We start from the raw sequence: 119988 nt of genomic DNA, 5'->3' as shown, positions 1-119988 counted from the left end.
AAATATCACACAGCTTCATTGCTTCTTGTCAAAGATTCTCTCCCTGTGTGGAACTGTACAGGTGGGATGAACAGCCTTGTCCTTATCCTTAGTAGGAGTTTTAATGATAGGGAACAAGATGTAGGGTTAGGGTCAGAGTCCTGCATCTTGTGTATTCTTCATCCAGACCAACCTCCTCCATTCAGCACTGATGGAGGTGATGACATGTTTACTGTGCAAACAAAAAGTAACAAAATGTAAATGTCACAGGCCAACCACGCTGAGTATGCCAATGAAGGAGGGATGAGTTGTGGAGCTGCCCCCCCCCCCTGTAGCTCCACCTTGACTGTCAGGTTATAAAGCCTTTGCCCTCCAGGTGAGTACTCTCATAGCGGGTCAGTCCTCTAGATGAAAATGGGGACTACAGGACTTCAGTTCACGTTATGGCTCATCTACCTGACGCTGCTGGTCAGCTCACTCACTCAGACTGGTGAGTGATGATCTAAAATACCACTAATAGCTTCACACTCACTGGATACACTATGAGATGATTGGACGAGGTCATTGATAAGCCAGCTGGATGTTGTTGTTTTAACAGAAGTTAATTTTGTTGTATGGTGATGGGAAAAAAAGGTGCTTTAATACAAGATGAATTAAGATGTTTTCTTTCTTGTTTGATGTCTTCCTCATTTCCTTTGCATTTATCTATAAAATACTATAAGAAACTATCTAATTCTCCTACTTTTACTTCAAAACAAAACTTTAATTTAAAGATTAAAACTGCAGTTGATTACAGATCACCTGTTACCATTAGTCCACAAAAGTGTGCATGCATTGTTTAACAAACATATATATACATATCTATATATATATATATGTATACATATATAGTACCAGTCACTTATGTGAGTGTTTTTGTGTGTGTCTGTTTGCGTGCGTGCGTGTGATGAATATTCCTTCTCTTTAATACAGTAACCATCGTTCCTCCTGTTAACACACTAAACCTCAATTCAGGTAACTCTGCAAAACAAATGCCCAAAGTAGATTTATGCTAAAATCTTCTCATCAATTCAAAAATCTGTTTAATGTAATGATGATGTTGTTGTAGGTAATTCATCTCACATCGGCCGAGTGTGCACGACCTGGGGACACTATCACTGGAAGACCTTTGATGGAGAGTTCTTTCAGCTTGCCTCTACTTGTAACCATGTCGTGGCATCACAGTGTAAAGGCAGCTATGAGAATTTCAACATCCAGATGAGGCGCAAAATAGTCAACGACATCCCTACTATCAGCAAGATCATCATCATGCTGGAAGGTTCTGTGGCGGAGCTGTCCAGCAGTGCTGTGATTTTCAATGGCAAGACGTAAGTTCAGTTCACACTTGGAAACTATATCTAACTATATATATAGTTTTTTCTGAAACTTTCAACCATGATTCACAGTCTGCCTCAGCAGATAGTGCTCAGTAGTAATGGAGATAGCTCTCTGGACATCTATAGTGTGAGATGCAACTGAAAGATTCAAAAGAAGTAAAAGTAAATGGACTTTGAGTTATTTTGTCAAACTACAGAACATCATAGGAGCCTGTTCACTTTATATCATGAATGCAGACCCAAAAATGACATATAGTTTAAGTGACAGACACTTATTGACCCAGAGAGGTGATGCAGTTGAAATGACGTGTATGTAAGCTGACAAATTTCCATATTTGGAGGGGGCACTTTGGGTGGTGGATTTAGTGGGCTTTGCTGCAGTTTACTGCTGTTTGCTTCCTGTTTCCAACCACGAGTGTCATGTTCCCAATCATGGATTGGAATAGTTTTTTTAAACCCATGACTATGATTGTTGTGGTATTCACTGTTGCCATGATGACAAAGGTTGACAAAGTGGTAACTTTACCCACACCAAATTTCAAGTGATCACTTTTACCTAAACTATGATCTTTCCCTAATCCTGAATCTAAGCAGACTGTAACCGCTGTGTTGTCACACCATAAAACATTATTTTTTAACAGTCATTTGTAATGGTTTTGTAATCGCTTTGGAATGTTTTGTTGCCCTCCCAATTACTGCCAATAACGGCGTCAAACACTCCTGTACAGTATCTAGGCAGAACTAAATTCCTCTCCAACAAGTGACAACAATGACTTTGTGTGACTGTCATTTTACTTTTTCATTCCCATTCAGAGTCCCCTTTGCATGTTATAACTGTCTCTCACTGGAAAAAAAACCTCTGTATCAGCTGCTGATTTCTGTCTAATTTTTTATGTTTTTGCTGCAGCGTGTCACTGCCAATGGTCTCATTCGGGGTGACTATTAAGGGGTCCACATCTAGTATCGTTGTTGAAACTAAGCTGGGAATCAGATGTGTCTGGAACCTGGATGACTCTCTGGATGTAAGAAACACACACTCACACAGGTGTCTGTCCTCACTTTTGTGGTCAGGTGTAATGTCATGGGATATTAAAAAAAACAACACATGTTCACAGTTTTAGCCTGTACACAACAAGATCTGACTCTATGTAATCACAGCTTACACATGCTTGTTATGTATATTTGTGTGCATCAGTACAGCTTTATAAATGACAATGACACTATTCCCACTTGGGCTGGGTATCGGTACTCAATACCTTTCAGGTATCAACCGAAACAACCCAGTACCAAGTAGTATCAAAACTGCGCCTATCAAACGATACCTGCAAGTGGTTCTTTTTGTACCCAGATCTAGGGGGAAAAAAGACTGTTTCTATGGTTTTGCTCGCAGCCAATCACTGTGAGCGTTCTTCGATTCAATGTGCCGTGTGATTGGTCCACCATCGCAACAACAGTAGTTTGTATGGCGGTAAAGTGGGAGCTTTTCGAGCTGCATCTGTGGCGGAGTTGGCTGGTCAGAGTTCTGAGATGCCGACAAGACGCTCAAAAGTATAGCTGTACTACACACTTGTGGCGCTTGGTATAAGTAAATAGTTTTTGGCATGTTGTAGTAGGTAGCTTTGTGTGCTAGCTTGCTCGCTAATGTTTACCTAATTAGCAAGTTAGCACCCTACTCTCAGTCACATCTGTCAATGCTTTGTTCAGTGGTTAACTTACAGGTAGTTTTAGCTTCTGTAGCAGCTATGTGTTTGGTTAATGTTAGCTCCCATACTTAATGTTAAGGTCCAACTACGTCTACTACCTCTACTACCACCACAACTGACGTTGCCAGAGCCTCTGGCAGCAGCCTTGATCTCACACCATTCAATAAATAGCCATTTCAAAATGTATTTGTGTAAAAATATTTTGAATGGGGAGGAGTGGTGACATTTACACAACTGATTGCTTTCTATTTGCATGATTAATATTGAGTGATGTAAAAAAACAAGTATCAAATGAAATACTCAATTGGTATCGGTATCGTTTTAAGGGTACTGGTATCGAACACTTAAACGATACCCAGCCCTAATTCCAACCATCAGTTTCTCCTTGGCCCTGAGCTCAAGGTCAACTCTTCATGTTTTTAACTAACAGACTGGCAGACAGACTAAACTAAAAGATCACTACACAGCAATAATGATTCACTGAGTGATTTTGTGGGATATGCCCTGGAGAGATCAGCAAACAATATCCATTAAGCCAAGCCTGAAAACCACAATGAAATTGTACCTGCTTTAAGTAAACATGTGGCTGAATGCATTACTTCATGAAGATGGATGTGATTGAATGATTGCCCGATTACACTGATATAATTCATAAAGATTGACTAATGTAATTTCAGTATTACAAAAATATGTACACAGAATTATATTTACTCAGGTAGGGTGGGAGAACTTATCCTTGGCTTTCTTCTTGACATTATACTGGGACAGATGGAATCAGCAGAGCTCATACAATACATTGCATACTGAGGTTCTCCAACCTTTTTCTGGCTCATGAGCCTTAGTTTTTTCTTGAAATTCCTCATGAACACAGAAAGAGTGCCGCCAGGTGGTGATGCGAATTTGACTATGGCTTACTCAAAGCCCCAAATAGAATGCATAGAAAAAAATGACATATTTCAATATTTTAGTAATAATTTAAAAATATACTTCAGCAACCCCAAGGCGGTAAAACTTTGAGGTGCTCAAATCTGAAATAAACTGGTCTGAATCATAACTGATTAATTACAATATCATGATTTTGCAACTGACTACAATATATTTTGGTTGTGTTCACAGCTTGAAATAGATGACAAATACCAGAACCAGATCTGTGGACTGTGTGGAGACTTTGACGGTGTGGCCAATGAGTTGGTGAAAGATGGTAAGATCCTTTTCAGTTTTATGGAGAGATAACGTGCCGTAAATTGTACTCACTGAAAAGTAAATAAGGCTGTGAGAACCTTGCTGCTGCAACACAATCTGTAAAACTGCACTACTTCTTTGCACTTTGTTTAGTTGATATTTGTACAGACTGGTGGAACAGGCAGCATGCTGATATGAGTTGATAAAACCATGTCTTCATCCATTTATGGCAAATGATTGGAGTGGAAATGAGGCTAGTTCCATTATGACTTTAACAAGAACCATGTGTCTGCAAAGCTTAATAGTCTTGTGCACGTACACAGTTTTAGTCATGAATCTAGTTCTATGCATTTTGAAATGTTGTCAAGATGTGATGTGGGTTTTTTGACAGGCATAAAGCTGCAACTGTTGATCACCAAGTCTGTTGTTTATTCAGATCGTCTATAGGCGTATTGGCTTCCTCATTACTAAAGAGACATTTTACTTCACTTTAATGTCCTTGTGGTCATTTTGTGATAGGAAAGTGACTAACTGGCGTTAACTGGATCTCCATTCATCATAGTATTTATAGCCTGTCCTCACAATATAGGTTTAAAATTCAGACTGGGAAAAAAGGACCTGTTAGATGTTTACACAATCTAACAGCCATAGTAATTGTGACCCAGGGAAGTGATGCAGTTCAGATGATGATAGGTGACTTGATAAGATGATTTTGCCTTGTTAGGAGGAGGTGGGTTAGTTGGATGAACAGATGGATGCAGACCACCATTCAGCTGCAAAATTGTACTTGCTTACTGGTGTTTACCTGCTTTACTGGGCTGAATAATCACACTGACCAATGTTGTGTAATTGTCTGTCCTATACTGTAGGAGTTTCACTGTCTGTGTCAGACTATGCTGAGGCCTACAAGGTGAATGAGCCAACAGAGACCTGTGAGGAGCCTGAGCTCAACCCAGTCCTGAGCTGTGGAGATAAGGTAACTCTTCACTCTTTATCATACTCCACATTTACATTCTATATATCATTCTATATGTCAACTGAGTATTGCTAAATGAACAATATCATCATTTGACAACTCACAACATGATCAGTGGTAAGTTTCAGACTCCAAGACTCCACTTCAGTAAAAATATAGTAAAATATATTACTAACTGAGCCTTATCTATCCAGGACATAAAGAACAGTTTAAAACAATAAACAACAATATTTTAAAATACTCTAATTGTCACTCTAATAAATCAAAATGTTCATCTTTTGACTTTATCCAACTTCATGATTTAAGAAAAGGTACCATATCATAAAATAATGTTACAGGTATCGGCTGGCACCACGTCAACAGCTTATGTTACGACTTACATATAAAACATAGCTTTACATATGGTTCCTAAATGCATTTTCCATTTCCAACTAAAATCATTTTACTCTTTCAAAATGCATGAGCTGACAGGTTTTTAACTTGTTTTTAAACACTTTTAAAATATATAAAATTCGTTTTTAACATTAGCTTTTAACCTTTTTACAGTACATGAATTCAGTTTTTAACATTAGCTTTTCACATTTTACACAAAGTCATACATTTCAAAACTATCAGATTTACAAAAATGTTCAAGGAGCTAAAAATAAAACTCTGACCTAGTGACTTTGCTAGCAACAGGTGACGTCATCAGGCGCGAAAATGCGGCTACTGCACTATGTACATATATGTCCGCATATTCATAAAACAGCCTTATTAGCGGACATTAAAACATTCAGCGACATGTCAACATATTACACCTCAGTTACTTAACTTAATTTACTATTTCACCAACCTGGAAACAGGAGAAATAAGTGAAACAGGGCAAACTGTGCATCCGTTTTTCATCTCGCTCAGCAGAAAGAGGAAAGCTGCAAAGCGGACCAAACTGACGTAAAGCCCCACGGGGCACAATAAGCGCCACACTGCCCCCTGCTGGCGACCCCACAATTACTCCTGTATATATAAAATATTTTAGTGCAAGGATGGTGGAAACAAGTTGATTACCCCTGAACAAATATTCCAAACATTAATTATAAAATTACAGAAACTACCACAAATGTGATAACACTTTAGTGGGCATCACAATTACATACATTCTGTTGTAGCTACTCAACAGTGAGTGTTTTTCTCATATGATCAGTGTAATGTTACAAGAACTGTTTGATTTTCATATCTTTCTGGTTTTTATGTCAGCTCAGTCTATGCATCCTATCCTGGGGCTCTCCAACTAACAAGAGTTTGTCAGTTGGCTGTCAAAGATGATTATGCAAAAGTCAAAGCTAAACATTGTAGGCGGAATAATCAGAGCATCAAGATCACAACATCTAGTGCAGCAGTATGACTGGAATGTGTGGGAGATTCCATTAAGATCAGAGTAAGATTATAATGCCATGGTGTTACACATCACCACTGAGAAAGCAGAGACTAGTCTCCTTATGATCAGGGAGTATGAGTATGAGAGCAAGTCTATCAAAATGAATGTCACACAATTCTTAACACCATGCTTATCAAACATTTTCAGCTACCCTACCTTCATCACACACCACCCTGAAGATGATACTGGTCTGCACCCCTTGTTAGGATTTCTAATTGGATTTTATAACTGACTGACTGATTTTTCTTTTTTTTGTTTTCAGAAATTCTGTGAGCAGTTCTTCTCCAGTGATCCATTTAGCAGTTGCCAAAACCTTCTGGATTTGGAATCCTTCAGTAAAGCCTGCATGGCTGATATGTGCAACTCTAAAGACAACACTGACTCTGTCCTCTGTAAAACCATCTCAGAGTTCTCCAGAGAGTGTGTCCATGCCGGCGGCAAGCCCCAACCATGGAGGAATACTACTTTTTGTTGTAAGGATGCTAACAATTAAAAAGATGACTTACATGTTTTATTTGAATGTTCTGGTGTCCATTTCATTAACACTATTTCCAGACGGATCACATGTTAAGTAGAGTTGTTTGATTGTCACTAGTATAACATTAAAGTGTTTGTCTCCACAGACAAAAAATGTCCTTACAACATGGAGTTCACAGAGTGTAGCAGCTCTTGCCCTGACAGCTGCTCCAACCCTCAGGCCAGCCAGACATGTGACAATCACTGCCAGGATGGCTGCAGTTGCCCTGCTGGTATCCACTCACATTTTGTACTATATATATATATGCTGTATCCAAATTAAAACAATTTAATTTCTGTGTCATTCACGAACATAAAACATGATGGTAGTCATTATTATCTCTCCTCCTCAGGAACGGTCTTCGATGATATCAGTAACACTGGCTGTATTACAGCTGAGCAGTGTCCATGTACGCACAACGACAAAGCCTATAAGACAGGAGAGTCTTACTCTTTCAACTGTAGATCCTGGTAAGATGACAACTTCTAACTTTTTTTTGTTTGTTTTTTGCTATTGCAAGTAGTTCACTCAATGATGTAGTCAGTAGTTAGTCTCACTGCAACCCTCTTGGAGATAAAGTGATTGTTTACTTATTTTCTATAATGACAATTAATGAAATGATGATGTGTAAATTGACATTGAGAGTAAATTGAGCTGCAGTGCCTCTGCAACTTATCCTCCTGTTTAATGACTGTGTAAAGTGAATTCAGACATTTTCTTCTAAACACATAAATAGGTCATAAATGTATTTCTGAAAAAGGTGTAAAAAGCATTTGAACCTTTCTCTACGTTTGGGAGCAGAGAAAGAGGCTGATTTTTACACAACTTTGAAGCTTAATTTCATATATTTGGCGATTTTTTTAATCATTAAAATTTGGCCGGGTGGTTAATAACACACTTTTCTGTGGTATGTCAAACTCAGAACACATTTATTCTTACTTTACATGGACTTTAACAGAGTGTTATAGTGAATTTCAGCTACAAGCCTGTTTTGGTTCACTCTTAGCGCTCTCATGGCGATGGTTTTAATTGCAGCAGGCAGCTGTTTTTAGACAAAATGATCGAAAAAGCTACAGTACGCTACCTGCTCAGAACCAAACAGCAAACAGACACAGTTAGTTGTAGACTAGCTGGTGAACTTGTCTTTTGAAAGATGCCATATAAATTAAGCTTGTTAATAATTCATAATAATAATTATTATTAGGGCCCGAGCACTGACCAGTGCGAGGCCCTATTGTATCTGTAAGGATTCTTCTTTTTATTTTTTTCACTCACCAAAACTTGCAACCGTGTCCGATCCGGCGAAAAATTTGATATTTTAGGGATCACGGAAATGGGCGACGCAAAATGGCTCAATAGCGCTCAATAGCTTCATATGACAAACATTATCCAATTTATATGAAATTTACACGATGTGTTCTCCACATCACATACTACAACATGACATATAATTGATGGGTGATCTCTAGCGCCACATAGTGGACACAGGCAGTGTGAGTTAGCCCCATCACACAATGTTCAATAAAAGCCCAGGTCCTAAGAAGTCTATGTGCCCGCTGTGTATACCCTGCGACTGCAGCATGCACCGACATGCACGTGCGGCACTTTTTGCTGTTTTGGGGCGATGCGTGGGGGGGCGAGGGCCCGTTCATCGCTGCTTGCAGCTTTAATTATTATTATTGTTATGGCAATGCCCCCATCCATAGGGATCAGTTAAAGAGTTCAAGGTGCTGACGATACATTTAATTTGGATTCCTGTAGACCTATTTATTACATACATTATTTAAAAGGGCACATTAAGGCCTATATAACACCATGTTCCATCCTGGTCCCTGGCCCTCACAGAATTTTTTGTTTGGGTTAGGGATGCTCTTCTTTACTCATGTGTTCGTACTGGTGGAAAACCTTTGACTGACATGCTTGTTAATCACTGCTCAGTGTGAAATGCATTCAAAAAAAGATTCTTAATGATAGTAAGAATGTCAGTAATCAGCTTCACATACTGTGTGTATGTGTGTGTGTGTGTGTGTGTGTGTGCGTGCGTGCGTGTGTGTGTGTGCGTTTGTGTGTGCGTGCGTGTGTCTGTGTGTGTGTTGACAGTGTGTGTCAGAGTGGCCAATGGAAATGTACAGAGGAGAACTGTCCAGGAACCTGCTCTGTGGAGGGAGGAGCCCACATCAACACATTCGATGGGAAAGTCTATACCTTCCATGGGGACTGCTCTTATGTTATGGCTAAGGTAGTACACATTATCATCTTCAGTATTGCTCAATCATAATTATGGGATACTTCCCATGGACTACAATCAAAGTAAAAACACATTTTGAGAAGAAGTAGACTGACTGCAACAACTGAAAATATGCACTTAGATAGTAACAGGTTGTGGTAGTAGTAAAAGTGAATGTGCTGTATGATTGACCCATATAATGTTGTGACCCACAAATCACAACATTATATGCATCACAAAATACACCAATGTGCCTGCCTCCTAGAGTGACTGTAAAATAACGTTTTAAAAGATTCAAACTACATGGTTATCAGTGAGATAATAAGGTACTCCTATGGCCGAGGATGATGTTAGTTGTGCTTTTGAATGGTTTTACATGAAGGCCCACAGTAGAAAATGGAACTCAATGCAATAATGCATTCACAAAATGACTAGAAACTGATGTGCTTAGGACTGTAAGTTCTTATTGTGGCTTTCAACATACAGCACTGTAAGAATGTGTGCACTAGTTTAAATATATGCTGGTATGTTGATGTAAATGAAGTGTGTATGCACACATCCTGTGTATTTTATGTTTGATTTATGAGTGAGTTTAAAATGCTTTTAAAGAGCTTTTATCTAAAAGACATCTTAATTAATACATTTGGTATTTGATGAACAGACATATCAAATGTAAACGTTATGAGTTGCAATGTGTGTTGCAGCAAAGTAATGGCTCTGCATACACTGTACTGGTGGACCTGGTCAAGTGTGGTCTGGCTGACAGTAGGACCTGCCTCAGAGCTGTAACTCTGGCCTTATACGGAAATTCTGTGGTAAGCTTTACACACACACACACACACACACACACACACACACACACACACACACACACACACACACACACACACACACACACACACACACACACGGACATTTTTGTTTCCTTCACTTCAGAGCACATTACTTGCATACATTTCCTTGAGAATCACACTGCAAATGGTTGGATAAGGGTATTAGAGTTTTTTTTAATTCATGGCTTACCTTATGTCAAAGTTGTCTATTCCTCACCAACATGGTGCATCAAGTTGTTTTTTTTTTATCATTTATCATCATCGTCACCATCATCATCATCATCAAAATTGTGTTTTTTTTTCAAATTGACAGGTTGTGAAAATTCAGGCATCTGGGCAGGTCTATGTGAACCAGATTGTCTCTCAGCTTCCACTGTTTACACGTGAGTTACTACAAATGATATTACAGAATACACACAGCATGCTATAAACAGCTGTTCCTTTAAACAAATACTCACAGACAGTTGAGACTTATTGGTTGCAGCTCTGATCCATTCATCTCGAGTGGAGTGTAGAATCATTGCATCAAAAGAGTTTCAAATGTTCATCAGATGATACATGAACAGAGCAACTGGATCAACAAGATCAATAATTGAACATGAGAATGACTATATTCTTACATGTAGAGAAACTTCAATCTCAGTGCATTTACCTAATGCAGTACTGAGAAAAAGAATACAGTAATGTGAATACAGTATTTCTATGACTGATTGAACAAGTTGTTTTAACATCGAGTGTTTAAATCTTCTGACCGCTCCAGCTGAGCTGAGTGCCTTCAGACCATCATCCTTCTACATCGTCATAAACACCAAGGTGGGCTTACAAATGATGGTCCAGCTGTCCCCCATGATGCAGGTCTTCATCTCAGCTCACCCTTCACTCAAAGGAACCACCTCTGGTATGCCTCAACATTAGTACAACAAAAAACAAACAAACAAAATACAAAACAGACAGAACCAGACAAACAGGTTTGATGGGACAAACTCCACATTGTGTTTTCTTGTAGATTTTTAAAGCATAAAAAGAGAAAAATACAAAAACAACAAATACAATAAAAACATTTTCACAAGAATACTAAAACTTCCATTTATGTCCAAGCCATCAGTGTTGAAGGTATTGTAGAAAGGAGGACCAGCTATCTTGAGGATTAATGTTGTTATTTCATGTGGTAAATTTTTCTAGATTGAGTCAGTTGAATGGGTTGTGGATACCTTGGTTTTGTCTTTCCAGTTCAGTAATATAGTCTATTTGGCAGTGGTTAGTGATATTAATATAAATGGTTTGGTATGATTTGGGTGTATCAACTCTGAATACCGTGATCATGTTTTTCAGCATGGCAACTTTGGTTAGAAGTGTGTCAATGATATCCAATTTGCTAAGATTTCCCAAATGCTTAAGTTTTTCTTCTATTAACAACACAATGCTATGTTCAATGTCAGTTAGGTCTGGGGATCGTAACAGTGTTTGACTTGAAAGTGATTTCTTTATTACAGCCAGTGGATGGCTTTCTACTCTTGCTGGTATGCTAAAACAATATTTTACTCACTTAGGAGTTGGTTGTTGGAAAAAGTGTTATGTAATACTTCACATCACAGATCTTTAGTATTTGTGTAAATGTGTGTCACCTTCTCTACAGGTTTGTGTGGGAACTTCAACAACAAAATGAGTGATGATTTCAGGGTGATGAATGGGCTGGTGGAGGGCACTGCTTCAGCCTTTGCCAACACTTGGAAAACCAGAGCCAATTGCCCTGATGTCACCACACGCTTTGGACACCCCTGTAGCCAGGGCATCAGCAAGGGTACTACATTGCCTCCTCCAATGGGTTATCATATCGTGCCATACCATGTTATGTGTGACATATCGTATTTTCATATGATAATATGAATGTTCATTCTTCATTTATGTATGTTTCTTTGTCTCAGAGAGTTATGCCCAGTACTGGTGCTCCAAGTTAACAGATCCCAAGGGAGTGTTTGCTCGTTGCCACTCTATCATCAGTCCTGACATATACAAAGATGTAAGTCTGCACACACTAAGCTGTAATGACAAATAAACATGCTAAACTACTGTACCCTCAATAATGTGCTCATGCCCACTGTGTCCCCTCACAGAACTGCATGTATGACAGCTGTAACTGTGATAAAAGTGAGGACTGCATGTGTACTGCAGTGTCCTCCTATGTCTATGCCTGTTCAGCAGCAGGAATCCAGATCACCGGCTGGAGGGCAACCATCTGTGGTGAGCAAAGAGCCCTTTGTTTTACTGTACTAATACAGAGATGCCTTGTTTGTAACAAACAGCCAAACACATGTAACAATAACAGATCAAGATGAAATATTTAATGAAATTTAATGAAATTATTAGTTTGGTTATTGCAACAATAAACAATAATTCAACATGGTAAACATCACAAAAACTAATCACAGCACATACACAATTGTTTGTATTGTACTGAATTATATTTAGCTGGGAACAGGTAGAGGTGCCAGCAAATCAATATTAAATTGCAAGTTAATGTTAATGGTTACACCGTGTGACACCGTCTGCAACAACAAACAATTGCTAATACTTTTGTCTCCCAACAGGTAAATTCAGCACATCTTGTCCTGCCGGATCAGTGTATGACTACAAAATGACCTGCTGTGGTCGTACCTGCCATTCCCTCAGTCAGGTTGACTACTCCTGCCAGACCAGCTTCACCACAGTGGATGGCTGTGGCTGTGCCGAGGGAACCTATATGAACGAGGAAGGCCAGTGTGTGGCCAAGACAAGCTGTCCCTGCTATGATAAAGATACCATTATTCCTGCTGGACAGGCTATCACCAAAGATGGCGCCACATGGTAAATACAGTGAAGTCAACAGTTGTCAAAGACATAATGAGAAGCAAACTGGCATTTCTGACAGAACATTTTTGTTGCATTTTCAGGCAGTGCAAAGCAAAAGAAATTACATATATAACTTCAGACACTGAAATAACATCGGGTGAAATAGATACAAGGCACTAGGTAGACAATAAGGATTAACATGTATGTCAGGAAGAGCCAGTGTGATGGAAACAAGCCTCTACAGCCACACAAACAATGCTGTGCAAGTGTTTTGAGATAAATGCAAATGTTAGCATGGCAACATACAATTTTTGCATGTTAGCGTACTGATTGTCACTAAACACAATGATAAAGCTGATGTCAATGAGAATGTCATCATTTTCTCATAAACCAAAGTATTGGTATATATAGTTAAATTTGGATTGTATGATAGCCCTAGATTAAAGGCCAGGGTTCAGCAAAGATATTAAAATTCATCCTGTGGAAAATGTCTAGACGTTTTACTTTGTGCCAAAAATGTCAATGTTTACTATTTCATACCTGCTCTCACAGCATCTGCAGACAAGGAGCTCTCAGCTGCTCAGGAGGGAAACGACCACAATGTAGGTTTCCACATGCAGACACATTCAAATCCCCATAATTCACATTAACCATAGGAGTTGTAGGTGTTTCCTTTTTTTGTTACCTTAGAATGAACCCTTTATATATATATATGTAGACAGGGCCTTTCACATCAAATTTTGCAGTTCTCTTACATGCTTGGTGGGGGAGAGGGAAGAGTATTCAGTTGGTTGCATTCTGCAACCTCATCACTAGATGCCACTAAATCCTACACATTGGACCTTTAAATCCCTTAAAAATGTACATGTCCTATTGACAATCCATGTGTTATCAAAGAAGACTGTTGAGTGCAATGCTTAGTCACAGAACACATTTTTAAATTCTCTTCCACGTCAAGCATTTTCCAAACTCAAGAAAAAATGTTCATGCTAAATTGTGCATATTTCTTGGAATTTTCACATGTTGACATCTGTTTATGGTGCCAATAAAGCTTCTCTAACTTTGAATTTGTTATTGATTACCCAGCCCCTACAACATGCATTGCCCCCATGGTTTACTTTGATTGCTCCACTGCTCAGCCTGGGGTGACTGGGACTGAGTGTCAGAAGAGCTGCAACTCTCTGGACATGGGTTGTGTAAGTACCAACTTCACTACACACGTGCTCACAGAAATCAAACAGTTACACATACATGCACTGACTTTGTTTGACCCTCTCTTTCCCCTCCATGTTGGATGGAAACAGATCAGTACTGGCTGTATATCAGGCTGCATGTGCCCTGATGGCCTGGTGTCAGATGGATCAGGAGGTTGTATCAAAGAGACCAACTGTCCATGTCTGCACAATGGACAGGTGTACCAGCCTGGACAGACGCTGACTGTGGACTGCAACACCTGGTTTGTACAGTGCTTTAGTTCCCATAGCCAACATTATGTGTTCAATATGTGCCCTCTTTGCCAACGTCTTTTTCACGTAACATGTGTTTCCATCAGAATGGCAGAGTGCAGCATGTGTGTTGGTGTCGTAAGTGTCTATTATGAGACAAATTAGAATTATTATATTAATGGGAAACCCAACTCATTGTTCTCAAGATGTTGCCTTGAAGTGTGCTCAAATGTGCCATACTGCATGCAATAAATGCAGTTATGAAGAAATAGTGATGATGGACCATTGCAAAGCTCTCCCAGAAGAAAAAGAAAATTCCCTTTTCTCCTCCCACCAATCCCACAAGATTTCTGGCCAATGAGCAAAGTTACAGTTACCATGTGATACAGTTTGCCACTTTTTTAAACAGAAAAGGAACCTAGAAGAGACAAAAGACATGTTCATGATGCTTGTACTGGGGCCAGAGGGAATGATTAGAATTATGTCTTTCTTTCTTTTTTCATCCAATGCTTAATTTCAGCAAGGTACAAGTAAATGGGTTTCATTTCTAAAGTTCCCTTATATCAAAACGTTGTTTGATTTGTTGTAACTCCAGGACACTGTTCGGGAAAGTTCATTTTAACCAGGGTAGTAACCTATGATGCAAACATACTATATTGACTCCTATACTATACTATAAAACCTGTTTCTGGAAAATTACTTTTTGAAGACACTTTTACAGTATTCCTGATGGGAAAGTTTCCCTTAGAAGATGCAACCCACATTTGTGTGGCTTGTCTGTCTTTTGGAACTCCTCATTATCTTTGAAAGGAGTCAGTATTTTATTATATTATATTTTATATATTGAAAAATGAGACACTATTGGGCTGGCTGAAGCTAAAAGATACACTATAATTTGCAACATTAGAAACAGCTATCCATTAAGGCAACAAACAACCCATAATGCAACACCTCGCTCTCTATTCAGAAAGATATCTGAACTTGTAAACATGCAATTGTGTAGCTCTCAAAATATAAGATGAACCCTTAGAAACCCTGAAAAAATTCATAATAATAATTATAGAGAATTTTGAAGATGTAATGGTTTTTTCTAGCAAGGCCTACATGATTGGAAAATTGTGTCTTGTGTCTGTCTCTTCAGTTATTGCAGTGGCAAGACATTCAGATGTACCACCAACGTGTGTGATGCAGTTTGTGGGATCTATGGTGATGGCCACTACACCACATTTGATGATAAGAGGTTTGACTTCAATGGCCAGTGTGAATATACACTCCTCCAGGTACAGTGGCAGATTATGTCCATACTTTAGAGATAAATGGACAGATGTGCAGGGGTTATGGTTGTAATCCTTAGGATTTAGTCCAAAGTCATTTGACAACAGGTGTTTTTTCCATGATAAGAGCAATCTGAATCCTGCAAGGGAATGGCGGTCTCTGCCAAGAAAAACTACTATATAGAAAGGTTATCACTGGATGTAAATAAGGCTATTGTAGAAAAAGTGCCGACCATTAACTGTATCAAAAATGAGGACTGATTCTGTGAAAATCTCAAAAATATGCTTTCTTCTGGTCTCTTCAAAAATTATGTGTGTGCAGAGTCCAATATGTAAATGATTGTGTTTTATTATTATTAAGTGTGATGTGAAAACCTGAAGCCTCCAGTGCCCATACACTGAGAATAGAAGTATGAGACATCTTGTGTCGCAGATCAACTAATTAAACTGAAAATAGCTAGTAAATGGGTATATTCATAGATCATAGATTTTACAAGCTAGAGGAGATCTTAAAGGATTTTTATTTTAAGGATGGTTTCCAATAATTGTTTTCTGTGTCTCTCAATGTGCCTTAATCAGGACTACTGTGGTTCTAGTCAGGGCAGTGGAAGCTTCCGAATTATCACTGAGAATGTTCCATGTGGAAGCACAGGAACCACCTGCTCCAAGACCATCAAGATTTTTGTTGGGGTAAACACAACACACTTACACTGTGCACATATTCTGTTTCAAACACTAGGTCAGAATATTAAACTAATGTTAATATTAACACAGTGAAGTTGGGCTATTATTATTTGCTTTATTTGCTACTGTAATGGGATGCATAAGGTTCACTCTGAGACCAGTAATAATGAAATATCATCCCATAGTCATGCTATGATGCTGATGCCCACAATACAGTAAATATACCCTGAACATTTATATTCAATAGCACTGCTCGTGATATTCAGCCGTCATACTTGTTACTTGTTCCACCTCACTTAACTGGTTGCAGTAATAAAAAGCATGTTACTTAATGTTGAAACCCACAGGATAATGAATTCCAGCTTAAAGATGAGAACTTCCAGGTGGTAAAGGGCAGCAGCCAGGTGTTCCCTTCTCAATTACAGAAGATGGGTATTTATCTGGTATTGACGGTCAAACCAGGACTTGTGCTCATGTGGGACCAGAAGACCAGTCTTTTTATTAAACTCAGTCCAAAGTATGAGGTAAGCAATCTATGCTGCATGTTGATTGACATCTAGCCTTTGCCCAAAGCATGACTATTTGTTTAGCCAGTTCCTTTCAGGCTAGCTTCTTCTCTAGGATAAACCAGGACATGACAGAGAATTGTCTCAGACATTTTGTTTCACAAAACAATTTGTATTAATAAATACTCAAAAACATTTTTGATTTAGTATTTAATCTATCTTGTTATGCTGCAATACTTTGATGTATTTGTTCAGTCCTATCATATAGCATTCAACTCTGTCATTGGGTCCCTCAGGGTCAAGTATGTGGTCTGTGTGGAAACAACGATGGTAACAGTAAGAATGACTTCACCACACGCTCCCAGGAGACAGTAGCAGATGTTTTACAATTTGGCAATAGTTGGAAAGCTTCATCCAGTTGCCCCAATGCCCAACTCCTCACTGATCCCTGTGCTTCCAACCGCTACCGGGCAGCCTGGTCCCAGAAACAGTGTAGCATCATCACCAGTGCCACCTTCAAGGGCTGTCATTCAAAGGTATGGTGATAAGAAACATGGATACACACATAAATGATATACACAAGCAATCACCTTAACTACCATCTAAAAATATATTACATAAAATGCATAATAATAAAATAGAATAAAGACAAAGTTTTTTTTTTTTTTAAAGTAAGAATGACATAATGTGATGTATGATGGAACATATGTTTTTTTAATGTCAGTGACAGCAATGTGAGACTATTCATTTATGTATTTATATTAAATGAACCTGTGTATACTTTATCAGAATTTTCAGAATATGTCACCACCTAGGTGATATATAAAAAAAACTAAAAAAAACAAACAAACAGTTGCTTGTAAAAACCTCACCAAAAACCTTGCCAGAAAAGTTTTGTCAGAAAAAACCTCACCACTTTCAATTTGTCCTATTTCAGCAAATTTACATACAGACTACTGACATAAGATAAAATAAAGACAAATGTAACAACTACTAGTCAGACTGTTAAATGTTTGGGCTGGATATTTATAGTTAGGTGATTCTTTATGATAGCACCAATATCTCTACTATTAGGACTGATAGTACAACCAGTGTGATTACAACTACTGTTACCAATGCTACTGCTGCTGCTACTATTACTAGAACAGGACAACATTTTTATTACCCCTAACTTTCAATTACAGTATGTTATTGTCTGTTCAAGGTTGACCCAGGGCCATTCTTCGATTCTTGTGTGAGAGACTCTTGTGCTTGTGACACCGGTGGGGACTGTGAGTGTCTCTGCACTGCTGTGGCTGCCTACGCCAAAGCTTGTAATGAAGCTGGAGCATGTGTGAAATGGAGAACTCCCAAGCTGTGCCGTAAGTTTGACTCCAATAACATGATGAAAACCTGATGGTACAGAGTACCTAGGAGGAAATTTAAGGATTTTGGGCAACTCTGGTGCTAAATCAATATCAGAAATGGTTTCTTTAGCCAAATAATTTAAATTTAAATTAATTTGTCAAATTAATTTGTCAAGCAAAATCATGGGTATTTAAAATCTTGGACATTCTTTTTGTCTCTTTCTTTTGCAGCTATTTTCTGTGACTACTATAACTCCCCTGATGGCTGTGAGTGGCACTACAAACCTTGTGGAGCTGACTGCATGAAGACATGTAGGAATCCATCAGGAAACTGTTCCAACCTCATCAATGCCCTGGAAGGTACAGTAGACTGATCTTTTTGGTGTCTCATTACTCTTAACTAGAGGAATCTGTGTTTTACAGCCAAATCAAAGCTTTGAGTAGAACTTAAGAAAAGTGACTGATTGACGTGTCATGTGTCAAAGCCATCATACTCAGTAATGCTGTTAAATCCGATCTTTACATTTATTTATTTAGTATTTAGTAACAACAATGAAATACAGGCCAAGCGTTGTGTGATTAGTTTAGCTTATATGCTCACCCTGTTTTTCTGTCATGGGCTCTCTTTTCTTTGTTAGTCTGTCTCTCCCTCCTTCTTTGTCTGTGATTTTCTATTCTGTGTCAACACTTAGTGTGTTGGCAGGATAAACAGAGAGAGATTATACTTAAAGCAAAACTTCTCTGAGATATGAGACCAGAAAATCTCTGTCTAACTCTAACAGTCTGCATACAGATAGCCTGTGGAGTACAGTTATACTCTGCGCCTTGACAAAATACAGTTTTAGAATCCAAATAATGTGTACTCTTCCTCTAAAATACTGCAGGTCTATATTTTATTGATGGGGAGGCTGTTATACTTAGGTAAAATGGAGGTACATGAACATGTTATAATTCTGTTGCAGGCTGCTATCCACAGTGTCCTCCAACCCAGCCATTCTTTGATGAAGACACAATGAAGTGTGTCACCTGGGGCCAATGTGGCTGCTATGATGACAAAGGCACCCATTACAGCATTGGAGATAAGGTTCCGTCAGACGAATGTACCACTTGGTATGTGTTATACAAAAGATTCCTCTTTTCCTCCTCCGTTTTTGAGATATTCAAACATTTGTCCCGTACACTTTGCATTATATTTTTTATATTTAAAAATATTTAAAATAATATTTCTAATTATGATAAATTATATAAATAACTGGAATATGATACAAAACAACAAAATGTTCTGAAAGAGCTGAAAATGTTGATGAAGGGTTTCTGTGACTGAAATATATTCAGAAGTAGTTAAAAAGTAGCAATAAAAAAAACGTATATCAAGCAGGATTTGAAGATCAGAAAAGATGAAGGTCTGGAGCTCTCACATTGATTTGAAGAATGAAAGTGTGAATGCCTCAACATTGATACTAATAAATACAGCTTTGAAGACCAAAAGCGTGACTGCTTGTTTATGCTAAATATTGAGAAAATAAGAAGGCAATGTTGAGGTAATATGTAACTTCACTAAAAGCAGGTCTTTGGTAAATATTTCCAGATCTCATATTGTGCATTTGAAGAAAATGTTCAAGTTTTAAATATAAAGCACATGGGGATAACCACTAAATGTTCTTCTATGTCAAAGCTCCTGCACAGTCTCTGGAATAAGGTGCAACTACGATGTAAACTGTGAGTACATAGGTTCATTGATATTAAGACAATGTACATTACATACTGTACATATACTTACAAATGCATGTGTGTATACATATATGTATGTATGTATGTATGTATGTATGTATGTATGTATGTATGTATGTATGTATGTATGTATGACAGTTAAAACAATTAAATACTTTGTCTCTTTAGTTTGTACATGCTTCATTAATGGAAAAATCTACAAATATGGGGCTACCATCTACAACACCACGGATGGATTAGGACACTGCATCACAGCTGTGTGTGGGCCAAATGGCACCATAATCAGAAACATCTTCCCATGCTTAACCACTACCACTGCTGTCCCGACAACAACTCCCTTTAGATTCAGCACGGCTATAAAAACAACGCCAGGTAAAAAAAAAAAAGAAGCTTTTGGGCGCTGCATGATATTCTATAAAAAAACTGAAAATACAACATCTGTATTTTACATGAAGCAGTTATAGTAAAAAAAACTTTAATGAAAAGGAAATTCATCTGAAATTATTGGTAGCATAAAACTTTGAAAATCATTTGCAAAGTGATTTTGTGGAACTTTTATTGCAGGTTTAACCACAGAGGAAATCACAACCATACCTGGAGAAACAACCATATCAGAGGAAACAACAATACAGGTTGAGACAACAAAACCACCTAAAATAGTCACCACTGGCCCAGGCACAACTGCCACCACTGGTGTTGTTGAAACTACAACTTCATTCCCAGGGGAAACAACCAAGAGTCAACAAACAACAGTGGTTACGTCCAAACCCTCTATTGTTACCACCACTACAAAAAGACCATCAATAACGACAAAAGGAACTACCACCAAACCTGGAGAAACAACCATATCAGAGGAAACAACAATACAGGTTGAGACAACAAAACCACCTAAAATAGTCACCACTGGCCCAGTCACAACCGCCACCACTGGTGTTGTTGAATCTACAACTTCATTCCCAGGGGAAACAACGGAGGGTGAAGAATTAACAGTGGTTACAACCAAACCCTCTATTGTTACCACCACTACAAAAGGACCATCAATAACGACCAAGGGAACTACCACCAAACCTGGAGAAACAACCATATCAGAGGAAACAACAATACAGGTTGAGACAACTAAACCACCTAAAATAGTCACCACTGGCCCAGTCACGACCGCCACCACTGGTGTTTTTGAAACTACAACTTCATTCCCAGGGGAAACAACCAAGAATCAAGAAACAACAGTGGTTACATCCAAACCCTCTATTGTTACCACCGCTACAAAAAGACCATCAATAACGACGAAAGGAACTACCACCAAACCTGGAGAAACAACCATATCAGAGGAAACAACAATACAGGTTGAGACAACTAAACCACCTAAAATAGTCACCACTGGCCCAGTCACAACAGCCACCACCGGTGTTGTTGAAACTACAACTTCATTCCCAGGGGAAACAACCAGAAGTCAAGAAACAACAGTGGTTACATCCAAGCCCTCTATTGTTACCACCACTACAAAAGGACCATCAATAACGACGAAGGGAACTACCACCAAACCTGGAGAAACAACCATATCAGAGGAAACAACAATACAGGTTGAGACAACAAAACCACCTAAAATAGTCACCACTGGCCCAGTCACAACCGCCACCACCGGTGTTGTTGAAACTACAACTTCATTCCCAGGGGAAACAACCAGAAGTCAAGAAACAACAGTGGTTACATCCAAGCCCTCTATTGTTACCACCACTACAAAAGGACCATCAATTACGACAAAAGGAACTACCACCAAACCTGGAGAAACAACCATATCAGAGGAAACAACAATACAGGTTGAGACAACAAAACCACCTAAAATAGTCACCACTGGCCCAGTCACAACCGCCACCACCGGTGTTGTTGAAACTACAACTTCATTCCCAGGGGAAACAACCAGAAGTCAAGAAACAACAGTGGTTACATCCAAGCCCTCTATTGTTACCACCACTACAAAAGGACCATCAATTACGACGAAGGGAACTACCACCAAACCTGGAGAAACAACCATATCAGAGGAAACAACAATACAGGTTGAGACAACTAAACCACCTAAAATAGTGACCACTGGCCCAGTCACGACCGCCACCACTGGTGTTTTTGAAACTACAACTTCATTCCCAGGGGAAACAACCAGAAGTCAAGAAACAACAGTGGTTACATCCAAGCCCTCTATTGTTACCACCACTACAAAAGGACCATCAATAACGACGAAGGGAACTACCAACAAACCTGGAGAAACAACCATATCAGAGGAAACAACAATACAGGTTGAGACAACAAAACCACCTAAAATAGTCACCACTGGCCCAGTCACAACCGCCACCACCGGTGTTGTTGAAACTACAACTTCATTCCCAGGGGAAACAACCAGAAGTCAAGAAACAACAGTGGTTACATCCAAGCCCTCTATTGTTACCACCACTACAAAAGGACCATCAATTACGACAAAAGGAACTACCACCAAACCTGGAGAAACAACCATATCAGAGGAAACAACAATACAGGTTGAGACAACAAAACCACCTAAAATAGTCACCACTGGCCCAGTCACGACCGCCACCACTGGTGTTTTTGAAACTACAACTTCATTCCCAGGGGAAACAACCAGAAGTCAAGAAACAACAGTGGTTACATCCAAGCCCTCTATTGTTACCACCACTACAAAAGGACCATCAATTACGACGAAGGGAACTACCACCAAACCTGGAGAAACAACCATATCAGAGGAAACAACAATACAGGTTGAGACAACTAAACCACCTAAAATAGTCACCACTGGCCCAGTCACAACCGCCACCACTGGTGTTGTTGAAACTACAACTTCATTCCCAGGGGAAACAACCAAGAGTCAAGAAACAACAGTGGTTACATCCAAACCCTCTATTGTTACCACCACTACAAAAGGACCATCAATTACGACGAAGGGAACTACCACCAAACCTGGAGAAACAACCATATCAGAGGAAACAACAATACAGGTTGAGACAACAAAACCACCTAAAATAGTCACCACTGGCCCAGTCACAACCGCCACCACTGGTGTTGTTGAAACTACAACTTCATTCCCAGGGGAAACAACGGAGGGTGAAGAATTAACAGTGGTTACAACCAAACCCTCTATTGTTACCACCACTACAAAATTACCATCAATAACGACGAAGGGAACTACCACCAAACCTGGAGAAACAACCATATCAGAGGAAACAACAATACAGGTTGAGACAACAAAACCACCTAAAATAGTCACCACTGGCCCAGTCACGACCGCCACCACTGGTGTTGTTGAAACTACAACTTCATTCCCAGGGGAAACAACCAAGAGTCAAGAAACAACAGTGGTTACATCCAAACCCTCTATTGTTACCACCACTACAAAAAGACCATCAATTACGACGAAGGGAACTACCACCAAACCTGGAGAAACAACCATATCAGAGGAAACAACAATACAGGTTGAGACAACTAAACCACCTAAAATAGTCACCACTGGCCCAGTCACAACCGCCACCACCGGTGTTGTTGAAACTACAACTTCATTCCCAGGGGAAACAACCAAGAGTCAAGAAACAACAGTGGTTACATCCAAACCCTCTATTGTTACCACCACTACAAAAGGACCATCAATTACGACGAAGGGAACTACCACCAAACCTGGAGAAACAACCATATCAGAGGAAACAACAATACAGGTTGAGACAACAAAACCACCTAAAATAGTCACCACTGGCCCAGTCACAACCGCCACCACTGGTGTTGTTGAAACTACAACTTCATTCCCAGGGGAAACAACGGAGGGTGAAGAATTAACAGTGGTTACAACCAAACCCTCTATTGTTACCACCACTACAAAATTACCATCAATAACGACGAAGGGAACTACCACCAAACCTGGAGAAACAACCATATCAGAGGAAACAACAATACAGGTTGAGACAACAAAACCACCTAAAATAGTCACCACTGGCCCAGTCACGACCGCCACCACTGGTGTTGTTGAAACTACAACTTCATTCCCAGGGGAAACAACCAAGAGTCAAGAAACAACAGTGGTTACATCCAAACCCTCTATTGTTACCACCACTACAAAAAGACCATCAATTACGACGAAGGGAACTACCACCAAACCTGGAGAAACAACCATATCAGAGGAAACAACAATACAGGTTGAGACAACAAAACCACCTAAAATAGTCACCACTGGCCCAGTCACAACCGCCACCACCGGTGTTGTTGAAACTACAACTTCATTCCCTGGGGAAACAACCAAGAGTCAAGAAACAACAGTGGTTACATCCAAACCCTCTATTGTTACCACCACTACAAAAGGACCATCAGTAACAACAAAGGGAACTACCACCAAACCTGGAGAAACAACCATATCAGAGGAAACAACAATACAGGTTGAGACAACAAAACCACCTAAAATAGTCACCACTGGCCCAGTCACAACCGCCACCACCGGTGTTGTTGAAACTACAACTTCATTCCCAGGGGAAACAACCAGAAGTCAAGAAACAACAGTGGTTACATCCAAGCCCGCTATTGTTACAACCACTACAAAAGGACCATCAATAACGACGAAGGGAACTACCACCAAACCTGGAGAAACAACCATATCAGAGGAAACAACAATACAGGTTGAGACAACTAAACCACCTAAAATAGTCACCACTGGCCCAGTCACAACCGCCACCACCGGTGTTGTTGAAACTACAACTTCATTCCCTGGGGAAACAACCAAGAGTCAAGAAACAACAGTGGTTACATCCAAACCCTCTATTGTTACCACCACTACAAAAGGACCATCAGTAACAACAAAGGGAACTACCACCAAACCTGGAGAAACAACCATATCAGAGGAAACAACAATACAGGTTGAGACAACAAAACCACCTAAAATAGTCACCACTGGCCCAGTCACAACCGCCACCACTGGTGTTGTTGAAACTACAACTTCATTCCCAGGGGAAACAACCAGAAGTCAAGAAACAACAGTGGTTACATCCAAACCCTCTATTGTTACCACCACTACAAAAGGACCATCAATAACAACAAAGGGAACTACCACCAAACCTGGAGAAACAACCAAATCAGAGGAAACAACAATACAGGTTGAGACAACAAAACCACCTAAAATAGTCACCACTGGCCCAGTCACAACCGCCACCACCGGTGTTGTTGAAACTACAACTTCATTCCCTGGGGAAACAACCAAGAGTCAAGAAACAACAGTGGTTACATCCAAGCCCTCTATTGTTACCACCACTACAAAAGGACCATCAATAACGACGAAGGGAACTACCACCAAACCTGGAGAAACAACAATATCAGAGGAAACAACAATACAAGTTGAGACAACAAAACCACCTAAGATAGTCACCACTGGCCCAGTCACAACCGCCACCACTGGTGTTGTTGAAACTACAACTTCATTCCCAGGGGAAACAACCAAAATTCAAGAAACAACAGTGGTTACATCCAAGCCCTCTATTGTTACCACCACTACAAAAGGACCATCAATAACGACCAAGGGAACTACCACCAAACCTGGAGAAACAACCATATCAGAGGAAACAACAATACAGGTTGAGACAACAAAACCACCTAAAATAGTCACCACTGGCCCAGTCACAACCGCCACGACTGGTGTTGTTGAAACTACAACTTCATTCCCAGGGGAAACAACCAGAAGTCAAGAAACAACAGTGGTTACATCCAAGCCCTCTATTGTTACCACCACTACAAAAGGACCATCAATAACAACAAAGGGAACTACCACCATACCTGGAGAAACAACCATATCAGAGGAAACAACAATACAGGTTGAGACAACTAAACCACCTAAAATAGTCACCACTGGCCCAGTCACGACCGCCACCACTGGTGTTTTTGAAACTACAACTTCATTCCCAGGGGAAACAACCAGAAGTCAAGAAACAGCAGTGGTTACATCCAAACCCTCTATTGTTACCACCACTACAAAAGGACCATCAATAACTACGAAAGGAACTACCACCAAACCTGGAGAAACAACCATATCAGAGGAAACAACAATACAGGTTGAGACAACAAAACCACCTAAAATAGTCACCACTGGCCCAGTCACAACCGCCACCACTGGTGTTGTTGAAACTACAACTTCATTCCCAGGGGAAACAACAGAGGGTGAAGAATTAACAGTGGTTACAACCAAACCCTCTATTGTCACCACCACTACAAAAAGACCATCAATAACGACAAAAGGAACTACCACCAAACCTAGAGAAACAACCATATCAGAGGAAACAACAATAAAAGTTGAGACAACTAAACCACCTAAAATAGTCACCACTGGCCCAGTCACAACCGCCACCACCGGTGTTGTTGAAACTACAACTTCATTCCCAGGGGAAACAACCAGAAGTCAAGAAACAACAGTGGTTACATCCAAGCCCTCTATTGTTACCACCACTACAAAAGTACCATCAATTACGACGAAGGGAACTACCACCAAACCTGGAGAAACAACCATATCAGAGGAAACAACAATACAGGTTGAGACAACTAAACCACCTAAGATAGTCACCACTGGCCCAGTCACGACCGCCACCACTGGTGTTTTTGAAACTACAACTTCATTCCCAGGGGAAACAACCAGAAGTCAAGAAACAACAGTGGTTACATCCAAGCCCTCTATTGTTACCACCACTACAAAAGGACCATCAATTACGACGAAGGGAACTACCACCAAACCTGGAGAAACAACCATATCAGAGGAAACAACAATACAGGTTGAGACAACTAAACCACCTAAAATAGTCACCACTGGCCCAGTCACAACCGCCACCACTGGTGTTGTTGAAACTACAACTTCATTCCCAGGGGAAACAACCAGAAGTCAAGAAACAACAGTGGTTACATCCAAGCCCTCTATTGTTACCACCACTACAAAAGGACCATCAATTACGACGAAGGGAACTACCACCAAACCTGGAGAAACAACCATATCAGAGGAAACAACAATACAGGTTGAGACAACTAAACCACCTAAGATAGTCACCACTGGCCCAGTCACGACCGCCACCACTGGTGTTTTTGAAACTACAACTTCATTCCCAGGGGAAACAACCAGAAGTCAAGAAACAACAGTGGTTACATCCAAGCCCTCTATTGTTACCACCACTACAAAAGGACCATCAATTACGACAAAGGGAACTACCACCAAACCTGGAGAAACAACCATATCAGAGGAAACAACAATACAGGTTGAGACAACTAAACCACCTAAAATAGTCACCACTGGCCCAGTCACGACCGCCACCACTGGTGTTTTTGAAACTACAACTTCATTCCCAGGGGAAACAACCAAAAGTCAAGAAACAACAGTTGTTACATCCAAACCCTCTATTGTTACCACCGCTACAAAAGGACCATCAATAACTACGAAAGGAACTACCACCAAACCTGGAGAAACAACCATATCAGAGGAAACAACAATACAGGTTGAGACAACAAAACCACCTAAAATAGTCACCACTGGCCCAGTCACAACCGCCACCACTGGTGTTGTTGAAACTACAACTTCATTCCCAGGGGAAACAACGGAGGGTGAAGAATTAACAGTGGTTACAACCAAACCCTCTATTGTTACCACCACTACAAAAGGACCATCAATAACGACGAAGGGAACTACCACCAAACCTGGAGAAACAACCATATCAGAGGAAACAACAATACAGGTTGAGACAACAAAACCACCTAAAATAGTCACCACTGGCCCAGTCACAACCGCCACCACTGGTGTTGTTGAAACTACAACTTCATTCCCAGGGGAAACAACCAAGAGTCAAGAAACAACAGTGGTTACATCCAAACCCTCTATTGTTACCACCACTACAAAAGGACCATCAATTACGACGAAGGGAACTACCACCAAACCTAGAGAAACAACCATATCAGAGGAAACAACAATACAGGTTGAGACAACAAAACCACCTAAAATAGTCACCACTGGCCCAGTCACAACCGCCACCACCGGTGTTGTTGAAACTACAACTTCATTCCCAGGGGAAACAACCAGAAGTCAAGAAACAACAGTGGTTACATCCAAGCCCGCTATTGTTACAGCCACTACAAAAGGACCATCAATAACGACAAGAGGAACTACCACCAAACCTGGAGAAACAACCAAATCAGAGGAAACAACAATACAAGTTGAGACAACAAAACCACCTAAAATAGTCACCACTGGCCCAGTCACAACCGCCACCACCGGTGTTGTTGAAACTACAACTTCATTCCCTGGGGAAACAACCAAGAGTCAAGAAACAACAGTGGTTACATCCAAGCCCTCTATTGTTACCACCACTACAAAAGGACCATCAATAACGACGAAGGGAACTACCACCAAACCTGGAGAAACAACCATATCAGAGGAAACAACAATACAAGTTGAGACAACAAAACCACCTAAGATAGTCACCACTGGCCCAGTCACAACCGCCACCACTGGTGTTGTTGAAACTACAACTTCATTCCCAGGGGAAACAACCAAGATTCAAGAAACAACAGTAGTTACATCCAAGCCCTCTATTGTTACCACCACTACAAAAGGACCATCAATAACGACGAAGGGAACTACCACCAAACCTGGAGAAACAACCATATCAGAGGAAACAACAATACAGGTTGAGACAACAAAACCACCTAAAATAGTCACCACTGGCCCAGTCACAACCGCCACGACCGGTGTTGTTGAAACTACAACTTCATTCCCAGGGGAAACAACCAGAAGTCAAGAAACAACAGTGGTTACATCCAAGCCCTCTATTGTTACCACCACTACAAAAGGACCATCAATTACGACGAAGGGAACTACCACTAAACCTGGAGAAACAACCATATCAGAGGAAACAACAATACAGGTTGAGACAACTAAACCACCTAAAATAGTCACCACTGGCCCAGTCACGACCGCCACCACTGGTGTTTTTGAAACTACAACTTCATTCCCAGGGGAAACAACCAAAAGTCAAGAAACAACAGTGGTTACATCCAAACCCTCTATTGTTACCACCGCTACAAAAGGACCATCAATAACTACGAAAGGAACTACCACCAAACCTGGAGAAACAACCATATCAGAGGAAACAACAATACAGGTTGAGACAACAAAACCACCTAAAATAGTCACCACTGGCCCAGTCACAACCGCCACCACTGGTGTTGTTGAAACTACAACTTCATTCCCAGGGGAAACAACAGAGGGTGAAGAATTAACAGTGGTTACAACCAAACCCTCTATTGTCACCACCACTACAAAAAGACCATCAATAACGACAAAAGGAACTACCACCAAACCTAGAGAATCAACCATATCAGAGGAAACAACAATACAGGTTGAGACAACTAAACCACCTAAAATAGTCACCACTGGCCCAGTCACAACCGCCACCACTGGTGTTGTTGAAACTACAACCTCATTCCCAGGGGAAACAACCAAGAGTCAAGAAACAACAGTGGTTACATCCAAACCCTCTATATTTACCACAACCATAAAAACACTGGCAACAACTACTGAGGGTGTTGTCACAGGAGGGCCCAAAACAACAATTCCAATAACAAAACCTTCCATTTTGAACACCACTTCATCTGCAACTACTAGCACAAAATTGATAGGCACTACATCAATTGGTCCAGTAACACAGACACTTCCTGGCTTTACAACTGTTTATAATACTGGTTCAACCACAACACCCCTGCTCAGTACAACTACCACATTATGTGCCTGTATTGTCAATGGAACTTCCTATCGTCCAGGTAAGTCCTGCTCTGTGGCCCTGTTTTCTAGTAATGAAAGTATTGAAATCAAAGTAATGAACCTGTCTAGACCTAAGTCTGCTAACATTAGTTCAGTCTTGGCTATATGACGTAAATTACTCCAGTCTTCATTTTTAAGGTTCTTTTATTATTAAAAATTGATTATGTTAGCCTTTAATGTTGAATTCTAAACTTTTTACTCCACTGATTTTCACAGGGGACTTGGTGTACAATGTCACTGATGGCTTAGGGTGGTGTTTCATTGCACATTGCAGTGCATCTTGTAAAGTTGAGAAACAGTCCACTCCGTGTCCCACAACACCGATACCTAGCACAACTGTACATTCTACAGTGATCATCACCACTACAAAATCAACCTTTTCTACGACCACAAGTATTCCTACTTCCACTCCATTAACAACTACCCTGGACTGCAATGATGAGTATCCACCAAGAAAGGTGCAATATAGATCAAATAAAGATTCTGCATCTCAAAAAATTATTTTAACTACACTATTAGAGATGTACCAATTGCAATTTTTCTGGATGGTTACAATTTCCAGTATTTTAAAAAGTCTGTCCTGCTGTCACTTCTGAGTTTCTTTCTTTATAAGAAATGAATAGGAAAGACAATCTTTCTTTCTTTATAAGAGACAGCATACACAAAGGTGTTTGTAACTTTTCCTGAGTTATGCGCTATGTGAACTCTAATGCAGCTAGGTGTGGCAAAAAATTAAATATATTTATATCAGACTGATCAGCTGGTCACCTACAGATTAGCTGAAAACTGGCCTGTGGCTGGTGCATCTGTAAATACAACATTACAGTTTTACATACCCATTTTCCTGTATGACCTGCTCTTTCCTTATCCTCATCCAGAATGGAGAGTCCTGGACAGTTAACAACTGCACCACAGCTATTTGCACCAATGGCAAGGTCACAAAGACACCTAAGCCCTGTCCCACAGTACAGCAACCTATTTGTGCCAATGGACGTAAAGTTGTGAAGGGCTATGATGATAATGGATGCTGCCCCAACTATGAATGTGAATGTAAGTTGAAAAGTTTCAATACAGTTAGCTTTACTACTGAAGTCTTTTGCATGCAACAGACAGTATTGTGGCGGTGTGTTTTCACTCTTGACAGCAATACCATGACTGAGATGGTTTTTGTTGTAGATAACTGCTAACAATTACAGCCTTCTTGATGGGGGTAATAATGACACTTTCTGCCTGTTCCAGCTCTTACCTTTATTTACCACACATCGTTCCTTTTATCCTCAGGTGTGTGCAGTGTCTGGGGTGGATCCAACTACAATACTTTTGATGGAAAATCATACCGTTTCAACAAAGACTGCTCTTACTACCTTGTCAAAGAGATTATTACCAAATATAACCTGACTATTACATTAAATAAACATGACTGTGATCCTTCAGAAATCACATTCTGTCCCCAGGCTCTCACTGTTACATACCAGTCCTATGAGGTAGTACTGACTCGGCGGTTGAAGACTTCAGGAACAGAAGCTAATGCGGTAAGCACCTATTCAAAATGTCAATACATTTGCTGTTTTAGTGTCAGCGTCTCACTTTATTTTGAATTTACTAATTTAATAGTAGTCTGTCAGTAATAGCAGTCTGATGCGTGATGCAGTTAGGGTTAGAATTGCTGATGTGGTTAAGTCTTCTCTCATATCTTTTTTCTCCTTATCCTGCAGGTTTATGTGAATCAGAAACGCATCTATCCAGCTTACAGCAATTCTGTCCTGCGCATCATTGGCACAGATATGATAGTATTATTGATTATACCGGAGATCAAGACAATATTGTCCTATAGGGGCTCCACATTCAGCATTGACATTCCCAATTCTCTCTTTGGTGGGAACACTGAGGGACAGTGTGGTAAGTTATTATAACATTATTTTAATGTAGGGCATTAAGATTAACTTTGACATTCAGAAGGTTATTTATTCATTCATTTATTCATTTCATGATATTTTGTATCAAGTTATAGGAATAAATGATTTTGGAACTGATTACTAATTACCTGTAACTAGTAGTGATTGGTAGTATTTACTCTCATGCAACATTAAGTAAACAGCATGTATATTCAAAAGCACTTATTTAAAAAAGTCAACAACCGTATAAGATACAATATATGATCTTAACTAAATGTACTTAAGGGATAAAAGAAAAGAAAACACACCATATGTAAAGTTAACTGGGTCTATATACTGTGTATGAATGTATGTGTAAGGTGTGTATTGCACCATGGGAAAACAAAAACATAATGACAGAATCATGGATGTATTGTAAGAGCTGGATACTGGACAAAATAATGGCACCCATTCAGTCCTATAAAATGTATGGACTGGCAAATACACCTAAGAAAGTCTCGCTTCTAGGTTTGTGTTATTAGGCCCACTGAATGTGGGATGTAGAAAATACTAATTGTGGGATTAGCAGGCAGATTTGTGTCATGGCTGTTGGTGTTATACTTCAGTCAGGCAGGCTCTGTGTTGCTACCGTTAAGAAAAGAGTTATGTGTGTCCACACTCAAGGGCAGAGGGTGACTAGTGGCTCTTAGCTACATGACCCTGCCATGGAGATCAGCACAACAGCACAGTTGCATATTACATCAATATTAACTTCCTTCCTCCCTTTCTCCCAGAGGAGCAAGCGACAGCATAATTTCAGTGGTGTGGCAAAAGACTTGCAGCAATGTGTGAGCAGAGTACTGACGGTGTCTGTACACTGCTGTGATTAAAAGGCTGCTCATGTGGGAATGTTGGGTCTCTCTAAATTAAAGAGTACAGCCTAGATCTGCTCTATGTGAAAAGTGCATTGAGATTACTTTTGTTGTCATTTGGTGCTATATAAATAAAGATTAATTGATTGATTAATTGATAACTGATATGAATCTTATATGTACCACAGGTGAGGGCATGCTCATAGAAGACAATGATACATTTTAAATCCAAGTCATCAGTGTATCATTACACATAAGAAACTATGCTCTGGCCTCATCATGCTGCCTCTCCTTTTCCAGGAACCTGTGACAACTCCCAGAACAATGACTGTCGTTCTCCAAACGGCCAGGTGGAAAACTGCACAGAATCTGCAGGCCAGTGGCGTGTGCCAGATATACCCTGTGTCACCCCCACAACCCCACCTACGATAACTACTACAATGACACCCCAGACCACCTCAACACCCCCACAGTCAACAACGCAGTCTGTTTGTAAACCTGCCATTTGTGATCTCCTAACGAGCAGGTGGGGGGAACAACATCATATTTAAAAAAAAAAAAAACCTTTTAGTCTCTAAGGCTGATTCATTGCTACACAGATCCACACTTTTCAAAGTACTTGTGTATTTGTGCATTGAAATAGCAAACTGTTTTTTTATGATTCTCAAGGCAGTTTTAAAGGCATTCTCAAATGTTCTGCAATATTTTACAGTGTAAATGTGCAGTTTTAGATCTGAATGATGTATAGTCACTCTTTTGGCCCTCCATAACCCTAATGAAGAGCAGCATGTCAACTCATAAGATGTGTCTCCCACAGGGTCTTTTCTATGTTACATCCGAAACAATGTGTGCACCTGTTGTGATATGGTTTATATACTGCTGTTGTTTCATGCTTTAGAGAGACACCCCAGTTTGAATCAACATTACTGCCTACAGAGACTGTTAAACAAAAGAACTGATGAATATGGGTGTATTGATAATCTCTTTGCTATTTACACTCTGTGACCAGCAGAAAAACAACCTGTACATTGTAATGCCGTCTAATACAACACCACTACTAAGCATGACCTTCTTCTGATCACTTTTCCTGATACACTGTTATGGCTTGTGTTTCCCCTCCAGCGTATTTGCTCCGTGCCACTCAGTCATAGCCCCTGGAAAATTTGTGCAATCCTGTGTGAATGACATTTGCAATGGTGGCAATGATAGCTGTTCCAGCCTAGAGGCCTATGCTTCTGAGTGCTCTAATGCAGGAGTCTGTATTGACTGGAGGAATGACACCAATGGGCAGTGCGGTGAGATATATAGTATTGCAGTCTGTATTATAGGCTTACAATAATACAGTTGCTTAGATTTCTGAATCATATAAACAAATCTCCATTTTACAGAACACAAGTGTCCAAGTGGAAAAGTGTACATAGCCTGTGGTCCTGCTGTAGAGCGTACGTGCAATGAAAGGTAAAGTATATGTCAGTTCTACAGTGTGGTTGAAGATGCTCCTCTTTCACTTAACAGTAAATAAAAAAGGGGTGTAATTTTACACATTGATGATGATAGTGATAGTTAGGGCCTGAGCACTGACCAGTGCGAAGCCCTATTGTATCTGTCAATATTATTATTATTATGAAAAACAAACGCCTTTTTGGCAGCCTAAACGTGCCCCAAAACTCACCAAAACTTGCAATCGTGTCCGATCCGGCGAAAAATTTGATATTTTAAGGATCGTGGAAATGGCCGACGCGAAATGGCTCAATAGCGCCCCATAGGACATTTTAAAAATCGAGCCCCTCGACTCAGATTGACGTAGACAAACGAATCTATGTACACATGTACATAATGTCAAGACGCACAAAAAAGTCTCAGGGTGCCATGCCCTAACACCAACACGAAGTCGGCCATTTTGAATCAAATCATTGATTTTGCTGCCGATTTTGCCATCATATTTGAGTCCCTAGTCCTAGGGATTTACTCCGACCAACTTCAAATTTGCACAGAATCATCTTGAGACATTGGAGATGAAAAGTTATCAAAAACTTTCTGATTAGGGATTCGGTTTGGGCGTGGCGGTGCCGAAAAGTTCCTTCGCCATTCGATCCTTCGCCAAAGAGCAGGAAATCCTTATAACTCCTACAGACATCGTCCGATCTACAATTAATCACGCATGTAGAGGGTCCCGCCCTGTACACGTCTATGCATCAATACTGTGTCATATACACAGCGCCACCTACTGGACACAGGAAGTCAGCCTCATATGACAAACATCCGATTTATATGAAATTTACAGGATGTGTTCTCCACATCATACACTACAACATGACATATAATTGGTGGGTGACCTCTAGCGCCACCTACTAGAAACAGGAAGTCAGCCTCATATGACAAACATTATCCGATTTATATGAAATTTACAGGATGTGTTCTCCACATCACATACTACATGACATATAATTGGTGGGTGATCTCTGGCGCCACATAGTGGACACAGGCAGTGATATTTCACCACATCATACAACATCAAATAAAAGCCTGGGTAAGAAGACGTCTACCTGCGCGCCCTCCGACTGCGCCACAGCCCGACATGCATGGGAGGAGCGAGGGCCCGTTCATCGCTGATTGCAGCTTTAATTTCATTTATTAGTTATATATTGATACAAAGGACTGGTTAGGATCTAATGGTTGATAATGTTCTGTGTTCTTCCAAACATCAAACTGGAAAGCTATCAACTAAGATTAAACATTTAACAATACATTGATTTGGCTGTCCTTGAATCTTCAGGATGAGTCTTAAGTCTCAAGACCTGTCCTGTAATCAAATATAAAGTCAGAGCTGCTGTTGGACAGTTCAGGCAAAAGCTTGAGGTGTTGGATACTTCTGGGGCACAATGGTCAGGAGAAATAAATAAAACATAAATATATAAAAAATGGCACTGATATGTGCAAGCAGAAACATATTCATATTTTCAGGGGATTATGTTCACTTTCTGCCTGTTCAGACCACCTTTTATGGAAGGATCACTCACATCTCTCCAAACTTACTCCTACTTGCTTCATGCAAGCTAGCCCAGTGTGGCTACATTCTTTAATTACAGTATTTAAATATTCAGGTGAGACACTAGGATTTAATGGTAATTGACCTTTGTGTGCTTTTCTAATTACTAACATGTTCAAATCCAATTTTATATTTGTTTATTGAAAGATATGAGGACTGTTTATATCTTTGTATTGGATAAATAATGGATGATATGTTGCATGTAGACATAGTTATGTTCATTGTTTTTTAAAGACACAATTGAGTCTTGTTAGATATTCAGAGGAGCAAGAATGCAATAAATGCACGGATGCAAGAAAGAACCACTAGTGGTCACCAAAATCTAAAGAAATGTGGTGGTTTCAGAAAAATAGATCCTAAAGTCATGGTTGCAATTTATAGGCACTTTTGCACATTTTACTGTGTATTGTTAACTGTCATAAAGATGTGTTATGATAAGTGATTAAACATTTTTCATTCTTAGTCTCCACTCTGAGTTCCTTGTTATTTGACCATACCTCAAAACATCTCCAAGTCTTCACATCTCTATAATAACAAGTAATTCCATTTCTGACGACAGATACAACAAGAAGTTCGATTTATCAACTAACTACACTGAGGAGGGTTGCTTCTGTCCTGAAGGCACCACCTTATTCAACACAGTCTATGAAACATGTGTTAAATCCTGTGGTAAGTAGGGATCAAATAGTAAACTTGGTTTGACTTGGACATAGAATATTTTTCACAATATTTGTCACACCTACAAATCTAGAAATGCTTGTTTCTTTTTGAATTTCAGATTGTGTTGGACCTAATGGACAACCCAAACAGGTGAGAACTCTGCTTAACACATATATTCATCTACATTAGCTAAGCATGAGCTGTATGCCTGAACTGGTTCCTTTTTCTTAAACAGCCTGGTGAAACATGGACAAGTGACTGCAGCAACTGTGTGTGTGACAAGGACTCAATGAGTGTCCAGTGCCAGCCTGTTGAGTGCCCATCAGTACAGAGTCCCAACTGCAGCGAGCCTGGCCAGCAGCTGGTCAACAAAACAGACGGCTGCTGCACAACGCAGTCATGTGGTCAGTTACAGTTTCAAGGAATCAAATGTGATTCTGTCACTTTGTGATAGGAGCACATATTTGGAGACAACATTTTAGATTGAAGAATACATTCTATTTTATTTCATTTTGTAGGTCAAGAAAAATCAATTTGCAGAGGCATACTTTAGATATGCCATCCCATCATGATGAACATCCTTTGCTTTTTCCTCAGTTACCTTGCTAATATAGAGCAAACTTTTTAATCAATATTCAATGGACACATGTAATTGTCCTGCCTCACAACAATCATTGTATCCTAAATTCAAGCAGATGTAACTTTAATGTAATACTTTGTCAAGGCTTTGAAGATTAGGAAGTATAGTTCTTTAATTTATTGTTACCTCTATACTAGCAAGTAATTCAAGGCAAACTGAGGCAAATCTCAACATTCACGGTAATAATTCCATTCTTTTTTACCCAACAGAATGCAACACCAACCTGTGTCCCACTCCTCCCACTTGCAAATTGGGATTCTATCTCACTGTCACTAACGACACCTGCTGCCAATCCTACAAGTGTGGTATGTGTCAGCATATGATATCTATCAAGAAATGAAATACAAAAAGTCATTTTTCAAGAGGAATAATGAAAAGAATGAAATTAAATTTACCACAGGGTAACATCTATCTAATTTAATCTGTTGTAAAGAAAAGCAGCCTTAGACAGGAAAGGAAAGCCTTTACATCAACATGTGTCAGTAGCACGTACAGCTGATTTTTGATGCATCTTCTATTTAAAGTAAAGATAGTATTTGATGGAATTATTGATTCAAGTACCCATCAGGCTTCAGTCCAGCAATTTAGTTTGAATATTTGTTTACAGTTTATAGTCAGACAGTTAGATCTGAAATAACTAATCCTCACATGAAGGGCTTTAAAAAAACGTGTTTTGGGTAAAACACTGCTTTACTCTTCACACATCTACATTACCACTCTGCTGACCTAATTCATGTATATTTTATGTCCCTACAGAACCTAAAGGTGTATGTATCCATGACATGACTGAATACAAAGTAAGTGCGACCCCCCCCCCCCCCACACACACACACACACACACACAGACACACTGAAGAATTTTTCATGTCGTCTGGGTATGAACTGACCCTTACAATTCTTGGTTTGTTTGTGAGAAGTGAGTGTGAGCATAAAACAGACCAGAGCTTAAAGGCAACAAAGAACAAAATGATCTGAAGTAAATTTGTGAAAGTTTCCTTAAAATCCTGGATTGATGTTTGATCAATGTGTATTCTCTAGCCTGGTGAAAAAATACCCACCACACCACAAACAACATCAGAACCACCAACAGAAGCACCACCAGTAACAAGGCAACCATATGGAACAACAGCATCACCATCAGGATCGGGACAAACATCTGGAACAACAGCATCACCATCAGGATCGAGACAATCATCTGGAACAACAGCATCACCATCAGGATCGGGACAAACATCTAGTACAACAGCATCACCATCAGGATCGAAACAATCATCTGGAACAACAGCATCACCATCAGGATCTGGACAATCATCTGGAACAACAGCATCACCATCAGGATCCGGACAAACATCTAGTACAACAGCATCACCATCAGGATCGGGACAATCATCTGGAACAACAGCATCACCATCAGGATCAGGACAAACATCTAGAACCACAGCATCACCATCAGGATCGGGACAATCATCTGGAACAACAGCATCACCATCAGGATCTGGACAATCATCTGGAACAACAGCATCACCATCAGGATCGGGACAAACATCTGGAACAACAGCATCACCATCAGGATCGAGACAATCATCTGGAACAACAGCATCACCATCAGGATCGGGACAAACATCTAGTACAACAGCATCACCATCAGGATCAGGACAAACATCTAGAACAACAGCATCACCATCAGGATCGGGAAAATCATCTGGAACAACAGCATCACCATCAGGATCGGGACAAACATCTAGTACAACAGCATCACCATCAGGATCGAGACAATCATCTGGAACAACAGCATCACCATCAGGATCGGGACAAACATCTAGTACAACAGCATCACCATCAGGATCGAAACAATCATCTGGAACAACAGCATCACCATCAGGATCCGGACAAACATCTAGTACAACAGCATCACCATCAGGATCGAAACAATCATCTGGAACAACAGCATCACCATCAGGATCTGGACTATCATCTGGAACAACAGCATCACCATCAGGATCGGGACAAACATCTAGTACAACAGCATCACCATCAGGATCGAAACAATCATCTGGAACAACAGCATCACCATCAGGATCTGGACAATCATCTGGAACAACAGCATCACCATCAGGATCCGGACAAACATCTAGTACAACAGCATCACCATCAGGATCGAAACAATCATCTGGAACAACAGCATCACCATCAGGATCGGGACAAACATCTGGAACAACAGCATCACCATCAGGATCGGGACAATCATCTGGAACAACAGCATCACCATCAGGATCGGGACAAACATCTAGTACAACAGCATCACCATCAGGATCGAGACAATCATCTGGAACAACAGCATCACCATCAGGATCGGGACAAACATCTAGTACAACAGCATCACCATCAGGATCGAAACAATCATCTGGAACAACAGCATCACCATCAGGATCTGGACAATCATCTGGAACAACAGCATCCCCATCAGGATCCGGACAAACATCTAGTACAACAGCATCACCATCAGGATCGAAACAATCATCTGGAACAACAGCATCACCATCAGGATCTGGACTATCATCTGGAACAACAGCATCACCATCAGGATCGGGACAAACATCTAGTACAACAGCATCACCATCAGGATCGAAACAATCATCTGGAACAACAGCATCACCATCAGGATCTGGACAATCATCTGGAACAACAGCATCACCATCAGGATCCGGACAAACATCTAGTACAACAGCATCACCATCAGGATCGAAACAATCATCTGGAACAACAGCATCACCATCAGGATCGGGACAAACATCTGGAACAACAGTATCACCATCAGGATCGGGACAAACATCTAGTACAACAGCATCACCATCAGGATCGAGACAATCATCTGGAACAACAGCATCACCATCAGGATCGGGACAAACATCTGGAACAACAGCATCACCATCAGGATCGGGACAAACATCTGGAACAACAGCATCACCATCAGGATCGGGACAAACATCTAGTACAACAGCATCACCATCAGGATCGGGACAATCATCTGGAACAACAGCATTACCATCAGGATCGGGACAAACATCTAGTACAACAGCATCACCATCAGGATCGAGACAATCATCTGGAACAACAGCATCACCATCAGGATCCGGACAATCATCTAAAACAACAGCATCACCATCGGGATCGAGACAATCATCTGGAACAACAGCATCACCATCAGGATCAGGACAAACATCTGGAACAACAGCATCACCATCAGGATCGGGACAAACATCTGGAACAACAATGCAACCTTTCAAGCCTGGCCCCTGTCAGGAGTGTTATTGTGGCCCCAAAATGGATCCCATCACCAAGCTGAACATCATTAACTGCAAACCCGTTGTCTGCAAAACAGACTGCTCTGAAGTAAGCTTACATCAAACAAACATTTAACACACACACATTTCATATTCGAAGGAGCTAGCTCCCTCACTGTCTCTCTGTCCCTCTGTCCCAAGGGTTATGAATATCAGACTGTACCTGGCAAGTGCTGTGGGAAGTGTGTTCAGAAGAGCTGTATTTTCACCACACCTGACAACACAACGCAAATCATTGAGGTCAGTGAGTGAGCTGCGTGAGTGTTTCCTCAGTTTTGATAGCCAACAATATACAGTAAGAAAGGGGATGCTGGCTATAGCAAGAGAATACTTTTTACCACTTAAACAATGTATATATTTATTAATGAAAGTAAAACAAACAAAAATACCTTTAATTCAAAGCTAAAATAAGACTTCCTTCTAGTGTTGTAAAACATTTGATAAAAAGAAACGAAGTAAAAAATATCATCTTTATCACATTTGATGTTCTTGTTAAACACCTTGGTGGAATTCGAGAAATGTAGTGGCATTTGGGCCAAGCTGTACTTGTATTTGAGCCAAAAAAAGTTAAATCATTTTTCTCCCTGTTGATTTAGATTTTGTTTTTCCTGTTGATACAGGTGAATGACACTTTTGTACCCCCCAACAACAAGTGTGTGAAATATACATGTGAGAAGATCAATGGACAGCTTGTTACTAAGGAGACCGAGACCACCTGTCCTCACTTTAATCCTTTGGACTGTGAACCGGTGAGTTGGCCAGAAACTCATACCCCTCTCCCTGCCCCTAACACATGCCGTTCATGTTTAAAACACAATATTGCATGTCTTCCTCCTCCAGGGCACCGAGACAACTGATGCCAATGGATGCTGCAAAACCTGTAAGTTAGTGGAGTCACAATACACACACACACACACACACACACACACACACACACACACACACACACACACACACACACACACACACACACACACACACAGACACACACAATTAATAAAATTAAATTATGAAAAGGAAACATTTTAAGAATGGAAACATGACTTTGGGTGATAAACCTGTGTATCATATAGCATTAAATAGAGCCTTAACCCTTGCTGTTTGTTCCAGGCAAACAGCGCAGTGTCTGTGAGGTCCAGAGTAAGGAGACAGTCATCGAGGTGAACGGCTGTAAGAGCGTGCAGCCAGTCAACATGACATCCTGTGCTGGACACTGTGGAAGCTCATCTATGTGAGTTTATTTAGCATCAACTTCATCAGCAATCCACTGTAATTTCAGTTCTCTCAGGTGGAATTTGTAAGCTATTCATAAAAACTTTTGGGAGACAGGTTGTGAAAAATCTTCCTCCAGCATCAAACTTGTTTTGTCTTTTTAATTATTTAACGAACCCCTCCTATGGATTGTTTGACCGCTTTTTCTGGAAAACAGCTGCAGGGCATGTGGACCAATATCTATTTCTAAATAAATTACAACTGCAGACTTGATAACTCTTACCATATGTCATGATGTCTGCAGTTAGAAATGTTCATAAGTCAGGTTTGTTGTTATTAATAAGCCATCAGCAATTATTCAAATTCTTTTTCTAATCCATTGTTTATGTTCTGTAAATATATATGGACGTTGTCACCAGAGGCTACATTGTCATAAGAGCTGTTATCTGTGTGTGCAGATATTCTGCAGCGGCTAATAAGATGATGCACCAGTGTGAGTGTTGCCAAGAGGCCTCCACCAGTCAGAAGCAAGTGGAGCTGACCTGTGCTGACAACTCCAAAGTCCAGCACACCTACACTGTCGTGGAAACGTGCAGCTGCAGTAAAACAGTGTGTGTGGAGGGGACCACAGCCAAACCACAGCGCCGCCGGAGACGCTGATCACTTACTTAATGCTTTACAGTAAATTATCACCTGACTGAAATCTTACAGACACTATGCACTAAAAGAGAAAACGAGCTATAAATAAAACCTTACATGAATAAGTAAAGATAGGGTGAAATTTACCCTATCTTTACTTATTCATGTAAGGTTTTATTTATAGCTCGTTTTCTCTTTTTCCTGTCACAACATACTACTGTGATGTAAACTTTCTTAGTTTAGAATTTCTTTGATGATAATTATTAAAATTATACTTCTGCAATATGAACATTTGCATCGACATTCTTATTGATCCAAGCTAGAATGATGAACATTAACACAGACCACCAGAAAGAGCAACATTTTTTTATCATCTGCAACATGAACAGAGCAGAAAACCAAAAAAAACTAAAGACTCAGTTTGTTTCACAAATATATTGATGATAGTGTGACATGTTGGAGCGCACAGATTGAGCTCTAGCTAACATTGGAAATGGCAGAAGCAGTCACAATGAAGTCACAAAACCAAAACAAAAAGGGAAATAAGTTTAAGACCAAGACACAGACATATAACACTGATTAAAATGATTCAAACAGCAATAGTTTTGGAATCACAAGTGATCAGCCACAATTATTATACATCTTTTAACCTATAAACAGCAGTGTGAATACTTGCTGTTGAAAGGCTGACCCTAAATTGGATTGCAGGCTTTAATTTTGATTAAGAAAGCAGTCGAAGGAGTATGAATAATTTGGAAAAGTGGGAATTGGTTGGGTCATTAGGACATCTCAACCAGCTGTATTGATTTTTTTTTTTTAAAGTATGAATAGGAGTTAAAAGTTGAATAAAACATGTATGAAAGATGAAACATTTTAAGGTTTAAATTGAGTATGAATAAGTTGAGTGGAAATGTATTCTGAAAAACTATGTTGCTCGTTTCCTGTTAACATACAGTGACCATTGGGCACTTTTATTTTGAAAAAAAAGTAACATTCTGAGCTTCCTGTTATGATAAAGTTAATCTATGGGACTTTAATTTTGGAATAAAACCCCAACTTGTTCTGAGTTCCCTGTTAAAATACAGGGACTTTTTCGAAAAGCCTAGCTCATAATGACTTTCCAGTGAATTCTATTGACAATTTCTACATTTTTTGGGAACGCAGACACCTATTTACGGCAGATGGGTTTTGCCTCAACAAGTCAGGAGTACAGCTGTTAAGCTACAACATTTTTCATTTTGTGCGTCAGTCACCAGCAGCCCCTGCCAAGGACAAGAGGCGAGACAATCCAAAACAACAGATAAGACAGCTTTCTGGAGAAGAATAACTACCGCCTGAGATAAGGACTGACCATGAAAGTCAGCACACCCAGAGAGAGGCTTTAACGTCACCATCCTTACCCCAACACAAGGAGTCTCCCCCAGCCCCAACAGCCCAACAGGAGGATTCGCCCCCAGCCCCAACAGCCCAACATGAGGAGTCTCCCCCAGCCCCAATAGCCCAACATGAGGAGTCTCCCCTAGCCCCAACAACCCAACAGGAGGAGTCTCCCCCAGCCCCAACAGCCCAACAAGTGGAGTCTCCCCCAGCCCCACCAGGAGACTCCCAACTTTCACCCACCAGGACCCCATCCAGCCTTTCATTCTTTCCACTCAGTCCGGACTCCCCACTTCTGGGTTTCACCGACAGGATGAATGACCTTGTCACTGTAGGAATCCAACTTACACCACGACCAAATCCCATTTTTCTCCCTTCAACCTCCCTCCTCGTCCAGCCCCTCGCATTCCACCACGCTGGAAAACACGATCACCCAAAAGTCACCAAGCCCCCCCACCTCCTTTGAATCATATCATCTGTGAGTCTGACTGATATCTGCCGGGTCCAGGCTGCAATACTGATACCAATAATGTTCTCCCCCAGGAAAAGTCAGGGGCCTATGGAGTTCAGGTAGCCTTCTCAATCCCTGTGATGTCAGGTAACAGAAGAATGGTTAAACAGGTGAGAAATAAAAAGGGTTCAATTAAATCTGCCAACTTATTAAGTATAGCATGTCAACCTCGAAATATACCAGTGTCTCCTGCTATCTCCACAAGATTAGCTCTACTCGATATTAGATCACTAGTCAACAAATCACTGTTAGTGGTTAGTTTTTTACTTCTTAGTGAAACATGGCTGACTGAATGTAGCTGTTGTGCTATTCTCAATGAGGCAGCACCAACAAATTTTAGTTTTATGAACAAGTGTCGAACTGGTAAGAAAGGCGGGGGAGTTGCTGCCATCTTTAAATCTGTATTTCAGTGCAAAGAAATTACATTAGGTGATTTTTGCTCTTTTGAATATCTCTGTTTTTAATTAAAAAGTGATCCATAAGTAATTTTTTAAATCATTTATATACCTCCAAGATACTCAGGAAAATTCATTGATGAGTTTGCTGAACTGCTGTCAGTTATCTGCACTGACTACAACTTTTTTATCATAACAGGGGATTTTAACATTCACGTAGACAATAACATGGACAGTAATGCCAAAGAACTCTCTGCTCTACTTGACACTTTTGGCCTCTTGCAACATGTGAAAGGGCCCACACACACTCGAGGCCATACTCTGGATCTGGTTATCTCTAAAGGTGTTGACATTTCTTCTGTTGATGTTAAGGACTTGGCTCTTTCTGATCATTTCTGTGTGTTCTTTGACTTACAGATCATTCCAAATGTTCAGTTAACCTCTGTGTCTGTTAGGAGAAGGAACATATTTGAGAATACCAGTGCAAAGTTTATGGAGGCTGTAGCTATGTCACCAACTGTGAGTGCAGAGTCAGTTGATGAACTCCTGGATAAATTTAACTGGAAAATCTCAAATGTCATGGATGCTGTTGCACCTATTAAAACTAAAACTAAGATGACCTTGATCAGAAAGAAAACAACATGGAGGAACACTATGATGGTAAAGGCTTTAAAAACAGAATGCAGGAAAGCAGAGCGTAAGTGGAGAAAAACTAAACTTCAAATTCATCTTGACCTCTACAAACAAAGTCTTTGTAATTTTAACTATGAGTTACTCAAAGTTAGACAGCAACACTTTTCTGAAATTATTAATAAGAACATCAACAACACTTGCACTCTCTTTGCTATGGTTGATAAGCTTACAAACCCCCCTAAACAGATAGCTCCAGAACTCCTTTCCACAGAAAAATGCAATGAATTTGCTTTTTCAGTGACAAAATCCAGTCCATAAGGTTAAATATCAACACAAAACAATAAAATGACGCAACCCCTTAGACCTCCCAGGAATAACTCAACTGCGATGTCAGAATTTAATACAGTTGACCAGAAAACCATAAAAGAAACAGTTCAGCATCTAAAACCATCAACATGCTGTCTTGACACAATGCCATCAGACTTTTTTTAAACTATTGTGAACTCTTTCCAAACAGATTTGCGACAAATAATAAATAGCTCACTTCAATCAGGCACGTTTCCTAAACCCCTAAAAGTAGCTGCCATTAAGCCACTCTTAAAAAAGAGAACGCTGGATGCTTCCATGTTAACCAACTACAGATCTTCCTCAAATCAAACTCAGATCAAACTCAAATCTTCCTTTTATAGCCAAGATCGTTGAGAAAGTGTAATTGTATGTTTTAATGTTTCCATGTGTTTACAATTATTGGGTTTTATTTTTATTTCTCAAATTGCATGTTTTTATGTTTTTTTTTATTTCCAATTTTTTCTGTTAAATGTTTGTTTTATGTAAAGCACATTGAATTGCCATTGTGTATGAAATGCGCTATATAAATAAAACTGCCTTGCCTTGCCTTTCCTGTTATGATAAAATGACCATCATGGGCTTTTATTTTGAATATTGGAAATGACAGAGTGTGTGTGTGTGTGTGTGTGTGTGTGTGAATAACACAGACATGTGAGTCAGTTTCTGCCCAGAGACTGAGTCACAGGTTGCTACAGTGACAGTGCACAACAAGATAAGCACCCACATTCATATTCAGTGTCCCTAAGCCAAAATTAGTCACTGAACAACCTCTTATAACTCAAAAACTAAAAGTCACATTGAAAAAGTCAGTGTGAGCAACTAGACTTCACTGGAGATAAAATATGTATCACCATCATCTCTGTTTTTGACAAGGACAGTCAGAGCTCAGATAACATTGGGGTCAGTAGGACTGTTAGTACTTTCTGTGTTTTTGGGCAATTTATTATAAAAGCGTGACTCTTATTTTAATGGAAGTAACATTGGATGAAAGGCCAAAACGGTCTACACTTTGACATATGAATTATGCCCATGGAGTGGAAGCTGTTGGAGTAATGTGATGTGTTGAATATTTTTGATAAAAATTGTAGGCCTGTTTGTGACATCGAGCACAGTCCAGCATAAACATTAAGAGTCAGCCTCTGACGACTATCAACATGCACAGCACATTTCATGGAAGCCTGCGTCGTATTAACAAGTTAAAATCAAATAAAGCCCCGGGAAGTGATGGCTTCCCGGCTGAATAGTACAAAATGTTTAAAAAGGAGCTGGGTCCAATATTGCTGGCATCACTTAATGAAACCTTAAAAAAAGGGAAGATCCCCCCCTCCTGGAGGGAAGCCATAATTATGGTACTTCCCAAGGAGGGGAAGGATAAAGAATACTGTGAAAATTATAGGCCAATATCAATATTAAATTGTGACTATAAGATATAATCAACCATTCTAACTAAGAGACTCGAGACCAGGCCAAGGATAAAGTACACAATTCTCCAGATCTCCAAAGACAAAGGCGGGTTAACCCTACCAAACCTCCTAGAATATTAATACGCTGCACAGATCCGACCTTTGGTGTATTGGTGTGATTCTGAATATACTGCATGGAAAGATATTGAATTAAAAACAGAGGGATGTCATGTTCAAAGCGTGGTAGCAAACAGGGATATGTTTAAGAAAAATAAGAATACGCTTGATCCAATCACTAGATTCACTCTGGAAATGTGGTTTACAGTGGTCGGGAAGTACAATTTGGAGAGGGAAATCAAAATTTTGACTTGGGTGGCCTATGAATCTAAATTTAAACCAGGAGCAATGGATAGAAGTTTTGAACAATGGATAAATAAGGGAATCACAGCGTTATGTACAATAATTGATAGGGGCAAAATTAAAAGCTTTCAGAGTCTGAAAAGGGAATGTGGCTTGGAGGTATACGATCAGTTTAGATATTTCCAAGTCAGAGATTTCTTTGAGAAAGAAATAAAACCAGATCTTCCCCAGGAGCTGAATAAAGTGACTGTAGCACTGTGTAATGCATATAGAAATACTACTGGGAGAGTGATTTCAGCACTGTACCAAGAACAGAGGAACCTCCACACTGTATATTCGAGACAGATGGATAAAAGAGAGTAAAATACCACTTACTGAAGAGGACTGGTTTAACATATGTGATGTACAGCGAAACACCACCAGCTCCAGGATGTGGAAAGAATTTTGCTGGAAAAATAGTCACGTTCTCCTAAAACCAAAAGCAAATTTTCACATTCACAACAAACATGCTGGAGAAGGTGTGGGGAGCAGAACGCAGACCATACTCATGTATTTTGGGAATGTACTAAAATGAAAAATTATTGGAATGATGTATGGTTGGAATTGAAAAAAATACTGGGATATGAACTACCAAAGTCATGTGAGATTTTATACTTGTGTAACCTGACAAGGGAAAATGTGCAAAGTGAGGACAGATACCTGGTCAAAATACTGTTAGCTGCGGCCAAGAAGGCATTCACCAGAAAGTGGTGTAGAGAGGACTCTCCCACTTTGGAGAACTGGTTGGACACAGTTGAGGGGATCCTCAACATGGAAAGACTTACTCATATATTGAGATTCCAACAAGCTGAATTTAATTTGAAATGGGACAAATGGACAGATTATAAATCTCACTAAAGAGACACCACTGGAGACTGAATGAAGTTAAAGTCATTCAATGAATGTATCAAAAAGGCATGTTACCCACTGACACTGTTGTTCTGTGCTGTTATATCATAAAAATTAATCAAATTTGAGAATACAATTTTTTTTTAAAAATGGTATTACACAAATAGAATTCCCTTCAGTGATGCAACAGAGAGCTGGTTCCTCTCCTTTGTCCACTGGCTCTGCATCAGTGAGAAAACCCTCTCAACATTCGCATTGTGAGAGGGAAGTGCAAAGACAAACTGCAATCTTCAGTAGTTCTGAGTAACATGCAATGCTTTTGGCCTTCTCAAAATATTTGGTCCATTTCTGGTGCACCTGCAGGCCAATGAACTCCTCATCACTGTTTCACCTTTCTGTGAATTTCTTCAGATTGGTGACCTGGTCAAAACACTTGACATCATCAATTGGCACCCCCTTCTCTCCAAGGTACTTGATGCAGGCCTCCACATCATTCCAATCTGGTGGCTCACTCAGATCCATCCACATAAACGTCGAGAACTCTTCCATGGGAGTCATCCACTTCTCCAGACACTCCAGACATGCACTGTACAGACCCTGCACATCAGCACAGAACTGGTCACAGCCCTCACCAAGTCCGTCTCTGCGCTTTTCTGCCAGTAGTCCCTTAACTTTAAGGGACATGAAGCTGTTGCTCTTGCGTTCAAGAAGAATGGTGTGGACGCTGTTCAGTATTTTCTCTTCACCTCCATAATGGAGGTGTTGTCCTTTTCCATGGCTTGAATATGGGTGTGGAAGACAGACATGAATGAGTGCCTGTGCCAGAGGTAGATCTCACTGAAGTCGTTTTCGAAAAACTTCTTTATCACTATGGGAGGCTTTTCTTGAGACAGAAAGAATGCTTTTTAAGCAGGAAACATCTGTATCGTCCTCTCAATGCCTGGGAACAATGACAGCCACCTTGTTTTGCTGTGAGAAAGCATCCTTCTGTACTCGATGTCAACAAAATCACAGTACTCCTTCAGATTCTCAGTGCGCACAGTGTAAATGTGGAGGTACTGGTAGATTTTGAACATGATATTCTCAAGGTCAACATCTATTGTGTCTGCCACATGATGAACACAATTATTCAATATGTGTGCTGGGCAACCCACACCGATCAGAGTCTTGTTCTGCAGCAACCTCTTCAAATTTGCAAACACATTATTTCCCTCTTCATTTCGTCGGATTCCTCCAAAATTTGTGTTGCAGTTGTCGCCAGTAAATGCAATGCATTTTTCAGACAAATTGTTTTTTGCCAGCGTTTCAGTGAGGTATTTTGCAATGGTTTCTGCTGTCTCATTAGGTGTGTCTTTAACCTCAATTAATTTTTTTTGCACACCACCCTTCTTCCAGTCAAAGTACTTGATTATGATTGGGAATATTTTCACTGCTCCATGGTTACTCCCGTCTGTAGAGACACCACAGTACTGGATTTCTTTGAGTGCTTCATGTGCAACTTCAACCGAGTGGGGCGCTATAACACCGTTCACAATGGCTTCGGTCTTAGTGCAGGCACTACTTAACTTCTTCGCGGTGTCAGAGTCTGGAAATGACGTTTTTAACAAGACACTAGTGCAATCCATAGACTTGTAGCTATGGTGGTGTTTCACAGTATGAAATGCCAACACACCCTCCGCTGCATTTACAGCATCCTCTGTTTTTTTCTGTTTCACAAAGAACTCAGTCAACTTTGCTGAACTACTCTCACCTCGCACTGCCTTTTTATGTTTCTCTGTGTCCATATGAGCTGTCAGGTCCCCGGCACCTTTATTGGACACAGACACATATGTACCAGCTTTGCACACGGTGCACTCAGCCTCCCATATGTCCCGACCGGGTTGGTAAACTGGGAATTTTTTTTGCAGTTCATCTGTGAACGTGCATTTGCGCTTCGGTATCTTGAACGCTTCAGCTGCACCGTCGGTGTCTGCTGCTTTCTTGTCGTGAGTTTTGGAGATCCGCCCACAGGGCAGCCTCTCTGGGATTACGTCACACACGCGAACCCAAACAATGACAACCGGGGAAGGGGGGGCACACACATATACACACACAGAAGGAAACTGGACATTATCATCAATTAATTAAAAAACCCTGGACGGGACGTAAAAAGTGGACATGTCCGGGGAAAGGAGGATGATTGGTCAGCCTAATCTAATCTCACTTGGGAAACATTTTATTAACAAATGTAAATATCTCAAGATGAAACCCGACCTCAACGGTTGGAAGAATGAACTCAAGCTATACAAGAAATCCTTGTACTACATGACAAACAAAAAGGCCCAGAGACTATTTTCTTTAATGGACTTATTTGCCCTTCTAGAATGAGACCCTCACATTGTTATTTTTTTTCTTTCTTTTCTTCTTTTGTTTTATTGTATTGGCTTCTCTTTATATCTTAGAAGCAGATTCAATGTCTTCAATTATGGTATCACAGAATGTGCCTTACATGTTTTTAATGTTAAAGAATAAAAAAATAAAAAATTTAAAAAACAACCTGCGATTGGCTGGGGCTGGCCCCAGTAGCCTGTGTTACTGTGCATAATGTGTGTGCACAAAACCAGCTGACGTCTCTCTGCTTGCTTGGCAAGGGACGTTACAATACATTGCATACATTAGTAGATATATGTGACTTCGTGCTAATGTAGCCTGAAAATATATTTTATTTTATAGTATCATCTGTTAACATTTTGTACAGTGTTTTCAGTAATATGCAGTTATTTTGGTTAAGTATGTGTAATTATACCCGACAGCAGGGGGCAAAGTGAAACTGTCTAAAAGTACTGCCAGCTAATTAACAGCAGAAGAAGTAGTTTCTGGGTTGTGAGACAGAGCTCAGGTACTGAGACATGCGTATGTTTGCCAGTCATGCCAAAGAGCAATAAAAGTGAACTCTTCCCTGTTGCGACTTGAGCTAATTCTACTTGCTAAATCATACGCTATGTGTTAGCTCAGTCTGTGTGTTCGTTAAATGAAAGGATAGGAGAAGATGAGCGGTCTCACAGGCTATTTTATTTAGCAGTAAATGAATAAAACATACAGAGCTCTGGGTCGAGATCTTCCTGTCCCTGATGAACAACAGTGTGTGTCAGTTCATGAAGTCTCACTCCTATCCTTTCCCTGACCCATTTTATACAAAAATACAGAATCTTGATGCAATGTGTGAGGGGTTGTCGTCTCCTGATTGGCTCTTGATCTGACTCCATCCTCCATCTTCTCACAGTCCAGGATATGTGACCTTCCTGTGACCTCCTTAAACAGGCGCAATAGTGACTTCCATGTGACCCCCTTCTTCTGAAACTACACAATCCTGTGGGGGGTTTTAAGGGTTAGTTCTGCATCGTTTAACACAGGATGGTCAGGGCTCTGACTGAATGTTTGACCCCGATCTCCTGTTAATAATAAACCTTTAACCTATACAAGTGGGACGTGTCAACATCAAGAATCTACCTATTTAATTACACTTCAGGGTAAACTGTCTTCCAGCTGGGATGCATTCTTATTACACAACAAGCTTACTGCTTTCAAATTGTTACACAGAGGACCACATATTTATATGAAACAAACAACAAAGTAATTAATCCCCTTATCTAATATTTTAGCAGTGGCCAATTCATAGCATATATCTACACTGGCAAGGGGGGAAGGGGATGGGGCTTGAAAACATAATGGTCACATGACCACAAATGTGTTCCGTTGCCTAGATACAGGGGGTGTCTCACATTACCCGGTGTCTCACATTACCCCGCTCTCCCCTATGATAACCTTAGGCAAAAATATCAAGGTTTCACAGTATTATGATTACAGCTCTAAAATATGTTATTTTGAATTGTCTGTATTTAAAAACAAAATAAGAAAAATTTTCCATTGAACAATCTTTTATTTTTAAACAATATATAGAACATGATGGAACATTAGTAAATATGTATTAATAATAAAAAAATAATAATAAAAAAATAAGTGCAGTCCTTTAAAGGTAGAGTTCCACCCCGCTGCTCCCCCTCCCGTCAGTGAGTCCCTCCAAACCACGCCCAAACAAACCGGCAACAGTGACAGGTGAAGACTGTGCACGCGCGAAGTAGGCAGGGAGAGAGGGGGGCGGATGCAGAACTAGACATGAAGGCATCTGATTGGTTTTTGCTTTTCGGTGCGAAGAGCATGGATTGATCGGAGTTTTATCAGTCCTGTGGCTGCCACAGAGGTCTGAATTTTTCTGTTCCTTTTTCTAAAGACATAATGTATTGATGCCTCTGATAATAGAAGGACCATTTCACCCAGTATAACCAAAAGTGCTTCTGAACAGGATTACCAACCCTACCTTTAACTGAGGCTAAACCTGCAACTCAAGTCACGACATGAATTATTTATTTTTTGTTAAAAAACACAACCTTCTTCCTCCAAGCCGTGGCCGTCTGTCTTTTTACGGTAGCCGAAGTATTCCCATACAGCCGACTTGGTCCCTTTAGACGGGGGGGAAAGTTCGTGGGGCTTGCCTCCTTCAGCCAACATACAGCCTGCAGAGCTACCTGCTTGTAATAGCAACTGGAGGTGCGCGGGGGGAGGGGTACTTTATGCTGCAGCTGCACACGACCTGAGGGACCTCCACTTTCTCTTTCACGAGACGTCACATAAAAAATAAAAAAAAACCCGCTCATACCGCAGGAACGGTATGATGGAAAATTGTTGTGCTTTTGAAACCGTGACTTTTTCATACCGTGGTATACCTTGAAACCGGTAACCGGCCCGTGCCTACTAACATCTCATAAGTATGATATGTATTATAAGCAACAGTGGCAGTTCTAGCGAGACTCCCCCCCCCCCCCCCTATTACATGACTAATGTTAAATCTATTTTAAATATGAAAAATGTAACAAGATCTGTTGAAAAAAATATATGATAGAAATGAAATAGAGAATAATGGTTTTTTTTAAGAAATAAGTTATCAGAACTTAAAGAACTACATCCATAAATATACATTATACACATATATATGCCACAAATATATACAATCAGAAATGTAAGAAGAGCAGAAAGCAACAATAATAATATAATACAAATAAATTAGAGAATAAATATTCTTAATAGCACAGATTCTTACACAAATGGAAAACACACACTTAGGAGAATCCAGTTATTACACTAATTCTACACAAACTATTACTGTATAAGTTATCAGAACTTAAAGAACCACATCCATAAATATACACTATATACATATGCCAAAAATATATACAATCAGAAATGTAAGAAGAGCAGAAAGCAACAATAATACTATAATACAAATAAAAAAGAACACAAATCCTTACATAAATGGGAAAAAAACACTGAAGAGAATTTAATTATTACACTATTGCACAGCAAACACACAGTTTTGGCCAACTAAAACCTGACCTTTCTGGTGTGAAATCATCAATGATGTCATCATATGAAATCTACTCCCCGATTTCATGATTGATGCTAATGATGCCAAGGCCAGTTAGACGTTCCTGGGACATGGTTGACCTCAGGAACGATTTGATCAACTTGAGCTTTGAAAAGCTCCTCTCTGCTTGAGCCACAGTGACTGGCAGAGTAAGAGCAATTCTGAGAGCAGTCCACAAGTTAAGGTAGATCTCTGATAGATCCTTCTCATGCATGAATGTAATAAGCTCAAGGAGGCTCATGGTCTTTGGTGGCAGGTTGGGGAAGTTCTTAAATTCCTGCACAAGCTCTGTGCTAACCACATCAAAGTGCCCCTGGAAGTGCAGTGTTGTGCCCAGTGCCTTGCATTGCTCTGCCAGCTCCTCATTTGAAAGGGTTGGGGAATTTGTCAACACCCCAAATTTCTCTCCCACATTTTCCAATGTGGAAAATCTTTTCTTGATAGATGACATGGCTGCATCAACGACCACATTAAAAAATGCAACCTCCAACTTCTACTCAACAAATTAATCAGTTCATTTTGCACATGATGGCCTAGGTAGCTTGTGTGTCTGGCTGTTCCTCTTTGGACACGGCTAAGGTGATCTTTCATAATGGGATCAAACCTGTCCATAAGTTCGACCTCTTTGAGAAAATTCCCATTAGACGGTGAGAACAGTGTTTCAGTGTGTCCCCTCAAAGCCAAATTCCGAACGGCCAGTGACTGCACAATAGCAGTGAGACGAGTCAGCACTGCTCTCCATCTCCCCCTCTCAGCCTCCAGAAGCGCCATCTCCTGCTTATCAATAGTTTGCCCACTTTTCATTTCACACAACTAAGTCTTTATTGATACAATGAGTCTAGTTGGTAGAGTTGTTATTGAAGATGCACCACAGGATGCATATCCTGGACTGAGGAAGCTGAATCACTATGGCTTATTTGCATAAGCCTCCGACATCAACACCAGCCACACAATCCTTCTCCTCCTTAAAGCAACACACGTCATATTTACATCTGAACAATGTGCCATATTGTGTTCAATTTACATAGCCGTGTGTACACTGAGACGTCTTATGCACTCCATAAGCCATTGAATAGATAATCATGGAATAGAAAGGGCAAGCATACAGTCATGGTATTTGTTGAAGAACGTGGAAATATTACAGCTTTGTACAGGCATAACGTGTCCAGAAATATCAAGGGAATCAGACTTATGACTACTGACTTAAGGCCATTCAAATTCATTTGTTTGCTGTAATACAAGTTAGATACTTTTTTTCTGCCAGGGAATCAGGGAAGAAATAATTTAGCTTTTACATCTCCCAGTTCAGGTGATATGAGTACAAATGTAAAGTGGTTTATAGAAAGTTGATAGAGTTCAGTTTTTCCTTGGCTCATGGCCAAGAACAACGTGGCACATGGCCACATTCATTAAAATCTGTTTAGCTGTTCTTGACACATCAAACAAACAACAAGGATGAAATACATACTCTCTGAACCAGTGGACCAACAGAGAAATAAATCAGATATGATGTAAAGCACAATGCATCCCTAATACAATGTTATCATTTACGTCTGTTACATATTTAGCTCACAAAAGAAATTTCAGCAAGCAACGAATTTTCTTCCCGTTGAGGTGAGCAGCGATGGTGTGTCTTTTCTCATATCTGTAACAAGTTGGTTTTACTTCCAGAGCTTCACAAAACACCCCAGACTGTCTCATACTGTCATTAGCAGAACAAAAACATTTCTATAAATATTCCTTCAAAAAACATATCAAGACTCTGCTTGTCTTCCCTCTGCATACTGTCTTGAATTCTGTGGTATGCAGGAGTTTTCTTATTTTTATTCAAGTTGTGCTCTCCTCGGATGTACCTGTCACTTATTCAGATTTGCTGAGGTATTTTCATCATTTTTATTGCTTCATACATACTTAATAGTACGTATATAAGTGACTTCAACTCTAGAGGCTGGGGCTCATCATTCAAATAAATGTTGTTCTTATACATATCATGGCTCATATGGCTATCACAAGTGCTAAAACATCCATTTAGTATATTGATTTTCTTCTTATTGTTTTTTTCTAATCATCCTTGTAGGGGTGCACTTTGGTTATTGGTGCAATCTTATTGCACCAAGATTCAATAGTAACAGGTGCCTTCAGGACACTGATGACAGCAGCGCTTGTATATGTTTGATTACTATTTTAACTGAGGCATGATATCAACTGTGCAGTAAAGTTTGGGAATATATTTCCACTGACTTCCACTCAGTTAGGTATGTCATGTGAGTGATAAGATAAACAGTTTTGCAGTTCATGTTTTGGATCTTAGCACCAGACACACTATCATACCTCCAGGGGTAATAATATTTCATAACTTCTAATCTTCAAATGCCTCCAAATATCAAACAGCTTCATTGCTTCTTGTCAAAGATTCTCTGCCTGTGTGGAACTCTACAGGTGGGATGAACAGCCTTGTCCTTATCCTTACGAGGAGTTTTAATGATAGGGAACAAGAGCAACCACAGATTTGCAGCAAATAATAGTATCATGTTTAGAGACTTTATTTTTCTGGATGGGTACAGTGTATCCTATGTGTGAGGTAACTTTTATATGTAATACATGTAGACAGTTCAGGGAGAAACTGTGGAGAAAACACTAGTGTTGTTTCAGTCTTGCAGATTGACAATGGTTAAGAACCAGTTAAGCCTAAAAACTAGTCGACTGAAAGTCTACAGGGATTGGTTTCCATGGTATGCTTAGGTCAGACTTATTTAAACCTCTTTTATGAAACAGAATTTCCAGACCACGTTATATACGATTCATAACGTATCATTTTGTCATTATGATTATGACTGAATCTGAATTCAGCACTGAGATACAGTAATTGACAGTGGGTCTATTAGTGTCCAATATAGAAATTTAGAAATGTAGTTGTATATGAACATAATTTCTTGGAAACCTAGAAATATACACATACATATACATCTAAATTGTAACAGCAAATGTGTATTTCATTAAACAAATATAACATATAATACCAGAAACATAATGCTGCTAAAATGTATATTAACATAACAAGACACTGGCAGCACTTCAGTTAACCAAAGATCTGGGTTTAATACCGGAAAAAGTCTGCAGTGACTTGAACCAGAACATGTTTATTCATATTTAAGCCACAATATCATCTTTCACTATCCTGAACCAAAGTGCTTTTGTTGTCTAAACCTGAACACACACATGACTTAGATATGAACCTGGGTCTCTGTAGTCAGAGTCCTGCATCTTGTGTATTCTTCATCCAGACCAACCTCCTCCATCTCACTTAAGAGCAATATATACATGTAACACTGTTCATTCTGAAAAACATTATCTGTGAACATAATCCAGGCAGCGATTCCATTTGTTAACACAACGTAACTGGGAAAACAGTTAAGTTGTATATCAACAGAATTTCTATGAGATAGAGTTGACTGGACTGGGAAGATGGGACGGTATAAAGTTCACTTTACTAAAACACATGGATGATGGTTTTATGGTTAAATATAATACTCAACATTCATGTTTCAATTCAGCATTGATTTTATACATTGTACAACTGAACTGAGTCACAGAGTGCGCTCCTTCTTCTCCATCTCCTGTCAGCTCTGGTTAATCAGGCCTGCAGGGTGAATAAGGAGGCCAGAGCACTGATGGAGGTGATGACATGTTTACTGTGCAAACAAAAAGTAACAAAATGTAAATGTCACAGGCCAACGACGCTGAATATGCCAATGAAGGAGGGATGAGTTGTGGAGCTGCCCTTTGTGCATGCAGGAACTGGTGTAGCTCCACCTTGACTGTCAGGTTATAAAGCCTTTGCCCTCCAGGTGAGTACTCTCATAGCGGGTCAGTCCTCTAGATGAACATGGGGACTACAGGACTTCAGTTCACGTTATGGCTCATCTACCTGACGCTGCTGGTCAGCTCACTCACTCAGACTGGTGAGTGATGATCTAAAATACCACTAACAGCTTCACACTCACTGGATACACTATGAGATGATTGGACGAGGTCATTGAGTAGCCAGCTGGATGTTGTTGTTTTAACAGAAGTTAATTTTGGTGTATGGTGATGGGAAAAAAACGTGCTTTAATACTAGATGTATTAAGATGTTTTCTTTCTTGTTTGATGTCTTCCTCATTTCCTTTGCATTTATCTATAAAATACTATAAGAAACTATTTAATTCTCCTACTTTGACTTCAAAACTAAACTTTAATTTAAAGATTAAAACTGCAGTTGATTACAGATCACCTGTTGCCATTACAGTCCACAAAAGTGTGCATGCATTGTTTGACAAACATATATATACATATCTATATATATACGTATACATACATAGTACCAGTCACTTATGTGAGTGTGTTTGTGTGTGTGTGTGTGTGTGTGCTTGCGTGCGTGCGTGTGATGAATATTCCTTCTCTTTAATACAGTAACCATCGTTCCTCCTGTTAACACACTAAACCTCAATTCAGGTAACTCTGCAAAACAAATGCCCAAAGTAAATTTATGCTGAAATCTTCTCATCAATTCAAAAATCTGTTTAATGTAATGATGATGTTGTTGTAGGTAATTCATCTCACATCGGCCGTGTGTGCACGACTTGGGGACACTATCACTGGAAGACCTTTGATGGAGAGTTCTTTCAGCTTGCCTCTACTTGTAACCATGTCGTGGCATCACAGTGTAAAGGCAGCTATGAGAATTTCAACATCCAGATGAGGCGCAAAATAGTCAACGACATCCCTACTATCAGCAAGATCATCATCAAGCTGGAAGGTTCTGTGGTGGAGCTGTCCAGCAGTGCTGTGATTTTCAATGGCAAGACGTAAGTTCAGTTCACACTTGGAAACTATATCTAACTATATATATAGTTTTTTCTGAAACTTTCAACCATGATTCACAGTCTGCCTCAGCAGATAGTGCTCAGTAGTAATGGAGATAGCTCTCTGGACATCTATAGTGTGAGATGCAACTGAAAGATTCAAAAAAAGTAAAAGTAAATGGACTTTGAGTTATTTTGTCAAACTACAGAACATCATAGGAGCCTGTTCACTTTATGTCATGAATGCAGACCCAAAAATGACATATAGTTTAAGTGACAGACACTTATTGACCCAGAGAGGTGATGCAGTTGAAATGACGTGTGTGTAAGCTGACAAATTTCCATATTTGGAGGGGGCACTTTGGGTGGTGGATTTAGTGGGCTTTGCTGCAGTTTACTGCTGTTTGCTTCCTGTTTCCAACCACAAGTGTCATGTTCCCAATCATGGATTGGAATAGTTTTTTTAAACCCATGACTATGATTGTCGTGGTATTCACTGTTGCCATGATGACAAAGGTTGACAAAGTGGTAACTTTACCCACACCAAATTTCAAGTGATCACTTTTACCTAAACTATGATCTTTCCCTAATCCTGAATCTAAGCAGACTGTAACCGCTGTGTTGTCACACCATAAAACATTATTTTTTAACAGTCATTTGTAATGGTTTTGTAATCGCTTTGGAATGTTTTGTTGCCCTCCCAATTACTGCCAATAACGGCGTCAAACACTCCTGTACAGTATCTAGGCAGAACTAAATTCCTCTCCAACAAGTGACAACAATGACTTTGTGTGACTCTCTGTCATTTTACTTTTTCATTCCCATTCACAGAGTCCCCTTTGCATGTTATAACTGTCTCTCACTGGAAAAAAAACTTTCTGTATCAGCTGCTGCTTTCTGTCTAATTTTTTATGTTTTTGCTGCAGCGTGTCACTGCCAATGGTCTCATTCGGGGTGACTATTAAGGGGTCCACATCTAGTATCGTTGTTGAAACTAAGCTGGGAATCAGATGTGTCTGGAACCTGGATGACTCTCTGGATGTAAGAAACTCATACTCACACAGGTGTCTCTCCTCACTTTTGTGGTCAGGTGTAATGTCATGGGATATTAAAAAAAACAACACATGTTCACAGTTTTAGCCTGTACACAACAAGATCTGACTCTATGTAATCACAGCTTACACATGCTTGTTATGTATATTTGTGTGCATCAGTACAGCTTTATAAATGACAATGACACTATTCCCACTTGGGCTGGGTATCGGTACTCAAAACCTTTCAGGTATCAACCGAAACAACCCAGTACCAAGTAGTATCAAAACTGCGCCTATCAAAACGATACCTGCAAGTGGTTCTTTTTGTACCCAGATCTAGGGGGGAAAAAATACTGTTTCTATGGTTTTGCTCGCAGCCAATCACTGTGAGCGTTCTTCGATTCAATGTACCGTGTGATTGGTCCACCATCGCAACAACAGTAGTTTGTATGGCGGTAAAGTGGGAGCTTTTCGAGCTGCATCTGTGGCGGAGTTGGCTGGTCAGAGTTCTGAGATGCCGACAAGACGCTCAAAAGTATAGCTGTACTACACGCTTGTGGCGCTTGGTATAAGTAAATCGTTTTTGGCATGTTGTAGTAGGTAGCTTTGTGTGCTAGCTTGCTCGCTAATGTTTACCTAATTAGCAAGTTAGCACCCTACTCTCAGTCACATCTGTCAATGCTTTGTTCAGTGGTTAACTTACCGGTAGTTTTAGCTTCTGTAGCAGCTATGTGTTTGGTTAATGTTAGCTCCCATACTTAATGTTAAGGTCCAACTACGTCTACTACCACTACTACCACCACCACAACTGACTTTGCCAGAGCCTCTGGCAGCAGCCTTGATCTCACACCATTCAATAAATAGCCATTTCAAAATGTATTTGTGTAAAAATATTTTGAATGGGGAGGAGTGGTGACATTTACACAACTGATTGCTTTCTATTTGCATGATTAATATTGAGTGATGTAAAAAAAAAAAAAGTATCAAATGAAATACTCAATTGGTATCGGTATCGTTTTAAGGGTACTGGTATCGAACACTTTTAAACGATACCCAGCCCTAATTCCCACCATCAGTTTCTCCTTGGCCCTGAGCTCAAGGTCAACTCTTCATGTTTTTAACTAACAGACTGGCAGACAGACTAAACTAAAAGATCACTACACAGCAATAATGATTCACTGAGTGATTTTGTGGGATATGCCCTGGAGAGATCAGCAAACAATAACTATTAAGCCAAGCCTGAAAACCACAATGAAATTGTACCTGCTTTAAGTAAACATGTGGCTGAATGCATTACTTCATGAAGATGGATGTGATTGAATGATTGCCCGATTACACTGATATAATTCATAAAGATTGACTGATGTAATTTCAGTATTACAAAAATATGTACACAGAATTATATTTACTCAGGTAGGGTGGGAAAACTTATCCTTGGCTTTCTTCTTGACATTATACTGGGATAGATGGAATCAGCAGAGCTCATACAATACATTGCATACTGAGGTTCTCCAACCTCTGGCTCATGAGCCTTAGTTTTTTCTTGAAATTCCTCATGAACTCAGAAAGAGTGCCGCCAGGTGGTGATGCGAATTTGACTATGGCTTACTCAAAGCCCCAAATAGAATGCATAGAAAAAAATGACATATTTCAATATTTTAGTAATAATTTAAAAATATACTTCAGCAACCCCAAGGCGGTAAAACTTTGAGGTGCTCAAATCTGAAAAAAACTGGTCTGAATCATAACTGATTAATTACAATATCGTGATTTTGCAACTGACTACAATATATTTTGGTTGTGTTCACAGCTTGAAATAGATGACAAATACCAGAACCAGATCTGTGGACTGTGTGGAGACTTTGACGGTGTGGCCAATGAGTTGGTGAAAGATGGTAAGATCCTTTTCAGTTTTATGGAGAGATAACGTGCCGTAAATTGTACTCACTGAAAAGTAAATAAGGCTGTGAGAACCTTGCTGCTGCAACACAATCTGTAAAACTGCACTACTTCTTTGCACTTTGTTTAGTTGATATTTGTACAGACTGGTGGAACAGGCAGCATGCTGATATGAGTTGATAAAACCATGTCTTCATCCATTTATGGCAAATGGTTGGAGTGGAAATGAGGCTAGTTCCATTATGACTTTAACAAGAACCATGTGTCTGCAAAGCTTAATAGTCTTGTGCATGTACACAGTTTTAGTCATGAATCTAGTTCTATGCATTTTGAAATGTTGTCAAGATGTGATGTGGGTTTTTTGACAGGCATAAAGCTGCAACTGTTGATCACCAAGTCTGTTGTTTATTCAGATCGTCTATAGGCGTATTGGCTTCCTCATTACTAAAGAGACATTTTACTTCACTTTAATGTCCTTGTGGTCATTTTGTGATAGGAAAGTGACTAACTGGCGTTAACTGGATCTCCATTCATCATAGTATTTATAGCCTGTCCTCACAATATAGGTTTAAAATTCAGACTGGGAAAAAAGGACCTGTTAGATGTTTACACAATCTAACAGCCATAGTAATTGTGACACAGGGAAGTGATGCAGTTCAGATGATGATAGGTGACTTGATGAGATGATTTTGCCTTGTTAGGAGGAGGTGGGTTAGTTGGATGAACAGATGGATGCAGGAGACCACCATTCAGCTGCAAAATTGTACTTGCTTACTGGTGTTTACCTGCTTTACTGGGCTGAATAATCACACTGACCAATGTTGTGTAATTGTCTGTCCTGTAGGAGTTTCACTGTCTGTGTCAGACTATGCTGAGGCCTACAAGGTGAATGAGCCAACAGAGACCTGTGAGGAGCCTGAGCTCAACCCAGTCCTGAGCTGTGGAGATAAGGTAACTCTTCACTCTTTATCATACTCCACATTTACATTCTATATATCATTCTATATGTCAACTGAGTATCCTCATCTCAGAACAATAATTCACCCAAAATAAACCATTTAATATAAAATTGTTACGCTATTACGTACATATTTGCTAAATGAACAATATCATCATTTGACAACTCACAACATGATCAGTGGTAAGTTTCAGACTCCAAGACTCCACTTCAGTAAAAATATAGTAAAATATATTACTAACTGAGCCTTATCTATCCAGGACATAAAGAACAGTTTAAAAAAATAAACAACAATATTTTAAAATACTCTAATAGTCACTCTAATAAATCAAAATGTTCATCTTTTGACTTTATCCAACTTCATGATTTAAGAAAAGGTACAATATCATAAAATAATGTTACAGGTATCGGCTGGCACCACGTCAACAGCTTATGCTTAGCTTTACATATGGTTCCTAAATGCATTTTCCATTTCCAACTAAAATCATTTTACTATTTCAAAATGCATGAGCTGACAGGTTTTTAACTTGTTTTTAAACACTTTTAAAATATATAAAATTTGTTTTTAACATTAGCTTTTAACCTTTTTACAGTACATGAACTCAGTTTTTAACATTAGCTTTTCACATTTTACACAATATCATACATTTCAAAACTATCAGATTTACAAAAATGTTCAAGGAGCTAAAAATAAAACTCTGACCTAGTGACTTTGCTAGCAACAGGTGACGTCATCAGGCGCGAAAATGCGTCTACTGCTCTATGTACATATATGTCCGCATATTCATAAAACAGCCTTATTAGCGGACATTAAAACATTCAGCGACATGTCAACATATTACACCTCAGTTACTTAACTTAATATACTATTTCACCAACCTGGAAACAGGAGAAATAAGTGAAACAGGGCAAACTGTGCATCCGTTTTTCATCTCGCTCAGCAGAAAGAGGAAAGCTGCAAAGCGGACCAAACTGACGTAAAGCCCCACGGGGCACAATAAGCGCCACACTACCCCCTGCTGGCGACCCCACAATTACTCCTGTATATATAAAATATTTTAGTGCAAGGATGGTGGAAACAAGTTGATTACCCCTGAACAAATATTCCAAACATTAATTATAAAATTACAGAAACTACCACAAATGTGATAACACTTTAGTGGGCATCACAATAACATACATTCTGTTGTAGCTACTCAACAGTGAGTGTTTTTCTCATATGATCAGTGTAATGTTACAAGAACTGTTTGATTTTCATATCTTTCTGGTTTTTATGTCAGCTCAGTCTATGCATCCTATCCTGGGGCTCTCCAACTAACAAGAGTTTGTCAGTTGGCTGTCAAAGATGATTATGCAAAAGTCAAAGCTAAACATTGTAGGCGGAATAATCAGAGCATCAAGATCACAACATCTAGTGCAGCAGTATGACTGGAATGTGTTGGAGATTCCATTAAGATCAGAGTAAGATTATAATGCCATGGTGTTACACATCACCACTGAGAAAGCAGACACTTGTCTCCTTATGATCAGTTTAGAGTATGAGAGCAAGTCTATCAAAATGAATGTCACACAATTCTTAACACCATGCTTATCAAACATTTTCAGCTACCCTACCTTCAACACACACCACCTTGAAGATGATACTGGTCTGCACCCCTTGTTAGGATTTCTAATTGGATTTTATAACTGACTGACTGATTTTTCTTTTTTTTGTTTTCAGAAATTCTGTGAGCAGTTCTTCTCCAGTGATCCATTTAGCAGTTGCCAAAACCTTCTGGATTTGGAATCCTTCAGTAAAGCCTGCATGGCTGATATGTGCAACTCTAAAGACAACACTGACTCTGTCCTCTGTAAAACCATCTCAGAGTTCTCCAGAGAGTGTGTCCATGCCGGCGGCAAGCCCCAACCATGGAGGAATACTACTTTTTGTTGTAAGGATGCTAACAATTAAAAAGATGACTTACATGTTTTATTTGAATGTTCTGGTGTCCATTTCATTAACACTATTTCCAGACGGATCACATGTTAAGTAGAGTTGTTTGATTGTCACTAGTATAACATTAAAGTGTTTGTCTCCACAGACAAAAAATGTCCTTACAACATGGAGTTCACAGAGTGTAGCAGCTCTTGCCCTGACAGCTGCTCCAACCCTCAGGCCAGCCAGACATGTGACAATCACTGCCAGGATGGCTGCAGTTGCCCTGCTGGTATCCACTCACATATATATATATATATATATGTATATGCTGTATAAAAATTAAAACAATTTAATGTCTGTGTCATTCACGATCATAAAACATGATGGTAGTCATTATTATCTCTCCTCCTCAGGAACGGTCTTCGATGATATCAGTAACACTGGCTGTATTACAGCTGAGCAGTGTCCATGTACGCACAACGACAAAACCTATAAGTCAGGAGAGTCTTACTCTTTCAACTGTAGATCCTGGTAAGATGACAACTTCTAACTTTTTTTTGTTTGTTTTTTGCTATTGCAAGTAGTTCACTCAATGATGTAGTCAGTAGTTAGTCTCACTGCAACCCTCTTGGAGATAAAGTGATTGTTTACTTATTTTCTATAATGACAATTAATGAAATGATGATGTGTAAATTGACATTGAGAGTAAATTGAGCTGCAGTGCCTCTGCAACTTATCCTCCTGTTTAAAGACTATGTAAAGTGAATTCAGACATTTTCTTCTAAACACATAAATAGGTCATAAATGTATTTCTGAAAAAGGTGTAAAAAGCATTTGAACCTTTCTCTACGTTTGGGAGCAGAGAAAGAGGCTGATTTTTACACAACTTTGAAGCTTAATTTCATATATTTGGCGATTTTTTTTAATCATTCAAATTTGGCTGGGTGGTTAATAACACACTTTTCTGTGGTATGTCAAACTCAGAACACATTTATTTTTACTTTACATGGACTTTAACAGAGTGTTATAGTGAATTTCAGCTACAAGCCTGTTTTGGTTCACTCTAAGCGCTCTCATGGCGATGGTTTCAATTGCAGCAGGCAGCTGTTTTTAGACAAAATGATCAAAAAAGCTACAGTACGCTACCTGCTCAGAACCAAACAGCAAACAGACACAGTTAGTTGTAGACTAGCTGGTGAACTTGTCTTTTGAAAGATGCCATATAAATTAAGCTTGTTAATAATTCATAATAATAATAATTATTAGGACCCGAGCACTGACCAGTGCAAGGCCCTATTGTATCTGTAAGGATTCTTCTTTTTATTTTTTTTCTGTCACAATGACGGCCTTTTTGACAGCCTAAACGTGCCCCAAAACTCACCAAAACTTGCAATCGTGTCGGATCCGGCGAAAAATTGGATATTTTAAGGATCGCGGAAATGGGCGACGCAAAATGGCTCAATAGCGCTCCCTAGAAAATTTTAAAAATCAAGCCCCTCGACTCAGATTGACGTAGACAAACGAAACTCGGTACACATGTACATCATGTCAAGTCGCACCAAAAAGTCTCTTGGACCCATACCCTAACACCAACAGGAAGTCGGCCATTTTGAATCAAATTATTGATTTTGCTGCCGATTTTGCCATCATATTTGAGTCCCTAGTCCTAGGGATTTTATCACACCAACTTCAAATTTGCACAGAATCATCTTGAGACATTGGAGATGAAAAGTTATCAAAAACGTTCTGATTAGGGATTCGGTTTGGGCGTGGCGGTGCCAAAAAGTTCCTTCGCCATTCGATCCTTCGCCAAAAAGCAGGAAATCCTTATAACTCCTACAGACATCGTCTGATCTACACCAAATTAATCACGCATGTAGAGGGTCCCGCCCTGAACACGTCTATGCATCAATACTGTGTCATATACACAGCGCCACCTACTGGACACAGGAAGTCAGCCTCATATGACAAACATTATCTGATTTATATGAAATTTACAGGATGTGTTCTCCACATCATACACTACAACATGACATATAATTGGTGGTTGATCTCTAGCGCCACCTACTGGACACAGGAAGTCAGCCTGATATGACAAACATCTGATTTATATGAAATTTACACGATGTGTTCTCCACATCACATACTACAACATGACATATAATTAATGGGTGATCTCTAGCGCCACATAGTGGACACAGGCAGTGTGAGTTAGCCCCATCACACAATGTTCAATAAAAGCCCAGGTCCTAAGAAGTCTATGTGCCCGCTGTGTATACCCTGCGACTGCAGCATGCACCGACATGGCACTTTTTGCTGTTTTGGGGCGATGCGTGGGGGGGCTAGGGCCAGTTCATCGCTGCTTGCAGCTTTAATTATTATTATTGTTATGCCAATGCCCCCATCCATAGGGATCAGTTAAAGAGTTCAAGCTGCTGAAGATACATTTAATTTGGATTCCTGTAGATCACCTATTTATTACATACATTATTTGAAAGGGCACATTAAGGCCTATATAACACCATGTTCCATCCTGGTCCCTGGCCCTCACAGAATTTTTAGTTTCTTTCTTTTTGTTTGTTTTGTTTGTTCTCTCAATCAGTTAGTAAATTACAGTTAAATGCATTCCACTGGGAATCCACAGAGTCAGAAACATCATTAGTTATGACTGAAATACAGCCAGGTTTCTTTTCTTCAGTCTTCAATTCCTTCAGCTTGCCCCACAACTGCTAGTAAAGGCAAATGAAGACAAACAATCCCGCCAGTTTTGCCTGAGGAACTTTACTCATCTTTAGCTGTCCTTTGATAGCCACCAGCTATGTGTTTGGGTTAGGGATGCTCTTCATTCCTCATGTGTTCGTACTGGTGGAAAACCTTTGACTGACATGCTTGTTAATCACTGCTCAGTGTGAAATGCATTCATAAAAAGGTCCTTAATGATAGTAAGAATGTCAGTAATCATCATATCATATACTGTGTGTGTGTGCGTGTGTCTGTGTGTGTGTTGACAGTGTGTGTCAGAGTGGCCAATGGAAATGTACAGAGGAGAACTGTCCAGGAACCTGCTCTGTGGAGGGAGGAGCCCACATCAACACCTTCGATGGGAAAGTCTATACCTTCCATGGGGACTGCTCTTATGTTATGGCTAAGGTAGTACACATTATCATCTTCAGTATTGCTCAACCATAATTATGGGATACTTCGCATGGACTACAATCAAAGTAAAAACACATTTTGAGAAGAAGTAGACTGACTGCAACAACTGAAAATATGCACTTAGATAGTAACAGGTTGTGGTAGTAGTAGAAGTGAATGTGCTGTATGATTGACCCATATAATGTTGTGACCCACAAATCACAACATTATATGCATCACAAAATACACCAATGTGCCTGCCTCCTAGAGTGACTGTAAAATAACGTTTTAAAAGATTCAAACTACACGGTTATCAGTGAGATAATAAGGTACTCCTATGGCCGAGGATGATGTTAGTTGTGCTTTTGAATGGTTTTACAAAACTGTTTGATGTTACTGTTTCTGTTGCACAGCTCAGATAGATTGGACATAGTGCAGATTCCACTGAAAATGCAGCAAGATCGACACTATGATTGTAAAGTACAGTACATGAAGGCCCACAGTAGAAAATGGAACTCAATGCAATAATGCATTCACAAAATGACTAGAAACTGACGTGCTTAGGACTATAAGTTCTTATTGTGGCTTTCAACATACAGCACTGTAAGAATGTGTGCACTAGTTTAAATATATGCTGGTATGTTGATGTAAATGAAGTGTGTATGCACACATCCTGTGTACTTTATGTTTGATTTATGAGTGAGTTTAAAATGGACTCTTGGAAGATGAGCTTTTATCTAAAAGACATCTTAATAAATACATTTGGTATTTGATGAACAGACATATCAAATGTATACGTTATGAGTTGCAATGTGTGTTGCAGCAAAGTAATGGCTCTGCATACACTGTACTGGTGGACCTGGTCAAGTGTGGTCTGGCTGACAGTAGGACCTGCCTCAGAGCTGTAACTCTTGCCTTATACGGAAATTCTGTGGTAAGCTTTACACACACACACACACACACACACACACACACACACACACACACACACACACACACACACACACACAGACACACACACACACACACACACACACACACACACACACACACACACACACACACACACACACACAGTTTTGTTTCCTTCACTTCAGAGCACATTACTTGCATACATTTCCTTGAGAATCACACTGCAAATAGTTGGATAAGGGTATTAGAGTTTTTTAAATTCATGGCTTACCTTATGTCAAAGTTGTCTATTCCTCACCAACATGGTGCATCAAGTTGTTTTTTTTAATCATTTATCATCATCATCATCATCATCATCAAAATTGTGTTTTTTTTTTTCTTCAAATTGACAGGTTGTGAAAATTCAGGCATCTGGGCAGGTCTATGTGAACCAGATTGTCTCTCAGCTTCCACTGTTTACGCGTGAGTTACTAAAATGATATTACAGAATACAAATGGCATGCTATAAACAGCTGTTCCTTTAAACAGATACTCACAGACAGTTGAGACTTATTGGTTGCAGCTCTGATCCATTCATCTCAAGTGGAGTGTAAAATCATTACATCAAAAGAGTTTCAAATTTTCATCAGATGATAAATGAACAGAGCAACTGGATCAACAAGATCAATAATTGAACATGAGAATGACTATATTCTTACTTGTAGAGAAACTTCAATCTCAGTGCATTTACCTAATGCAGTACTGAGAAAAAGAATACAGTAATGTGAATACAGTATTTCTATGACTGATTGAACAAGTTGTTTTAACATCGAGTGTTTAAATCTTCTGACCGCTCCAGCTGAGCTGAGTGCCTTCAGACCATCATCCTTCTACATCGTCATAAACACCAAGGTGGGCTTACAAATGATGGTCCAGCTGTCCCCCATGATGCAGGTCTTCATCTCAGCTCACCCTTCACTCAAAGGAACCACCTCTGGTATGCCTCAACATTAGTACAACAAAAAACAAACAAACAAAATACAAAACAGACAGAACCAGACAAACAGGTTTGATGGGACAAACTCCACATTGTGTTTTCTTGTAGATTTTTAGAGCATAAAAAGAGAAAAATACAAAAACAACAAATAAAATAAAAACATTTTCACAAGAATACTAAAACTTCCATTTATGTCCGAGCCATCAGTGTTGAAGGTATTGTAGAAAGGAGGACCAGCTGTCTTAAGGATTAATGTTGTTATTTCATGTGGTAAATTTTTCTAGATTGAGTCAGTTGAATGGGTTTTGGATACCTTGGTTTTGTCTTTCCAGTTCAGTAATATAGTCTATTTGGCAGTGATTAGTGATATTAATATAAATGGTTTGGTATATTTGGGTGTATCAACTCTGAATACCGTGATCATGTTTTTCAGCATGGCAACTTTGGTTAGAAGTGTGTCAATGATATCCAATTTGCTAAGATTTCCCAAATGCTTAAGTTTTTCTTCTATTAACAACACAATGCTATGTTCAATGTCAGTTAGGTCTGGGGATCGTAACAGTGTTTGACTTGAAAGTGATTTCTTTATTACAGCCAGTGGATGGCTTTCTACTCTTGCTGGTATGCTAAAACAATATTTTACTCACTTAGGAGTTGGTTGTTGGAAAAAGTGTTATGTAATACTTCACATCACAGATCTTTAGTATTTGTGTAAATGTGTGTCACCTTCTCTACAGGTTTGTGTGGGAACTTCAACAACAAAATGAGTGATGATTTCAGGGTGATGAATGGGCTGGTGGAGGGCACTGCTTCAGCCTTTGCCAACACTTGGAAAACCAGAGCCAATTGCCCTGATGTCACCACACGCTTTGGACACCCCTGTAGCCAGGGCATCAGCAAGGGTACTAGATTGCCTCCTCCAATGTCTTATCATGTCGTGCCATACCATGTTATGTGTGACATATTGTATTTTCATTTGATAATATGAATCTTCATTCTTCATTTATGTATGTTTCTTTGTCTCAGAGAGTTATGCCCAGTACTGGTGCTCCAAGTTAACAGATCCCAAGGGAGTGTTTGCTCGTTGCCACTCTATCATCAGTCCTGACATATACAAAGATGTAAGTCTGTACACACTAAGCTGTAATGACAAATAAACATGCTAAACTACTGTACCCTCAATAATGTGCTCATGTCCACTGTGTCCCCTCACAGAACTGCATGTATGACAGCTGTAACTGTGAGAAAAGTGAGGACTGCATGTGTACTGCAGTGTCCTCCTATGTCTATGCCTGTTCAGCAGCAGGAATCCAGATCACCGGCTGGAGGGCAACCATCTGTGGTGAGCAAAGAGCCCTTTGTTTTACTGTACTAATAGAGAGATGCATTGTTTGTAACAAACAGCCAAACACATGTAACAATAACAGATCAAGATGAAATATTTAATGAGATTTAATGAAATTATTAGTTTGGTTATTGCAACAATAAACAATAATTCAACAAGGTAAACATCACAAAAACTAAGCACAGCACATACACAATTTATGCCTGTAATGTATTGTACTGAATTATATTTAGCTGGGAACAGGTAGAGGTGCCAGCAAATCAATATTAAATCGCAAGTTAACGTTAATGGTTACACCGTGTGACACCGTCTGCAACAACAAACAATTACTAATACTTTTGTCTCCCAACAGGTAAATTCAGCACATCTTGTCCTGCCGGATCAGTGTATGACTACAAAATGACCTGCTGTGGTCGTACCTGCCATTCCCTCAGTCAGGTTGACTACTCCTGCCAGACCAGCTTCACCACAGTGGATGGCTGTGGCTGTGCCGAGGGAACCTATATGAACGAGGAAGGCCAGTGTGTGGCCAAGACAAGCTGTCCCTGCTATGATAAAGATACCATTATTCCTGCTGGACAGGCTATCACCAAAGATGGCGCCACATGGTAAATACAGTGAAGTCAACAGTTGTCAAAGACATAATGAGAAGCAAACTGGCATTTCTGACAGAACATTTTTGTTGCATTTTCAGGCAGTGCAAAGCAAAAGAAATTACATATATAACTTCAGACACTGAAATAACATCGGGGGAAATAGATACAAGGCACTAGGTAGACAATAAGGATTAACATGTATATCAGGAAGAGCCAGTGTGATGGAAACAAGCCTCTACAGCCACACAAACAATGCTGTGCAAGTGTTTTGAGATAAATGCAAATGTTAGCATGGCAACATACAATTTTTGCATGTTAGCGTACTGATTGTCACTAAACACAATGATAAAGCTGATGTCAATGAGAATGTCATCATTTTCTCATAAACCAAAGTATTGGTATATATAGTTAAATTTGGATTGTATGATAGCCCTAGATTAAAGGCCAGGGTTCAGCAAAGATATTAAAATTCATAGTAAAAAAAGTATAGACGTTTTACTTTGTGCCAAAAATGTCGATGTTTACTATGTCATACCTTCTCTCACAGCATCTGCAGACAAGGAGCTCTCAGCTGCTCAGGAGGGAAACGACCACAATGTAGGTTTCCACATGCAGACACAAATCCCCATAATTCACATTAACCATAGGAGTTGTAGGTGTTTCCTTTTTTGCATAAATACTGAATTCAATTTGTCAATTAACTGTTAAAGGTGCAGTGTGTAGAATTTAGCGGCATCTTGCAGAATGGACTTGACAGAAATGGAATGTAATATTCACAAGTATGTTTTAATTAGAGAATAATCATCTGAATTGTTTTGTTTTTGTTACCTTAGAATCAACCCTTTATATATATATATATATGTAGACAGGGCCTTTCACATCAAATTTTGAAGTTCTCTTACATGCTTGGTGGGGGAGAGGGAAGAGTATTCAGTTGGTTGCATTCTGCAACCTCATCACTAGATGCCACTAAATCCTACACATTGGACCTTTAAATCCCTTAAAAATGTACATGTCCTATTGACAATCCATGTGTTATCAAAGAAGACTGTTGAGTGCAATGCTTAGTCACAGAACACATTTTTAAATTCTCTTCCACGTCAAGCATTTTCCAAACTCAAGAAAAAATGTTCATGCTAAATTATGCACATTTCTTGGAATTTTTACATGTTGACATCTGTTTATTGTGCCAATAAAGCTTCTCTAACTTTGAATTTCTTATTGATTACCTAGCCTCTACAACATGCATTGCCCCCATGGTTTACTTTGATTGCTCCACTGCTCAGCCTGGGGTGACTGGGACTGAGTGTCAGAAGAGCTGCAACTCTCTGGACATGGGTTGTGTAAGTACCAACTTCACTACACACGTGCTCACAGAAATCAAAACAGTTACACATACATGCACTGGCTTTGTTTGACCCTCTCTTTCCCCTCCATGTTGGATGGAAACAGATCAGTACTGGCTGTATATCAGGCTGCATGTGCCCTGATGGCCTGGTGTCAGATGGATCAGGAGGTTGTATCAAAGAGACCAACTGTCCATGTCTGCACAATGGACAGGTGTACCAGCCTGGACAGACGCTGACTGTGGACTGCAACACCTGGTTTGTACAGTGCTTTAGTTCCCATAGCCAACATTATGTGTTCAATATGTGCCCTCTTTGCCAACGTCTTTTTCATGTAACATGTGTTTCCATCAGAATGGCAGAGTGCAGCATGTGTGTTGGTGTCGTAAGTGTCTATTATGAGACAAATTAGAATTATTATATTAATGGGAAACCCAACTCATTGTTCTCAAGATGTTGCCTTGAAGTGTGCTCAAATGTGCCATACTGCATGCAATAAATGCAGTTATGAAGAAATAGTGATGATGGACCATTGCAAAGCTCTCCCAGAAGAAAAAGAAAATTCCCTTTTCTCCTCCCACCAATCCCACAAGATTTCTGGCCAATGAGCAAAGTGACAGTTACCATGTGATACAGTTTGCCACTTTTTTAAACAGAAAAGGAACCTAGAAGAGACAAAAGACATGTTCATGATGCTTGTACTGGGGCCAGAGGGAATGATTAGAATTATGTCTTTCTTTCCTTTTTCATCCAATGCTTAATTTCAGCAAGGTACAAGTAAATGGGTTTCATTTCTAAAGTTCCCTTATATCAAAACGTTGTTTGATTTGTTGTAACTCCAGGACACTGTTCGGGAAAGTTCATTTTAACCAGGGTAGTAACCTATGATGCAAACATACTATATTGACTCCTAAAATTAATAATAATAATTATAGAGAATTTTGAAGATGTAATGGTTTTTTCTAGCAAGGCCTACATGATTGGAAAATTGTGTCTTGTGTCTGTCTCTTCAGCTATTGCAGTGGCAAGACATTCAGATGTACCACCAACGTGTGTGATGCAGTTTGTGGGATCTATGGTGATGGCCACTACACCACATTTGATGATAAGAGGTTTGACTTCAATGGCCAGTGTGAATATACACTCCTCCAGGTACAGTGGCAGATTATGTCCATACTTTAGAGATAAATGGACAGATGTGCAGGGGTTAAGGTTGTAATCCTTAAGATTTAGTCCAAAGTCATTTGACAACAGGTGTTTTTTCCATGATAAGAGCAATCTGAATCCTGCAAGGGAATGGCGGTCTCTGCCAAGAAAAACTACTATATAGAAAGGTTATCACTGGATGTAAATAAGGCTATTGTAGAAAAAGTGCCGACCATTAACTGTATCAAAAATGAGGACTGATTCTGTGAAAATCTCAAAAATATGCTTTCTTCTGGTCTCTTCAAAAATTATGTGTGTGCAGAGTCCAATATGTAAATGATTGTGTTTTATTATTATTAAGTGTGATGTGAAAACCTGAAGCCTCCAGTGCCCATACACTGAGAATAGAAGTATGAGACATCTTGTGTCGCAGATCAACTAATTAAACTGAAAAATAGCTAGTAAATGGGTATATTCATAGATCATAGATTTTACAAGCTAGAGGAGATCTTAAAGGATTTTTATTTTAAGGATGGTGTCCAATAATTGCTTTCTGTGTCTCTCAATGTGCCTTAATCAGGACTACTGTGGTTCTAGTCAGGGCAGTGGAAGCTTCCGAATTATCACTGAGAATGTTCCATGTGGAAGCACAGGAACCACCTGCTCCAAGACCATCAAGATTTTTGTTGGGGTAAACACAACACACTTACACTGTGCACATATTCTGTTTCAAACACTAGGTCAGAATATTAAACTAATGTTAATATTAACACAGTGAAGTTGGGCTATTATTATTTGCTTTATTTGCTACTGTAATGGGATGCATACGGTTCACTCTGAGACCAGTAATAATGAAATATCATCCCATAGTCATGCTATGATGCTGATGCCCACAATACAGTAAATATACCCTGAACATTTATATTCAATAGCACTGCTCGTGATATTCAGCCGTCATACTTGTTACTTGTTCCACCTCACTTAACTGGTTGCAGTAATAAAAAGCATGTTATTTAATGTTGAAACCCACAGGATAATGAATTCCAGCTTAAAGATGAGAACTTCCAGGTGGTAAAGGGCAGCAGCCAGGTGTTCCCTTCTCAGTTACAGAAGATGGGTATTTATCTGGTATTGACGGTCAAACCAGGACTTGTGCTCATGTGGGACCAGAAGACCAGTCTTTTTATTAAACTCAGTCCAAAGTATGAGGTAAGCAATCTATGCTGCACGTTGATTGACATCTAGCCTTTGCCCAAAGCATGACTATTTGTTTAGCCAGTTCCTTTCAGGCTAGCTTCTTCTCTAGGATAAACCAGGACATGACAGAGAATTGTCTCAGACATTTTGTATCACAAAACAATTTGTATTAATAAATACTCAAAAACATTTTTGATTTAGTATTTAATCTATCTTGTTATGCTGCAATACTTTGATGTATTTGTTCAGTCCTATCATATAGCATTCAACTCTGTCATTGGGTCCCTCAGGGTCAAGTATGTGGTCTGTGTGGAAACTACGATGGTAACAGTAAGAATGACTTCACCACACGCTCCCAGGAGACAGTAGCAGATGTTTTACAATTTGGCAATAGTTGGAAAGCTTCATCCAGTTGCCCCAATGCCCAACTCATCACTGATCCCTGTGCTTCCAACCGCTACCGGGCAGCCTGGTCCCAGAAACAGTGTAGCATCATCACCAGTGCCACCTTCAAGAGCTGTCATTCAAAGGTATGGTGATAAGAAACATGGATACACACATAAATGATATACACAAGCAATCACCTTAACTACCATCTAAAAATATAATACATAAAATGCATAATAATAAAATAGAATAAAAACTAAAGTAAGAATGACATAATGTGATGTATGATGGAACATAAAACCCATATGTTTTTTTATGTCAGTGACAGTAATGTGAGACTATTCATTTATGTATTCATAGTAAATGAACCTGTGAATACTTTATCAGAATTTTCAGAATATGTCACCACCTAGGTGATATATAAAGAAAAAACTAAAAAAAACAAACAAACAGTTGCTTTGTAAAAACCTCACCAAAAACCTTGCCAGAAAAGTTTTGTCAGAAAAAACCTCACCACTTTCAATTTGTCCTATTTCAGCAAATTTACATACGGACTACTGACATAAGATAAAAGAAAGACAAATGTAACAACTACTAGTCAGACTGTTAAATGTTTGGGCTGGATATTTATAGTTAGGTGATTCTTTATGATAGCACCAATATCTCTACTATTAGGACTGATAGTACAACCAGTGTGATTACAACTACTGTTACCAATGCTACTGCTGCTGCTACTATTACTGGAACAGGACAACATTTTTATTACCCCTAACTTTCAATTACAGTATGTTATTGTCTGTTCAAGGTTGACCCAGGGCCATTCTTCGATTCTTGTGTGAGAGACTCTTGTGCTTGTGACACCGGTGGGGACTGTGAGTGTCTCTGCACTGCTGTGGCTGCCTACGCCAAAGCTTGTAATGAAGTTGGAGCATGTGTGAAATGGAGAACTCCCAAGCTGTGCCGTAAGTTTGACTCCAATAACATGATGAAAACCTGATTGTACAGAGTACCTAGGAGGAAATTTAAGGATGTTGGGCAACTCTGGTGCTAAATCAATATCAGAAATGGTTTCTTTAGCCAAATAATTTAAATTTAAATTAATTTGTCAAATTAATTTGTCATATTAAGCAAAATCATGGGTATTTAAAATCTTGGACATTCTTTTTGTCTCTTTCTTTTGCAGCTATTTTCTGTGACTACTATAACTCCCCTGATGGCTGTGAGTGGCACTACAAACCTTGTGGAGCTGACTGCATGAAGACATGTAGGAATCCATCAGGAAACTGTTCCAACCTCATCAATGCCCTGGAAGGTACAGTAGACTGATCTTTTTGGTGTCTCATTACTCTTAACTAGAGGAATCTGTGTTTTACAACCACATCAAAGCTTTGAGTAGAACTTAAGAAAAGTGACTGATTGACGTGTCATGTGTCAAAGCCATCATACTCAGTAATGCTGTTATATCCGATCTATCTTTATATTTATTTATTTAATATTTAGTAACAAACAATGAAATACAGGCCAAGCGTTTTGTGATTAGTTTAGCTTATATGCTCACCCTGCTTTTCTTTCATGGGCTCTCTTTTCTTTGTAAGTCTGTCTCTCCCTCCTTCTTTTTCTGTGATTTTCTATTCTGTGTCAACACTTAGTGTGTTGGCAGGATAAACAGAGAGAGATTATACTTAAAGCAAAACTTCTCTGAGATATAAGACCAGAAAATCTCTGTCTAACTCTAACAGTCTGCATACAGATAGCCTGTGGAGTACAGTTACACTCTGCGCCTTGAACAAAATACAGTTTTAGAATCCAAAGAATGTGTACTCTTCCTCTAAAATACTGCAGGTCTATATTTTATTGATGGGGAGGCTGTTATACTAAAGTAAAATGGAGGTACATGAACATGTTATAATTCTGTTGCAGGCTGCTATCCACAGTGTCCTCCAACCCAGCCATTCTTTGATGAAGACACAATGAAGTGTGTCACCTGGGGCCAATGTGGCTGCTATGATGACAAAGGCACCCATTACAGCATTGGAGATAAGGTTCCGTCAGACGAATGTACCACTTGGTATGTGTTATACAAAAGATTCCTCTTTTCCTCCTCCGTTTTTGAGATATTTAAACATTTGTCCCATACACTTTGCATTATATTTTTTATATTTAAAAATATTTAAAATAATATTTCTAATTATGATAAATTATATAAATAACTGGAATATGATACAAAACAACAAAATGTTCTGAAAGAGCTGAAAATGTTGATAAAGGGTTTCTGTGACTGAAATATATTCAGAAGTAGTTAAAAAGTAGCAATAAAAAAAACGTATATCAAGCAGGATTTGAAGATCAGAAAAGATGAAGGTCTGGAGCTCTCACATTGATTTGAAGAATGAAAGTGTGAATGCCTCAACATTGATACTAATAAATACAGCTTTGAAGACCAAAAGCGTGACTGCTTGTTTATGCTAAATATTGAGAAAATAAGAAGGCAATGTTGAGGTAATATGTAACTTCACTAAAAAGCAGGTCTTTGGTAAATATTTCCAGATCTCATATTGTGCATTTGAAGAAAATGTTCAAGTTTTAAATATAAAGCACATGGGGATAACCACTAAATGTTCTTCTATGTCAAAGCTCCTGCACAGTCTCTGGAATAAGGTGCAACTACGATGTGAACTGTGAGTACATAGGTTCACTGATATTAAGACAATGTACATTACATTCTGTACATATACTTACAAATGCATGTGTGTATACATATATTTATGTATGTATGTATGTATGTATGACAGTTAAAACAATTAAATACTTTGTCTCTTTAGTTTGTACATGCTTCATTAATGGAAAAATCTACAAATATGGGGCTACCATCTACAACACAACGGATGGATTAGGACACTGCATCACAGCTGTGTGTGGGCCAAATGGCACCATAATCAGAAACATCTTCCCATGCTTAACCACTACCACTGCTGTCCCGACAACAACTCCCTTTAGATTCAGCACGGCTATAAAAACAACGCCAGGTAAAAAAAAAAAGAAGCTTTTTGGGCGCTGCATGATATTCGATAAAAAAACTGAAAATACAACATCCGTATTTTACATAAAACAGTTATAGTAAAAAAACTTTTAATGAAAAGGAAATTCATCTGAAATTATTGGTAGCATAAAAGTTTTAAAATCATTCGCAAAGTGATTTTGTGGAACTTTTATTACAGGTGTAACCACAGAGGAAATCACAACCATACCTGGAGAAACAACCATATCAGAGGAAACAACAATACAGGTTGAGACAACAAAACCACCTAAAATAGTCACCACTGGCCTAGTCACAACTGCCACCACTGGTGTTGTTGAAACTACAACTTCATTCCCAGGGGAAACAACCAAGAGTCAAGAAACAACAGTGGTTACATCCAAACCCTCTATTGTTACCACCACTACTAGAAGACCATCAATAACGACAAAAGGCACTACCACCAAACCTGGAGAAACAACCATATCAGAAGAAACAACAATACAGGTTGAGACAACAAAACCACCTCAAATAGTCACCACTGGCCCAGTCATGACCGCCACCACTGGTGTTGTTGAAACTACAACTTCATTCCCAGGGGAAACAACGGAGGGTGAAGAATTAACAGTGGTTACAACCAAACCCTCTATTGTTACCACCACTACAAAAGGACCATCAATAACGACGAAAGGAACTACCACCAAACCTGGAGAAACAACCATATCAGAGGAAACAACAATACAGGTTGAGACAACTAAACCACCTAAAATAGTCACCACTGGCCCAGTCACGACCGCCACCACTGGTGTTGTTGAAACTACAACTTCATTCCCAGGGGAAACAACCAAGAGTCAAGAAACAACAGTGGTTACATCCAAACCCTCTATTGTTACAACCACTACAAAGGGGCCATCAATAACAACAAAAGGAACCACCACCAAACCTGGAGAAACAACCATATCAGAGGAAACAACAATACAGGTTGAGACAACTAAACCACCTAAAATAGTCACCACTGGCCCAGTCACGACCGCCACCACTGGTGTTTTTGAAACTACAACTTCATTCCCAGGGAGAACAACAAAGAATCAAGAAACAACATTGGTTACATCCAAACCCTCTATTGTTACCACCGGTACAAAAAGACCATCAATAACGACGAAAGGAACTACCACCAAACCTGGAGAAACAACCATATCAGAGGAAACAACAATACAGGTTGAAACAACAAAACCCCCTAAAATAGTCACCACTGGCCCAGTCACAACCGCCACCACCGGTGTTGTTGAAACTACAACTTCATTCCCAGGGGAAACAACCAAGAGTCAAGAAACAACAGTGGTTACATCCAAGCCCTCTATTGTTACCACCATTACAAAAGGACCATCAATAACGACGAAGGGAACTACCACCAAACCTGGAGAAACAACCATATCAGAGGAAACAACAATAAAGGTTGAGACAACAAAACCACCTAAAATAGTCACCACTGGCCCAGTCACAACCGCCACCACCGGTGTTGTTGAAACTACAACTTCATTCCCAGGGGAAACAACCAAGAGTCAAGAAACAACAGTGGTTACATCCAAACCCTCTATTGTTACCACCACTACAAAAGGACCATCAATTACAACGAAGGGAACTACCACCAAACCTGGAGAAACAACCATATCAGAGGAAACAACAATACAGGTTGAGACAACAAAACCACCTAAAATAGTCACCACTGGCCCAGTCACAACCGCCACCACCGGTGTTGTTGAAACTACAACTTCATTCCCAGGGGAAACAACCAAGAGTCAAGAAACAACAGTGGTTACATCCAAACCCTCTATTGTTACCACCACTACAAAAGGACCATCAATAACGACGAAGGGAACTACCACCAAACCTGGAGAAACAACCATATCAGAGGAAACAACAATACAGGTTGAGACAACAAAACCACCTAAAATAGTCACCACTGGCCCAGTCACAACCGCCACCACCGGTGTTGTTGAAACTACAACTTCATTCCCAGGGGAAACAACCAGAAGTCAAGAAACAACAGTGGTTACATCCAAACCCTCTATTGTTACCACCACTACAAAAGGACCATCAATAACGACGAAGGGAACTACCACCAAACCTGGAGAAACAACCATATCAGAGGAAACAACAATACAGGTTGAAACAACAAAACCTCCTAAAATAGTCACCACTGGCCCAGTCACAACCGCCACCACCGGTGTTGTTGAAAGTACAACTTCATTCCCAGGGGAAACAACAAGAAGTCAAGAAACAACAGTGGTTACATCCAAGCCCTCTATTGTTACCACCACTACAAAAGGACCATCAATTACAACGAAGGGAACTACCACCAAACCTGGAGAAACAACCATATCAGAGGAAACAACAATACAGGTTGAGACAACAAAACCTCCTAAAATAGTCACCACTGGCCCAGTCACAACCGCCACCACCGGTGTTGTTGAAACTTCAACTTCATTCCCAGGGGAAACAACCAGAAGTCAAGAAACAACAGTGGTTACATCCAAGCCCTCTATTGTTACCACCACTACAAAAGGACCATCAATTACGACGAAGGGAACTACCACCAAACCTGGAGAAACAACCATATCAGAGGAAACAACAATACAGGTTGAGACAACTAAACCACCTAAAATAGTCACCACTGGCCCAGTCACAACCGCCACCACCGGTGTTGTTGAAAGTACAACTTCATTCCCAGGGGAAACAACAAGAAGTCAAGAAACAACAGTGGTTACATCCAAGCCCTCTATTGTTACCACCACTACAAAAGGACCATCAATTACAACGAAGGGAACTACCACCAAACCTGGAGAAACAACCATATCAGAGGAAACAACAATACAGGTTGAGACAACAAAACCTCCTAAAATAGTCACCACTGGCCCAGTCACAACCGCCACCACCGGTGTTGTTGAAACTACAACTTCATTCCCAGGGGAAACAACCAGAAGTCAAGAAACAACAGTGGTTACATCCAAGCCCTCTATTGTTACCACCACTACAAAAGGACCATCAATTACGACGAAGGGAACTACCACCAAACCTGGAGAAACAACCATATCAGAGGAAACAACAATACAGGTTGAGACAACTAAACCACCTAAAATAGTCACCACTGGCCCAGTCACGACCGCCACCACTGGTGTTGTTGAAACTACAACTTCATTCCCAGGAGAAACAACCAAGAATCAAAAAACAACATTGGTTACATCCAAACCCTCTATTGTTACCACCGCTACAAAAGGACCATCAATAACGACGAAAGGAACTACCACCAAACCTGGAGAAACAACCATATCAGAAGAAACAACAATACAGGTTGAGACAACAAAACCACCTAAAATAGTCACCACTGGCCCAGTCACAACTGCCACCACCGGTGTTGTTGAAACTACAACTTCATTCCCTGGGGAAACAACCAAGAGTCAAGAAACAACAGTGGTTACATCCAAACCCTCTATTGTTACCACAACTACAAAAGGACCATCAATAACAACAAAGGGAACTACCACCCAACCTGGAGAAACAACCATATCAGAGGAAACAACAATACAGGTTGAGACAACAAAACCACCTAAAATAGTCACCACTGGCCCAGTCACAACCGCCACCACCGGTGTTGTTGAAACTACAACTTCATTCCCAGGGGAAACAACCCGAAGTCAAGAAACAACAGTGGTTACATCCAAGCCCTCTATTGTTACCACCACTACAAAAGGACCATCAATAACGACGAAGGGAACTACCACCAAACCTGGAGAAACAACCATATCAGAGGAAACAACAATACAGGTTGAGACAACTAAACCACCTCAAATAATCACCACTGGCCCAGTCACGACCGCCACCACTGGTGTTGTTGAAACTACAACTTCATTCCCAGGGGAAACAACCAAGAGTCAAGAAACACCATTGGTTACATCCAAACCCTCTATTCTTACCACCGCTACAAAAATACCATCAATAACGACGAAAGGAACTACCACCAAACCTGGAGAAACAACCATATCAGAGGAAACAACAATACAGGTTGAGACAACTAAACCACCTAAAATAGTCACCACTGGCCCAGTCACAACCGCCACCACCGGTGTTGTTGAAACTACAACTTCATTCCCTGGGGAAACAACCAAGAGTCAAGAAACAACAGTGGTTACATCTAAACCCTCTATTCTTACCACCGCTACAAAAATACCATCAATAACGACGAAAGGAACTACCACCAAACCTGGAGAAACAACCATATCAGAGGAAACAACAATACAGGTTGAGACAACAAAACCACCTAAAATAGTCACCACTGGCCCAGTCACAACCGCCACCACTGGTGTTGTTGAAACTACAACTTCATTCCCAGGGGAAACAACCAGAAGTCAAGAAACAACAGTGGTTACATCCAAGCCCTCTATAGTTACCACCACTACAAAAGGACCATCAATAACGACGAAGGGAACTACCACCAAACCTGGAGAAACAACCATATCAGAGGAAACAACAATACAGGTTGAGACAACTAAACCACCTAAAATAGTCACCACTGGCCCAGTCACGACCGCCACCACTGGTGTTGTTGAAACTACAACTTCATTCCCAGGGGAAACAACCAGAAGTCAAGAAACAACAGTGGTTACATCCAAGCCCTCTATTGTTACCACCATTACAAAAGGACCATCAATAACGACGAAGGGAACTACCACCAAACCTGGAGAAACAACCATATCAGAGGAAACAACAATACAGGTTGAGACAACAAAACCACCTAAAATAGTCACCACTGGCCCAGTCACGACCGCCACTACTGGTGTTGTTGAAACTACAACTTCATTCCCAGGGGAAACAACCAAGAGTCAAGAAACAACAGTGGTTACATCCAAACCCTCTATTGTTACCACCACTACAAAAGGACCATCAATAACTACAAAAGGAACTACCACAAAACCTGGAGAGACAACCATATCAGAGGAAACAACAATACAGGTTGAGACAACTAAACCACCTAAAATAGTCACCACTGGCCCAGTCACAACTGCCACCACTGGTGTTGTTGAAACTACAACTTCATTCCCTGGGGAAACAACCAAGAGTCAAGAAACAACAGTGGTTACATCCAAACCCTCTATTGTTACCACCACTACAAAAGGACCATCAATAACAACAAAGGGAACTACCACCAAACCTGGAGAAACAACCATATCAGAGGAAACAACAATACAGGTTGAGACAACAAAACCACCTAAAATAGTCACCACTGGCCCAGTCACAACCGCCACCACTGGTGTTGTTGAAACTACAACTTCATTCCCAGGGGAAACAACCAAGAGTCAAGAAACAACAGTGGTTACATCCAAGCCCTCTATTGTTACCACCGCTACAAAAGGATCATCAATTACGACGAAGGGAACTACCACCAAACCTGGAGAAACAACCATATCAGAGGAAACAACAATACAGGTTGAGACAACAAAACCACCTAAAATAGTCACCACTGGCCCAGTCACAACCGCCACCACTGGTGTTGTTGAAACTACAACTTCATTCCCAGGGGAAACAACCAAGAGTCAAGAAACAACAGTGGTTACATCCAAGCCCTCTATTGTTACCACCGCTACAAAAGGACCATCAATTACGACGAAGGGAACTACCACCAAACCTGGAGAAACAACCATATCAGAGGAAACAACAATACAGGTTGAGACAACAAAACCACCTAAAATAGTCACCACTGGCCCAGTCACAACCGCCACCACTGGTGTTGTTGAAACTACAACTTCATTCCCAGGGGAAACAACCAGAAGTCAAGAAACAACAGTGGTTACATCCAAGCCCTCTATAGTTACCACCACTACAAAAGGACCATCAATAACGACGAAGGGAACTACCACCAAACCTGGAGAAACAACCATATCAGAGGAAACAACAATACAGGTTGAGACAACTAAACCACCTAAAATAGTCACCACTGGCCCAGTCACGACCGCCACCACTGGTGTTGTTGAAACTACAACTTCATTCCCAGGGGAAACAACCAGAAGTCAAGAAACAACAGTGGTTACATCCAAGCCCTCTATTGTTACCACCATTACAAAAGGACCATCAATAACGACGAAGGGAACTACCACCAAACCTGGAGAAACAACCATATCAGAGGAAACAACAATACAGGTTGAGACAACAAAACCACCTAAAATAGTCACCACTGGCCCAGTCACAACCGCCACCACTGGTGTTGTTGAAACTACAACTTCATTCCCATGGGAAACAACCAAGAGTCAAGAAACAACAGTGGTTACATCCAAACCCTCTATTGTTACCACCACTACAAAAGGACCATCAATAACAACAAAGGGAACTACCACCAAACCTGGAGAAACAACCATATCAGAGGAAACAACAATACAGGTTGAGACAACAAAACCACCTAAAATAGTCACCACTGGCCCAGTCACAACCGCCACCACTGGTGTTGTTGAAACTACAACTTCATTCCCAGGGGAAACAACCAAGAGTCAAGAAACAACAGTGGTTACATCCAAGCCCTCTATTGTTACCACCGCTACAAAAGGACCATCAATTACGACGAAGGGAACTACCACCAAACCTGGAGAAACAACCATATCAGAGGAAACAACAATACAGGTTGAGACAACAAAACCACCTAAAATAGTCACCACTGGCCCAGTCACAACCGCCACCACTGGTGTTGTTGAAACTACAACTTCATTCCCAGGGGAAACAACCAGAAGTCAAGAAACAACAGTGGTTACATCCAAGCCCTCTATAGTTACCACCACTACAAAAGGACCATCAATAACGACGAAGGGAACTACCACCAAACCTGGAGAAACAACCATATCAGAGGAAACAACAATACAGGTTGAGACAACTAAACCACCTAAAATAGTCACCACTGGCCCAGTCACGACCGCCACCACTGGTGTTGTTGAAACTACAACTTCATTCCCAGGGGAAACAACCAGAAGTCAAGAAACAACAGTGGTTACATCCAAGCCCTCTATTGTTACCACCATTACAAAAGGACCATCAATAACGACGAAGGGAACTACCACCAAACCTGGAGAAACAACCATATCAGAGGAAACAACAATACAGGTTGAGACAACAAAACCACCTAAAATAGTCACCACTGGCCCAGTCACAACCGCCACCACTGGTGTTGTTGAAACTACAACTTCATTCCCAGGGGAAACAACCAAGAGTCAAGAAACAACAGTGGTTACATCCAAACCCTCTATTGTTACCACCACTACAAAAGGACCATCAATAACAACAAAGGGAACTACCACCAAACCTGGAGAAACAACCATATCAGAGGAAACAACAATACAGGTTGAGACAACAAAACCACCTAAAATAGTCACCACTGGCCCAGTCACAACTGCCACCACCGGTGTTGTTGAAACTACAACTTCATTCCCTGGGGAAACAACCAAGAGTCAAGAAACAACAGTGGTTACATCCAAACCCTCTATTGTTACCACCGCTACAAAAGGACCATCAATTACGACGAAGGGAACTACCACCAAACCTGGAGAAACAACCATATCAGAGGAAACAACAATACAGGTTGAGACAACAAAACCACCTAAAATAGTCACCACTGGCCCAGTCACAACCGCCACCACTGGTGTTGTTGAAACTACAACTTCATTCCCAGGGGAAACAACCAGAAGTCAAGAAACAACAGTGGTTACATCCAAGCCCTCTATAGTTACCACCATTACAAAAGGACCATCAATAACGACGAAGGGAACTACCACCAAACCTGGAGAAACAACCATATCAGAGGAAACAACAATACAGGTTGAGACAACAAAACCACCTAAAATAGTCACCACTGGCCCAGTCACGACCGCCACTACTGGTGTTGTTGAAACTACAACTTCATTCCCAGGGGAAACAACCAAGAGTCAAGAAACAACAGTGGTTACATCCAAACCCTCTATTGTTACCACCACTACAAAAGGACCATCAATAACTACGAAAGGAACTACCACCAAACCTGGAGAAACAACCATATCAGAGGAAACAACAATACAGGTTGAGACAACAAAACCACCTAAAATAGTCACCACTGGCCCAGTCACAACTGCCACCACTGGTGTTGTTGAAACTACTACTTCATTCCCAGGGGAAACAACAGAGGGTGAAGAATTAACAGTGGTTACAACCAAACCCTCTATTGTCACCACCACTACAAAAAGACCATCAATAACAACAAAAGGAACTACCACCAAACCTAGAGAAACAACCATATCAGAGGAAACAACAATAACAGTTGAGACAACAAAACCACCTAAAATAGTCACCACTGGCCCAGTCACAACCGCCACCACCGGTGTTGTTGAAACTACAACTTCATTCCCAGGGGAAACAACCAGAAGTCAAGAAACAACAGTGGTTACATCCAAGCCCTCTATTTTTACCACCACTACAAAAGGACCATCAATTACGACGAAGGGAACTACCACCAAACCTGGAGAAACAACCATATCAGAGGAAACAACAATACAGGTTGAGACAACTAAACCACCAAAAATAGTCACCACTGGCCCAGTCACAACCGCCACCACTGGTGTTGTTGAAAATACAACTTCATTCCCAGGGGAAACAACCAAGAGTCAAGAAACAACAGTGGTTACATCCAAACCCTCTATATTTACCACAACCATAAAAACACTGGCAACAACTACTGAGGGTGTTTTCACAGGAGGGCCCAAAACAACAATTCCAATAACAAAACCTTCCATTTTAAACACCACTTCATCTGCAACTACTAGCACAAAATTGATAGGCACAACATCAATTGGCCCAGTAACACAGACACTTCCTGGCTTTACAACTGTTTATAATACTGGTTCAACCACAACACCCCTGCTCAGTACAACTACCACATTATGTGCCTGTATTGTCAATGGAACTTCCTATCGTCCAGGTAAGTCCTGCTCTGTGGCCCTGTTTTCTAGGAATGAAAGTATTGAAATCAAAGTAATGAACCTGTCTAGACCTAAGTCTGCTAACATTAGTTCAGTCTTGGCTATATGAAGTAAATTACTCCAGTCTTCATTTTTAAGGTTCTTTTATTATTAAAAATTGTTTATGTTAGCCTTTGATGTTGAATTCTAACATTTTTACTCCACTGATTTTCACAGGGGACTTGGTGTACAATGTCACTGATGGCTTAGGGTGGTGTTTCATTGCACATTGCAGTGCATCTTGTAAAGTTGAGAAACAGTCCACTCCGTGTCCCACAACACCGATACCTAGCACAACTGTACATTCTACAGTGATCATCACTACTACAAAATCAACCTTTTCTACGACCACAAGTATTCCTACTTCCACTCCATTAACAACTACCCTGGACTGCAATGATGAGTATCCACCAAGAAAGGTGCAATATAGATCAAATAAAGACTCTCTGCATCTCAAAAAATTATTTTAAATACACTATTAGAGATGTACCAATTGCAATTTTTCTGGATGGTTACAATTTCCAGTATTTGTCTGTCCTGCTGTCACTTCTGAGTTTCTTTCTTTATAAGAAATGAATAGGAAAGACAATCTTTCTTTCTTTATAAGAGACAGCATACACAAAGGTGTTTGTAACTTTTCTTGAGTTATGCGCTATGTGAACTCTAATGCAGCTAGGTGTGGCAAAAATTTAAATATATTTATATCAGACTGATCAGCTGGTCACCTACAGATTAGCTGAAAACTGGCCTGTGGCTGGTGTATCTGTAAATACAACAATACAGTTTTACATACCCATTTTCCTGTATGACCTGCTGTTTCCTTATCCCCATCCAGAATGGAGAGTCCTGGACAGTTAACAACTGCACCACAGCTATTTGCACCAATGGCAAGGTCACAAAGACACCTAAGCCCTGTCCCACAGTACAGCAACCCATTTGTGCCAATGGACGTAAAGTTGTGAAGGGCTATGATGATAATGGATGCTGCCCCCACTATGAATGTGAATGTAAGTTGAAAAGTTTCAATACAGTTAGCTTTACTACTGAAGTCTTTTGCATGCAACAGACAGTATTGTGGCAGTGTGTTTTCACTCTTGACAGCAATACCATGACTGAGATGTTTTTTTTTGTAGATAACTGCTAACAATTACAGCCTTCTTGATGGGGGTAATAATGACACTTTCTGCCTGTTCCAGCTCTTACCTTTATTTACCACACATCGTTCCTTTTATCCTGCAGGTGTGTGCAGTGTCTGGGGTGGATCCAACTACAATACATTTGATGGAAAATCATACCGTTTCAACAAAGACTGCTCTTACTACCTTGTCAAAGAGATTATAACCAAATATAACCTGACTATTACATTAAATAAACATGACTGTGATCCTTCAGAAATCACATTCTGTCCCCAGGCTCTCACTGTTACATACCAGTCCTATGAGGTAGTACTGACTCGGCGGTTGAAGACTTCAGGAACAGAAGCTAATGTGGTAAGCACCTATTCAAAATGTCAATACATTTGCTGTTTTAGTGTCAGCGTCTCACTTTATTTTGAGTTTACAAATTTAATAGTAGTCTGTCAGTAATAGCAGTCTGATGCATGATGCACTTAGGGTTAGAAGTGCTGATGTGGTTCAGTCTTCTCTCATATCTTTTTTCTCCTTATCCTGCAGGTTTATGTGAATCAGAAACGCATCTATCCAGCTTACAGCAATTCTGTCCTGCGCATCATTGGCACAGATATGATAGTATTATTGATTATACCGGAGATCAAGACACAAGTGTCCTATAGGGGCTCCACATTCAGCATTGACATTCCCAATTCTCTCTTTGGTGGGAACACTGAGGGACAGTGTGGTAAGTTATTATAACATTATTTTAATGTAGGGCATTAAGATTAACTTTGACATTCAGAAGGTTATTTATTCATTTATCACTTATTTTTTATCAAGTTATAGGAATAAATGATTTTGGAACTGATTACTAATGAACTATAACTAGTAGTGATTGGTAGTATTTACTGTCATGCAACATTAAGTAAACAGCATGTACATTCAAAAGCACTTATTTAAAAAAGTCAACAACCGTATAAGATACAATACAATATATGATCTTAACTAAATGTACTTAAGGGATAAAAGAAAAGAAAGCACACCATATGTAAAGTTAACTGGGTCTATATACTGTGTATGAATGTATGTGTAGGGTGTGTATTGCACCATGGGAAAACAAAAACATAATGACAGAATCATGGATGTATTGTAAGAGCTGGATACTTGACCAAATAATGGCACCCATTCAGTCCTATAAATTGATGGACTGGCACATACACCAAAGAAAGTCTCGCTTCTGGATTTGTGTTATTAGGCCCATTGAATGTGGGATGTAGAAAATACTAATTGTGGGATTAGCAGGCAGATTTGTGTCATGGCTGTTGGTGTTATACTTCAGTCAGGCAGGCTTTGTGTTGCTACCGTTAAGAAAAGAGTTATGTGTGTCCACACTCAAGGGCAGAGGGTGACTAGTGGCTCTTAGCTACATGACCCTGCCATGGAGATCAGCACAACAGCACAGTTGCATATTACATCAATATTAACTTCCTTCCTCCCTTTCTCCCAGAGGAGCAAGCGACAGCATAATTTCAGTGGTGTGGCAAAAGACTTGCAGCAATGTGTGAGCAGAGTACTGACGGTGTCTGTACACTGCTGTGATTAAAAGGCTGCTCATGTGGGAATGTTGGGTCTCTCTAAATTAAAGAGTACAGCCTAGACCTGCTCTATGTGAAAAGTGCATTGAGATTACTTTTGTTGTCATTTGGTGCTATATAAATAAAGATTAATTGATTGATTAATTGATAACTGATATGAATCTTATATGTACCACAGGTGAGGGCATGCTCATAGAAGACAATGATACATTTTAAATCCAAGTCATCAGTGTATCATTGCACATAAGAAACTATGCTCTGGCCTCATCATGCTGCCTCTCCTTTTCCAGGAACCTGTGACAACTCCCAGAACAATGACTGTCGTTCTCCAAACGGCCAGGTGGAGAACTGCACAGAATCTGCAGGCCAGTGGCGTGTGCCAGATATACCCTGTGTCACCCCCACAACCCCACCTACGATAACTACTACAATGACACCCCAGACCACCTCAACACCACCACAGTCAACAACCCAGTCTGTTTGTAAACCTGCCATTTGTGATCTCCTAACGAGCAGGTGGGGGGAACAACATCATATTTAAAAAAAACAAAAACCTTTTAGTCTCTAAGGCGGATTTATTGCTACACAGTTCCACACTTTTCAAAGTACTTGTGAATTTGTGAATTGAAATAGCAAACCGTTTTTTCATGATTCTCAAGGCAGTTTTAAAGGCATTCTCAAATGTTCTGCCACATTTTACAGTGTAAATGTGCAGTTTTAGATCTGAATGATGAATAGTCACTCTTTTGGCCCTCCATAACCCTAATGAAGAGCAGCATGTCAACTCATAAGATGTGTCTCCCACAGGGTCTTTTCTATGTTACATCCGAAACAATGTGTGCACCTGTTGTGATATGGTTTATATACTGCTGTTGTCTCAAGCTTTAGAGAGACACCCCAGTTTGAATCAACATTACTGCCTACAGAGACTGTTCAACAAAAGAACTGAATATGGGTGTATTGATAATCTCTTTGCTATTTACACTCTGTGACCAGCAGAAAAACAACCTGTACATTGTAATGCCGTCTAATACAACACCACTACTAAGCATGACCTTCTTCTGATCACTTTTCCTGATACACTGTTATGGCTTGTGTTTCCCCTCCAGCGTATTTGCTCCGTGCCACTCAGTCATAGCCCCAGGACAATTTGTGCAATCCTGTGTGAATGACATTTGCAATGGTGGCAATGATAGCTGTTCCAGCCTAGAGGCCTATGCTTCTGAGTGCTCTAATGCAGGAGTCTGTATTGACTGGAGGAATGACACCAATGGGCAGTGCGGTGAGATATATAGTATTGCAGTCTGTATTATAGGCCTACAATAATACAGTTGCTTACATTTCTGAATCATATAAACAAATCTCCATTTTACAGAACACAAGTGTCCAAGTGGAAAAGTGTACATGGCCTGTGGTCCTGCTGTAGAGCGTACGTGCAATGAAAGGTAAAGTATATGTCAGTTCTACAGTGTGGTTGAAGATGCTCCTCTTTCACTTAACAGTAAATAAAAAAGGGGTGTAAATTTACACACTGATGATGATAGTGATAGTTAGGGCCTGAGCACTGACCAGTGTGAGGCACCATTGTATCTGTCAATATTATTATTAATATGAAAAACAAACGCCTTTTTGACAGCCTAAACGTGCCCCAAAACTCACCAAAACTTGCAATCGTGTCCAATCCGGCGAAAAATTTGATATTTTAAGGATCGTGGAAATGGCCGACGCGAAATGGCTCAATAGGACATTTTCAAAATCGCGCCCCCCGACTCAGATTGACGTAGACAAACGAAACTAGGTACACATGTACATCATGTCAAGACGCACACAAAAGTCTCAGGGTGCCATGCCCTAACACCAACAGGAAGTCGGCCATTTTGAATCAAATTATTGATTTTGCTGCCGATTTTGCCATCATATTTGAGTCCCTAGTCCTAGGGATTTACTCCGACCAACTTCAAATTTGCATAGAATCATCTTGAGACATTGGAGACGAAAAGTTATCAAAAACGTTCTGATTAGGGATTCGGTTTGGGCGTGGCGGTGCCGACAATTTCCTTCGCCATTCGATCCTTCGCCAAAGAGCAGGAAATCCTTATAACTCCTACAGACATTGTCCGATCTACAATTAATCACGCATGTAGAGGGTCCCGCCCTGTACTCGTTTATGCATCAATACTGTGTCATATACACAGCGCCACCTACTGGACACAGGAAGTCAGCCTCATATGACAAACATTATCCGATTTATATGAAATTTACAGGATGTGTTCTCCACATCATACACTACAACATGACATATAATTGGTGGGTGATCTCTAGCGCCACCTACTGGACACAGGAAGTCAGCCTCATATGACAAACATTATCCGATTTATATGAAATTTACAGGATGTGTTCTCAACATCACATACTACATGACATATAATTGGTGGGTGATCTCTGGCGCCACATAGTGGACACAGGCAGTGATATTTCAACACATCATACAACGTCAAATAAAAGCCTGGGTAAGAAGACGTCTACCTGTGCGCCCTCCGACTGCGCCACAGCCCGACATGCATGGGAGGAGCAAGGGCCCGTTCATCGCTGATTGCAGCTTTAATTTCATTTATTAGTTATATATTGATACACAGGACTGGTTAGGATCTAATGGTTGATAATGTTCTGTGTTCTTCCAAACATCAAACTGGAAAGCTATCAACTAAGATTAAACATTTAACAATACATTGATTTGGCTGTCCTTGAATCTTCAGGATGAGTCTTAAGTCTCAAGACCTGACCTGTAATCAAATATAAAGTCAGAGCTGCTGTTGGACAGTTCAGGCAAAAGCTTGAGGTGTTGGATACTTCTGGGGCACAATGGTCAGGAGAAATAAATAAAACATAAATATATAAAAAATGGCACTGATATGTGCAGGCAGAAACATATTCATATTTTCAGGGGATTATGTTCACTTTCTGCCTGTTCAGACCACCTTTTATGGAAGGATCACTCACATCTCTCCAAACTTACTCCTACTTGCTTCATGCAAGCTAGCCCAGTGTGGCTACATTCTTTAATTACAGTATTTAAATATTCAGGTGAGACACTAGGATTTAATGGTAATTGACCTTTGTGTGCTTTTCTAATTACTAACATGTTCAAATCCAATTTTATATTTGTTTATTGAAAGATATGAGGACTGTTTATATCTTTGTATTGGATAAATAATGGATGATATGTTGCATGTAGACATAGTTATGTTCATTGTTTTTTAAAGACACAATTGAGTCTTGTTAGATATTCAGAGGAGCAAGAATGCAATAAATGCACGGATGCAAGAAAGAAAAAGAAAGAAAATTTGAAAAAAATTTGCTGGTTTCAGAAAAATAGATCCTAGAGTCATGGTTGCAATTAATAGGCACTTTTGCACATTTTACTGTGTATTGTTAACTGTCATAAAGATGTCTTATGATAAGTGATTCAACATTTTTCATTCTTAGTCTCCACTCTGAGTTCCTTGTTATTTGACCATACCTCAAAACATCTCCAAGTCTTCACATCTCTATAATAACAAGTAATTCCATTTCTGACGACAGATACAACAAGAAGTTCGATTTATCAACTAACTACACTGAGGAGGGTTGCTTCTGTCCTGAAGGCACCACCTTATTCAACACAGTCTATGAAACATGTGTTAAATCCTGTGGTAAGTAGGGATCAAATAGTAAACTTGGTTTGACTTGGACATAGAATATTTTTCACAATATTTGTCACACCTACAAATCTAGAAATGCTTGTTTCTTTTTGAATTTCAGATTGTGTTGGACCTAATGGACAACCCAAACAGGTGAGAACTCTGCTTAACACATATATTCATCTACATTAGCTAAGCATGAGCTGTATGCCTGAACTGGTTCCTTTTTCTTAAACAGCCTGGTGAAACATGGACAAGTGACTGCAGCAACTGTGTGTGTGACAAGGACTCAATGAGTGTCCAGTGCCAGCCTGTTGAGTGCCCATCAGTACAGAGTCCCAACTGCAGCGAGCCTGGCCAGCAGCTGGTCAACAAAACAGACGGCTGCTGCACAACGCAGTCATGTGGTCAGTTACAGTTTCACGGAATCAAATGTGATTCTGTCACTTTGTGATAGGAGCACATATTTGGAGACAACATTTTAGATTGAAGAATACATTCTATTTTATTTCATTTTGTAGGTCAAGAAAAATCAATTTGCAGAGGCATACTTTAGATATGCCCTCCCATCATGATGAACATCCTTTGCTTTTTCCTCAGTTACCTTGCTAATATAGAGCAAACTTTTTAATCAATATTCAATGGACACATGTAATTGTCCTGCCTCACAACAATCATTGTATCCTAAATTCAAGCAGATGTAACTTTAATGTAATACTTTGTCAAGGCTTTGAAGATTAGGAAGTATAGTTCTGTAACTTATTGTTACCTCCATACTAGCAAGTAATTCAAGGCAAACTGAGGCAAATCTCAACATTCACGGTAATAATTCCATTCTTTTTTACCCAACAGAATGCAACACCAACCTGTGTCCCACTCCTCCCACTTGCAAATTGGGATTCTATCTCACTGTCACTAACGACACCTGCTGCCAATCCTACAAGTGTGGTATGTGTCAGCATATGATATCTATCAAGAAATGAAATACAAAAAGTCATTTTTCATGAGGAATAATGAAAAGAATGAAATTAAATTTACCACAGGGTAACATCTATCTAATTTAATCTGTTGTAAAGAAAAGCAGCCTTAGACAGGAAAGGAAAGCATTTACATCAACATGTGTCAGTAGCACGTACAGCTGATTTTTGATGCATCTTCTATTTAAAGTAAGGATAGTATTTGATGGAATTATTGATTCAAGTACCCATCAGGCTTCAGTCCAGCAATTTAGTTTGAATACTTGTTTACAGTTTATAGTCAGACAGTTAGATCTGAAATAACTAATCCTCACATGAAGGGCTTTAAAAAAACGTGTTTTGGGTAAAACACTGCTTTACTCTTCACACATCTACATTACCACTCTGCTGACCTAATTCATGTATATTTTATGTCCCTACAGAACCTAAAGGTGTATGTATCCATGACATGACTGAATACAAAGTAAGTGCGACACAGAGCATAAAACAGACCAGAGCTTAAAGGCAACAAATAACAAAATGATCTGAAGTAAATTTGTGAAAGTTTCCTTAAAATCCTGGATTGATGTTTGATCAATGTGTATTCTCTAGCCTGGTGAAAAAATACCCACCACACCACAAACAACATCAGAACCACCAACAGAAGCACCACCAGTAACAAGGCAACCATATGGAACAACAGCATCACCATCAGGATCGGGACAAACATCTGGAACAACAGCATCACCATCAGGATCGAGACAATCATCTGGAACAACAGCATCACCATCAGGATCGGGACAAACATCTAGTACAACAGCATCACCACCAGGATCGAAACAATCATCTGGAACAACAGCATCACCATCAGGATCTGGACAATCATCTGGAACAACAGCATCACCATCAGGATCCGGACAAACATCTAGTACAACAGCATCACCATCAGGATCAGGACAAACATCTAGAACAACAGCATCACCATCAGGATCGGGACAATCATCTGGAACAACAGCATCACCATCAGGATCAGGACAAACATCTAGAACCACATCATCACCATCAGGATCGGGACAATCATCTGGAACAACAGCATCACCATCAGGATCTGGACAATCATCTGGAACAACAGCATCACCATCAGGATCGGGACAAACATCTGGAACAACAGCATCACCATCAGGATCGAGACAATCATCTGGAACAACAGCATCACCATCAGGATCGGGACAAACATCTAGTACAACAGCATCACCATCAGGATCAGGACAATCATCTGGAACAACAGCATCACCATCAGGATCGGGACAAACATCTAGTACAACAGCATCACCATCAGGATCGAGACAATCATCTGGAACAACAGCATCACCATCAGGATCGGGACAAACATCTAGTACAACAGCATCACCATCAGGATCGAAACAATCATCTGGAACAACAGCATCACCATCAGGATCTGGACAATCATCTGGAACAACAGCATCCCCATCAGGATCCGGACAAACATCTAGTACAACAGCATCACCATCAGGATCGAAACAATCATCTGGAACAACAGCATCACCATCAGGATCTGGACAAACATCTGGAACAACAGCATCACCATCAGGATCGGGACAAACATCTGGAACAACAGCATCACCATCCGGATCGAGACAATCATCTGGAACAACAGCATCACCATCAGGATCGGGACAAACATCTAGTACAACAGCATCACCATCAGGATCAGGACAAACATCTAGAACAACAGCATCACCATCAGGATCGGGACAATCATCTGGAACAACAGCATCACCATCAGGATCAGGACAAACATCTAGAACAACAGCATCACCATCAGGATCGGGACAATCATCTGGAACAACAGCATCACCATCAGGATCTGGACAATCATCTGGAACAACAGCATCACCATCAGGATCGGGACAAACATCTAGTACAACAGCATCACCATCAGGATCGAAACAATCATCTGGAACAACAGCATCACCATCAGGATCTGGACAATCATCTGGAACAACAGCATCACCATCAGGATCCGGACAAACATCTAGTACAACAGCATCACCATCAGGATCGAAACAATCATCTGGAACAACAGCATCACCATCAGGATCGGGACAAACATCTGGAACAACAGTATCACCATCAGGATCGAGACAATCATCTGGAACAACAGCATCACCATCAGGATCGGGACAAACATCTGGAACAACAGCATCACCATCAGGATCGGGACAAACATCTAGTACAACAGCATCACCATCAGGATCGGGACAATCATCTGGAACAACAGCATTACCATCAGGATCGGGACAAACATCTAGTACAACAGCATCACCATCAGGATCGAGACAATCATCTGGAACAACAGCATCACCATCAGGATCCGGACAATCATCTAAAACTACAGCATCACCATCGGGATCGAGACAATCATCTGGAACAACAGCATCACCATCAGGATCAGGACAAACATCTGGAACAACAGCATCACCATCAGGATCGGGACAAACATCTGGAACAACAATGCAACCTTTCAAGCCTGGCCCCTGTCAGGAGTGTTATTGTGGCCCCAAAATGGATCCCATCACCAAGCTGAACATCATTAACTGCAAACCCGTTGTCTGCAAAACAGACTGCTCTGAAGTAAGCTTACATCAAACAAACATTTAACACACACACATTTCATATTCGAAGGAGCTAGCTCCCTCACTGTCTCTCTGTCCCTCTGTCCCAAGGGTTATGAATATCAGACTGTACCTGGCAAGTGCTGTGGGAAGTGTGTTCAGAAGAGCTGTATTTTCACCACACCTGACAACACAACGCAAATCATTGAGGTCAGTGAGTAAGCTGCCTGAGTGTTTCCTCAGTTTTGATAGCCAACAATATACAGTAAGAAATGGGATGCTGGCTATAGCAAAAGAATACTTTTTACCACTTAAACAATGTATATATTTATTAATGAAAGTAAAACAAACAAAAATACCTTTAATTCAAAGCTAAAATAAGACTTCCTTCTAGTGTTGTAAAACATTTGATGAAAAGAAACGAAGTAAAAAATATCATCTTTATCACATTTGATGTTCTTGTTAAACACCTTGGTGGAATTCGAGAAATGTAGTGGCATTTGGGGCAAGCTGTACTTGTATTTGAGCCAAAAAAAGTTAAATAATTTTTCTCCCTGTTGATTTAGATTTTGTTTTTCCTGTTGATACAGGTGAATGACACTTTTGTACCCCCCAACAACAAGTGTGTGAAATATACATGTGAGAAGATCAATGGACAGCTTGTTACTAAGGAGACCGAGACCACCTGTCCTCACTTTAATCCTTTGGACTGTGAACCGGTGAGTTGGCCAGAAACTCATACCCCTCTCCCTGCCCCTAACACATGCCGTTCATGTTTAAAACACAATATTGCATGTCTTCCTCCTCCAGGGCACCGAGACAACTGATGCCAATGGATGCTGCAAAACCTGTAAGTTAGTGGAGTCACAATACACACACACACGTGCACGCACACACACACACACAATTAATAAAATTAAATTATGAAAAGGAAACATTTTAAAAATGGAAACATGACTTTGGGTGATAAACCTGTGTATCATATAGCATTAAATAGAGCCTTAACCCTTGCTGTTTGTTCCAGGCAAACAGCGCAGTGTCTGTGAGGTCCAGAGTAAGGAGACAGTCATCGAGGTGAACGGCTGTAAGAGCGTGCAGCCAGTCAACATGACATCCTGTGCTGGACACTGTGGAAGCTCATCTATGTGAGTTTATTTAGCATCAACTTCATCAGCAATCCACTGTAATTTCAGTTCTCTCAGGTGGAATTTGTAAGCTATTCATAAAAACTTTTGGGTGACAGGTTGTGGAAAATCTTCCTCCAGCATCAAACTTGTTTTGTCTTTTTAATTATTTAACGAACCCCTCCTATGGATTGTTTGACCGCTTTTTCTGGAAAACAGCTGCAGGGCATGTGGACCAATATCTATTTCTAAATAAATTACAACTGCAGACTTGATAACTCTTACCATATGTCATGATGTCTGCAGTTAGAAATGTTCATAAGTCAGGTTTGTTGTTATTAATAAGCCATCAGCAATTATTCAAATTATTTTTCTAATCCATTGTTTATGTTCTGTAAATATATATGGACGTTGCCCCCAGAGGCTACATTGTCATAAGAGCTGTTGTCTGTGTGTGCAGATATTCTGCAGCGGCTAATAAGATGATGCACCAGTGTGAGTGTTGCCAAGAGGCCTCCACCAGTCAGAAGCAAGTGGAGCTGACCTGTGCCGACAACTCCAAAGTCCAGCACACCTACACTGTCGTGGAAACGTGCAGCTGCAGTAAAACAGTGTGTGTGGAGGGGACCACAGCCAAACCACAGCGCCGCCGGAGACGCTGATTACTTACTTAATGCTTTACAGTTAATTATCACCTGACTGAAATCTTACAGACACTATGCAAAACTTCACCCTATCTTTACTTATTCATGTAAGGTTTTATTTATAGTTCGTTTTCTCTTTTTCCTGTCACAACATACTACTGTGATGTAAACTTTCTTAGTTTAGAATTTCTTTGATGATAATTATTAAAATTATACTTCTGCAATATGAACATTTGCATCAACATTTTTATTGATCCCAGCTAGAGTGATGAACATTAACACAGACCACCAGAAAGAGCAACATTTTATCATCTGCAACATTAGCACAGGAACAGAGCAGAAAACAAAAAAAAACTAAAGACTCAATTTGTTTCACAAATATATTGATTACAGTGTGACATTTTGGAGGGCACAGATTGAGTTCTAGCTAACATTGGAAATGGCAGAAGCAATCATAATGAAGTCACAAAACCACAACAAAAAGGAAAATAAGTTTAAGACCTAGACAAAGACATATAACACTGATTAAAATTATTCAAACAGCAATAGTTTTGGAATCATAAGTGAGTATTATACATATTTTAACCTATAAACAGCAGTGTGAATACTTGCTGTTGAAAGGCTGATGCTAATTGTGATTGCAGGCTTTAATTTTGATTAAGAAGGTGGCCGAAGGAGTATGAATTATTTGGAAAAGTGGGAAATGGTCGGGTCATTAGCACATCTAAAACAGTTGTATTGATTTTTTTTTTTAAAGCATGAATGGGAGTTAAAAGTTGAGTAAAACATGTATGAAAGATGAAACATTTTAAGGTTTAAATTGAGTATGAATAAGTGGAGTGGAAATGTATTCTGAAAAACTATGTTGCTCATTTCCTGTTAACATACAGTGAGCATTGGGCACTTTTATTTTGGGAAAAAAGTAACATTCTGAGCTTCCTGTTATGATAAAGTTAATCTATGGGACTTTTTGGGGAAAAAACCCAACTTTTTCTGAGTTCCTTGTTTAAATACAGGGACTTTTTCGAAAAGCCTAGCTCATAATGACTTTCCTGTTATGATAAAATTACCATCATGGGCTTTTAATTTGAATATTGGAAATGACAGTCACACAGACATGTGAGTCAGTTTCTGCCCAGAGACTGAGTCACAGGTTGCTACAGTGACAGTGCACAACAAGATAAGCACCCACATTCATATTCAGTGTCCCTAAGCCAAAATTAGTCACTGAACAACCTCTTATAACTCAAAAACTAAAAGTCACATTGAAAAAGTCAGTGTGAGCAACTAGACTTCACTGGAGATAAAATATGTATCACCATCATCTCTGTTTTTGACAAGGACAGTCAGAGCTCAGATAACATTGGGGTCAGTAGGACTGTTAGTACTTTCTGTGTTTTTGGGCAATTTATTATAAAAGCGTGACTCTTATTTTAATGGAAGTAACATTGGATGAAAGGCCAAAACGGTCTACACTTTGACATATGAATTACGCCCATGGAGTGGAAGCTGTTGGAGTAATGTGATGTGTTGAATATTTTTGATAAACATTGTAGGCCTGTTTGTGACATCGAGCACAGTCCAGCATAAACATTAGGAGTCAGTCTCTGACGACTATCAACATGCACAGCACATTTCATGGAAGACTGGGGTCATATTCACAAAGGATCTAATTTGACTTATCATCAATGAACTTAATCACTATGTCCACAGTGATTGGTTGACAGGTCTGTGTCAGTGAATGTGAAATGAAACAATGAATATAAAGAAACACACATATAGAGTTCATTATTCAGATTTCATACATGAAACAAAGTAAAACACTGATGTGTCATGTTCAGTTCAGTTCAGAGCTTTATTGTCCCTCGAGGGGAAACTTGGATTGCAGTGACAGCACAAAAAACAACCAACACAACAACCACAATAAATAAATAAACAGTGACATAACAAACATAATTTCTGCATACAGCACAACCAAACTTGATAAGAACAATCACAATCGGAATAAGAAGAAAAGTCTCGCCACACGAGCAATGCGATTAGGGGTTTTACAGGTTAACTGCATTGATAGCACGTGGGACAAACGAAAATTTGTACCCATTTGTTCGTGCTCGAGGTAGCCTAAATCTCCGTCCAGATGGCAGAGGAATGAATTCCTCCAAAAGTGGGTGATCAGAGCTGGACAAGATTGACCGTGCTTTCTTTAAAACAAGCCTGTCAAAGATCTCCAATTATCTTGCTGGCTTCTTTCACAATTTTGAACGGACGATTTTTGTTTTTTACTGACAAGTTTCCATAAAACGAGATTAAGCAAAACGTTAAAAAGGACTCAATAAAGGATTTATAAAATAAAACCATCAAAATCTTGTCAACATTAAAGGAATTTAGTCTGCGCAGAAAGTATAATCTCTACAGGCCCTTTTTGCAGATTGTTGATGTGTTGAGGTCATGTGTCAGTTTTTTATCGATCACTGTCCCCAAGTACTTATAGGAACCAACCATCTCCACAGCTATACTCTTGATTAAAGTTGGCCAAGCTGGTTTTGATATTGTCCTAAAATCAATGGCCATGTCCTTAGTTTTCTGAACATTTAACTTGAGGAAATGGCTGTCACACCACTCCACTAAGTCCATCGCAACTGGCCCATGGTCAACCTCTCCATCCTGGAGCAGACTGACTAAAACTGTGTCGTCCGCAAATTTCAAGAGGTGCCTGTCATTGTGGTGACTTCTGCAATCATTTGTATATAAAATAAATAATAATTGGGACAGGACACACCCCTGTGGTGAGCCTGTAGACGACATCTTTGTTGTAGATTGTATCTGGCATCAAACACCATCTGGATGTTGATATTACACTATTATACTGGGCAATCCAGTGATGGACATGAAATCAGTTTTATTTATTTATTACATTTAGTGATTATTTAGTGTACAATTAAACAAATCAGGCTTTGAAGAACAGTTTTCTTTTCGGTCAAATGGCTGAGATGCTTCAAGTTAGTCAGCCCTACAAACTTCAAAATTCTCATTAGTGAAGAGTTGTGCAAATTGTAATTTTTGAAATGACCTGATAAGATCTTTATTAATTCAGCTGCAATCTAAATGTGGTTTTAAAAGTTTGGTCACTGTCATCATAGGCCCCACGGCTGAGGGGGTAAGAAGTATTACTGAAAACAGCTGTGGAGATTTAGCTCCTTGCAAATGGAGCTAAGTTACTTTTCTAGTTTACCTATGTGTAACCCTTTCTGTACCTTTCCCATAGGCAGGGCCCTGTGTTCAGAACTGTTATTCCCCTTGTGTTGATTAATTAAGCCATCTAAAATAAACTGTTTTTTTCAGTGTGTTATACTGTCAATGTTTCCTCTTGTCTCTGTAAAGTAACTTATCACTTATAATTACCAGATATCACAAACAACTTCTCTCAAATTAAGTCAATTTATTAACTAAAATAAAAGTAATGACCTTTAGCAAAATCAGATACTCTTCCAAACAAAAATATTAGACACAGAAATTCCCTAGTTTAGTAGTATATAGAAAATAACCACTTTAGCTTTTATGAAATTCACTAGGCTTATTTTATACTCCAAAGGTTTTAAATGAAATTCAAATATACTCCTTTAACCTTCTGTTATAACAATGTCATGAATTATTTCCTTTGTTTTCACCTCAAAACACAAATGGATTGAATCAAATACCTTTTGTTTACCAGTAAAATAACATATGCTAACGTAATGGGCCCACACACTCACACAAGCTGGCAAAAAAAAAGTAAATTAAAGAAAATAACCCCCACGTTGCAGGCAGGCGGGGAGTTCCGGTCCTCTGAAATGAGGCCAACGTGGAACTAACTTAAAACTGCAATCTATCAAAAGGCCACCAGGGGGCAACCGTTTTGGTGTCAAAAGGACTTCCATCTCTATAAAAATCAATTCACCAACTTCTCACTTGATTTCTAACCTCAGTAAACGTTTTCAAAATGCGTTTATAGTCTCAATCGCTGGTTTAAAGCCTTCTTCAATGCAGTATGATGTTCATTTGTGAAATTTTGGCCTCCCTGATTTTATATGTGACGATAAAGCAGGGTATGCATTAGGGCGTGGCTACGTCGTGATTGACAGGTTGATTGATTCACAGGTTCAGGAGGGCGCCTCATACCCTTCCTGATGCCCATATAAGTAGAGTCCGTGTTTTTATTTTTCCCGGCATGCACCTGAAATTATCAAGATGGCGCTGCTCAGATCCGATACTATTGGCCTCCGAGCAGCAGTCCATAAACCAATGGGTGACGTCACGGATGTTACGTCCATTTCTTATATACAGTCTATGGTTGCAGGCCTGGATGAATTCGGATACTCACAATTTGTAGCAGAGTTCAAGTGTCAGTGTCTGTGTGATGGCGGGAAGAAGACGTGAAGCAGGAGCAGCGGCTGAGCTGAAAACTAGCAAGTTGCAGGCTCCGGATCAACCAAACCGGCAGGTCAATTTAACATTTGGTGGTTCAAAAGAAGTCATTGATACAGTTGGACCCACTATTTTAATGATTATTAACAGTTCTTTAGAATAAGGTCTATTTCCCTCAATTTTTAAACATGCTGTGATGCAACCACTTTTAAAGAAACCAAACCTGGATCCCTCTGTTCTTAATAATTTTAGGCCAATTTCTAAACTTCCGTTTTTAAGCAAAATTTTAGAAAAGGTGGTTTCAACCCATTTTTACGTTTTTTTGTCTCAAAATGACATCTTTAAGAACTTTCAGTCAGGTTTTAGAACATTACATAGCACAGAAACAGCTCTCCTCAAGGTAACCAACAACATTCTTTTAACAATGGACAGGGAAGAGAGCACAGTTTTAATTCTTTTAGAGTTAAGTGCAGCTTTCGACACGGTAGATCACATAATTTTAATTGATCGTCTTAACATTTGGGTGAGCATCAAGGACACTGCACTTGATTGGTTTTATTCTTACCCTTTAGAAAGAACCTTTGCGGTCACTACAGGTAACTACACCTCCTCCATATCCCACATTACCTGTGGTGTACCGCAAGGTTTTATTTTAGGTCCAATTTTATTTTCTATCTATATGCTCCCACTTGGCCAAATCATCCACTGACACAACGTTTCTTTCCATTGCTATGCAGACGACACACAGATATACCTTCCCCTGAGATCCAGTGACCCAAGAAGCCTAGTTGCTGCTGTAGACTATCTCCATGATGTCAACTGTTGGATTGCACAACATTTCCTTCAACTCAACAACTCCAAAACAGAAATAATACTGTTCAATCCCCGAAATACAAAAAATCCCATCAGTCTTGGTCCCCTGTCTGCAAACATCAAGCCCACTGCCAGAAATCTTGGAGTCCTGTTTGACCAAGAATTATGTTTCATTCCTCATATCACAAAAACTGTCCAGTTCTGTTATTTACAATTAAGAACAATCGCCAAACTCAAGCCGATGCTCACCCACTCTGACCTGGAAAAAATTATTCATGCTTTCATTTTTTCCCGTTTAGATTACTGCACCTCTCTCCTTTCCGGGTTACCTCAAAAATGTCTCTCTCGCCTCCAACCTCTCTCGCCTCCAACTAGTTCAGAACGCAGCAGCTAGGCTTCTTACTGGTTTTAACAGACGACATCACATCCCCCAAATCCTTGCTTCTCTTCACTGTTCATTTTAGAATTGATTTTAAGATTTTACTGATTACTTTTAAAGCACGTCTGGGTCTAGCTCCAAGCTACATAACAGACATGTTGACTCCGTATGAGCCGGCCCGCAGCCTTAGATCCTCGGGTGGGGCCTTTCTGGTTGTTCCAAAGTCAAGGCTGAAATCTAGAGGGGACCTTGCTTTTGCCATCAGGGCCCCTCGCCTTTGGAACAACCTGCCCAAGGAAATAAGGCTGACACATTCAGTATCTTCTTTTAAATCATTACTCAAAACTCATTTCTACAGACTAGCTTTTATGTGATGTCATCTGCTTGTTTGTTCATTTTGCATATGGCTACTGTCTTTTATTTAATCTTATTTTTACTTTGTCTTATGTATTTTATATATTTTTATATACTCTCATCTTGTCAATGCCAGTCTTGTTACCTCTCTCTGTGTTGTGTGTCTTGCTTTGTATTTTTACTGCTTTTTGCCTTGTCTGTCAAAGCACTTTGTGAACTTTGTTTTTTAAAGGTGCTATATAAATAAAGTTTATTATTATTATTATTACATACAGAGGCGTTTCCAGACCCCCTGGGGGCCCTAGGCAAGAAGGACCATGGGGCCCCCCTGAATAATGATGAATGAAGTCCAGGACTACGGATCAGTAGAGAAATCTTTTATTAAACAATGAACATATAAAATAAATCATATATATATATGAAATTGTGTAAAAAATCTGCCTGTCTCTGCTCCCAAGCGCTCTACCAAGTGTCACCTACCAATCAATGTCACCACCTAGCTAGGCTGCTAGCTCGGCTAACTGGCAAAGGAGCAGGGTCGGGTTTATGCTAATTGTTGGACCCGCCCGCTAAATCCTGAACACAGAAATGTTAAAACAGTTTGTGAAGCCTAGCTCCACAATTCTTGAGAAATACATTTATGACCTATTTAATGTGTTTAGAAGAAAATGGCTGAATTCACTTTACACAGACTTTAATGTGCAGTAAACTTTTTTGGTGCTTGGTGGATGACTGGGAGTTTGGGATAAAGTGGCAGGCTGGCTGGCAGCACTACTTTTTTTATAATGTAACACACATAGCTTACACATTCCGACTTACCACTGTCACGTTTTTTCTTTTCATCCTCTTCTTGTTTTTTTTTTCTTTTCGTGTGCCCAGAGAGATATGTTCGCTTCATTTTTTCATCTGTGTGTTTAACAGGGACCGCACAACGATGCCAGCTAGTAGGGGGGCCCCATTAGGGAGATTCCCGACATGTCATTGCAGTGTCTACGTTGGTTTCAACTTGTGTCGCTGATATGGAGCGATATCAGCCGTCTGTCGGGGCCCCCCTACTAGCAGCTAGCCAGTGACAACTCGGAAAGGGCCCTGTGCGGGGCATTTCCGATGCGTTGTCGTTGCAGCGTCTGAAGCAGTTCCATTATTTTGTCATTGACGTCAGCCGTCCCTCGGGGCCCCCTTCAGCTCGGGGCCCTAGGCAATTGCCTGGGTTGCCTGCCCCGTTGCGGCGTCACTGCTTACATACAATCCCTCAGGTCGTCTCCATTCCCTGCCTCTAATCACCATATATAATTCTATACAATCTAATACTTCATTATGACCTGACTGATTTTGAAAGCACTAAACATTTTCTAGTGACATAAGAAACAGAAGCAGATCACTGGAGGTTACTACAAACAGGCTCTCCACTGTTGGAATCTGAGCTATCTCTACTTGCTAAATTTTACACTATGTGTGAGCTCAGATCCGTGTGTTCGTTTAATGAAAAATAGGAGAAGATGATCGGTCTCAACACGCTATTTATTTAGCAGTAAATGAATGAAGCATACAGATGTCTGGGTCGAGAGCTTCCTTTCCCTGACAAAGCAACAAAGTGTTGGTCAGTTCACGAAGTCTGACCCCTATCTCTTCCCAACCCAGTCTTATATACAATCCAGAATGGTTATGCAATGTGTGGTGTGGTCTCCTGGTGGGCAGTTGATCGGACTCCCTCCTCCATCTTCTCATGTGTCCTTCCTGTGACCTCCTTAAGCAACGTCCAGGGTAGTGTGATAGTTCCTGTCTCTGAAACTACAGAATCACAAAACATCCTGTATCCCTGAGTACAGAACAGTAGCCCCTGAGATAACTACTTCCTGATCATTATTATTGAGAGAAGCACTGTTCTGTCTTTACCCCTGCAATGTGATAATCATATCTTTACCAAAGGTCAACTGTCTTCCAGCTGGGATGCATTCTTATTACACAACAAACATACTGCTTTCAAACTGTCACACATAGCATTACATTTTTATATGAAACAAACAATAAAGTAATTAATCCCATTATCTGATATTTTAGCATGTGCCAATTCATAGCATATTCAGTATCTACACCACACACTATCAACAACATCAACATAATGAGAGGATGGAGAGTGTGTGCGCTGAAGCCTGTTGTCTGGTCTGCTGTGTACATTGATCATAACTCTATAGCTCAAACAGTGCAAATCAAACACAAATGACACTGAAACAATCAAGATGAACAAAATTATTTGGGCTAGTAAGACTTACAATCCCCATCAAGGCACACTACAACCAAATACCTATCTCAAATAGTCTCTACTGTGATTTAAAGAATACATCTGCCAGTGATATCACCTTAAAGCTTCGACTTCATAAAACGAAGGTCAACACACGTGTTGCAATGCTTGGAGGATCCAGTGTCAGTGGTGACAGACAGCTGTGTGTTAGCAGTGGCAGCCAAGGCTTCATATAACAAGAAAGGGACAGGAAATAGATCTTTGTGGCTACCAATTGGTGGAGCTGGTGGGAACTTTGATATGGCTGCAGAGTGTGAGCTATTGGTCAAACTATGGGAGGACTCTATATGTATGTACGTGTGTGTATGTATTTATGCTGAGTTTGGACAGTCTCTCCATCATTTAAGACTGTTTTTATGTCTGTGTACATGTGTAACATGGTAAAAAAGTTTCAGCTTAAATCCCGATGTTGGGGGCATCCGTGGGTGCCTCTGGATTGGCAAACTGCGGTGGTGGTCCCTCTTTTTAAGAAGGGGGACCGGAGGGTGTGTTCCAACTATAGGGGGATCACACTCCCCAGCCTCCCTGGTAAGGTCTATTCGGGGGTACTGGAGAGGAGGGTCCGTTAGATAGTCGAACCTCGGATTTAGGAGGAGCAATGTGGTTTTCGCCCGGGTCGTGGAACTGTGGACCAGCTCTACACCCTCTGCAGGATCCTTGAGGGTGCATGGGAGTTTGCCCAACCAGTCCACATGTGCTTTGTGGACTTGGAAAAGGCATTCAACCGTGTCCCTCAGGGGGTCCTGTGGGGGGTTCTCTGGGAGTACGGGGTATCGGACCCCCTGATACGGGCCGCCCGTTCCCTGTACGACAGGTGTCAGAGCTTGGTCCGCATAGCTGGTAGTAAGTCGGACTTGTTTCCAGTGGGGGTTGGACTCCGCCAGGGCTACCCTTTGTCACCGATCCTGTTCATCATTTTTATGGACAGGATTTCTAGGCGCAGCCAGGGCGTTGAGGGGTTCCGGTTTGGTGACCTCAGGATTGGGTCACTGCTTTTTGCAGATGATGTGGTCCTGTTGGCTTCATCAGACCGTGACCTCCAACTCTCACTGGATCGGTTCGCCGCAGAGTGTGAAGCGGCCGGGATGAGAATCAGCACCTCCAAATCCGAGTCCATGGTCCTCAGCCGGAAAAGGGTGGAGTGCACTCTCCGGGTCGGGGATGAGATCCTGCCCCAAGTGGAGGAGTTCAAGTACCTCGGGATCTTGTTCACGAGTGAGGGAAGGATGGAGCGGGAGATCAACAGGCGGATCGGTGCAGCGTTTGCAGTAATGCGGACTCTGCACAGATCCGTCGTGGTGAAGAGGGAGCTAAGCCGAAAGGCGAAGCTCTCGATTTACCAGTCGATCTTCGTTCCTACCCTCACCTATGGTCATGAACTTTGGGTAGTGACCGAAAGAACGAGATCGCGGGTACAAGCGGCCGAAATGAGCTTCCTCCGTAGGGTGGCTGGGCTCTCCCTTAGAGATAGGGTGAGAAGCTCGGTCATCCGGGAGGAGCTCGGAGTAGACCCGCTGCTCCTCCGTGTTGAGAAGAGCCAGATGATGTGGCTCGGGCATCTAGTTAGGATGCCTCCTGGACGCCTCCCGGGTGAGGTATTCAGGGCACGTCCAACCGGTAGGAGTACCCGGGGAAGACCCAGGACACGCTGGAGAGACTATGTCTCTCGGCTGGCCTGGGAACACCTCGGGATCCCCCGGGAAGAGCTGGATGAAGTGGCTGGGGAGAGGGAAGTCTGGGTTTCCCTGCTTAGGCTGCTGCCCCCGCGACCCGACCCCGGATAAGCGGAAAGAAGATGGATGGATGGATGGACTTCAGATACATTGACTGTTGATGAATGGGAGGAGTCAATGAAGACTTACATCCTCAAAAGTGGTGTTCAGCTGGAGAATCAAGCTGAGGAAATTCTCATCCACCTGAGAGGCACAGCAAAGGATGTTTTGAGGTTTGGAATAAGAAATGGTGAGATCGATGTGCAACATAATCCACAGGCCATTTATGGACTTCTCTGCAAACACTTCAGCTCTAGCCATTGCTCCTCTGTGCCTCTAGCTGACTTTTATTCCACCCTAACAAAAGAACAAGAGGACCCATATGAGTATTGGCTTAGACTGAACAGAGCTGCTGATGTTGCTGCAAGTAGCCTTAAAGAACAGGGTAAGGTGTTTGACAGCCCCAGTGTTGAAGTCACACGTATGTTCATCAGACACTGCCCCAGTAGAGATCTAGGTCTTACCTTTTTGGTCCAAGACAATTGATAAATGGGCAGCTCGTGAGGTTAAGGAAGTGTTAGACGAATATCATCTAGAGAAGGGAGTCAGGTCTTCTAATGAGAGGAGTAACAGAATCAACATTAATGCAGTTGAGGGTAGCCCTAATGCTATTTCAGTTTCTGATGCCCCTGAGCTGAAAAAGACTGAGAGTCAAGACACTTCCACTCTAGAAAGACTGATTGGCATGTTAGAGAAAGTGTTGCTTCAGGGCCATGCTCGAGCCAATAAAAACCCACATAGAAACAGCAGGCTTCCCAGAATTGAGGGCTTAACTGACACGCCATGTTCTGTATGTAAAGATGGCTCTCACTCAGCCCTCACATCCTGTCGAGAGAACAGAATGCGTTTCCTGTGTCACTTAACTGGCCATTCAAGATGCAACTGCCCAGACGGGAGGCGCTCTCCTCTCTATGGCCAGCAGGGAAACTAAATGATCTGCATACGGGGAGGACAGCGCAGATCATGTGAGTGAACCTCCCACCCTGGATTTGACAGACATTGATGATTATGAAACATTGTGTCACACCTACAGCAGCAAAGTCTCATCACATAAAACACTGATTGTGCAAAACCTGCAAAGACTCCCAAAGACTGATGAACTAAAAGATGTGCTGAGGATTTTGTCATTGTTGGTTGTGGCGGTCACCTTGTCACACCCTCTGCCATATATGACCGGACTGTTTAAGTTTATGGCTATAAGGTGATGGGCGGCTGTGGCTCAGAAGGTAGAGCGGTCATCCTCTAATTGGAAGATTGGCTGTTCGATTCCCGGCTCCTCCAGTCCACATGTCGTTGTGTCCTTGGGCAAGACACTTAACCCCAAATTGCTCCCGTTGCTGCGCCAACTGTGTATAAATGAGAATGAACGGTTAAATTCCCTGATGTGTCAGGATCCCTGTGTTTTCCTTTTGTTCCCTCTTTTTTCCTCCCCTTTTGTGGGAGTGTTTTTTGTTTAGTTTCCTGGACCCCAGTGGAGGTTGGCTTCGAGCTGGGCGGAGTCAGAGTTCTCCTCAGCATCTGCACACCTGCCTTCTATCAGCAATGAAGCCACCACTCACAGTATTTAAGGACCAGTCTTGCACTCCATTCCTCGCCAGATCGTCAGTTTACCCATGTGGTATTGTGCCTTTGCTCCTTTTACTTCTAGAAGTTTTTTTGCTGTTTCTTTCCATTTTCTTACTTGTCTCTCTGTGTGCAGAATCCCGGTCTTCAGCCACCATCCTGCCCCACTCCTGGATCCCTGAACTCCGCTCCGCCATAGTTCTCCAGCACATCTCCCCCTGCTCTCAGTGGCCTCCATGGACCCCCCTGAACCTCAGCTCTGAACCACTACTGGACAATATTCCATTCATCTACCTGGCTTCATCCGCTGCGGATTCCCTCTGCCTTTGACCTCTGTGCCCAGAATTAAAAACCTGGTTTGGGAAGAACTATCTGAGTCAGTGTTCTGCATTTTTTGGGTCTAAATTCATGGCATTATGACATTATGAGCAGGCTGGCACCCTGCGTGGTAGCCCCTGCCATCAGTGTATGAATGTGTGTGAATGAGTTGTAATGTAAAGTACTTTGAGTGGTCGTAAAGAATAGAAAGGCGCTATATAAGTACATTACCATTTACCATAATCCCTGATCTAGTTGTGCCAGGCCAAGGTGATGACATGATTCTTGGCAGCAATGCCATCAAGTGGCTGATCTCACAAATGAAGGTGGCGTCCCCCAGGGGTAAGTATTACGACCAAAACTATTTATACTTTACATTAATGATATATGCAAGGTTTCAAATACATTAAAATTAGTATTATTATACAGTAATATTTTTTGCTCTGGGGGGGATTTACATGAACTACTGGGGAGGATCACTACTGAAATGTGCAAACTGAAAATGTGGTTTGACAGAAAGAAGAAGAACTTAAGTAAAACCAAATTCATGTTGTCAAATTCAGCAATTGCAATAAAAATACACAAGTACAGATACAGGTAAATGGGGCGGACATCGAAAGAGTATATGAAAACAAGATTGAACTGATCTTACCATATTTACATTACTGTGCAGAGGTTTGGGGCAATACTTACAAATGTACAGTACAACCACTATCCGTACTGCAGAAAAAAGCCATAAGAATAATTCATAATACCGGTTACAGAGATCACACAAATTCACTATTCTTAAAATCAAAAACATTAAAACTCACAGACCTGGTTCATTTTCAAACAGCACAAATCATATACAAAGCAATAAACAATATACTTCCTGGAAATATTCAAAAATAGTTTTTTAACAGAGTTGGGGGTTATAATCTGAGCGGGGAGTTCAATTTAAAGTTGCGTTCAGACCAAAAGTGTCTGACGAAAATGGCGAAAATGAATGTAAATGGTGCGATAACATGTGATTTTATATCAGGCAGCGCGAATGAAGCGCCTGGAGCGTGGAAAATGAAGTGTCTGAAGCGGCACAAATAAAGTTGGAAAATTGAACTTTTCAGGCGGCATCGCACCGCGACATCCAATCAGCGGTGACGTCACTGTAAGTTGGTGTCCAGGTGGGAGATCCTGGCATCGACCTGAGCAAATGGGTTGAACCTGAAGGGGTGGGTTTAAATAAGCATATGCTTCATCCTACTCCTGTTGGGTTCACATTATTATTGTTGTTTTGACTATTGTCTTGTTTTGACTATTTTCATTGGTTTTGTTTGTATGTTTGTTTGTATCTCAGATTACTTTTTTTGTGTTACTCATACATGTTCGAAATAAAAGCAAAGCAAAGGAGATAGTTAGAGGCCAAAACATCACATCTCCAGTGATCAATGCTGAGGTTGATCATTTGCCACATTTATTGTCGCTGCTGTTTTCCTCAAATGACAGGGCAGATGGAGCAGTGCCACACAGAATCGGCACTGCTAAACTCAAGAGATGTGTCACCCTGCAGCCCATGTCTGAACATTTAGTGTGGGCTAGACTGCCTGCTTCTGATGTCTTTGCAGTAGGTAGCACAGTCATCATTGAACCCACCCAGTCCAAGTCCAGACCTGCACAAATTCTGGTAGGGAGGGTTGTCACTTTCTTATGGGGTGATGGCTCGGTTCCAGTCAAAATAGTGAATCCCACTGAAAAGCCGCTCACTCTTAAAAGGAATTCAAAAGTTGCAGATGTAACCCCCTGTCTTTCTGTGCAGGACTTACCTGAACCAGAACGCGTCCAATCCAGTGCACAGTACACGCAGAGCTCATCACCAGCGCCAAGGTCAGAGGAAGAAATATCACGCGTCCTGAGTGATATGGGCCTGCAGGATTTGGACCTATCATCTTGTGAAGTCTCCCCTGAGTGGAAAGATAAACTGCAGATCATTAAGCAGTTTGAGTCCATCTTTTCAAGGCACAAAATGGACTGCGGTGAGGCAACAGACTTTGTCCACAGAATCCGCTTAGTGGATGACAAGCCCTTCAGACTTCCATACAGGCAGGTCCCACCGTGCCATTATGATAAGCTAAGGACTGCTCTGAATGATATGGAGGAATTGGGGATAATTCGAAAGTCCCAGAGTGAATATTCATCTCCCCTTGTTCTGGTTGTCAAGCTGAATGGTGATCTTCGCATCTGTAATGACTTCAGGTGGTTGAACGCAAGAACAGTGAAGGATGCACATCCGTTGCCTGACCAGACAGACGCACTCGCTGCACTGGGTGGAAATGTGTTCTTTTCCACTATTGACCTCACGCCAGGGTTCTACAATGTCAGACTTCATGAGGATGACAAAAAATACCCAACGTTCTCCTCCCCATTCGGTCTCCATGAATATAACAGGATGCCCCAAGGCCTGACTAACAGTCCTGCCACTTTCATGCGAATGAAAGACCCAAGTAAAGTACAGGCTATCAATGATGTGCGGGAAGCTGACCTGATGGAGTCTAATGGAGAAACACCTTGCACTAAGAAAATCTGATATTTCTTAGTGTGGCAGGATGGCTTGCTTGCCACCCTTCCCCCTTTAGTTTTCGACTTGATTCACATCAGGTGCGGCTCCGCTGTGCTGATTTGAGATTGACAGGTGTTCCTGTGCTCAGTTTCCTCCTTTCAAGTCCTCCATGGCCTCATCTCATCTGTTGCTGGAAGTGGAGAATGTTCAGGACAGTGAGACAAAGACAATTCACTGGCTCATGCACATGGATGATGCAATTGATGGGGATATGACATCCATTTAGCCTGATTGTTCTCCGATGGGGGCTGTTAGTGCCCTGGCCTCGGATGCTGACGTGACTGCGGTCCCCAGATGCTGTGAGTGAGGTCCTGAATGCCTCTGATTCTTCAGTACATGCTGCACAGTTGTCATCTCCTGAGCCCACTGCTGAATGTGTGGTGTCCATGTCACCAACGCCACCTGAACATGTCCCTCCCCTGAACATGTGTTTGACACACAGCCTTGTACACACGCACAGGGCCGTGTAATTTGTGTACAGCCACCTGCACTTAACACTAGGTCAGGCAGACCTGTAAAACCCCCAGCTAGACTCATTTGTGAAATGAATGAACAGATTGTGGATGACTCAGTGTCATCAGTTGATTCCCTGTTTTCTTTTGTGAGGAACATGTTTTCTGGATAGATTGCTGAATGTTTTGAGGATTTTTTGGAGACATTTACTTGGAGTTATCGTTGTTATAGAGCAGTGTTTATTATATGAGAGGTGTATGGGTCAATGACGTATAAGGATTTTCAACAACTCAATTTTAAATAATAAAAACAAGCATATCTAATGCAGTAGTTCAAACATTCAGAATGTTGTGTACCTGAAAATTCATATTACAATTTGAAAGTGATTTTAATGGGGGTTTTTCAAGATTAATTGGCACTGGCCTTAAAAAAAAGTCATGTGGTGCGACCATGATTCATCTTGAAATGTCTCATATAAATAAAAGACCATCATTTACAAAGATTAAAAAAAAAAATGCAAATACTTTGTTTCCAAACACTTTATATTACTGAAAACTTGTAAAAAAAAGATGTGAAGCGTGTTAACTAAATTAATTTATTTCAAGATGAATCATGGTCGCACCACATGACTTTTTTTAAGGCCAGTGCCAATTAATCTTGAAAAACCCACTAAATTCACTTAATTTCAAATGTATAATATGAATCTTCAGGTACACAACATTCTGAATGTTTGAACTACTGCATTAGATATGCTTGTTTTTATTATTCTACAATTGAGTTGTTCTAAATCCTTATACGTCATTGACCCGTATACGGCATCTTTTGTGTCTGGGTTGGTAAGGGGATTGGCCAGACTCTTACTAGCGTATTTCCAAGTGGAAAGTTTCTAACTGACATAAACTGAGTTATGCTCTTATTGCTACACAACCTTTGTTTTGTATGTATTATATTTTGAGTTCTTTTGTTTACTGCACGCCCCAATTTAGCAGGATTTATGGGGGGTGTATGTAACATGGTAAAAGAGGTTCAGGTTAAATCCCGCTAAATGGGACAACTACACCATCTGCTATTAATTATTTACCTGCATTAGTGAGTAATAGCAAAAGATCATGGGTAATCCCAAAGCAGCGGAGGATTCACCTACAGGTAACATGTCTTTATATGTCTGTGGGAAAGAAACTGTTTTAACTAATTGCAGAGCATGTGAAAGTGAAGCTGGCTTTATTTATTTGCATATCATTTGTCTTACATTCATTTCGCCATGTTTTTTGTAAGTTACCCCCTGTGTTTTTTTATGTTTTATCGCCAGTAACTTAGCACAGTTAGCTAACTGTAATACACATGCGTCTTTCCAGACAGAAAATGGGCTGTATACCAGCAAGACAAGACTACTGCTGATTGTTTTCCTTTGCCCCAAATGCAGGTATGATATAATGTATTAGTTTTTAAAAAACATGCAGATGAGATAACTTTCTTTTAGAAAGTAGGGTGGCATTGTTGGGTGAAACCTCCCCTTTAATCGGTACCTTGGAGGAAGAACTTTGCCAGATGTCCAGTTGATGCACTGTGGTGCAAATGATCTTGGGAACATTAAGAGTATAAAGTTCATAGTAGGGATCAAGCAGGACTTGCAAGATCTTAACCGGCAAATCCCTGAGATGAAAATCATCTTCCCTGCCATTTCACCCCTCTGGAAAATTATGTATTTTTGAAAACTGTTGCCCTGTCCAGTAGGGTGATGCAAGATATCCTGCCAAAGTTCAGTCAGGAACACTCTCATCATTGATCAACCCATTATTGCAACAAATAGAAATACAGTTTTATTTGGCACTGAAGGCTCCACTCTAAGATGCTCCCTGGATTAGCTAGCAGCATGCTGAGCTAAAACAGGGAGCGCAATGTGAAACCCCCATACAGAGCGGGCCAAAAGCAAGACACAAATTTCAGATTGACCCTTGAGCCATGATGGGACCCTGAACCAGAAAGGTGGAGGCTGGGGTGGTGGAGACAAGCTTTGCCAGCAGACACCAGATTGTGCATGAGGAGTAATGAGAACGGAGGGTGGTTATCATTGCTTCCTGGATGGCAGTTGAGGAGACAAATGGAAGGATTTCTAAGCAGCTACATGCTGAAAGATCTGCACCTTAAATGAAATTGAATACAGAGGGTTGTTTTTTACGGGATTTAAAACAGTGAACAATAAAAGCACAAATCATAGGCCAAACATCAGCAAACCATAGATCATTTTGTAAAATCCCCCAAAACCAATGGAAGGTCTTAATCTGTAAATTAAGAGTGACTGACACTTCTACATAGTGTTATAGAACAGATGCAATTCCAATTGTTGCACAGCAATGGCCAAAATTGTAGATCAGATCTTCATCCTTCATCTAAAGCAACATGATCATGAAATGTATCCACAGTCTTAGACAGGTCAAGCAATTTAGATATGAATGATCTGCCCTGTGAATCATTCTCATAGTGAAGTTCAGAAGGTCTAATAAAGACGGCAAGTAGTGTTTAGTAATAGACACTGCTTCTAATGCGCCTTTCATGACTTCCTGAATGCAGTCTAATTTTGTGGTTAAAGATGCTAGCATAAGGTTGTTGTCCAATGTGATACCTAAAAATTCAAGCCTCTTCAGAGGTCCAGGGTTTTCTTTGCAGAGAGTGGGACACCCAGTTGCACTAAAGACTAATGCATTGATCTGGTTTGGACTGAGTAGTAAGATCAGTGTAGGTGGAAGTCATATTTAAATAGACCTCATTGTTGTGAGAATGGCTGTGATTGGTGTGTGACTGATAAGGTATGCTGATCCAATCAGAGGTAGTCAGCTGATTACAGCTGGGGAGTATGACTTCCCTGTCCTGAAATAACGATGCTTCATTTTTATAAATTTCAGGGCCAGATCTTGAATATGTACCAAGCAGTTTTACTAAAATAAATAATATAAAAACATCTGCAGCATTTAAGTTTAAAAAAAAAAAGTGTAGCAGTGAAGCAAGAGTGTAGCTGGTTTAGGTAGCAAGTAAATTGCTCGTTGCAAGATTTTGCATACATTCAAGTTAAGTCAATTTTATCCATATAGCACCAAAACCATTTCAGTTACCTCCAGTACCAGTATTTTATCTTTCAACTAATAACATAAGCATTCACACATGAATGCATATGACACTGCTTTTGTTTTTAATCCCTTTTCTAATGCTCAGTTTACAGTAGTTATATGTATTCCAGGAGTTTAAAATACAATTTCATTGTTGAATATTGTTGAAATCAGTATCTGTCTTTAATAAACATTGTCAAAATGTAAACATTTGTAAATAATAACACATTTCACCTGGTTGAGTATTCACTGCTCTGTTGAAAACTCCAATCCATTTTACTCAGCGTCTTCATGTATTGTGTAATTTTGCAGGTTACACCGGGCAACACAAAATCTCAGAATTTTATCAGATTTTGGTCGTTTGGCGAGACCTGTGGAATTTTTATACTATATATATTTGGCCATACAGACAGGTGTTTCACACTGTAACAGACTGTGTTATGTGTTCTGTTAGTATTAAGTTGGTGATGACACATTGTTCAGTGCAGAGAGAAGACTGTTAGGTTCAAATACTGTTATTTCCAGTTGTCAGTGAACATGTCACCAGTGAAGCCTGTCCGTCATGTCAGCTACCTGCGATTGGCTGGGAGCTCGCCCCAGTAGCCCGTGTTACTGTGCATAATGTGTGTACACAAAACCAGCTGACGTCTCTCTGCTTGCTTGGCAAGGGACGTTACAATAAATTGCATACATTAGTAGATATATATTACTGCGTGCTAACATCTCATAAGTACGATATGTATTATTAGCAAATGCATGCCAAAATTGAATATTAAATTAATTTGGCAACAAACGAAAATTACATGATACAGCCTTTGATTTCTGTCCTTAGTATTCTTATTATCGTTATTTGATATTTTATTGTACCTGACTGCCTGAGCCAACATGGTTTCTTCAGAGGGTTATTTTAACGTGTTTCTGTGAGATCATAATATGCGACCACTCTATTGGGGTTCTGTCTGTACAAAACCCTGACTGTTTTTCAGCAATAAAAACAATTAAAACTATCAAGTAAAGAAACCATTTCACTACGTAGCCTTCTGACCCACAGTAGAAGCAAAAAAAACGGAAAAGGAAAATGACAATCAAAAATATTTGGTTGTTTAGTTGCTGAAGACATTTAGTAATTAGCTTACTGTATTAACAGTGCAACTTAATTTAAAATGTGGATGGTTTGAGTCAATGCGTTCTACTTCTAAAATACTCCCGGTGCGTTAGGACGCCAGGTGGAGGACAAAACAAAACTGTGTTGGAGCTGGAACGTGTGAACACGCACCCACTGGAGGAGGACAATGCTTTTGATCGAGTGAGGACAGGACTTTTGTCTTTGGAAGCTCCACAGTTGTGGTCGTTTTTCGAAACATTCCTGTTGTCAGAGGCGGACCGTACATCAGGAGCACCAGGACAATTCTCGGTGGCCTGATGGTCGTTCTGGCCTGACTAACAGTCAACTTTACCAACAAGCAAGAATGAGTGCTGGATGCCTGGACCAATCAAATCTGCTGCCTTAAATCTGACCTGTCATTCAAGTCGCAAGAAATGGAGGGACAGAAGAGGAAAGGTGGAGCAGAGAGGAAGAGGGACAGAAGAAAAGGAAAGGTGGAGCAGAGAGGAAGAGGGACAGAAGAAAAGGAAAGGTGGAGCAGAGAGGGAGAGGGATAGAAGAAAAGGAAAGGTGGAGCAGAGAGGGAGAGGGACAGAACGCAAAGCCCTTGCCACTGATGCAGCTAAATATTGTAAAATAATTGACCATGTCCACCAGGAGGGCAGGTCAGTCAAGAAGGTTATAGATTTCATTTCTAGGCCCATACTTCAATCACATCCTTTACGGAAGTATTTTTCGTCATTTGGAGTCTTCTTTCATAGGGATTGTTGTTAAATTAGTGAGTTAAGTTGTTGACAAATCTCCACTGCTGCCTGTCTGTGTCTCAGCTGTACACACTGAAGGCTCAGCTCCGCCCCCGCTGAGAGAGAGGAGAGGATCAGTTACTGGGGATTTCCACCGGGTCCGTCAGCGGCGCGGAATGGCTGTGCAACGGTTTAGCTCCGTCCTCTGCCCAGCGTCAACTCACACCGGGAGCGTTACGGCAGCGGAGCGGAGCATGCCCTGGGAGAGAAATCTGCCTTTTAAAATGAAGTTGCACTGTTAATACAGTATTTGCGGCAGCCCAATCAAATCCGAACGAGTGACTTTAGTCCACTGTAATTACTGTAGTAGCAGCACAACTAAACGGCCCGATTTTGTTAACTTGCTAAAATTTTGTTGATTTGGTAATTTTCTTTGAGTTTTGTGCTTATATCATGTGTCAGTAGACTACGTAGCTAGATGGTGTCTTTATCTGTCTGTTTTATACGTTTTTGTTGCTTAAATACGATCGGGAGGCTGCACGGGTTGTTTTGTTTTGAAAAATGGAAGTTTTATTATGCCTATTCTGTGTCTGACTTCCTGTCTGGTGCAATCTGCTCTGTTGAGCTTGTCACGAGTTAGAAACGGCTCCGTCAAAAATAGAAATGCTGCGGATTGATAGCGCTGCAACGTCCCAGCTATTGCTGGGACGTTGCTGAGACGCTCCTGGTGGAAATACTCTCATAGATTTTAGTGGCACTTATCAGCTCCGGTGACCGCGGCGCAGCCGTAACGTGCCGCTGACGGACCCAGTGGAAATTGGGCTTTAGTCTCTGCTGCAGTTTGCTTTCATTAATAGTCTTTACTTTTCATTTGATTCATTTCCACATATACAGGGAGGACTGAAAGATGCCTGCATATAGCTCTGTTTAATTTATTTCAAAGTAGGCCTACACATGCCAGTGAATTGTTTTTTTAGGGTTCACCCATTTTATAACATTTGAGTTCAGGGTTTTCAATGAAACTCATGTAGGCTTTTCAAATAGAAATTTCCAAATTTCTTTTAACCATTATATCAACAAATAGGGTTAGAA

At 40.3% G+C, this 119988-nt stretch overlaps 2 protein-coding genes across 2 annotated transcripts; both read left to right on the top strand.

Moving 5' to 3' along the window:
• The first annotated feature begins 393 nt into the window (after positions 1 to 393).
• Positions 394 to 42156, top strand: LOC133979249 (mucin-2-like). Its single transcript, XM_062417745.1, has 53 exons — positions 394 to 469; positions 952 to 993; positions 1088 to 1346; positions 2263 to 2377; positions 4175 to 4259; positions 5110 to 5216; positions 6893 to 7103; positions 7254 to 7379; positions 7500 to 7617; positions 9248 to 9386; positions 10079 to 10189; positions 10521 to 10590; positions 10968 to 11105; positions 11844 to 12008; positions 12133 to 12227; positions 12322 to 12448; positions 12796 to 13051; positions 13589 to 13638; positions 14123 to 14232; positions 14341 to 14492; positions 15623 to 15761; positions 16335 to 16445; positions 16787 to 16963; positions 17242 to 17481; positions 18150 to 18306; positions 18523 to 18651; positions 19254 to 19401; positions 19967 to 20010; positions 20191 to 20379; positions 21061 to 23130; positions 23305 to 27290; positions 27765 to 28536; positions 28639 to 28991; positions 29607 to 29844; positions 30062 to 30303; positions 30724 to 30895; positions 31127 to 31377; positions 31561 to 31744; positions 32892 to 33117; positions 33714 to 33886; positions 33980 to 34049; positions 36200 to 36309; positions 36419 to 36450; positions 36536 to 36704; positions 37150 to 37245; positions 37697 to 37737; positions 37979 to 38082; positions 40171 to 40333; positions 40426 to 40524; positions 40905 to 41033; positions 41125 to 41172; positions 41403 to 41515; positions 41955 to 42156. Exons 1-53 carry the CDS (start codon positions 394 to 396, stop codon positions 42154 to 42156), a joined length of 13929 nt encoding a protein of 4642 aa, XP_062273729.1.
• A 15241-nt stretch (positions 42157 to 57397) lies between these two features.
• Positions 57398 to 99011, top strand: LOC133979243 (mucin-2-like). Its single transcript, XM_062417733.1, has 52 exons — positions 57398 to 57473; positions 57964 to 58005; positions 58100 to 58358; positions 59282 to 59396; positions 61200 to 61284; positions 62133 to 62239; positions 63967 to 64177; positions 64328 to 64453; positions 64578 to 64695; positions 67176 to 67314; positions 68123 to 68233; positions 68604 to 68673; positions 69050 to 69187; positions 69925 to 70089; positions 70214 to 70308; positions 70403 to 70529; positions 70885 to 71140; positions 71676 to 71725; positions 72362 to 72471; positions 72581 to 72732; positions 73488 to 73626; positions 74201 to 74311; positions 74653 to 74829; positions 75108 to 75347; positions 76010 to 76166; positions 76388 to 76516; positions 77125 to 77272; positions 77839 to 77882; positions 78027 to 78230; positions 78912 to 80966; positions 81141 to 85898; positions 86001 to 86372; positions 86982 to 87206; positions 87424 to 87665; positions 88082 to 88253; positions 88486 to 88736; positions 88920 to 89103; positions 90244 to 90469; positions 91063 to 91235; positions 91329 to 91398; positions 93536 to 93645; positions 93755 to 93786; positions 93872 to 94040; positions 94486 to 94581; positions 95033 to 95073; positions 95202 to 95305; positions 97082 to 97244; positions 97337 to 97435; positions 97816 to 97944; positions 98036 to 98083; positions 98258 to 98370; positions 98810 to 99011. The coding sequence occupies exons 1-52, from the start codon at positions 57398 to 57400 to the stop codon at positions 99009 to 99011; spliced, it is 13935 nt and encodes a 4644-aa protein (XP_062273717.1).
• Positions 99012 to 119988: the final 20977 nt, after the last annotated feature.

Source organism: Scomber scombrus, chromosome 1 (genome assembly GCF_963691925.1).
Source record: "Scomber scombrus chromosome 1, fScoSco1.1, whole genome shotgun sequence".
NCBI classification, from domain to species: domain Eukaryota; kingdom Metazoa; phylum Chordata; class Actinopteri; order Scombriformes; family Scombridae; genus Scomber; species Scomber scombrus.
The sequence above is the reverse complement of the archived record's forward strand: the minus strand, read 5'-3'. Positions and strand labels throughout refer to the sequence as shown.

What these genes read in the sequence shown, in the direction of transcription:
- LOC133979249 (XM_062417745.1), top strand. Translation starts at nt 394, where the DNA reads ATGGGGACTACAGGACTTCAGTTCACGTTATGGCTCATCTACCTGACG. An exon ending in GTGAATATACACTCCTCCAG is followed by an intron (nt 15,762 to 16,334) that starts GTACAGTGGCAG and finishes TGCCTTAATCAG; the next exon opens with GACTACTGTGGTTCTAGTCA. An exon ending in AACTCAGTCCAAAGTATGAG is followed by an intron (nt 16,964 to 17,241) that starts GTAAGCAATCTA and finishes TGGGTCCCTCAG; the next exon opens with GGTCAAGTATGTGGTCTGTG.
- LOC133979243 (XM_062417733.1), top strand. Translation starts at nt 57,398, where the DNA reads ATGGGGACTACAGGACTTCAGTTCACGTTATGGCTCATCTACCTGACG. An exon ending in GTGATTTTCAATGGCAAGAC is followed by an intron (nt 58,359 to 59,281) that starts GTAAGTTCAGTT and finishes TTTTTGCTGCAG; the next exon opens with CGTGTCACTGCCAATGGTCT. An exon ending in ATGACATGACTGAATACAAA is followed by an intron (nt 95,074 to 95,201) that starts GTAAGTGCGACA and finishes TGTATTCTCTAG; the next exon opens with CCTGGTGAAAAAATACCCAC.